This window comes from Dermochelys coriacea, chromosome 8 (genome assembly GCF_009764565.3).
Source record: "Dermochelys coriacea isolate rDerCor1 chromosome 8, rDerCor1.pri.v4, whole genome shotgun sequence".
Classification (NCBI taxonomy): domain Eukaryota; kingdom Metazoa; phylum Chordata; order Testudines; family Dermochelyidae; genus Dermochelys; species Dermochelys coriacea.
In genome coordinates, this window is record NC_050075.1 from 19,021,171 (window position 1) to 19,162,651 (window position 141,481).

Consider the following 141,481-nt stretch of genomic DNA (forward strand, 5'->3'; position numbering starts at 1 on the left):
ACAATCCCTTTCTGAAAAGCTTGGACCCTGCCAAACCCAAACTCCAGATCTGAATGTCCCTGAACTGTGGGTGTGTTTGGAATCTGAATGCAGCGCTGTAGCCTACAATTAGTCCCCGTCTTCGTAACAGGGGAACTTTAGGGGGAGGAATGAATGATCTGAATGCTGAGGCTTGAGCACATCACTGCTTTTAGCAGACAATCTCATAGCGGAAGGATCTAGTAGGAATGGCCGCATCCTCACAGTGGGGTGTTTTGAGTTTGCTTTATTTCCCCCTATTTCATAAATCTTCTAAGCGAAGCCAGCCCCACTATGCAGTAGCCATGGCCCTCTTTCCTTCACAAGAAGTTGGATACTATTCAAGAAGAATCATCATCGAATGACTGAAAACCGGCAATGGTATGAATTGAAGTCAAATGAAGCTAGCTGTTTCCTAGCTAAGCAGCTTCCGCCCTCTCAAATGGTCACCCAATGCTCTCTCAAAGGTGGTAAAGTCACCTTCTCCAAATTCCCTACCACCTTCCCCGTGGAATCAGCTTCAACGTTGATCCAATGAAAGCAGGATGGAAAAGACCCCCAGAAAACCTAGAACATGATGACTGGATGGCATCAACAGACACCCGTCCCTCACAGGCATCCTATCCCATAACATGCTCAGACACAGCATTGGGTTTCAATCAAGTCCTTACTTTGACCCAATTTGGATTGACTGATGGAATTACAGGGGGATCAAGTGACCACCCACCATCACATTCAACCACACTATCGATTAAAACTCACAACAGTCCTGGCTCCCAGGCCGTTGCTCTGACCAATCTCAGTACTAGTACTTACCTTAAAGTGCTGTACAAGCATTAAGTAATGAATCCTTACAACACCCCATCACAGAGGTCCTGACACCCTTTCACAGATAGGAAAACTGAAGCAGACAAACTATGACTTAGTGCGGGCCTTTTGCTTACAGGAACTGGACATGGCTTCAGGAGCTCCAGATTCTATTCCTGGCTCTACCAAACTTCCAGTGTGACCTAGCCCAAACTGCTTCATTTCTCAGTGGATCAGTTCGTCATCTGTAAAACAGTGATACACCTACCTCAGAGGGGTGTAGTGAGGCTAAAACATGCTCTTTGCGATGTACTCAGATAATAGGCGAATAGGTGTCCATATAAGTACCTAGTTGAAATGCCACAGGAAGACTGTTGGAGAGCTAGGACTAGTATGCCTCACTACTTGTTCTATGTAGCACCCTGGTTTTCCAAGCCTTGCTACAGACCTTATTAGCAAACACAGGTCAGAGTTTGTGCTTACGCCCACCCCCAGTGTTTTGTCAAATCTGTTTTTTTGACAATGGGAGACTCCTAATGGAGAACGTTCTAAATGCCCCATAGACTATCACTCTAAGTAATTTTGGACAGAACAAGCATGCATTTTTTCAGCCTGCAGCTGCCAAAAGCCCCACATAACCTGAGTGATAGGAATAAATGTCTCTCTCAACCAAGATGCCCACTTTTTATCCCTGACAGTGGGATCAGCTTGAGTTTGATCTCATTGCTGAAAGGAATGCTTAGTTTTCACACAATTGGTTGCATTCATCTTTCATCTACAGGTGTTGGCCCCAACCAGAGCTAATACTATTACTGGTTACTGCTCTGGCACCAGAAAGGAGCTGTTTTGTTTTGCAATGGGCCATGCACATGGATGATGCTAAATAATTAAATCATAATCCCAGTGTTCCTGCTATCTCTGGTGGGGTTTTATTTGAGTAAATTAGTCTGCCATGAATGTGCCTTCAGCACATAATATCAGCTGTCTAAGTATTTTTACCACCTGTATCACAGCAGTATTTGAGCACCATACCAGATACCAACAAGAGCTTCCCCTCACCCACTGATTCCAACACATGAAGTGGAAAGAGTTTTTTCCCCCTGTTGTAATGGATTATAAAATTCCAAAAAGAAAAGGAGTACTTGTGGCACCTTAGAGACTAACAAATTTATTAGAGCATAAGCTTTCGTGAGCTACAGCTCACTTCATCGGATGCATTTGCATTAGCTCACGAAAGCTTATGCTCTAATAAATTTGTTAGTCTCTAAGGTGCCACAAGTACTCCTTTTCTTTTTGCGAATACAGACTAACACGGCTGCTACTCTGAAACCTATAAAATTCCAGGAAGCCTTTGACCTGTGGGTGTGTTTAACATTTCATGGCAACTTTGCTCGTGACCATTCCAAGTTCCACAGTCAGTGGCTCGATCCCAAGAAAGCGTTGTCCCCCTCATATTAGTTCCATTGTTTCTGCTGAGGGCAAGTCATCCTTTCAGAGGTAAGGGAGGATCTAAGTTCCTTGGGCCCCACCCTGTGGACTTTGTCCAGGATCAGGAAGGAGTGTGAAGGGGAGTCAGCATGGAGTCTGAAATACATGTTGTAGATAGAGTAGGTAGATTGCCAAGGTCTTTCAGCCTTTTAGAACTACAACTTCTACCCTCATTCTAGACGAGGCTCCTGGATTTTGAACTGAGAGGGTTGGGATCCATCTCGCCCATCTACACAGCCTAATCAGCTAGCTGACTCCCACTCCTCAAACTGGCCTGAAAGATTTCTGTTGACCACTGAAAAGACCAGCAGAAGGATCTGCAGATGGCGACCCTGAGACACTGTACACCCTGTGTGGATGTTAACAAAACTAGGCAGCTCCCACAAGCTGAAAAATCTAATTGCAGATGGAATTTAGTGTTTAAAGCTTACCCAAAAAGTAATTTGATATAGCATCTAATTCAGTATAGGTGCAAGGGGCAGACAAGCACAAGTTAAAGGCTTCAACCCCATGGATGCTGGCACAGTCACAACTATCAGCCAAATGAAGGATTAAGACAACTTTTATACATGATCTCCAAAAAGGACAACTGTGGGAACAGCTGCAGAGCCTCAAGGTGGATAAGAGAGATCATTTCACTGAGTGATTTGTCCATCCCTCTGGGCCATCCACCTTTTCCTTTTCTTCCAGAAAAGCCCAGTTTCTATTAGTACTAAGAAAATATCAATAATAATTTTCTCTACACATCCTAAACAAACAAACAAACAAACCAACCAACCCCTGAAGGTTTTACATTTTGAATCTTAACACCTGAGCCACATCAATAACTACTATCCCTTACATACTGGGGAGCTGAAAGTTTTACTATGTTGCCAACTTTCTCGGTATCTTTTTTTTTAAAGACCCAGCTGTTGAAATCATAGGAATACACAACACTGTCAGTTTTCATTTAAAATTAATTCAATTTCTAGCCCTTAGAGCTGTGGAGGAAAGCTTGAAACCATAAAACAGGTGCCACCTAATGGTTCAGAAACCATAAAACAAACAAGAACCAATTTAAAAAAAAATAAGTCAATATCATAATTTTGGGGGGTCCTGGCTCATGATTTTGGAATGCTTATGGTTGGAAATATTGCATTGCTCTTAATTCTCCCTGAACTCTTTATAATTAAGATGAAAGAGTTTATTATGAGAGAGGAATGGAAACTGGAACTTTCATTGCCCCAAACAGTAGCAACTAAGTTTTCAAAGTGAGTCCCTGATTTTGCAATGTCTCACTTCTTGTTTCCCAATGTGAATGATGGTAGCCAGGGCCTTCTTTTTAGAAGTGTTGTAAATAACTCACATTGATTCCAACTGGAGCTGTAGGGGCTCATTTATCTGAAATATCAAGCCCACAATGTTTAAAGTTGAGCACCCAAAACCAAAGAACTCAAAGTCAGTGGTCATTTTTGAAAATTTGGGCCTAGAAATGTATCCAAGTTGAATTGGTTCTTCTTTCTCCCGGCATTGGTAACTGCAGCGTTACCAAGCAGTGGGAGAGGTCTAACCTGCTGCTACTGACCCAGCTCTGCAGTGGGATGGTGGAGACAGGCTGGTAAACACCACTATGTTTTAACTTAGTCCATTTTGAGTGTTTGCAACAGGTGTCAGCTTGGCTGAAGGTAGAGATTGAAGTCCTCTGTTTATCCCGGCTTGGGCAGTAGCAAGACAGGCTTCTCCCACATCTCACTACCAAACCTGTTCTGGAGGGGCCACATCTAAACAAGACGGGATAGCTCAGTTTTCAAATCCATTTGGTTCCTGACCTCTCTGAGACTGGCAAGAAATGGATCTCATTGTGGTATATTTAAAAAACCTGAAACCATCACTTTTTAGGGTCACTCTCCATTGGATTTCTTGCCCCCTTCCAAATACAGGAAAGCCGCTGAGGAGCTAAGTAACCTGCAGTTCTTCATTTCTAATATCCCAGCACCACCTTGTGGGGACAAGTTAGTATTAAAAATATAAAAAACAGAATCCACTCCCTAACATTCAGCAGGATCCAGGAGCTTCATGTTGCATCCGATGAAGTGAGCTGTAGCTCACAAAAGCTTATGCTCTAATAAATTTGTTCGTCTCTAAGGTGCCACAAGTACTCCTTTTCTTTTTGCGAATACAGACTAACATGGCTGCTATTCTGAAACCTTCATATGATAGTGACTGTTTGCTGAAGAGGGCGGAAGGAGGCACTACCATGTCTCAGGCCCCGTTGTGAAAGGGGAAGCATTAAGGTCACCTGCAATGAGCACCTTCCAGTAGTGCATATAAATGTGACTACCATGTCACGCAGGATTCATGGCAAAATCTTCAAAAGGAGACAGGAGCATCAATACTGGGTCTTAAGAGAGTAAAGGGAGCAGGGAGAGGACCAAACAAGGATAAGGCTGTCTCAGGAGGCACTGGAGTATTAGCGGGGACTTTTCCATGACCCCCTCACTTCCCAATCCCTATGTACCACCTTCCACCCCCCCCCCCCCCATGGGAACCTGCAGCCAACAGAGTTTTCCCTTTTACGGCCGAGGAGAAAAAACAAACTGGTGCAGCAAGTTGTTTGGAAGGAACACTTGCTTTCTGTTTTTTAATAAAATGTACAAAGTAATAAAGTCTTACATGAGGCGATACAACAGAGCTGTTACAGAGATGACTGAGCTTCCCGAGGGGCCTCACAACACAAGACAGAGGCAGCCATATCTGACCAGCATTGAGTGGAAACAGATGAACATTGTCACAACCCACAGACCCACCTTGCCCCTATCCACCTCCCACAATCCCTCCCCACAACCCACCCCCACACCGATTCCTTCTGAATAACCTGCCTAGCTAGATCGTTCATGTCACTGTCATCCCAGCTTTCTCCGCCCCCTCCTTACAATGCGGCATCACACAAGCACTCAACACGTATATTACAGACTCTTAACTTAGTGACCTGTCAGATTTGCATGCATGTAAAAATGAAAAAGAAAAAAATTAAGGCTATGCATAAACAGAAACTAAAGTAATATTTTTAAAGCTAGGTAGCAAATAGCGTTTGTGAAACATAAGGCTTGAGGCTTATTGATTCTTCAGCTCTTAACGGTTTTTAATTGCTTTTCCTTCTTAAATACCAATGTACCATTTTCCCCCTTGAATATTGGTGTTTCCTTCCCCGTTTGGGTGCTTAACTCAGGGAGGTTATATTGGAGCGGCCTCCAGGGGGCGCTACAATGCGCTTGCTGGCTGAACGAACACCTTCGTCGACCTGGGTACCTGAAATTAGGACATGACCACAAACAAAGGGAGGGGAGAAAGGGAAATTAGACAGTTGTGGCTCACAGGCCAACCAGTCAGGAGGCCTGTGGTCTTTGAGAAGGTCCCTACACGCCTCACTGGGGGCAGATTGTTCTTAAGAGACCTACCCTGCTGCTCCTTCACTTCCCTGTTCCTCCTTTCAGTCCAATAGTACCTCAGTGCCCTTAGGCAGCCAGCAGCTGCAACGACCTCCCTGTGGAGCCTCCCCACTGGAGCTGCGCTGTCAGGAGTGAGGGACTAGGAGGCAGTAGCAGGTCTCTGGCATTTAATCCCCTTTTAAGTCTGCAGGGGAAAAGGGGCTTGGGCAAGCTCCAGCCATCCCCCATCTAGAGGCCCCTCCGTGCAGCAAGCCCCACAGACTGGCAGGGGCAGCTCTCCCCAAGTCATCACCACAACTGTTCGTATGAAATCTAACCCCAGCCCCACCCTCTGGGACCTGGTATCACTGGGTTCTTCAGTCCATGAGTACGTAGCACTTTGCTGCGCAGAGACGGCTCACACTCACCTGACAGGCTGAATCCAGACTGATGGAGATTCCTGACGGGAGGCGTCTGCCGGGTGGGGGATCCCCTGGTGGAGCCTGCAGGGGTTCCACCTTTAGGCGTGGCTGTCAAATCGAACACGGGTCCATCATACATGCCTCTGGGCACAGCATGCATCTCGGCCATCTGTTGTGAGAGAGAGGGCAGGGAAGCAATGATGCTGCTTCTCTTAGTTACTGAGAGCACTGGCACTGGGAAACCGGGATTCCGGGAACAGCAAAGGGAGCCCCTCGATCTTCCACAGCCCTCATCTGATTCAAGGCCACCATGCCCACTGCTTAGGTCTGCAATGCTCTCCCCCACCTCACAGGGCTTGCCGTGCACCAGCACAGATGTCCACATTCCTGCTCCCTCACAGACTTCCTGTGTGACCTTGGTCAAATCCCTTAGCCTCTCCATGCCTCAGTTCCCATTTGTAAAAGAGCCCTAGGTCCAGTGCAACAAGCGAATCCTTCACTGTGGATTACTGCCCCCCCGATGGGGAGAAAGGTGTTTGCCCACTCCCTAGCCTCGTAGCCTTCACTTTCTTCAGTTACCTCCAGACTGGCCTTCCCACCATGTACAGCAACTTAGGAGCTGCTGTGCAAACAGCCCAACATGCTACCTCTGCTGGTTGCATATACCAGATATGCAGGTCTACACCCTTTGATGAGGCACCAGGGCCCAGCTCCTCTCCCATTGATTTCTGGTTTGAAATACACTAACCAGATAGCACTCAAAGGGCACAGTGACCAAAGCAGGAGAGTCCACTACTGGGGAAGAGGGCAACTCAGGCATGTAGCCTCATTGGCAGTACCATTACAGTGATGGGAGTACAGCACGTGCACACACTATGCCCCTAAGGAAGTTGCAGTGTTTTCCCACATCTATGGGACTCAATCTCCTACCCGGGTCTCCTCAACTCCTTACCTTCCTCCTGGCTTTAATGCGCTTGTAGACATAGTCTGCGAAAGGACTGCAGGGAATGAAGCGCCCAGCTCCCAGTGTCACATGAAGGTTGCCATCCTCCAGCATGATCTTCCCCTGGCATATGACAACCAGCGGAGCCCCACGCAACTCCATTCCTTCAAAGATGTTGTATTCAGCTGCCTGAAGCACATGGGGAAGGGCAACAGGAGCATGAACCAAGGCATTCTGCACCAGAGCCTGGCCAACTCAGATGAGGTCCAGACTCTGTCACTAACCAATACTCACACTGTGTACAGCCAAAGACTGGAATAGCCAGGGGTGCGAACAAGGACTGTGGCTAAGGACTAGAGCTCCAAACTGGCATCTTCCCCTGCTATTCAGGTGAGCATAGAGATGCACCAGTAGAGCCCTGTGGGGAGCCCAGGCCTGGAATACTAACTAGGGGAGTTGCAGGTCAGGACAGAGGAGTGTTCGATGCTGTATTCAGGCTCAGAACTAAAGGAGCAAGAGGTACTGCCACTCAGCATTCAGGAGAAGCACAGCCCATCTCCTAGAGCCAGGGGCTGAGTCGTCTAACTCTGCAATCCAGGACCGAGTTACTTTCTTACATCCAAGTCTCCTACCTGGCAGTAACAGAGCAGATAACCTATCATGCCGGCCAGTTACGCCAACCACCTCCCAACACTCCCCAGGCCAGCAGCTGACTTACCGACTGGTGGCTTTTGGCCGAGACAATCTTCACTGCATCAGGATCCCATATGACCAGGTCACTGTCTGACCCCACTGCTATTCTCCCTTTCCTTGGATACATGTTGAAGATCTTGGCAGCATTGGTGCTCGTCACTGCCACAAACTGGTTTTCGTCCATCTTCCCTGTGGCCTGTTCAGATATAAAATGGGTGTGTCCTCAATCTAATTGCATTCAGAGCTCCACAGTTCAGTAGGATCTCATGGGGAGGGAGAGGATGGTATCCAGGGAAACAGTATGCCCCTTGTGTGAGTTGTGAGAACAGAAATTTAACGAGTCCAGACTAAAATGCCCACCTCCCTTTAAAGCCGGTAGGATCAACTCAAGGTCAGCCACTGAAGCCGAAGGGGAAAACCCACTCACTGGAATTTGTTTAGAAAGGAATATCCCTGCATTAAAAATTACCTAGCTTTTGAAAACTGATATAAGGGGAACAAACGAGCTAGGTGAAACCTGGAGTCTAGCAAGCCTTAGGTATGTTTCCCTTACACAGATAACAGTAATACCCAGCTCTTATACAGAGCTTTTTATCAGACACTCTCAAAGCCCTTTACAAAGGTGGTCAGTAGCATTATCTCCGTTTTACAGATGGGGAAACTGAGGTGCAGTGCCTTGCCCAAAGTCAGCCAGCAGTCCACTGACCAAGACAGGACTAGAACCCAGCTCTCCTTGATCCCAGTCCAGTGCTCTATCCATAGGTCACACTACCTCTCAGCACTGCTGCATAGTTTACAGGTCCTCGATCCTCACCCTGAATAGGGTGCAGTGGGGGCAAAAGATATATCTGGCTTCAAGACTAAGCCTGATAAGTTTATGGAGGGGATGGTATGATGGGATAGCCTAATTTTGGCAATTAATTGATCTTTGACTCCTAGCGGTAAATATGCCCAATGGACTGTGATGGGATGTTAGATGGGGTGGGATCTGAGTTATTACAGAGAATTCTTTCCTGGGTGTCTGGCTGGTGAGTCTTGCCCACAGGCTCAGGGTTTAGCTGATGGCTATATTTGGGGTCAGGAAGGAATTTTCCTCCAGGGCAGATTGGCAGAGGCCCTGGGGGTTTTCCGCCTTCCTCTGCAGCGTGGGGCCCAGGTCACTTGCTGGAGGATTCTCTGCACCTTGAAGTCTTTAAGCCATGATTCAATAGCTCAGACATAGGTTAGGAGTTTGTTACAGGAGTGGGTGGGAGAGATTCTGTGGCCTGCATTGTGCAGGAGGTCAGACTAGACAATCATAATGGTCCCTTCTGACTTTAAAGTCTATGATTCTATAAATGTGCTCCACTCCCCTCACAATTCCCTCTCTCATTCCTGCCTCCTTGGCTTATGTAAACCTGCCATTGAGAAAGATGTCACCATGCTCAGGATCATGCCCCTTCCTCTGGGGGGCCTGGATGAGTTACCCTCCCCTGACGCCAATCCATTTCTTACCACTGCCTTGTCCCAGATGACGGACATCCGCTCCTCGATGCCATTGGTCCCTTCTGGGATTGCTGTGAAGTTGTCCTTCCCAATTGCTTTCTGTGCGGTGCTGAATGTGCAGTGAGCACTCCCCGAAAGCTGCAGGTCGCCACTGGTCGGGTGGGGACAAAAGGGTTAATGTAAGATGTTTTGTTGGCCTCAGGCATGATCTGCTCCAGTGTAAATGGAGAAGAGGGTCAGAGGTGACCTCTATGCATGGGCAGACCCTGATTTTGTCTGTTTCTTTTCCCCAAGTCCTGTATCTATGACCTTTCTACTTTGGGGATATCCCTGCATCTTCCTATGTAGCCACAGCCAAAGCCAATCAATGGACCAGCCTTTGGGGCAGTGCAGAGTCTTTTGGCCCGAGCACACCCGCTGCGGAGGATGGAAGCCACACTGGGTGGCTTGTAACAGACAGGATGGAAAACTGAGCTCAGACATTGCAATTAAACCGAAATGTGGTCAGGATACTGAGGTTAGTAGCCCAGCCCATGGGGTAAGTGCCATGGGATCTTTAATATTCACAAGTGGCCAGGAGTTTAGTTTTATGGTACATCTGAAAGAGCCAACCCTGAAAGATGCTCACCCCCTTAGTGGATCATCAGCACCCTACTGGGGCACAGACCTCACTGCAAGAGCCAAGTCTGACTGGCTGCCAAAAACATCCTCATTCTAGGCTCTACCCCCTTGTCTCTGGAGTCTCGGGCAGCTGGCACAAAAGTGCCCCCCTCTTGGACATGCCAAGATTACCTCCATTCTTATAAATGTGCCGTATCGCTGCACATGTGACATCTCCAGCAAAAGTAACCAAGCCAGGAGGCTTGCTTCAAGCCCATTTCATCTCAGCTGTTCAGAGAAGCTTCATTATTATTAGATTCCATGTCCCTAAGCCTGTTTAAAAAGCACCCCCAAAGAGCTTGCAGGGAATGAGCTGCGTGCTCTAGTCTGGTATATTTGTGTGTAAAGACACCAGAGGGCAGCAGCAAGCACCTCTAGTGACCGAACCAGCAACTACATATAGTTCTCTGGAAACTTCCTGTCTGCCGGGTATTCAGGGAGCAGAGAGGATGCAGGATAATAATGAAGTCATCCTAGTGGGGTGGGGGACGAGGTGGGAGGAAACAATCCTCAAAGCCATGTCTAACGATAAGGAGGAAAAGTATAGGGATTGCTGAGTTTCCAGATGGACTGGCCGTGAATCTGAAAAGCACAGAGACACAAATATGCTGAGCCTTGTGCCGTTGGTCAGGGCCTAGGAACCTCAGTTCTAATCCACTGATAATCTCTATCTCCCCTTCACAATTTCTGCCATATGTCTGACCTACTGCCCAGACAGAAACCCAACCAGACGACAAAACATGCTTCCTAATTGCCACCAGCTTTGTACCAGGACAAGAAAACAAGCCAAAGAGCCCAGCTGGGATGGGAGCAGAGATTCCTTTCATCTCTGGTTGAAGAATCCTACAAAAGAATATAAGGGGCTGCACACAGAGGAAATCAGTGCAGTTTGGGACAGGCACATGTGGGTCCCAAGGCTCTTCATACAGTTCCCCTTTTGGTCAGAGGCAGGTAAATGCAGTGCTCTTGTGAAGGGAGGGGTTGATAAGTCTACTCTGCACACTTTTCCACAACCCACTCAGCGAATGCACCTTAAATCTTGATCTGCAGCTATTTAATTTCTGGGACCTCAACACAGCTCTGCCAGTGCACCTCAGTGCTGATCTTGGGCACATCCTGCTAACCCAGTCTTGGAGCTGCCCAGGCTTCACGAAGTAGCCACTTCCACTCCTGAACTCCAGCAGCACCCCATTATTCCAGACATGCCCCTCCATACAATGCTAGTAATGCAACTCATTCCTGGCCTGCAGTTTCCTGTTAACCCAGTTTTGTGCCAACACACAACTCTATCTAAACACCTCATTCCTGTTCTGCAGCCCTGCTTATCCAATCCCAGGTTTTTCTTCAGTTAACACAGGAGTCAATACCATTGCTTTGAATGGTAAATATCCTCCACTGGCTAACAAGGACCAGCCACCATGTATATAGTTAAATATACAAACACTGGGGTAAAGCCTTTAACTTCCTACATGATGGACAGATCTGGGTAGCAAATGAACAGTGTCTGTGTGCACTATGTGTTTGTAGCAGCAGCAGTCACTCCAAGTAGATCATTTTGGAACCATCCTTCATGTAAAGCGTTCTTTACAACAGGGCCCATGTAAAAACAACAGGACTCGGATAGTTATTATTTGCTCAGTATTTTCAATATGGCAGAAAAGGAGTTGGAGAATCCAGCAGTTCATTCTGCATCCCACAAAGTAAGCCTCTCTCTTTTACTTTTAGAATTGTTAATCCCCTGGATCCAGATACCCCAGAACTTTGGGGCATTTCGAACATCAACCCCAGTTTTGCAACTTACAACTCAACAAATAGTTCAGTGCTTCCACTCTTCCTGCTGTGCCTCGCTGCTGAGTCCACAGCCCCCCCAAGTCACTGGCCCATTCAGAGTCAAGGTCCCCCTGAACAACCCCAGACCCACAGCAGTCTCAGGTTCCTGGGATGGAACTTCACTGGCACAGCCCCTGCAATTTCTTCAGTGCAATTCTTGTGGGGAAATGCGAGAGGTTTTCTCCCACTGCAAATCACCCACCTGGCCAGTAAGGAGTTGATGTAGTCAGGGGTTGTTGGGTCTGGACTCAAAGGTGGAGAGGTCACAAATGCAGCAGCCTTGGCCCAATTCTTGCTCCAATAGTGTGTCCCATCTGTGCCAAGACTGGCTGTGATAGGCTCACCGAACACCACATTCCCTGTAGAGAAGAGGATTATGAAATTGGACCTTCAATGGACAGATCACTTGGTTTATCTATTTTGATTTAGGATATTGGCCTGTGTGGATCAGACTGGGTGTGACCCTAAGTGGGAATGTACAGGAGCAGGGAGAGCAAGCAGTATCTAGTCTTTGCCTGTGGCACAGGTGCCAGGCATGATCCTGTTCCTGCCACTCAAGGACCTGGGGTCTCAAGTTGCTGAGGTGAAACCCCTGTGGGGTCAGTGACGGGAAAGGAAAGAACTTTGGGGATGGGCGATGCCGGGAACACCCAATGAGACAGCAGAAATCACGCTACTCAGGTTTATTGAGTCCCAACTTCGTCTGCGTATTTTCAGCTCTTTGGTACAGAGGCTGCATTTTCTCTTCATTTGTACTGAACACACTGGTGCCACTCAGCGAGCAACAGCATAAGTGTAGGAATCCTTTAGCTGGATGCATACCCTTTGTGCCTGTTGCCTTCATATCTAGCCCCAAGAACAACAGCCACACAGCTACCAGTGATTGGCACCCTAGAAATACCTGACAGGAGTCAGGAATCCCACTGGCTGGCAGCAGGGTGCTCTGTCCAGAACAGATCTCGCAATGCAAACTTCCAACCTGGGTCAGATACACACAGTGCAGCTTGACACACCGGGCGAATGGTCAGACCTCTCAGGGTCTGTTCAGTTTCATCTGCCTCATGTTCTCTCTCTCCCACTCCTCCCTCTCTGCACATTTCAGTCAAGTAAATATTTACCAAACACCGTCAAAGTTCTGGCCACCTCTGCACTCCACAGATCCAGTTTCGTCACACTGATAACAAGCCGGAGTGGGGGCAGCCAAAGTTTCCTTCTCTTCCCAACCTCTCTAGACCTGTGTGAAGGCCCCAGACAGCTCAGACACATGGAGATCTGCCTGCTAGTGTGAGGGGTTGGCTCAAGCGAGCCAAGATTTTCAAGTGTGTGTGACAATGTATACCTTCAAATCAGCGGCACTGCGATGGGTACCCGCATGGCCCCACAGTATGCCAACATTTTTATGGCTGACTTAAAACGCTTCCTCAGCTCTCGTCCCCTAATGCCCCTACTCTACTTGCGCTACATTGATGACATCTTCATCATCTGGACCCATGGAAAAGAAGCTCTTGAGGAATTCCACCTTGATTTCAACAATTTCCATCCCACCATCAACCTCAGCCTGGACCAGTCCACACAAGAGATCCACTTCCTGGACACTACGGTGCTAATAAGCGATGGTCACATAAACACCACCCTATATCGGAAACCTACTGACTGCTATTCCTACCTACATGCCTCTAGCTTTCATCCAGATCATACCACTCGATCCATTGTCTACAGCTAAGCGCTACGATATAACCGCATTTGCTCCAACACCTCAGACAGAGACAAACACCTACAAGATCTCTATCATGCATTCCTACAACTACAATACCCACCTGCTGAAGTGAAGAAACAGATTGACAGAGCCAGAAGAGTACCCAGAAGTCACCTACTACAGGACAGGCCCAACAAAGAAAAGAACAGAACGCCACTAGCCATCACCTTCAGCCCCCAACTAAAACCTCTCCAACGCATCATCAAGGATCTACAACCTATCCTGAAGGACGACCCATCACTCTCACAGATCTTGGGAGACAGGCCAGTCCTTGCTTACAGACAGGCCCCCAATCTGAAGCAAATACTCACCAGCAACCACACACCACACAACAGAACCACTAACCCAGGAATCTATCCTTGCAACAAAGCCCGTTGCCAACTCTGTCCACATATCTATTCAGGGGATACCATCATAGGGCCTAATCACATCAGCCACACTATCAGAGGCTCGTTCACCTGCGCATCTACCAATGTGATATATGCCATCATGTGCCAGCAATGCCCCTCTGCCATGTACATTGGCCAAACTGGACAGTCTCTACGTAAAAGAATGAATGGACACAAATCATACGTCAAGAATTATAACATTCAAAAACCAGTTGGAGAACACTTCAATCTCTCTGGTCACTCGATCACAGACCTAAGAGTGGCTATACTTCAACAAAAAAGCTTCAAAAACAGACTCCAACGAGAGACTGCTGAATTGGAATTAATTTGCAAACTGGATACAATTAACTTAGGCTTGAATAGAGACTGGGAATGGATGAGTCATTACACAAAGTAAAACTATTTCCCCATGGTATTTCTCCCTCCCACCCCACCCCCCACTGTTCCTCTGATATTCTTGTTAACTGCTGGAATTAGCCTACCTTGCTTGTCACCATGAAAGGTTTTCCTCCTTTCCTCCCCCTGCTGCTGGTGATGGCTTATCTTAAGTGATCACTCTCCGTACAGTGTGTATGATAAACCCATTGTTTCATGTTCTCTGTGTGTATATAAATCTCTCCTCTGTTTTTTCCACCAAATGCATCCGATGAAGTGAGCTGTAGCTCACGAAAGCTTATGCTCTAATAAATTTGTTAGTCTCTAAGGTGCCACAAGTACTCCTTTTCTTTTTGCGAATACAGACTAACACGGCTGCTACTCTGAAACAAGTGTGTGTGTCTGTGTCTCTCGCTCTATTCCCTGTCTAAGGCAGTGCTGAGGAAGGTGAGATGTAGGTGCCGAACTTGGACAGACAGAAGAACAATGGGTTTGACAGATATTGTATTTAGCATCTCTAGGGAAAACAAGGGAATGGTGAGATAATGCACGTGTGTGTACACCCCTGTGTGAGGTGGGGGAGTCACCTCTATCTGCCAGGAGCGTCCAGCCTGCCGGACGGGGCTCCCCACACATCTAAAAGGCCTGATACCTGAATACAGACACCCACTGAACGCGCCAGCACATCAAAAGGCAGGCAGGGGATATTTTTAGCAACACAAATCACTTGCACATGGACAATACGCCTCTGCTTGGCAGAGAGAGCATTTTATGGTCTGAGATAAACTCTTGTATTTAAACCAAACCCTCCAGCCCTGACGTGCTAGCAGCTGGCACACAACCAGAGTCAGCTCCAGATGGGCCTGGTACAGAGGGGCATGCATCAAACTAGCCCCAAATTAGCCAGAAAAACGTGCAAGCCAGAGCTTCATCCCATAATGGATTTCAAGTTCTGAGTCAAACTTGGTCTCTCACTCATATGCACACTCTAGAGCAGCAGTTGGCCAGCTAAGTGCACAGAGACGAGGGTGAGGGGCCTTGTTCAAGACCATGGGCATGCTGGATGTAAGTAAGCAGGGATGCAGTCGATTTTTTTCTACCCAAATTATTTCCTGCTAAACCCAGTTTCACACAAGGGGCATGAGTACTCCAGGATACCCCCACGTAACAAAAGTCATGAAAAACCTCATAGTAGCTGGGTGACACTTGGGGAAGTAGGAGGCATTAATTTAAATTAGCTCAAGGGTTGTGTCTCCTTGCTAGCAACAACATAGGCCCTCTGCAGAAGGTGTTCCAGCTACACACACTCAGGGCAAAGAGGGTGATCTGAGACAGCAGCCACTCACCTTTCTTCCTGGCTTGCGAGATGAGGTCAGCAGCACTCTTGCTCATCACTTTGGTCACATACAGAGGGCAGTTGGTTTGGCTAGCAATGGTGATGGCGCGGAAGACGGCTTCTGCCTCCAGCTGGAACACAGCAGGGACACAAAGGTTGCAAACAACACATAGGGAGAAGTCGTCACCAACCACCCCACGATGTGGTGAATCCCGCCATGCTGTGTCATTTCACTGGTCACGGGTGACCTCTCTCTTAACTTCACCATAAGACCACCCTCTCCCATCAGGTTTCAACAGGAAATTCCAAGGTGTCCATATAATGGGGACAACTGTCTAAGAAGATGACCAATTCTGTCTCAATGTTTCCTTGTGCTCCCCAGCTGGTCACTTTGTATCCACCTTCTCTCTCTTATCTCATACTCAGAGCGTAAGATCTTCGGGACAGTGATCGTCTTTTTGTTCTGTATTTGTACCGCACCTAACACAATGGGGCCCTGGTCCACAACGTGCTCCTACTACCACAGTGCAAATGATAAATAACAACAAGATCAGAATGGGATCATCTGAGGCTGAAGTCTTGTAAAAAAAAGCTTGATAGATCTGAGTGCTACAGAATCAGATGCCCAGTCCTGAGTCACAAACCCCAGCTTCCGTTTAATCTAGATCCAGATATTTTGATGCTCTCCATCAAAATTCACCAGCTTCTCAACTCATCTGTACTTCAAGCAGGCCTTTAATAATATTTTGCACTTATTATGGTGTTTCTTATCCATATAGCTGGAAGAGATTCCTGTAGGGAGTATGCATCATTATCCTCATTTTGCAAAAGTGGAAACGGAAGCAGAGACAAGTTACTGACTTGCTCAAGGTCATAGAGCAAATCAGCAGCAGGATCATGATTCCTGGCTTCCAGTCCAGTTCCCTCTCCATAGGGCTGAGTTGCTACCACAGGCTTCACCATGCATTTAGTTTAATATTAAAGCTTGGTTGTCCATGTGGGCAATTCACAGCTGGTTATTTTGCAGGTAGTTCTGCTCCTGTCTGAGTCTGTTTGTGCTGTTACTCTGTATTGGCTACTTCAGCCTCCAAGATTATCAGCCCTGGACTTTTATATCTTGTTTGGTGTTGTAACAGGGTGAATTTTCAGTATTTCAGCATGAGGGATATTTTAAAGAATTACATCATCCCCCGTTCAGCCCGACTTCATTCCAAAAACCTTCCAAGATCTTGGTCAACAGTTTGGCTTAAGGCTTCGGTATTAAAAAAAAATTTACGGAAAAGAAAAAGAAATCCCAAACCTTAAAAAGGCAGGGTACCAATAAGCATATAATACAAATTCCCCTGGGGAACTAGAGGCTGCCTTCTGCAGACAGCACTTCTTGCTGAATCACCAATTTATGCAAACTGGAAAACTGAGCAATGCACACAAACCCATTATGCTATTGTCCTTATGTTTACTGGATTCAACAAAAATGTTTCATATGAGTGGTAAAATGGTCGTTGGGGGCATAGAATGAAAAATGTGAGGAAGAAAATAGTATACAATATACAAACTTCTAAGTGTGTGTAAGTCCTTATGCAGAGATGGGTCAACCTCAGCCACTGCAAAATATTCTTACCACTGGATATTGCAAACCACTGGGATGACATTTTGGAGCAGTTCATTGTGCAGTATCAAATGATCACTGACATGACACCCTTACATTTCAACCCTCTTCCCCTCACTGGTGATTATGGTGAACATTCCACACACACAGCTTGTCGCACTCTAGATTGACCTTTCAAACTGCAATGATATAGGACAAGCAACAACAAGCTCCAAGGAGTCCCCTGGTTAACTATTCCTAGGAGCAAGGTTCCAGAACAGTAGGATGCCTTCACAGACCACAGCCACAAACAATGGGTCTAGAGCACTTTAAGTGGGTATTATGGGTCAGGCGGCAAGGGATATTTGTTCCGAGAACCCTTGTGTCTATTTTTATTTCCAGCCTAACAAATGCTTACTAGCTTGTCATGAGGTTGTGCTTCTGCATGTAACGTGTTTGCACGTGCTAAATGGAGCTCTAAGAGTAGAGATACCTGAAACCCTGTCAGAGGAGGGTCTGTGTATATATTTTCTAGGTACAGAATCAGCTTCATCACCTACTTACTCCCTCTTCCCCTCCATCTTGCAAAATGCTACTTCTGCTCCTGTGTCTCTGGCTATAAGACCGGATGTGCCCTGAACATTGCTTATGCTAACCTCAGCCAAATACTCAACCCTTTCCCAGTGGGTCTGGATGCATGAACTATTTCTGTGAATTGGTTCCCATGATGAAAGCAGCAAGGGAAAGACCTTGAGAATTAAACCTTCAAAGCAGCGAGGAGAGGAATATTAAGCTTCATGAGTCCCATTTAGGTCAAGGGGAGCCATGCAGTTAAACCCCTGGCACAACAGATACTCATTGGTATTGGGTTTTTTTTAAATGACTTATTCAGTTCTAACTGTATCCCTCATTCTCCCCAAAACCTTCAGATTTTTGCAAGGTTCTATAGCGTTAACCATCCCACTCAATTCCTAAAAGTCACCAAGGTGGCACATCTGCAATATAGCTGCAAACTTTAAGGACCAGACGGGCTATGCTGAGTGAGTTCAGGTCACACGTGCCATCTGGACTCATGGTGAGGAGACTACGTTGGTGGTTGGTGTGTAATTCCAGCAGACAGCTCTGTGACAGAAAGGATGAGATTGTCTGTGTGGCTCTATGCCACTGAAACAGCAGAGGCACCTGAGAGACACAGATCATGTGGACACTGGAGAGCAAGCAGCCTGGGCTTCCAAACTTTGTGGATTTGGGGGGCGGAAATAGAAAGCATAGGAAGTGTACAACAATACGATTTTCAGCTGATAGTGGCAGTTAGGTCACAGGGAATAGAAGAGAACTTCCTCCAAACAACTGGGAGACATGTTAGCATTTAGAATTCAGTGGCCAATCTTTCCCTCCCATTTAAAATGTTATTACAGTAATTAAAGTGATGATGTACAATGGCAGCTCATTACTCAACATCTCTGCTCCCTGCAGAGATCTAAATCTCACGTGAAAAGGGAGTTTTCACTCGCTAGAGCTGCACACCCTGTACAGTTGTGCTGGGGTTACTTGTAGCCGGGGGATTCATGACTGCGTCTTGCAGACCTTCCATTTCCATTCACTCTACGTTCCGACTAGGGAATCTTTGTGCCTGGCAAGGATGGAGGAGGCAGGAAGACCCCTAACTGACTTTCAGGTCCCAGGTTGAATTTGATGAGCCAGCAATTTGTTCTGTGTTTGTATAATGCCTAGCACAATGGGGTCATCGTTCAGGGCTAGGGCTCTTAGGCCCTACCACAGGACAAATAGTAAATACTAATTAAATAGAAAAAAAGTATGAGTGTGTATTTGCTGAACCAATGAGATCTGGAGCCAGCTGGAGGGAATATGGAGCCTTCCAGTGCTATTTTTAGTCATTTTTCCAGCCAATCACCCTTTAGGAACAAAACATTCCACAGTCCTTAACCAGCCTTGGACAATGAAAACCACAACATTTGCCTTCTGATAACAAAGAACCAGATCCCCAGATGGTGTACATCAGCCTGGCTCCACTGAAGTCAATGCAACCATGTCAATTTTCACCAGCTGAGGATCTGTTCCAGTATAGTTAACATTGGGTCTTTTTTCTGGGGAGACATTTTAATGTCCCACATCTCAAAGAGAATAAACTATACATTATATAAACCTCGTTGGTATACCATTAATTTAAGCAGATTTATTTTATTTCTGATTGTAAGTCTGAAGTACAAATCTTCACATCCACTCCCCTCTCCTCCCTGTGACTGCAGCAGATTTCAGTTATATTTTCTCTTGCTTGCTTCCATGTGTTGTAGAAAGTTAAAAACAGTTCTGAGCACACAGCTCCCGCAATCTGACATTTATAAAATAATCTAAAATTAGACTGAGCTCAGCTTAATGGGCAAATAAAAAGAGTAGACATAATCCAGTTAAATGTCTTGACAGTGATTCACAATCAGGAAATCCCCCATTCTGACCACCAAAGGCTTCGTGTGTCTCATTTTAACACATTCTAGACCTTAAGTAGAAATTAGATGAGGGAGAAGCTGGAGATACAGTCTGCACTATTTTCCTTTACAATATGAATGCACTTTGAGGTCAATGGATGATGTCCTTTTTTTAAAGGTACTCTCATTTTCAGTGCACTGATTCTCTGATCTCAGGCTTCTTTCACCACTGGAATCACCTATCAAATATGAATGCATCAGAAGTAGCACTAACGGCAGCCTGACAGCACTGATTTCCTATGGCTACTGCATTTTAGGAAGACGCATGGACTCCTGTCTATGCTAGGAAACTGAATTATCATGGTTGATATTGAACATGGTTTATCACCAAAGGCCCCTTCCCTGAATGGATGATGAGTATGGTTGAACTGCCAGTATAGATAAAATAGAACTGTTAGACACCAGTATGCTAAGTATGGCTGAAACTTGCGGGGAAAGAGTCTCAGTGTAATAAGAATGGTGCACTGTTTATCTTTTTTTCATTTGTCATTTACCTCCTCTGGTCTACTCAGTACATGGCCCTCTGGGCCAGTTATTCCCATCTCCAGCATCCTGGTTTGTTCCTAGAAGAATGAAAAGACACGGGGAAGTTCAGAGACTGAATATGATCTGCCAGTTATGTCAAAAAACAAATGCCACCTTACTCAGCATTTTGTAAGGATTTTGATTATCAAATAGCACAGCAGATCTCTGTGGATTTGCTGCAGGTGGTTCACAAGACTACCAAGACACACAGAGAATACAATGGGGAAGATAAGTAAATACATAGGTTGAGAGTAAAATAATCTTCCTTTGGAAGTGATAATTCAGAGTAAACAGGTCTGAAATAATTGCAGAACAGGTGAAAAATAAATAAAATTCAGGGGAAGGCATGTGTCTAATTTTCTCTGCTTTTGCTATTCCCAAAGACATCCAAGCACTACTGAGGAAGAGATCAAGAAAATTAAAAGAAATCCATTTTGGGCCAAATTCTCTTTTCAGTCACACCTGTGCAGCTCCATTAACATCAACAGAGTTCACTGGCATCAATGAGAGCAGAATCTGGCCCTATATGAGAATGTTTTAAAATGTGTGGTTGCTTTCCTGCCCCCCCCACACACAATCAGCAACACATTTTACTGCTATAATGAGGAACCACAACCATATACAGTACAATCAGACAGGCATGTACATGAACTTAATGGTATGCCTGACCTTTGGCATTCAGGAATTGTTCAGCTCAGTGGAAGATCAATCCTAACTGAAATCCTTATCAGTGTGTTATCATCAGCCCACAAGGGGCTTGCAATCCGTTACATGGGGGGGACACCGAGCTTGGGAGAGGCTTTCCCATACCGTTTACCTGGCTTCCAATCTGTCAGACACCCTCAAAAATTGACCATGTCATGAATGAGTCAGGCATTCTGAATGCAAATGTTACTGCAATGTGCACATCTGTTGCATTTTGAAATACTATCCTGTAGGAGTCTTTCAGCTTTTAAGCTTTTTGGGGCACTGATTGTCCTAATTTTTGTGTCTCTCGGAGCACTGAGCATGCTGTTGGCACTACAAAATAAAAAATCACATCTAGATGAATAGTTAAGGTGGGCTTCCAGCAGTGACAGTTAATATCTGTACAACACTTGAAGAGGTAAATTGCCATATATATAATTGCCATGCATTGTCGCCTCCTACACCTACCTTCTCAGCCACAACACAAAGAGCTGACAAAATAATGACTCAACAATGTTCTTTTCATTTCTCAATCTTCACCAACAACAAGGAATATACTCCACATCCCCCTTTCAGTTTCCACTGTTTAGTGCATCGCCCTTACTCTGCTCTGTGTACCCCTCTCCTCTCTCTTATGTGGATCAAACTCATACGAAACACAGGTGACCTTAGGATAGTAAAGAGGAAAACAAACCATGACCCAGAATAGAGGGGTTGGGGAAAGTCCCCTAACCTTCCTCCTAGGAACAGAAACAGGATCACTGACCAGCATACTCACTTGTACAGCTTAATCTAATCCCATTCTGGATCAGTCACCAGTTTGTGACATTTTGTATCAATTAATTTGGAAGGCAGAAGTAATTTTCAAGGCTGCACAGCACCACTAAACCTTGCACACAGCTTTGGAGCTTTTGATGGTTAGGGTGGGACTGAAGTAGCATGAACTCCTAGTCAACACTGATTCTTTGATCTCTCCATTTTCGTATGAAAACAGACATTGACTAACTTTGGGGATCTTTAAATCTGTGAAGAAAAATTGATTCTTGCAGTCTGCAGGGTACTTCGGAGCTTAGTTTGGAGACTTTCCTCCTAATCCACCTCCTCCAAAGAAAGGGGAAAGAAAAAACTGAGGATGTGCCACTGAGTAAAATTGAGCAAATTTGTCCCTGGTTCTTCAAAAATCACAGAGGTACTATTCTCTGTATCCACAACACCAACTACAAGGCACCATAATAGCGCAATCCATCCATTTAAAATCAAAACAGTATTTTCCTCATTCCATACCCCCTCATATCCCATGAATCCAGCTCCTTGTATTGATTGCTGATTGCTTCCTTGTATTGGGCAGAAATTTCCCCTTCCCCTATGGCTCTGGTATTTTGCACACCACATTATAACATAACTGGCCTTGCACATTGTGAGGGTCTTTTCCTTTTGCTGCAGCTTTTCAGCATTGGCTGCTGTTAGAGTGAACATACTGGACTCAATGGACCGTTCTGTTCCATTAGGATAATTTCTGATTCACTGCGTATCAATTTCTCTAACAGTGAACGGAAATGTTTTCTACTGACTCCTGGGTTTAGCAAGGAAGATAAATTAGTCTTGTTTCCACATAAGAGTGACATGCACAGGGTACTGTGTACCTTTATTTCTGCTCTTCAACCCAAGAGAAGTCAATATAAAACACGAGAAGCTCATCCAGTTGGAAAATATTAATCTTTTCCTAATAGGGGTTAGCTTTTCTATTGCTGGCCACAGCATTCTGGAAAAACCAAACAACCTCCACCTAACACTCTAGCACAAAGGAGTCTATAGAGAGGAAAGCAGCTTCCATATAGGAAGAGCCCAGATAGAAGCCATTTTCCCAGACATGTTTGGTTCCAATGAAGCAGCCATACAATCTAAAAGCAGCAGACTCTGGGAAGCATGGCCAGCAAATTCCCTTCCCAGTGCCATCCAGTTTTCTTCCTCAGGATCAAAGGTACCAAAGCATTTCTGAGAAACTGTTTCACTTCCTCTAATGAGAGGAGGAGGCAGACTATAGTCCAGGGTATCAAATTACACAGAGCAAATGAATAAATTCTCTGCAGCCCCAGTGCTGCTGAAAATGAAGCTAGAGAACGGTGACTTTGCATCATCCACCACCAGGGTGACAGGCTGGTACCCACTGATAACACAACTTCAGAGGTAACACTATTTGGAAAACCTTCAGGTTACGATACTACTAAGCTTCCTGGGCCTAAATCTGAAGATACGTTTGGAGGCATGGGAGGAATAACATCAGTTAGTCTCTAAGGTGCCACAAGTACTCCTTTTCTTTTATCAGTTTCCAAAGTGCATGAGAATAAAAAGTAAAAAATCCCCCCAAAACCCCCACAAAAGCACATAAATTGGCTGGTGCCATGGTGTCTTATCAGGAGTCACACTGTAATCAGATAGGAATTGCTGTACTGTATCAAACCATTAGTCCATTCCTCCTACAGTGGCCAACACATACCGTTTCAAGAGAAGATAAAACCCTCCATAATGCACCCTGCCAACTGGGCAATTCTATACAGGGGGAACACCCCCCCCTTCCCCATAGTACAAGATTTCATTATCCCGCCTATCAGTACCTTAATTTTCATAGTTGCAAAAGATTTTAACAGTCAAATAATTAACCAGTCCTCTTTTTAAACCCAGCTTGTAAGGTGTTTTTAAACCCAGCTTGGTAAATTCCCCTGACTGTAACTCTACATTGCATAAGAAAGCAATTCCTTTAGCTAGTTTTAAAAATACTGCTCACTAATTTCAACAAGTATTCCAACCAATGTTTAACCAAAAATCATTTTTATTCCGAGCATGAAATGCTGCAAAACATTTTCATAAAAGGGCATCAACAGGCCAAAATTAAAAACAAAACAAAACCCATTTAAAAACAAAAACAAAAACTTCATCTATTCTAGAAGTTATTGCTTCAGATTAAGTGAAAGAATAATGCAAAATCTCACTTTTCACTGTTTAATTTCATTCAGTTTGAACAACAAAAATTGATTTAGTTAGTTTGTAGGGCTGGACTGCCAACACTGCAGAGAAATGGCTATTTGTTAAGAAAATTATTACCAGGGGAATTTTCGTGGAAACACTCTCATTGTTCTTCAGTTTTATAGTACAATGATGGCTGGATATTTTTTTTATTTATTTTTTTTTTTAAAAAAAAAGCCTAAATGTTCAGCTGTGTCTGACATGGCAGTCTCCCTTAAGTAATATATATATTCTAGACAGTAATCTTTTTGGGTCATTTAGTATGTATTTGTACAGTTCCTAGCACAATGGGGCCCTGACTTGATTGGTCTCTTTGATTTACAAAGGCATTTAGGAACTTAAACACTCAAATAGGTATCTAGTGAGATTGACTTCAATGGGAGTTAGGCACCTAACCCGCTTAGGCATTTATGCAAATCCAACTAGGCATCTCTCTGTATCTTTAGATGCCTAAATACTTCTGAAAATCTGGCGCTAGGTGCCATCACAGTATAAAATATTAAATAATAATATATATAATAACATAGGAATGGCCCTTCTGGATCTGACCAAGGGTCCATCTAGCCCAGTATCCTGTCTTCCGACAGTGGCCAGTGCCAGGTGCCCCAGAGGGAATGAACAGAACAGGTAATCATCAAGTGATCCATCCCCTGTCACCCATTCCCAGCTTCTGGCAAACAGAGGCTAGGGACACCATTCCTGCCAGAAGATGTCTGCACAGCTTCAATGCAGTATCTTTCCTCTAATGTACAGCATCAAAATCTTTCTGTCTATACCACACTTTTTAGCGGCAGCATAGGTAGAATAGCATTTACCTGTTCAATGATATCCCCATTTTCGGCATGAACTTGAGCTATTGCACCTAGATCTCCCAGGCAGCTAAATATCTCATACAGCTGAAACAGAGTGAAAGAGGAAACATTATTCTATTCAACCATTTTCGCTTGGTCTGTACTTGACCTTTAAAAAGTTCCCACGCTGTATCTTTCAACCGAAAATTAGAAAGGCCTTCAGGTAAGAACAATAGAAGTTGGAGAGAAAGAATTTGGTGTCAGCACTACACTGACCTCATTCAGTCAGAACAAGGCTTGGTGAACATCCCATGACGCCCCTTTCAGAATGCTTCTCTGCCATCCACTGAAGCACTCAAAGATTTTGCCAAACCTTTGGAACTTGTTTCTACCACCTCTGCAGGTCCTCCCAGCCACATCATCACATCTTTAAAATGGAAGTGCAGTCTGCAAAGACTATGCACCCCAGCAAGCTGCTGATAGCAAATCGAAACACTGCATTTCGGGATTGATAGAAATAGACTCCAAGGGCCATGCCTCTGGATTAAAACCAAGTGTGGCTGCAAGCCTCACTGTAAAATTTAGCAACCTGAATCATGATCATCCTTGCCCTGCTCTGATCACTCAGTACACTGCTTTGTTTCCAGATACTGTTCTAACAAAATAAAAGGGACCCAACAATGACTGCAGACAAACAAAGCAGTAATGTAGCTCTTACCTCTGTGTTTGACATCTGGTACAAATCCTTATAGGCCATGTAAACCATGAAGGAGTTAACTCCTAGGTGGAGAAGAGGGAAAAAGAAGAAAGAGAAATGATTCCATTCCAGCTCTCTCCCCCTTATACATTCACAAGGCATGTGATAATTACACAGACCTAATGGAATGGGAGCCTTTGGCAGTAGCTAGAGGTGAAGCAGACAGTTTTCTGGTTTCCTTCTTGTTTATTTTCAGGGCATTCTAATTCTCCATCTACGGCTACACCGGATCCCAAGAGATGTTAGAAAACAAGGGGATAGCAGAAGGCAGTTCTCCAAAATTATACCTGCCACTCATTTTAACCCCTTTAGCATGGTCTAAAAAGGTCTAATAAAGATGGTGGAGGGAGCGTGCTCAAAGCCACAGAGAACCACTGGTCTGGAAGGACATGTGCAGAATGTGCATGAGACAGCAGACTGATGGATGCGTGCACAGCTGACTTTCCCACTGACTAGCATAAGCATAGATGCTGTTATTGTACCTTCATGTTGGGACTTTCAGTGGAAATTCTGTGCCTAAGTCATTTAAGGGCAAGATTTTCAACAGCATGTGAGTGTCTCAGGCCCTTTGTGAGACCTACTCAAAAAATCCAATGAGTCTGGTGTGTTGTAATGATGCATAGACTGTGATCCGAGAATCTCATGGTGCTTTATAAATATAAGTGAAATAATTCTCATAACTTCCCTCCCCACACGAAGTATTATCTCCCTATTTTACAGATGTGAAAAACTGAGAAACAGAGCCTTGCCTAAACTCAGAGTGAATTGGCTGGAAAGGCCTAGATAGAACCCAGGAGTCTTGAATCTCAGTTCTTTAATCACACTTTATGCTCTTTCCTATGACACACTCACAATGGCCCAGATCCTCAAAGCTAATTTTCATTGACTTCAATGAGCACTAGGCGCTTAAACAATTTTGCAGATCTGGGTCTATGTGCTAACTGAGTCACCAGAGCTGTGGGTGATGGGAACATGCACTGGAAAAAGGAGATTACTGTAAAGAGACTTGAGGAATAAAGGGCAAAGACCAGGAAGCGCCCCCATTTCTCCACAAACCTTTTTCTTTGATGAGCATCTGTATTTCCTGTTTGACACTGTCGTTCCAGTGGGTGATGTCCACATGCAGGGAGTAGTCACAGCAGGTCTTCCCATCGGCCCACTCTCGCCACTTCTCATACGTTTCGGTCAGGCTGGCCTCTGGCTCAGGGATCACATGGTCAACTGGATGTGGACAAGAGAGGCTCGCAGAACTTAGGGTGTGAAAGAAGGGCTCTTCCTCCCCATGCTATGTACCCACCATCCCATTGGTTCCTCATGGCTCAGCAACCTAGTGACTGCTGGCTTCTCACTGCATCTTTTACTGGGTCCTTCTCTTAATCTGCCTCAGGTCTCTGCTACCTTAGTGCCTTACTGCCCTCCCACATCCCAACCAGATGAAATCAAAACACCCTGATGGGTCCAAACTGCTCTCTCCAGCTCCCACAGAGCACAAGGGGAAATGAAAACAGCAAGCAGCTCTTCAGAACTTCCCCCTCCATCATTTTCTCAGACACATCCAAAATGCATTTGCCACACAGGAAATGCACTGAGCCTTGGCTTAATAGCCTTTGGCATTGCACCAAGGGCTTTTACAGGCTTCTGCTGAGAAATCAGCTGGAAGCAGTAGGACCCTCCTCCATCCCCACCCCTACTTCCACCCCATTAAAACTTAGTCTCCTGCTAAGATGCAGTCCTAATGCACCTTTTATTGCCCCTGACGTAATCTGCTGCCGCAGTCCATTTTACAGAACAGATGCTGCGACGAAGACCATTATTCCATTGGGAAGGAGAGCAGAAAGAAAACCCAAACTTTTCCAAATTTTTCTTACACCTTAAGAAGTTATCCAAAGCACAGACAGCTGTGACTGCTGCAGTAAAAGCCCAAGTTATAAACCAGAGCACATCTCTAGCATCCTTGAGGGCACGAATCACCAATTCTGATTCCTTTTTCATTAGCGCTGTTTATTTATTTGGACTGCATGCGATACTGGGGTATCATTCTGTCCCTGTGCTTGAGTTCATCTGGGCATGCTGCCCTATTGTGAAGAATATTGTGTTTGTAGTTGTTCTGTTAAGTTGCCCAGAGGCTCTGGCTGTGGGCACTGGAGCTGTGCAAACTTCATGATGTGGACTGGATGAACAACTCCTTTGGTTTTGACCCACCCCAGTCCTCTGACCCTCTCCTGAGTTTCAGTACGTTTAAATGACCCTCACCTGAGTTCTGGGCTCAAATGAATTTACCTCCCTGATATAAGTGAACCTCAATCAAAACAGCATGAAAACAGGAGTAAGTGCTCATTTCACCTACTGTTGGACTGAAATGATAATCCAACCCATGTCTGCTCCAAGCTGGGCCAGGGATCACTCAGAAAATTCATGCACCATGGTGATCTTTCAAAAGCTCTTGGCTCAGTTGCAAGATGGTAACAAAACTTCAAAGCAGGAAGTTTCACCTGGTTTGGGGTTTTTATTGCAGATGTCTTACCCAGCTGCAGTGGGGCACCTAAATATTAACAGGACTAATATGTGACACTTAAGAGTAATCAGGATGAGGGCCAACAAAAATAATACTCAGCATTTATGGGCCAAATTCTGCTCTCAGCTACACAAATGCAATCTCACTGAAGTCACTGGTGCTGCATACCTGTAACACAGCAGAATTTAACCCCACATTCTTCAAAGCATTGTACTTTCATCAATCCTCTAGGAGAGTTTGAGGTGCAATATGCTAGGTGCTGTGGTTTATTGGTAATCTAGGGCAGAAGTGCTTCTATGGCACTCAAGTGAGCCTCTTCTGAGGAAGGTAGGGTTGATGCACTAATAAGCCTCACATTTCAATATCCAAAGGCATATTCTGCCAATTGATCAAGGAAATTTATCTTCACAACACTCCTCAATCAATAGATTAAAAAAATTACTACTGCTAAACTTTAGCAAACATTCTGATAACCCTGTCTCCTGGTAGCAAATGCTAGAGTTCAGGCTTGGTTTCACTTTCCATTCTAAACCCCTTTTTAATTGGAGATGCCAGCAAGACAGGCTGAGAGGTGGGATTGCATGGCAGGAGACAATTCAGTTGTGGAGAGAGCGAGAGATGTGTTTCTCCCTCTGTTAGATAGCAGGTTACTACTTCTGGCTGCATGGGCATGGATGCTGACAATTTGTTGATCTTAGAGGCTCAGGTGGCAAGTTTTCTGTTAGGATCTCCTTGTCCACCTAGATCCTGCTATGGTTCTCTTTCTATTCAACCATTCTTTCCTATTTTTCTTAGGTCTCCCCCATATCTACTGATGCTCCCCATTATCCCTTCTTTGACACCAGTCCTTTTCCCTCAGTTCCTGCTAGGGTCTCCTCCAGCTGCCCAGCTCCTCTCCCCTATGCCCACATAGCTCCCACACATTTCTCCCCAAATCCCATTCCAACAGCTGCCTTCTCCTAATTCATCCCTCACCCTTCTTTCTGCATAACAATAGCCCCTTTCCATTCTCTCTCTCACCAAAGCTTCTTCTGCCAAAAAACCAAAACCTCCAAACCCCAACCACAACACACACCTCTTCTCAGGAACAAAGAGAGCCAAGACAGTAAACAAGATAGTCTTTTGCAAGTATAGGATGCTGAATGCGGCAGGCCCTTTTTAAAGCCTCTGTGGAGTTAACATGAAAGGAACTACCCAATGGACTTACTGATCATGGTGGTTCCACCAGCCAGGGCTGCTTTCGTTCCCTGGAAGAAGTCATCCACAGCAGTCATCCCCTTGTATGGCATCTGCAAGTGAGTGTGGACATCGATTCCTCCAGGGATCACCATCTTCCCATTGGCTTCTATGGTTTTAACTCCACCAGGGACGATTAGATTGTCTCCAATTTGCCTTATGAGATAGTAATCAGGATGGTGAGCCACACACATATGAAACTTGATTAGAACATACTCTACCAATAACCTACCAAAGTTGGGAAAACCCCCTATGGGTACAAGACAGCAGTGGACTTGAGACAATCTGAACACAGAAGACAGCAAAAACCTAAACCATGTGAACAAGCTCTGCAGAAACCACCACACAAGGAGTTAATTCAACAGGACCGTTTTACTGTATGAGTGACTGGGAAGGGCTAGAAGGGGTGAATGGTTTCAAAATCCCTAAATGCCAACCCTGCCCCCGGTAAATATATTTACCTCCCCACCCCACCCCTTAAGGCTCAAGTCTGAGGCTTACTTCTTACAAAGAATGAAAACTTCTAAGAGCAATGATAAAGTTGTGGGCCAGCCCTGGGTTTGCAGGGTTTTGCCATTCCACTCACATCACAAGGTTCCTAAGGTAAACAAAGGCCTCTCTCACGGACACCGCTGGCTGCAGCATTTGTGAACTCAAGTGTCGTTTTCAAGCCCAAGTGTGTTCACCATGCTTTAGTGTAATTAGGGAAGATGCCTTCCCACTCAGGGACATTCCCATTAGGCCCTGTCCTTCTTGAAAAGGAAGGACACCTTTGCTAATCGATGAAGTGAGCTGTAGCTCACGAAAGCTTATGCTCAAATAAATTTGTTAGTCTCTAAGGTGCCACAAGTACTCCTTTTCTTTTTGCTAACTGCAATACTGCATTGTGGGCAAGGCAGCTAAAATCCCAGTTCACTAAAAATCCCCTCTAAAACCCTGTGCACCTAAAACCCTCCACTATGTATGTACCTAGAACCTAAAATGCCCCTTAATTTCTAATCCCTACAATCCTGGAACTCCGTATCCTAGATCCACATAACATTCCCCTCCCTAGATGCACCCAAAATCCTCCTCCCCAGGGGCATAAAAGACTGGCTGGCCTCATCAGGGAACTTTCAATCCCTTTGGTGTATCTGGAAGGGAAGTAAAATAGGACTATATCCCTGCTCCCTGCATTTCAGCGTCAGCCAGCCTAGAACACCTCTCGCACACCAGTACTGAATATTCAGCAAACACTACTTCTTTCTACGACTCCTTCGTGGCACCAAACCAGTGGTTAATAGACTGCCTTTATCTTCAGGCTTAAAAAACAGACATAAAAAAATGACTCTTAAAAATTATTTTCCTACTGCAGGTTTTAAAAATACATTTCCATCAAGGGAAGGCTGAATATTTTCTTTGTATCACAGGGCAAGGAATGCTTTTTTTTAAAGTGTTTAAATTCCCTTGCTATGAACTATCTTAGGGCCTGCAATCCACCAAACTGGGATTTAGTCCCATTTCATATACTTTACACATTAGAACAATTTCAGCCTTTAAACAGTGGAGTCATTATTGCACTCCATAACACACCCAGAAGCCAGATGAAAAGCTGAGATCCACAGTTTTGCCTGAAATCTCTGAGAATTTTAAAGATGTAGCTTCTCAAAAGCACATATCCATCCTCTTTAGTTCAAACAAATGGGATCTTGTATAATTAGGGAAAGTGTCATTCATGTGACATATAATTCTGCTGGATACTGGACAAAACAGAAACTGAAAGATAATTCCTGTTCCCACTGCAGTTAGATATTATCTCAGCATACAATGGATACTGTGTCATAACTTATCAGTTTAACTGAATTCTATTCACTGGATTTATTGTGCGAACATGTCATGAGATTACACACACACACACACACACACACACACACGAAAAAGGGGAAGGAATTCAGTGTCCCACCGGATGGGCAAGCAAATTACAGACTCCACCCAACATGGACTGGCATACAATAGCCCACAGACCCACAACTCCTGCAGTCAAGAGGTAAAAAGACTCCTGCCTCTAACGAAGAGTAGATAAGATAATATGGGAATCCTGTACATACTTTATGAGACCATCCTCCATGTAAATGTCAGCATAGAATGACTGGTCATCATTGACGATTCTGCCTCCTTTAATAAGAAGACGATCGCTCTGTGGACGGAGAAATAAAGCAGTCATGAGTGTTAGAAAATATATACTTGTTACTGCAAGGAGCCTTCTTACTGCAATACAGCTGTGCTTAGCAAATATATTATCTTCTATACAACATATGCAGTGTGAATTAGTTTAGATAATAAATTCTGACTGTTTAGTGATGTGCTAAGGTGAAGTAATGCCAAAGACTCGAAAATTCAGGTTGTATTAAGCTATTTCTGTATAAAACAGGTTTAACAGTGGCAAATAGCTTAATGCAACCTGAATTTTCGAGTCTTTGGCATTACTTCACCTAACATATAGGACGGGGTTGGCAACCTTTCAGAAGTGGTGTGCCAAGTCTTCATTTATTCACTTTAATTTAAGGTTTCACGTGCCAGTAATACATTTTAATGTTTTTTAGAAGATCTCTCTCCCTATTAAAGTCTATATATTATATAACTAAACTATTGTTGTATTTTGTAAAATAAACAAGGTTTTCAAAATGTTTAAGAAGCTTCATTTAAAATTAAATTAAAATGTTCATCTTATGCTGCTGGCCCGCTCAGCCTGCTGCTGGTCTGGGGTTCCATTCACCTAGGCCAGCAGCGGGCTGAGCTGGGCCTGTGGCCGAGACCCGAGACCAGCAATGGGCTGAGTGGCTCAGCTTGCTGCCGCTCAGTGGTTCCATCCGCCAGCTCCTGCCAGCCGGGGTCTCGGCTGCTGGACCCGCTCAGCCCGCTGCCGTTCTGGGGTCCCGGCCCTGCCCACATACAGTGGGTACCTACCTTCTCCCTGGTTCTTGCCCATTCTCTTCCTCTCTCTCTCTGCATTGAGCTGAGGGTGGGAGTGCACTGAGCACAGGACTGGGGGTGAACGAACAGGCTGGAGGTTGGGGTGTAGGGTCTGGCCAGGAGCAAGAATGAGGGAAGGGGCTCAGGGTTGGGGCAGGACTGCTTACCTGGGAAGCTCCCATTTGGTGGGAGGTGTGCAGGTGGGAATGTGGGGGGGTGGGTGCAGGAGCTCCCGTTTGGTGGGGGTGGGGATGTGGGGGGTGCAAGAGTCAGGATATGGGGGGCTGGGTATGTGAGGGGTTGCAAGAGTCAGGGCAGAGGGCTGGGGGCCTGTGAGGGGGGTGCAGGTATCAGGGCATAGGGTGTGGGGGCCTGGGAATGTGTGGGGGTGCCAAAGTCAGGGTTGGGATTGTGGGGGGGGGTGAAGGAGTCAAGCAGAGGGCTGGGTGTGTGTGAGAGGGGTACAGGGCTCAGGGCAGGGGCCTGGGGGGGGTGTGGGGCTGCAGGGCTCAGGCCTCCTTCTTCTCTGCCTCTGCTGGGAGCAGCGAGCATGCTGACCCCGCTCCGCTGATCAGCCGGCAGGGAGGACGGAGAGGAGGAGGAGGGGTAGCAACCCAGCACACTGCGGGAAGAGGCAGGGGAACCAGCAGGACCAAGCTTCTGCCCCTTGTCCCCTGCTCCCGTGGGAGGGGGCCGGGGGCGGAGAAGAGCAGGCCGGGCCAGATTTTTAATGGCCCGCTGCTGCTGCCCTAGCAGGTAGCAGCGTGCCATTAAAAATGGGCTTGCGTGCTGTCTTTGGCACACGTGCCATAGGTTGCCGACCCCTGATATAGGACATAACAGATGAGTTACACAAAGCACAGGTGTTTTTTCAATTGTTGAGAAAGAACTCAATGCTTCCTAAACATAGCATGAAATGATAAATATGCCTATACTGTCCATACCACATACCAATATCTAATGTGAATTCAGCAGTAGTGATGAAGTATTGGCTTGATCTAATGCCCAACAAAAATCAATGGGCGTCTTTCCACTGAATTCACTGGGCTTTAGATCAGACTCTGTGTCAGTAATTGGCATAAAGGAATAAGAAACACATTCCCATTTCTTTGGATATTTGTATATTATTAGACAAAGATTAGAAAGTTACCAAGATTGTGAAATAAACCCCAAAGCTCAAGGATGAAAGGTTTCTCTCTCTAGCATAATCAAGCTCACTTTTTTGTCCTTAGAGTGATATTCTGTGTAGCTACTTCACAAGGGGAAAAAATCACCCTTCCAAAAAGTTATACTTTTCTCTAGTTTTTCTTTTTAATATATAAGTAAAATTCAGGACTAGTGAAAGGTACAAGATAAGGTACAAGGTAAAAGCTCTGAATGTGGAAGTTCTGCACTATTTACAGTACCTCTATGGGTAGCTCAAGTCTCCATTCAATCCTGGGTTTCTGTTAACACTTCAAGATTGCCAAGAAGCTCCAGCTGTGCTGGTAGTTTTTGTGATGTGAATATGTGTGTCCAGTGGAAATGGGAGTGGGGTCCACCACAACCATTTCACATTCCATATATGTAGAGTGACCAGATGTCCCGTTTTTAAAGGGACAGTCCCGTATTTAAGCCCTCCTGCTTTTTCTTTAAAATGGGCAAATTGTTCCGTATTTTCTGTGTCTCCCTCCCTCCCCCCAGTTAAGGTTGGTGATTGATCCTTATCTCAAATGTCAGAGGTCACCCAGAGGTTCATGGTCTTGAGAGCTACTTGCCCCTTCCTGTATGACCCATTAATATTTTGTTTTTTTCCCTTTCCCTTACTACTGTTGTGGACATACTTCCCCAGAAGAAAAAAACTAATGCCACCAAGCCAAAAAGGACCCTTGTGTAATGTCAGGTCACATGTGCTTGTGTTGCCAGCATGGATAGTATCCTTTCAGGTGCAGATGGAAGTGGAAATGTAGGCCACCAGCTATACAAGCCCTCCTCCCCAGATTTCTGCCAAGGTTCACACCAGAATGTGGCCAGCAGCAGCTTTTCTGTACGGTGCGGGAGGGAAGGGTGGGGGAAAAGGGATGATCTGGCCCATGTCTTTGCAGAGCTCCTCTCTTTTCTCCTGCCCCTGTGTGTCTGGAAGCAGCTTATCCCTTCTTGCTCGCACAGCGTTGAAAGGCAGCTAACACCTCCAGGCTACTACTGGCCATAACCCAGCCTCTTCCAGCTACAGCGCAGGCAGGAAGGGGTTAAGCCCTACGGATGATTGTGCACCAGGGCCCAGGGAACCTGACTCCAGGGGCTTTGTGAAACCTGGCCAGAGAGGTGGCTCAGCATGGTAGGGTGCCTAGGGGACGGAGCAACCCCGCGCTCCCTGGGGGTAAGACCCGAGGGGGGGTGGTGAAGAGGGTGCTAAGCCCCTGTCCTGGGGGCTGCTGGGGAGCCTGCAGGTTCAGGGCGGGAACAGGCTGGAAATCACTTCCCCCCACTCTCGCCCCCAGAGCTTAGCTGACAGTTGAGTCTAACCAGCCCAGCTCCAGGGACAATCAACATGGACAACTTCTAAGGGTCTTTTCTGGGGATGCCATACAAGATTTAGTCTTCTCAAAAGAAGATATATGGGATCTACACAGTCCCCTTCAATCATCAGATTTTTTTTTAAAACTAATCTCCGACCCTGGCAATGTTCTTATCTGCCCCATCACTTTTCAAAACCCATCCCTCCTTTATTGTACTCTCAAGCACTCAGTACCAACAGCAGCATCTTCCTCTATTTCCACTGGTAGGGAAGTAGCGTTTTAGTATCAGACCCCCCAGCCAACACTGACTGAAGGTTCCATCCGCACCCACCAGCCAAGGTCATTCTCAACTCTCACTCACAGCCCTTCCTTCTACAGCAAGTTCAGATTGTCCCCCCTACATCTCCCCACCCTCATCCTCTTCTTCAGTTAGTGAACTCTGGAAAGATCACCATAGTGATTGCAACTGGCAACCTAACATAAAATGAGAGAAATATCCTCCTGGGGGCCTCTTCTGCATGCAACAGCCAAAGCACCTGAGAGCTGCTTGTTTGTACATTCTCAATCACATGCAAACAAGACAAAGAAACAGGATGGGGAAGGGGTTTTAATGAACAACGCTCTGAATGCTGACTGCACCTTGGCTCTGGGTCCTGGAGAGAAGTCTTGGAAATTAGCCAAGGTTTTACCATGCAAAGGCTCTCCATTATTGTATTGCCTAAATCCTTGATTACCAGCAGCTGAAATAGCCTCACCCCTCTCTGCACCCCAAATATGCAGCATTAAAATAGGCCTTGAACTCACATCACACATGTAAAGTCAAACAGACACAGACTGAAGGTGTACCAGCCCCCGGCACCAAAATGGCCTTGCAGCAAGAGGCCTTGCAAATTCCCCTGCTCCCTTTCATGGTTGACTTAAAGTTCAGACAGCAGAACTAGGCATTTTAAAAGGTTCACCTGCTAGAGAAAGTATTTGGGAACTGGGGTGTGTCCACGGGTTATATATCTAGTTGTACAGGTTAGCCCAATGGGAGTGTCTAAAGGGGCTAAACAAAAGATGGAAATGCAGCAGTACTGAGAGGGCAAGCGACTGACTATGTAACCTCTCTTCAAAAGCAGCAGGAGGTTAAGGCAGTGGTTACAGCACTGGGATGGAGTCAGGAGACTGGCTGTTACTGACTCTCTCTGCAACCTTGAGAAAGTCACAACCTGACTTGTTTTGTCAGTATCTTTATCTGAATAGTAAGGATATTAAGGCTTCCCTCACCTCTGCAAACACTTAGAGATCTCTGGACACACCAACTAAATATTTAGTAACCGACACTGATTTTGGTGAATAGTGTCAGGAAAGCCCAACATGGAGATTACTACTGTTATTATAAACATACATTAGCCAAATGTTTATTTCCCATCTCTGCTGAGTCCTGAGTTCTGTGCTGCTGCTCTTCTTATATTGCATTCTGTACAGTCCTAGCAGTTAGTGACTGGGTGTAGTAACCAGTGGGAAAGCAGAACTTCAACCTGATCTAATGGGTTCAGAATTTATACCAAATGTAGAAAAAATGAATGTCTGTCCCTAGGGGCCCCAAGGCTCTGGCAGATACTGACATGGCAAGGAAATTCCCACCAAAAGCTCTGCCTCCTACACTTCAGTCCCCACCAGCTTGTGCCTAGGGATGCACACAATGCAGTGGAAGAGCACACACCAACACACACCCCTGGCACCTTTAGATAGGGAGTTCTGGAAGCCCCAGCTACTGCTCAGAATTGCTTGGCTAGAAGTTCAGAGAATCTGGAATAATTGACGTTATTAAAGAAATAAAATAGTTGTAAAAATTACCTATTTTAATTGCCAACAAAAACATGCAAAAATAAACCAATCAACTGAAAAAAAAATCTGGTCTCCTTCCCCCTGGCCCCTCCAGGACAGTTCTCCCCTACTTGCATACACTAGCAGCTTGTCTACACGAACAAGCTAGGGTTGCCAGTTTTGGTTGGACATATTTCTGGAGATTTCATCATATGACAATTTTTAATTAAAGAAAATTTATCTTTAATTTCTGGAGATTCCAGGACAATCCTGGAGGGTTGACAACCCTTCAGCAAGCTGGGGTGTGAATCATCCCGTATTAGCCTGTCGCGGACTAACTGTCCATGGGCATCTTCCTGATGCCTGCTAACAGTTTGTTAAAGCACTCTGATCTAGTCTTCTGAAAACAGGACTAACCCAAAGTGCTCTAACAAACTGCAAACATGTGTCAGCAGGGTGCACACGGAGGGTTAGACCATAGCAGGCTAGTAGAGGGTAGATTCACACCCCAGCTTGCCATGAATTAGTCATTCATGTAGACAAGCCCTATGGTTTCTCTCCCTCCACTACCTGTTACGGCCTACTATTCCTTTTTTTTTTTTTAATGTTCCAAATCTATTCTAGATTTCAGGAATGTTCCTTCTTTACCTGCTTGCCAAGCACACCCATGTACCTACCCAATCAGCAGTGAGCTGTAGCTCACGAAAGCTTATGCTCTAATAAATTTGTTAGTCTTTAAGGTGCCACAAGTACTCTTTTTCTTTCAGCGAATGCTAGTGACTGTTTATATCCTGTCTAAAGCTGAATTTCCAATGAATTTCTCCTGTCCTTTCTAAATGACAGGACAAAATAAAATGCTGATTGATCAGCATGTCTCTTCCAGATGCCACCACTTAATACATACACATCATGGTGCTGCTAAGATTTGTTGCAGCTGAGAGTATCACAGCTGTGGTCCTGAACCTGCAGAGCTTTACTTGGACAAAACTCCCATTAAAGTAGAGAGTGGGAGTTTTGCCTAACTCTGATCCACAGGATCAATTCCCTCCCTAAGTGCTGTGACTTGGATGTGAGCGCACACAGAGCCTGAGCTCCAGTGAAGTCAATGGGAGTCTTTTGACTGGCTTGTACGGGTTTTGAATCAGTCCCATGAATGGAGAGTGTGCTGAGAGCACAGAGCACAAGCCTGTATATTGAACACACATGCTGACCATTGTTCAGCTTTGGTAGGGTTTTCTGAAGAATACCGAACCTTCATTTCAACAGCTGCTGTTGGCAAGAAGCTACTCTGTGCTCACACAGTATGCCTGGTAGCTCCTCCCTACTGGAGCTGCATAATGTCACTAATATAGGTTAAAAAAAAAACTACTGCATGATATGAACCAGCCTTTTCAGGCCTGCAAACCAAATGCAACTTCTATAGTCACCCTAAGGAAACCTCAGCTGTGAGTGGCAGCCAGCTGAACTGATTACAGGCAAGTGAGGAGGGAAGCGAAACACCAGGGCCCAAGGGTAATACATTTTGAATCCAGATCCAAACTTTACCAGCATTTTTTCACTATTTGAAAAAATATTAAGTGGTCCCCCTCCGCTATAGGCAGTTCTCTGATGAACTCTCTTCCCTCTTCTATCCCTCACATCCATGCTCAGTTTTGGTGCTTGAGAGGCAGGGGGCTATGGAAGAGCAGAGGATTATAATTAAGGCCCTTCATTTCTGGTTTTCACTGAAAAAAATTTCAGGTTTTACAAAAGCTATTATTTGGTTTTAACCAACTTTCATCTCAATTTTGGACCACTCAAGTACATGAAAATCCTGATTATGTAAAGAAAATCCAATTCATTACATCAGGCAGACAAGTTTATATCAATGAAAAATCAGTCTAAGTGTAAATGCGAAGCTGCCTACTAAAGGAAGGGAATGTCATGGAAGATACTGACACGCATACGCATGCAGGTGCATATGTATACATACTGTTAAGATTCAGTTCGTGAAATAAAGCACAGCATCAGACTGCTTTTACTTTCCAGACTCTTACAATTCTCTATTTGTTGCTTTTTCTTCTGTATTAGAAAAAATATTAGAAAAATGGTGAAGTTAATTTTTTGCACCAATTTTCACCTGATTATTTTTGTAATAAACACCAATTCATTTCCAGGAAATTTTAAATAAAATAAAAACCAAAATAAAGAGCCCTGGTAATAATGCAGGGTAAAAAGATGGAGATTAAATAAGTACATAGCTGTTTAGAAAGAGCTCAAGGGCATCCAGGAATCACCTGTTCTCTATCATTAGCAAGAAGAGGAAAAATCCTTCAGCCAAATCTGAGAGGTGGCCAAGCTGCAGTCCCCAGAGACAAGGGATCCGGACTTTGGAATGTGTCAGTGGGAAATTCAAAATTGCAGGCAATTGTTCGTCATCTATTTGTGGAGGCAGCCCGTTCCAAAGCTGATCTTATACTTTCAAGCCGGCAGCCAGCATTGGGGATTGTGGCTTTAGGCACATAACCACAAAATTATGCAACATCCTAATTCAGCAGGGTGTGTTTTGAGGGGCTCTGTGCCTGAGCTGTTCTTCAGTTTACACCATGTTTACAGGCGTCTGTGCAAGATGCAGGGGGATGGTCCCTTTGAGTTAGCAGGTGAAAGGCCAGACTACTTTGCTTTTCAGTTCTAAGCACTTGGAAAGACTTTGCATTTTACATAAAATAAGCCAAACGCCGATGAATTGCTCAACAGACACAGGCAGAATCTAGGGCTTTCCCAGCTTCTAATGGTTTGGGCTGAAACAATGATTTCCAGGTCTTCCTAGATATTCAATGCCATTAAATACATTCAGCTCATTTTGTTTTGCAGTGTTCGCTCTCTCGTTGCCTGTAGTGCCCAAGCTGTGGTCCGAGACCCAGACTGCGAGGCAGGGACTATGGAGTTTGAATCCAGGCTCTGACACTGGCTCCCTGTGTGGCCTTGGGCAAGCTGCTTAGTATCACTATGCCTCGCATCTGCACCCTGGAGAAATTACAGACCAGGGCCCAAGGGCCCACATTTTGAATCTAGATCCAAACTTTACCAGCATTCAAAGACTGTCTGGATTAGAAGTTTTGAATCATGCTTATCTCTACTTATTTGCCTGTCTAACCAGAGTGTTGTAACGATGCATTAGTGTTAAGCTCCATATATACATGTACATGTATCAGTGTACCAGCCCAAGCTGAGGGTACTTTGACTTTACTGGAATACATGCCTAATTTTCACCCTCCTCTTCCTTTTTCCTTGAGCTCATCAGATTTCCTTAGCTGTCTGCTTTATCCACACATTCCTTATAGCTAGCTACCTTGATGCTAGCTATGCTAGACAATATCCTTAGGCTGTAGGATGCAGCTACTGCTGTTGCCAAGCCCAGAGAAAAAAATCATCAAATGCTTCTGATCTTGAGGACTTTTTGGTCATCACCTTTCCTCTCCCACATAGTGAATGCAAACACAGGTTAACAGCACACACTCCATTATAAGCGGAGCAGGCCTGGCAGCACCTCATCATACAGAGCTCATGTACAGCAGGTCTTGCAGACTGAAGCCTCTTTAGAATGGATTCTTTCAAAAAAATAAAAATATATTTGACATCACCTGCCCAATGGCACCTGAAATAAGTAAGGCATCAATGTTTTATGGGGACAATGACAATCTGGTCGGGTGATACGTTGCCTAGTGCACTCATACTATACTGCTGGGTACCAGAGAGAAAATAAGAGAAAGAAGCGAGTGAGACACAACCAAAAAGAGAGAAACCACAACTGGAGAAGTCTTAGGGCAGACAGAAATGGGACACTCCAAAAGAGAGAGTTGGATCAGTCACAGACACTAAGGGCCAAGTTCTCAAAAGTGCTCCATCCCCAGCAGCACGCACTGTGACACTGAGAGCCAGATTTCCCAGAGAGCTCAGTGGCCAAGGTGCTGAGGTCTCTTTTGAAAGCGTGTCTCCAACTGCGAGTTTGAGCTCTTGGGACAATCTGGCTGTAAGTGCTGTCTCCTGAAAGGCAAGAGGAACATTGGAACAAGGCCAGGAAAGAGGATAAGTCAATGGGTCTACCAAAGAGGTAAGAGGAGATGTGACTCTGTAATGCATGACAGCATTTACACAGCATTGTAATAAATGCAGGTGACGATTTAGAAGAGTCAGCATCAGACACAGTCCCTGTTCCAGAGAACTTGCAGTTACTAATCTGCTCTGATAATAAGTCTATTACATGAACTTCATAGTCTTTAGTGTATGGTTGCTCTTCTCTCATCCATTCCCTTAAAACCAACAATAAAAAATAAAAATAAATACCTCACATGCTGATTAGGGGCATCATCCTAATGAGTCCCCCTCCAGAAGAGAATATATCATTTAAAACTAACAGATCTGGTCAGCAACAAGACTCAGTTTTGTGGCAAGTAACTTACCAGAGTTTATCCTGTCCAGCTAAAAGGGACTCTGTCCAGATTCTCTGGGGCCAAAGTTTGACCTATATTTAGAAGTTGATGGGGAAATATAAATGTCAATTCCACTGCTAAGAATCTGAATAAAAGCTTGGTGGCCACCATTTGTGTGTGAAATACAAATATGCCATCCCCACCCTGTTACTCCTGCAGCACCAATTCACTAACGCCACACGATTAACTGCTCCAGAGCCCATTGACAATGCTCCCAGTGATTTCAGCAGGAGCAGAGTCACTTGTTCTCTTACTCTGTGCAGGTAGTTTATCATTGCAGCACAAATATGCTACATGAACTGATGTGCTTGTTAGACACATTCATCTCAGCAACATTCAAGACGCTGGGAGGTGGAGGGAGAAATCAGTGTTTTCAGAATTGAAGAAGTATGTCCGTCATGGAAAAGGGAGCAGACTGTTTACTTCTTAGCTTCAAACAAGACAGTAAACAAAAAATAAGAACTAAAAAAAATCATCTGACAGCATCATTCTCTTGAGCTATCTGGGTTCCAGTTTTGAACATTTGTTACTGTAAAAAAACAAAAACAAAAAAAAAGGAATCCCTACAAAACACAATAACTTTAATGGAAACATTTGGCATTATTTGCCAAGAAAGGAAACAAAGGTTAAGTGGGGAAAAGGAATTAGAATTTTAAAACTCAGATTTGCAACCTAAGGATCAATCCTGCTAACACTTGCTATCAAACCTACCGAATGTTCACTAATCAGGACCTGGGCTAATGACACAGGAAAGGACATTATTTTTTAAAAAATCCCAAACATGTGTCCCAATCCTGAAATCACATCCAAACAGGTAGACCTATGCAGAACTCCACTGACTTCAAGAGGACTTCATTGCAAGGACATAAGGATAAGCCTGCCAAGAGCAGATTGCAGGACTGGATCTGCGATTTTTATCTTAACCACATCCTTATAAATTTAATCTGACTTGTTTTCTCAGCAGGCCCCTGGGATTCATTCCTTTTAGAAAGGGGAGGGACAGTCAATCAGTGACAGCTGAAGACAAGGCAGCTGCACGTGGAAGAAAAATTATTCCTACATGCCTCACTCCACTGACTTGAAAATATAAAGAGAGACAAATGACTGTTACGCAAATAAGAAGATGAAAACACTTAAACCATTAAGGGGGATTTTATTCCAATTACTGGATAAAATGATGACATAATCTGGGGAACTATACATATTTTTTTATTTAAATGGCCATTTTGTTGCAGATGTGAAGGGCTGCTCATTGCTAATAACTGCTAATGACCCTAATGACTTTATTTGTATATTATATGCTAGAGGATGAATGAAGCCTCAATTAAAAGGATATAGCTTTATCTGGGGTTCATTCTGGGCACTGGTGCCAGACATGCTCTCCATATGAGAAAGAGGAAGATCTGCATTAGCTCCTATCCATTAGTTTCAAGGAAAAAAATGACCTCATGTCTATGGGCTCTGGAATCTGTTTAGGAGGTGTCCAGATGTAAGGGGACTTGGGGGGAACGGACTGAAACACTTTTGAGGAAATGGGCCTGAGTAATGGCCAGGCTTCTAAAGCATGTTCACTCAGAGCAGCCTCAGATTACAATAAAGACACTGTTCGCCCTGCCAAAGCTCATTTGTGCTTTTCCACACCCACCGAGTCTCCTTGCCAGCCAGCGTCACGCTGCAACATTAGCCATTGTTGGCCAAGGGACATTTATCTGCAACGTGCAGAGAACTGTGGAGAGAGTGTGGTCACAGGGTTACATGGAGGAGACCAAGAGTCTGGATTCCTGGGCTTTCTTTCAGGCTCTGCTAGACTTGCCATGTAACCTGGGACAAAAATCCACTTCTCTGCTCTGTAACCTCAGTTTAGTACCCTGTGAAATGGGGATATGGATAGATCTATGGAGAGGTGTCGAGAGACTTGCTATTTGTTAGGCACCATTAGATCCACAGATGTAAGGGCTCTGCAGGTCATGTTGTCAGCCCTCTCGTCACAGATACAACTCTTAGCTGTTGCATATCTCACTACCTCATTGCAGGCACAAGTATGTGGCCTAATTTTCAGAAGTTGCTGCACACTCATACATCCCAAAGAAAGTCAGTGACAGAATCTTTGAAAACCAATCCTATAACAAGCTTTGCGCAATCAGTTCCAAGTGCATTTCTTTTGCAGGCACAGACTATGCGCCGAAACCCTGGTTGAATCTAAGATTGGCTCAAAGTTTCCTCCTAGTGCAACTTTGCCAAAATCCTTGGTGAGACAGCAGACATCTCACTCCTCCACTCCTTTATCCTTTTCCTGCATTCTTGACATTAGCATTTTTGATTGAGGTAATACATTTTTTTTAAACAGTTACAGTCTATCATGTCCATACTCAGCTGACATCCCAAAATACTGGGTATGCTCGTAATGCTTCACAGCATGGCACTTCTCAGCATGACCAGAGGCAGCAATTCCAGAAAGGCATGCAACCTCTAGGTAGGGACAGCGGTGCTCACCCTTTTTAACAAGACACCAAAGCATAGGTAAGCATTCTATGGAAGCAGATGTGTGCCTTTAAATTCTCCTCTCATTAAAGGAACAATGGTAACTAAGATGTTCTTGCACGAGTGGTTTGATGTCCCCTTCTCATAGGAGTAAGTCCCAATTTTGTCCTCTCCTACTTATACAAGAGCCTAGTGGGTGCCATGATTTGGAACTATAGGGGTGGTAAATATCTATCTACCTCCAGCTACCTATTTTCTATGGGTCATGGGTGGTGTAGGTTTCAGAGTAGCAGCTATGTTAGTCTATATCTGCAAAAAGAAAAGGAGGACTTGTGGCACCTTAGGGACTAACAAATTTATTTGAGCATAAGCTTTCATGAGCTACAGCTCACTTCATCGTAGTGCCTGGGGGTCTGCAGAGAGCTGGCTGGTCATATGGTGGTGGCCCTTCTGCTTGTTTCCACCTGCTAAATCACAGTAAAGAGGCTAAACACAGGTTTTCCACATAAGCAATTGTTGTAGCTGCCATAAAAGGTGTTAACGCAATCATGAGTGGGGGGCGGAGGATGAGTGGTACCTGCTGTTGTGAATGGAACGGAACTGGCCACAAGACAAGCTATCTAGTACAACACAGTCCATAGTATGAAAAAGTTTGAGAACCCCAATCTATGCTATCTGGAGAGGAGGATGGCATTCAAAGCACAAGACTGAGAATCATGACATCTGGATTCTATCCATCGCTCTGCCAAATACTTACTGCATGATTTCAGGCAAGTCACTTCACTTCGCTGGGCCTCAGTTTCTCATTATGCAAAATGGGGATAATAATGCTTATTTACCTCCTAATGGGAAGAGGAGTGAATTATCTTTCTTATATCTAAAGATAAATTTGGGGGAAGGAGGTGACCAGGAGAATCTCTGCTCATAGAAATTCAGGGGCTGAAATGACTTTCTCCTGACCTGGGGTCCAAGAATTATTATTGACGTGAACTATTAGTTCCTCATGGCAGGGATCATGCCATTTATTGTTTTCTAAAGTGCCCTCAACTTCTATGGCACTGTATAAGCAGCAGCACTTGCAATCCTGAAGCAGTAAGTAATATTTCTGGATGAGCCAAGAATTATCTGATACCTCTCCAGCTGCTCAATGTTTGTCCCCACATCCTATAAAACAGACTCTCTGGACGCAACCAAATCAACTGCCCCAGGTCTCCCTCTGGTCCCCCTTCAGAGTTCATCACGCTTTAGCCATCTCTAACCTCTCTACAGTCCTTTACTATGCTGTCCTTCCAGCCCATGCTGATATGTACTGTACACATACACTTCACTAACCATCTACCACTCAAATGCTTGGCTCCTCCATTGCACTGGATTCCTTGACTATCACCAGTAGCCCTTGGAAACAGATTCACCTGGAAAACTCTGGGCCTCCTAGAAACAGTCGCTAACAATAATAAGATGCTCAATCCAAGGGACAGTTTATGCTGCAATTTTGCTGTTTGACATGGGGAGGAACCAAAAGGCTGAGGAAGAACACGGAGTCTCACAACTAGATCCCTTTGATTTCCAAGTGCTTGTAATTCGGAAGCACTGTATATTCTCTAAATCCCAACACATCCTTCTGGAAAAAAGCCACTAAACCAAATTTCCTCCTGCCCATTGCTTGTGGTTCGTGAGGGAACAGCTGAAGCCACTGCTCTCTTGAAAGTGAGAGATACAGTGTTATGCCCATTCTTCTCTCTCTCAACAGACCACATTTCTCATGCGCAAGACTTCTAGTGAGCTACCTTGGAACATTGACCAAGAGCTGCATTTGCCTTCACAGCCACAGCATTCATGTGATCTTAACTGTGATGCAAGAAGGTACTTTGAAATACTTAATTTCCAAATGGTGTTATACAGCACCAAATTCTATTCTAATAAGATGTGTAGCTCCACTGGTGACCACTTACCCATAGATGCTGCTATGCGCCCTGGTGGGGACAAAACAGATGCTGGGATAAGACAAATTTGGACTCTTAAAAAAAAAAAAAAAAAAAGGAACTTATAAAGTGATTTAAAGACGATATGCAGCAGTGACTTGTCTATAGTGGGCCGCAGCCCTCAACAGCTAACGGAATGACTGAATAGGCTCATTTCTCCCTGGGAACAGAAGCAGTTGAGAGTGGAACTACCAACCAGAGATACGAAATATGCCTACATTCATTCCTTCACTGCTTCCTCTAGAGCTCAAGGAATTTTCCCTGGTACAATGGCCATCTGAAATCAAGAACTTCAGAAATAGTGCCTCACTCCCCTCCACCCCAATTAAAGCTGGGGCTGACTTTCAAGAGAGGGTAAAAAAGCAGAGTCCTGGAGAGCAAAAATACTGCAGTAATTACAGAGCTTTAAAAGTGGCCGAGAGGGTTACTAGGAAAAGAAAGTCAAATGGTGCAATCACAATTGACCATAGCCTTTAAAGCTTCAGTAGTTTGATGTCAGGATTTAGTGGAGGGAAAAATGTGGCTCTGTGAGATTTATTAATAATGAGTGAGACCCTGCTCCCAGTAACAAAAATTCCTATTGAATTCAGGAGGAGCAGGCCTACCATTTGTAAAGTACTTTGAGATCCTCATATAAAAAGTTGCAGAAAAGAACAAAGGGTTGTTTTAAGATAAAGACAAATTCCCTTTGTGCCATGTTTTTTTAATGTCATTCAGACAGGATGTTGTTTGCATTTAGATGTTGAAGAAAATATTTTAGCTCTCAAATTGAATTCTCCTCTTTCATCTTACAGCCAGAATCACTCCCAGGAGGAAAGCAGAGTTATACACAATTCAGGAGGAAAAACAAAACATCAACTAGGTGGCCAGCTGTGGAGCCCAGGATCACCTTCACAGGAAGAACATCCACACAGCCTCTCATTTTCCTATAGTCCAGAAACAAATGAACCTACAGCAGTGATAGAGGCTGTGTCCCAAAGAGGAAGTAGCAGGACAGATCAGAACATGAAAAATCCCATAGAAAGCCCGGCATCTGGAAGTGTTGACAGGACTCCCGTGCGGCAGGCTTCCTGTGGCTTCTGAGAAAACATGTCGTCCAAGCCTCTTTCTCTTTCCTGAGAAGTGGCATGATGAAGGCACTCTGAGAGTAGGTGTGGTCACCCTGTGCTACTGCACAGAGCTTCAGACAGTGAAAGTGCTGCACCTGATGCAGCAGATAAAGGAGCAGTATAGCGAATAATTTAGCTGATAATGTTTTACATTTAGATAATACCTTGTAGTCTATGGATGAAGAAAAGCTACTGTGACTGTAAAACACACACTGTTGTTTTAACCTTGCCTGTCTAATAATACAGACCCCTCAAATGCATTGATCTTTAAAATCATTTGAAGACAATAAGAATTGGATTACATACAAAGACATTTACACACACACCAAAAGTGTTTTAATACATTAAATAATCTAAATTATTCTGTAACACTCAGGAATCATAACAGTATAGACTATGAGTATCAAACAGATACCATCTCTATATTAAGTCTTCATATCATTATCCCCTGCAGCCCTGGACAGGTTTCATAATAGACGGCATTTAAAATTATAGAAAGGCTTGATGCGATGAGAGTCTGTCCCGTGTTTATAACTGTACCCTTCAGTGAAACTGCTTTGGAGACTATAACACCTTAGTGAAATTGTTGGGTTTCTCCCAGTGAAATTTACAAGCTTGCTCCTTTGAGAGGCTCAAAGGTACTAAAATGTGCTTGCTCACACACCATAGACATCATTAAAATTTATATACGAACACAAAAATAGATAAAGAAGATGTTCTAAATCCAAGGATCTCTCAGGTAGGCTAACAAAACAAAAGGCTCTGATCAATAAAACATTCTGAATCAGTGTAAGTTATGAACAAATAAAAAGGTAGTTTAGAGAATTAATTATCATTTAAACAAGTATATTTAAAGGCCAGGCATCTGCAAAGACTTTTTTTCATCTGCTTATGCTTCCTTTGTCTGCCTTACAAAGATGGAGTAACCTCCCATTTCCCCAATACACCCCCCATACCACAAAGGTTTAATTAAATTCACTGGAGACAAAGCACAGCTGCACTCCTTGCATGCATTTAAACCAGCAACAATAAACCCCAGCCAAGGCCTACAGGAGACCAAGAGAGTACCCTTACCACAATGCATTTCATTGCATAGACAATAAATCAGGATAGGATATTTAACCACTGGAAAGGCACTGGCAGGGCACAGCAAGAGGGATGCAGCTACTGGGTCTGATGATTACATTTCATTGCATTTTTTCTCCCACCCTGCCCATCTGACACCTACCCCATCTCCCCCAACACAAAAGATTTGTAGTGCATCTGTTTAGTTGCAAAAAAGAGGGGGGACATTGCTGCTTTTATTCTTGATCAGTTTGGCGATGTTCCTTATTTTTAAATCATGACTTTCGTTTCTGCAGATGAATCAGTTCCTATTTTCACCTCATTTGCACCAGCAAAGCACATGACGCACCCAAATATGCAATAATGAAAAGAAACTGTCTTTGAAAAGAGAGAAAAGCCTGTCTTTGCTCAAGATAAGGAGTGACATAATCAAAATAGCGATCAAGTTGTTTCCTCACTTAAAAATCCAGCCCGATCTCTGAATTGAAAGGTCAACCCCCCCCCTTTTTCCCCTCGTCCAAAAAAACAGCAACTGTCCAAAGAGGGAGGAAAACACTGCAAAAGCCTCTTGCTGTTATGCAGGGGTGGGTGAGGAGGGGGACATACACATGTTCCATTAAACTGAACGTCAGTTAATCCACCGCACACAGATGTACAACCAGGCACAAACACACAACCCCTTTTGCTAATGGCAGCGAAGTCGACTGCAACACAGTTTGCAAAGCGACCATCGGCTTATGCCATGCATGACAACTGCATTCAGTCCAATCAACGGGAGGTGGTGGGCACCGCGCACCACAAATGGGTTTCACTCCAAGGAAAATCGCTTGCCCCCGAAAAGAAATTGCATTTTTTTAAATTCTCTCCCCAACCCTTTGCAAGCTGCAAGATTTATTGCCCTCAGGAAAACCCAACAAGTAAAGATCACATTTTGCACTGGATTCTTTCGAGCAATACGGGGACAGGGAGGGAGACAGTGGAGGGCTGATACAAAACATACAAGAGGAGGAATAAGGGAGGCGTAGGGTGGAGAGGGGTAAGGCACTCACTGTTATCCTGGGGATGTTCTTCTTGCCTTGGTAGGACATGGTGATCGCCTGCTGCAGGGACAGAGCCGGCTCCTACCCTCCAACCTGAGCCCCTTTTGCAAGCTGGCGTCAGTCTAGACTGGTGCTTTGCCCAAGATCAGGTGGAACAAATGATGCTTCGTGTCCCCCCCTTCCCCTCTCTCCCCCCTTTTCTTTCTCCTTCTGTCTTCCCCCCCTCCCTCCTGTTTTACACAATAGTCAATCCTCACACACACCCCTTTTCCCCCGTGCCAGCTGGGACCCTGTGAGAGACGAATGGCTGATCAGGCGGCTCCTCCCTCCCTGAGTCTCTCCCTCTATTGATTTTCTCCCTCTCTCTGCTTGTTTCATTTGCCTCACCCACTTTGCGCTGCTGCTGCGGTGGGGCGCGGCGGCCGCCAGGGGGCGCAGCGAGAGGCCTGAGCCCTGAGCTGCAAAGGAGGGCGGGGGCAGCAGGGTGGGTCACACAAAATCCCCAGGGATGTCGCTGCAGAGGGCGCGCAGGCGCCGGAAGAAAGAGCACTAGCCCTCTGATCCCTAACAGCAACGCATGGAGTATTAAAGACATACCAGAGAGCAGCAGTAGCGGCTGGATTCTCATCTGTTATGCTCACCCCTCCCTTTGCAGGGGAAGATGCATCTTTCCCTCTCACCTAGACCTAGCAAAATCCCTTGTGTTCCATTAGCAGACGGCTGGCTGCACCCTCTCTGCTGGTCCTTGACTCTCTATGCACAGGATTTGAATCCGTTTGCAATGCCAAAATAAAGTATGTGTGGGGGGGGGGGTATGTGTGTGTGTCATATATCCTTGATATTAATGCAGCAGGGATTGTTTTGCCCCAATTTGTTAAGAATCCAGAACATCTAGCTTTCTCTCTCCCTCCCCAGTATCTCTGTCCCTTGTGCATTTAATCCGGTTCTTTAGGCGCCTTCCCAAATATATATTTATTAACTGAACATTAGGGCATGTCTACATGGAATCTGAAAGCGAGCCTCGCAGCCTGGTTCTGTGATCTCACCCTATGGGGCTCGCGGGCTAGCTGGCTACAAATAGCTGTTTAGACAATGCAGCTCTGGATCTCCAGCCTGAGCAGCAAATTCTACACATCTATTTTTAGTGCAAGCCCCCTTAGCACAAATCTGTGGAGCAATGCTCACTCCTAGCTGTACTGTAGACACACTCTAAGGGCCTGGTCCAAAGCCCACTGAAGTTAATGGAAATACTCCCATTTACAGTAGAATCTGAGAGTTATGAACACCTCGGGAATGGAGGTTTTTCATAACTGAAATGTTCATAATTCTGAACAAAACGTTATGGTTGTTCTTTCAGAAGTTTACAACTGAACATTACCTTAATATAGCTTTGAAACTTTACTATGGAGAAGAAAAATGCTGCTTTCCCCTTTTTTAAAGTAGTTTTCATTTAACACAGTACTGTACTGTATTTGCTTTTTTTTTTTTTTTTCGGTCTTGGCTGCTGCTTGATTGTGTACTTCTGGTCCCAAATAAGGTGTGTGCTTGATTGGTCAGTTCATACCTCTAGTGTTAAAAATTCTGAGAGTTCTACTGTACTGCAACAGGCTTTGGAACAGGCCTGAAATTTTTCTCCTCTGCTGACAGTCCCTAGCTCTGTGCTCTGAGGGCTGCCCAAGGCAGGGCATTTCCTGTGGAGGGTTCGACCTATAGAATTTAGGTTCCACCTATACAGCTTATCATACCCTAGCCTAGCGGTTCTGAAACTGGGTCCTGACCCCCTTTGAGGTCGCCAGGGCTGGCTTAGACTTGCTGGGGCCTGAGGCTGAAGCCCAAGCCTCACTGCCAATGGCTGAAGCCAAAGCTTGAGGGCTTAAGCCCTGGGTGGCAGTACTCAGGTTGCAGGCCCCCTACCTGGGCCTGAAGCCCGTGAGCTTCAGCTTTGGCCCCCCTGCCCAGAGCAGTGGGGCTCGGGCTTCCACCCCCCCCCCCGCCCCCAGGGCAGTGGGGCTTGGGTGAGCTCAGGCTTTGGTCCCCCTTCTGGGTTCATGTAGTAATTTTTGTTTGTCAGAAGGGGGTCATGGTGCAATGAAGTTTGAGAACCCCTGCCCTAGCCAGTCACTGGGTTACTTGTGATTGGTTGGATCAGCACAGGGAAAGGCTGTGGGGTTGTTTGTGTTGGCTACTGCAGACAGTTCCATATTGGCAAGCTCTCTCTGGGGTGAACTGACTGTATTGACTGCAACGGCAAAGGCTTCGAGGATCAGACCTTTAAAAACTTTGTTACACTTTGTTTTTTTCCCTCACGTGCCCAGCCACCATGGGGATAGTAGGGTTACCACCTTTAAAATGCAAAAAATAAAAAGGGCACCCACCCCCACCACAAGACAAGCCCACTGCAACCCCAACCACAAGGCAATTCGGCAACCTGCTCTCTTCAACAGCCACTTGTAGTATCTAGACAGATAACACATAAAGATAAGATTGGTTTCAGAGTAGCAGCCATGTTAGTCTGTATTCGCAAAAAGAAAAGGAGTACTTGTGGCACCTTAGAGACTAACAAATTTATTAGAGCATAAGCTTTCGTGAGCTAATGCATCCGATGAAGTGAGCTGTTGCTCACGAAAGCTTATGCTCTAATAAATTTGTTAGTCTCTAAGGTGCCACAAGTACTCCTTTTCTTTTTTTAAAGATAAGATTGATAACATCGCAGATCTCCTCACTCTCATGGTGAGCCTGAGTGTTGGTGGGCAGACAGTATTGCATTTTCAACAGTTTTGATCTGTTATTACTTAAAGTGTGGAAGTGGGAACACTGCAGCATCTTTAGCTGGACACAGAAACTTTAACATTAGATATCCCAGTGTCTTCTGATAACAATGCAAATCTTTAGACCTACGTAAAAAACCTGGCATATTAAATTATTTTTCTGGCAAATCTATAAAAAAACCAGCCATGCCAGTCAAATACCAGCCAGGTGGTAACCCTAGGGGATAGGCAAGTAAAAACAAATATAGATTCAATATGCAGATTCTAAGAAAACAGAGACGGTGAACAACTTGCCTAACCCTATTTACATGATGAGGATTATTCAAAAGAGAATTTCTATTTGTGAGAGTTAGCACTAATCATGCACAGAAGTATTCAAGGGGTCAGGGTCCTGTATAAATACGGAGACCACATAAATGCAGCTCATCCTGAGACAGAAGAATGGCAATGGAACCACATACTGTAGGGCATAAAGAGAATTTCCAACCAAGCACATTAAAGGCAAACCAGGCTTCTCCAAAAGATCTACATACACCATGACCAATGAGTACAAAGAGATCAACCAGCCCTCCAGGGTTTAAACTCAATGTTTTAAGGAGTCTAGGCATTTCAAAACCCACTGCTAAGAGCATCTCCTCCTAGGTATACTGTATACATTCAGGAACAAGACAGGTATTGTCAACTATAAACATTCAAAAATCATGAGTCAGACCCCTAAAAATCATGAGATTGGCTTAAAAATCCCAAGATTTTAAAAAATAATAAACGTGGGTTCTTTTTACTTAAATTCTGTTTTTAGAGTTGTTAGGGTGTGCTTGGGTCACATTTGCAAAATTTTGTGTACAGTGACAAGAACTACAAACTTACTTTGTCTAAAAAAACTCCAAAAGTTGAGATTCTCATAAATTCACCCATCTCTTTATGTAAAACCCCAAATATCACAAGAACAGGCAGAACCAAAAGCATTTACACTTTCTCAGCTGCCTGCAGGATCTTGGTTTATTCATTATTAATTATTATTTAATATTTGTATTATGGTAGTGGCTAGGAGCCCCATTGTGCTAGGCACTGTACAAACACAGAACAAAAAGGCAGTCTTGTGCCAAAGAAGATGGCTGGTTTAACTCTGTGCAGCTGGAAAATTATTCAGTTTGTGCATTCAACTAGGGTAAACGTCTGAGATAAGCTATCCTGGGCCCATGATCCCAACGAAAGCTAGCCAGAATTTTTCTCTATCAGGCCAAATGCACAATTCTTGCCTTTGCTAGTGCTCTGGATGTGTAGGACAATTTCCTATAGTTCATGTCACCTGATGACATGAGGAGGTGTCTAAAGAGAGAGAGAGAGGTGCCATCTGGGTGTTTCATCCATTAGATTCCACACAGCTAAAAGTGGGGAAAGCCCAGTGCAAATTTCAGGCTCAAAGCTCAGAGAATAGAACATGCATTACATAGATAAACATCACCCTCCACCCCACCCTCTCTCATCTTTTGTTTTCTTTTGAAAGCTGGAACCACTATAAAATAGCTGAGCGTATCCAAAAAGTGTTCTAGGTATTGGCATACAAATGATCAGAGAGATCTTTGTAACAGACCCCCTGGCCTAACCTGTATCTGCAGCCTCTTTTATCATGTTAAAATCCTGCCTGGGGGGTGCAAAGTAAAGAAAATATAGCTATGAACTGCTTGGTGTGTATGAACGCCGTTGGAGGGAATCAGGTGTTCAACTGTGTACCACAAACCCGCTAGTGCTAACTGATTCTCTTCTTGCTCGAGTCTCAGATACCTGGGTTTTTAACCAGACCGATCAGCCTCCTAGCCCCACTCTCACTGCAATCTGTGTTGGCATCAATGGAGCTAGGCCGAGGGTCTAACCCAAATATTTTAATCATATTTTGTTTTTCTATGGGGCCCTTCGTCTGATGCTCGCAGAATGTTTTACTACACACATTAATTAATGACAAGTCAAAACATCCTTCAATGACTTAGAGTAAAGGTCAACAGATGACAAAACTATTACAAGATCTGCAGTCCAAGAAAGTTGCAGTTAATCAGTCAATAAAGAAGCATTCAAAAATGTAAACAATTGCTTAAACGGAAACTGATGATCTGAACACTGTCGACAGTTAAAAAAAAACAAAAATAGCATGCGGTACCCTATGTCTCCCTGCCAAATATTCTGGTTGTACAAGTAAGTTTTCATATTTTCAATATTTTTTCTCTCCCTGTTACTATGTGATACCCACACAAACAACAAGCACAAAGTGCTGTAATACGGTGCACAGAGTAAACAATACGAAAAGAATGAAGAGTTTTTTCCCTGTCATCTCTTTCAGTTACTGGCATCTTTGCTGTTACTTGTACAATTTAATAAATATTCAGGCAGAAGTGTAATTTTAAGTCAACTGTGTCTCTCTAAAGGGATTTCAATAAATACTATGAGTTCTTTATAGTTCAAAATTTCGTTTTAAAAATCTAATTCACATTAGACACTCAGAGGACAACCTTTGCTATTGTTAATAGCATGGCAATGCCCAAAGGGCTCAATCAGTACACAACAAAAGACAGCCTCTGTCCCAAAGAGTTGAAAATCTAAACAAACCCCAACTCTGACCTAGCATTCTTTATGCTCAGAAGCAAGTCACAACCCATTCCAGTGATTGCAGGTATTAGATAGCTAGGTACACTGAGTAGAGATGGGAATTTTTTGATTAAACTTTTTTTTGTTGGAAAATACCGATTCACTGAAACTGATTTTTTTTTCTATGCTGAAACATATTGGTTTTGATTAAACTTTCCTCCGGTCCAGCATGCAATTTCTGGGCAGCAGGGACAGGGGAGAGAAACCCCACACCTCCACTCCAGATTAGCCAATAGCCTGGTGATTAAGACTCTCACCTGGGATGCAGGAGACTCAAGAGCAGGAACCTGAACCTGGGTCTCCGACATCCTAGGGCAGTGTTTCCCAAACTTGGGACGCCACTTGTTCAGGGAAAGCCCCTGGTGGGCCAGACCGGTTTGTTTACCTGCCGCGTCAGCAGGTTCGGCTGATTGCGGCTCCCACTGACCGCAATTCACCAATGTTTCCCTGAACAAGCAGCGTCCCAAGTTTGGGAAACACTGTCCTATGGGAATGCCCTGGGGGTGGCTATCTCTTTCTCTTGTGTTTTTTCACAAAAAAAATTGTAAAGCTTTCCGTATCATTTCAGATCAGAATGAAAACGCATTGCAAAACCTCTAAATGTTTTGTGAAATGGAATTTCTGTTTTCTTGCCAGCCCTGTTAGAAGCAAGGACACACATGGTCTTGCCTAATGGTCAGAGCAGGTGTCAGGTCTAGTGGTCAGAGCCAATGTCCAGGTCAGAGAACAGAAGCAGGGGACAGAGCCAGAGTCAACTGGGGTTGAGGCAGAGTCAGGAACAGGAACTGAAGCTGAGGATCAGAGTCCGGTTCAGGTTCAAATGCCAGAGCCAAGGATTGAGCCAGAGTCAGAAATTTTCAAAGTCAGGGTTGGTAGCTGATGGTCAGAAGCAAAGTGAAAGGGCAGGAACTGGAGAGAGGCCAGGATCAAGCACGAGCAGGAACCAGACAGGAGTTAGGAATGAAGAGCACATCAGGAGCACAACAGGAATCAGGAACTCAGTGGAATCAGGATTGCAGGAAGCAGGCAAGAGCAGGGTCCAATGGGCCCACAGTAGAAAGTCTGCACAGTTGCTGAGAGAGCCCACCCAGCTCACTTCCTGGCGTAAGGAGTGGGTGTTACACGTCTTGGGTGCTCCAAGAAAACTTCCTGTGGGGCCAGAGCTTCCAAGGTTAGTGACTTGAGATGCTGCTTTGCCCACGTCTTGGTGGTGACAAGGGAGCGTCAGAGATCCAGGACCTCCACAGTCGCGAGCTATAGACTTGCACCCTTGAATCCTTACAAACGCTAAGGCACAGGGAACTTAAGCGGTCATACAGCAAGTCAGTGGGACAGCCACAAATAGAACCTGGAAGTCAGACCTAACTCTCAGCCAACTGCTCTAAACACAGGAGCATACTCCCCATCATTCCTTCTTTGCTGTATGCATATTCTTTAAAATCATATCCCCTTCTCCACCAGAAGACATGCTCCCATTGGCAGAGCCCCCTCAATGCCATGCAGTCCTTGGAAGGAGAGCACAGCAAGGGTAGATGCTGCTTCAAGAAGCATGTGTTCCCGATTGGATCTCTGCTGAGATATTCATGGGGTCACTAGAGGTGGTCTCTGGGGAACCGCTGGTGCCCTGCTCCCAGCACCTCCAGGAGCCCCAATATCCATAAAGGTCCCACAGAAGAGCTTCTGTGGGGTCCATTGGAGAAGAGGGTTGATGCCAAAGAACTGTGAGGCCCCTTCTTTTGCAGCCCCCAACAGGAATCCACAGGGTCAGGAATTTCTGTGGAACTGCTTGTGGAAGCAGAGGGGACAATCCAGCCCTAAATGATTAGCACTTCCCACCAATGTTTTTGATCATTTAGGGCCCATTGAAGTCAGCAGCTAACCTCAGATCTCTCTGCTGCCATTTTGAAATTTAGGGCCTGATGCTGACTAAGTGTGTGAGAGGGGGAGTGAGGCTATAGTCTCCCACCTACATAACACAACTGCCTAATGATCGCGCTGGCTTCCACACCATCTCCGTAGTACAGGCCATCTCCCAGAGGCAACATACAGTATGCACAGGCATCACAACCTTTACAAATCAGACTCCAGAGCAAATGCGAATGGGGAGGAATTTGAGATGCAGCCATTCATGCTCGATGCACATGAACTCTGACAAAAGAAAGAAGGCGGGACAGGAAGGGGGAGAAATGACCCTTCTTTTCCTCGGTGGGCAGGCTCTGCACAGTTCTCTCCTGACTGGAATACACGTGTATTTGCTGTGGTAGTGAAAACAAGGAGAAAGAGCAACCAATGTAATACTTTGAGCAAACTCTCCTCGTAAGTTGGACTTACTGTTTTAAAGGAAATATCAGCCATTTAAAAGCACTAGGCTTTACCACTGCTAAACTCCAACTCGATTAATATATTTTTCAGGCCAGGAGATATATGTAGATTTTGCCTGACTGCCGAATTCATTGCTCTGCAATAACTACTGAGGGCATTCTGCGCCAAAAAAATTAAAATTCTGCCCCAAAAAATTAAAATTATGCGCACAATATTTTAAAATTCTGCAAATTTTATTTATCAAATAAATGTGGAGCCTCCAGCATGGCATTGGGGAACACAGGCCACTAGCTGCACAGAGGTGAGAGATCACTGTGCAGCCTCCCCCCCACCCAGGACACAGACTCAGCGGTGAGGCTGCACCCAACCCTGACACAGTGCAAGGACCAGGCCTGCCCCTCCATGCCAGGTGCACCAGGTGTGGGCAGGCAGGCTCAGCAAGGCAGGATCCAAGTGTGGAGGGGCTTAGTGTGGGTGGATCCAGGTGTGGGTTGAGAGGGTTCTGTGTAGGGCAATCTGGGTGTGGGAGACTCAGTGGGGGATTCGGGTGTGGAGGGGATCTGGATGCACACGGGTTTGTTTGGGGGGGTTGGGTCCAATGGTAATGGGACTCTGCAGGGGGCTCCAGGTGAAGGTGGTTGGGGCTCAGTGGGGGGGGGGCATCTGGGTGTGAGGGGGATAGAGTTCAGCAGGGGGTTCTGGGTGTGGGGGACTCAATGGGGCATCCAGATGCTGGGGGAGTGGGGCTCAGTGGGTTGGGGATCGAGGTGCAACTGGCTGGGGCTCAGTGGGGTGGGGATCTGGGTGCGAGTGGCTCATCGGGGTGGTCCAGGTGCAGAGGGAGTGGGGTTCATGAGGCAGGGTTCTGAGTATGGGTGGGTGAGGCTCGGTGGGAGGGTCTGGGTATGAGGGGATCTGGATGCATGGGGGTTGGGTGCATGGGGGAGCAGCTCCTTGTACAGGGATCCCTCCCCCTGCAGCTGAGGAGTGATGGGTGCAGGAAGCAGGGGTGGGGAGTTTGCAGAACTTCCTGCAGCTGGGGAAGAAATCTGGGGGTGGGTCTGTCCCAGCCCCAGATGCCATGCAGGGGAAGAGGAAGTCCCGTCCTCCCCAGCCCAGACTAGTAGCTGAGCCCAGAGCAGGGTAGGAGCCATCAGCCAGGTCTTTTCCAGTCCTGCCTCCTGCCCCACAGTGATTTACCTCTCTGCCGGCTGCCCTGGGCACCCGAAATATACTGGGGAGGGTTGCATGACCGCTCTTGTGGTTTCCCTTTGCTTCCCTATCAGAAAGTCATTTTTCTGCAGGAAAGCAAAGAAATCTGAGGGGGGGCGGGGGGGGATAAATTCTGTGCGTGTGCAGTGGCACAGAATTCCCCCCAGGAGTAAATAACAGACTTGATAATTGCTAAAAGAAAGGGCTTATCCACAGCTGATTTGGGGTAACTGTCAGGGAAGACAGAGGGACAGGGGAGTGAACAGACCCATCAAGAGAAATTTGGGGCTCTGGTACCTCATGTTTGCTGGGGCCCCACCCCTGCCCATTTCACTTTATTTATGCAGATTCTACAGATGTTTTGGGGGAAGCCCCTGATGGTGGGGCCCCAGTACAACTGTCACCCTTTCTCCCCCTCTTGTCAGCCCTGAGTGTGAATATTTTTTCCCTGCACCAGAGACAAATGAGGGTGAAGCTGAACGTGAGGTGAATGGAACAAGCTTGTGTGTGAATGAACTAACGCTGCTTAAAGGCTTAATCACATAGGGCTCAATCCTACAAAATGCCAAGTACCCTTGTCTCCTATTGACTTCCCTGGCAGTTGGGAAATGCTCGTCATCTCTCTCAGGATCGGGGCTCTGTAAGGGTGAGAAGGATGGCTCTGTCACCTCAGGGGCTCTTGCAGGCAGTGGTAGCTGGCACCTGCCGGTGCAGCAACTTACACAAGTCCGCATTAGGGCTGCAGAAAGCCATTCTCACTGTTCAGTGATACTGTTCATTTCAGTAGCGTCTGGATGAGAAATTTCACCCCTGCTGGCTTTGGAGAATAATCATCATCTCTCTCCAGCCCCTCCCTTTAAAAACAAATTTGCAACAAGGAGAGTGCAGTAGATCTGAACATATGCCTTAATTTTATTAGTGACTATGTATATTAATGATTCCTGCCTTTCCCCCTCCCCCTCAAGTTCCCTGGCTTCCTTTCCCTCCTCCCTCCCCCAAAGCTTTTTTCTATATGCTGTTTGCCTGGCAAGCCGCAGAGAAGGCAATCCAGTTTAAAGATTAAAACCTAGCCGAGGACATCCATCAAAATTCCCAAGGGAGCAGCTTATGGCGAGACACACTGCAGATGCTCAGAGGAAGCAGAATTCCCCTTCCTCTCCCAGAGCAGGTGGCCAGTTCATCAGACATGACACAGCTTCTAATCACAGCGGGGGGCTGACATTAACCTGCAGTTGTGGGGACCTGCACTAAACCCCTGTTGGAAAGGGCTTGGCTGTGCAGGTGGAGCACAAGCACAACCCAAGACAGGCATCATTTTTTGATTGAAGGGGATTTATTTTGTATATTTTGACAGGCAATATTGACAATTTGTGTTTTAATGTTTTATAAAGCTTTAAGTTTTTGAATTGCAACATCTACTGTCATTAAAAAATTCTCAACCTCCCAATGTTATGCAAATGTGAAAATTTAAATAAATAAAAACCAAAAAAAAATTCTTAAATAAACATTGTAAGTATCTGTCAATTATCAAAAAATAAAGAAATGAATTCTACCAAACTGACTTATACTGGACACAACAAGGATTTTCCCCATAATACTAGAAAACAAGGAGCCTTAGCTAAACTGAAAGATAATTTCTTTAAAACAGATCAAAAGAAACACTTAAAAAAGATTCAACACATCATTAACACATGGAACTCACTGCTGCAGGATAATATACAATCATAGCAAATAGCTTACAAAAGACCCAAAGTAAGGAATAAGAACAGAATCAGAAGTGACACTAAGATACAGATTACAATGATACCAGTGCTTCTTTCTGTATCCCAAAGGATTTCCAGAAAATTGGTCTTGTGCCACCTTGCTGGCCTCTCCACAACATACAATGGCAGCTGAAAAGGATGTCGCAAAACCCTCCTGACAACTTTCTTCTGCTTGCTCTCTTCCTCAGAAAAATATATTCCAGTTTCATCCTCCTGGCCCCCTCTACTGTGATCCCACTCCCCTACCAATTCTCCAACCACTAGTGTGACAAGACAAGACTTTTCAATAAAAAAAACAAATCCCAGGCAAAATAAAAAATTGCTTCTGGGAAAATAAGTACCCACCTATCACAAAGCAGGGCACAAGACCGTATCCTTTTCCTTGCACGTCTCCTTTGAATGCAACAAGTTGTTGGGCAGTAAATATGTCCTGAGCCAACATTTTCATAACGCCTCATTAATTTTGGGTGCTCGACCTAAGATATTCAAGGACCTGATTTTCAAAGGTGCTGAACGGCCGTAGCTACCATCTATTTCAGGTGGAGCTGTAGGTGCTCCAGGCTGCTGTAAATTAGGTCCTTAGGGGGCAGATTTTTGGTCCACGGGTCTCCATCAATGGAATCAGGTACCTAACTGCTATTTGTGCAAATCTCCCCATAGGTGCTTTGCAGTGGGCAACCCAAATTAGTGAAGCACTTGTGAACATTTGGTTGTAAAGTCTTCTAGCCAAAGAACTGCTTCGATTCACAAAAACACCATCTAAAAACTAGAGTTCCTTGCATGTTAAATCATCAGTAGACCAAAATGCTGCCAAACAACTAGGAAATTCAATGCCAAATTCAGTTCATCCATTGCTTCCTTAGTGCTTATGTTCAGAGCCCGGCTTTTCACTAGCTCAGCGCTCTGAGGAAGATTACGGTTTACATAGATTTCTCATTCTCGTCCACTAAAAGTTCTCCATTCTGTTTTGGATAATTTCTGAAGGGTGGTTGCACGGCTCGGACTCCCCAGGCCTCACACTAGCATGCAGCATGCTAGGAGTCAGGCCCCCAAAACCATAAGACTGGTGTAAAAACCTTTGGGATTCTTCTTTGCCTTCCGGTTTCTGAGCCTTTAGGAAACACTCATGTCCTATTTTCAAGCTTTTCTCTAAAAACCCAAGGACTAGAGAATTACTCTTAAAGCTGAAATTCTCTGGTAATCATGTGACTCCATTAGCTGGGGCTTTATGAAAAGTACCAAAGAGCATGAAAGATGGCAACACTGGCCTATATGCTAAGCCCAATCCATTAGCATGACCTCCAAACACTTCCCCTATATTGGCATGTGCTGCTTTCAGTTCTTTCAGGGCCTGTTCATACCCCTTTCACTCCCATCCCCTTCCAAGCTTTCCATGTATGTCACTAGCACTGAGTTTGTTTGTCTTGTTTCTAACAAAAATCACTCTGAGTACTGTCTGTGTTCTCTGCGTCAACTCAACGCTGCTGATGGCTTCTTCCTGTTTGGTGCAGACTCTGACAACATGCACCTTGCCAGAGGCTCTCCAATTTGGGATAGCTCTGCGGGGATGTCAGGTCAGCGCTGATTCTTCACTTGCTTGCTGTTTCATTATATTTTTGGCCAGTAATACTACCTGTCTTCCTTCTCGAGTTAGAGGAAGTTATTACATTTTCTACTGCAGAGTACAACAGCCCCTGGTCCTGATAATCCTGTTTTATCTGAGCCATCAGCAGCAGAGGTGGAGGGACTAGTTGTTTCAATGGATGCTTGCTTCCTCCAACCATTCGGGGGGTGGGAGAGGAGACAGATGCCAGAGGTGGGCGGGATGGCAGTAGTGATAATAAGAGCTGTGGGAAGGTTACATGGGAACAGAAGCTAGGGCAGCAGGAGCTGGGCTGGTGATACAGGGGTTCAGGAGTTGAGTGTGGGATACAAGGATCTTGGGGGGATGGGAAGGAGAAAGATTTCACAGATGCAAGACATGGGTTGTAGTATGGGAGCAGGAGCACAGCTGAAAGTCCTGGAGTTGGGTTGATGGATGTAGCAGGGCTGGTACAATGGGACAACAGAAAGTGGGTGTGGGAGGACCAGGACAGTACATGTCCTAAGGGACTTGTGTGTGTGTGTGTGCACGCACATGCGTACATGCAAGTGTGCTTGTGGACTCTAGAGATTTACAGACTGACATTAGAATGGGGGGCCAGGGGAGGGATGTATGTCAGGGATGGTGCTGGAAGGAGGCATTTCAATGAGTGATTCTGCCTAGCAAGTGGCACCCCCTAGGTATTTCTTGCACTGAGAAGATTGGTAAGCGCAGCTCTGCTAATCCAGAGTATGAAAAAGCCTTTCTCGGCTGGGATGGCAGTTCCTAGTATTGTCAACTTTTGTGATTTTTTATCAGGGTCTCACCATATTTTTCCTTAAAGCCTCAGCTCTTGGAGTCATGTGACTGCATGAGGACCTCCTCAGCATTCATTTAAGAAAGTAACACACAAGTACGTTTCTACTGTTCACGATTATGAATAAAAACTGGAAAACATAAACCTTAAAAGTTCAGAAACCAGAAGGCAAATAAAAAGAATACAATATTTATTATTTTTTAAAATCTCATTATTTTTATTCCAATCTCATGATTTTAGGGCCTGACACATGCTCTTTGAATTGGAATTGGAATTGGCTTGGAATTGGCAGTACTGGGTTCCCAATGTTCCAGGGCATAAGCTGACCACCACATTCCCCCACTATGATATCTTCAGCACATCCAGGTGCATTCTGGAGCTTTTACACCTCTCTCTGCAGCCTTTAGCCATGGCTAAAATTAGAGGCACAATATCAACCTAGATGGACAGGTCGCAAAATATCTTAATGTTCTGGTAAGGCAAGTGGTGCAATAAGGGGCCTGTCAGACCTCAGCTCACTTCTGACTGGTGTCCTGCCAGCTGCTGTGACTAAACAGACTAAACATGGGACTTCAGTCGGCTAATATGGGTGCTTCTGGATTTCCTCTACAATAGCTCACAGGGCTAAAGGGTGACGCCAAACTGATAGGCATCTGTCAATTCCCCCTTAATTACATGCACAATGGAGAATGTAAAGAGAGGCTGAGTTTTCTTCTCAGCGTCAAGTCTTTTCCCCCTTCAGCTGAATGGAAACACATGTTATCGGATGCAAATCTATCTGTGTAAAAGAATCATGGCTATTTCCCAACTGAAGGATCGGAAAGTCACTGCTGGACACTGACTTGCAGCAGCAAGCCAGCCTGGCCTTAAGAGCCAAGCGCTCCAGTTATATTTTCCAGCCTCTCAGTCCCGTCTCCAGGAAGGGAGCCTGGATGTTTGGTTTTTGTTTCTTCCTCCCATTTCCTCCATCCATCCACAGCAACTGCTCCCTAGCTGAGGAAGTTTAACAGGCTCCATCTCCCATCTCTTAAGCAGGGGTAACAGCGAAGGAACTCTGTCCAGATTCCACAATAAGCCATCACCCTTAGCAAAGCACACTCAGGAGACGCAGGCTGAGATGTCAGACAGTCAGTGTGTTTCTGAGGCTGCAGAACGGGAATGTGGCACTCTGTTAAGAACTAAGCCTTCCTTGTCAGGCTGATTCTGTACAGGGGCTAGATAGATTCATGCCTTAGACTTTTCACTTCTGGAAACTTAGCTGCAAAACCTTGGCTAGGCCATAAGTGAAATGAGCTTGCCAGGTCTTATACCATTCCTATTGTGTGTTTGTCTGCATCACAAAACCCTTTTGTGCTTTGATACAATTCGTAATGATCAGATATTTTTGCTCAAGCAGAGCCCAGGGTGGAACAGCAGAGATGTGCATTAGCAGAGCAGTTGGGTTGTCAGGCCTGGGTGGTGATGAAAAAGTTGTTTTGTGGGCCCTGGATAAGAATAGGAGCAATACTGCTGGTCAGGATTGAGATGCATTGGCAGAACTATACGTGGGAAGCTTGCAGCATTTCTGGCTCTAACCAGCATTTTTAGCTTGCCACAAAAACACCAAACACCTATAAAATTAAAAAAGGAATCAGTCAATGCTACTCGGCATCACCCTTTACAAAGCAGGTGAAGCACAGTTTAATTTCAAAAAGAAATCTTTTTGCGGATACAGATTAACATGGCTGCTACTCTGAAACCAGTTTAATTTCAGATTCTCTCAGCTGATACTATCCATTAGTGCATTGACTGCTCAGACATGCAGCCCTTTGCCATGCTGACGGGCACATGATAAGACCCTAAAGGGAAATTTGCCAGTCTCCTTCAATATTTCACACCACTAAGGTCTCCCTTTAGCCCTGTGATACATGCACTGGAGTCTCTTGTCACTGGTTGGGGAATCTCTTCTCTTATAAACCAACTGCAATGGAGGGCAGACCGGACAACATTTTATCTTCAGACATTCAAAATGCATAGTGACACCCCCTGCTCACCCCCCCAGGCACGATTTGATGGAAATACCAATGGCAAAGTTTTTACAGTGTGGTCATGGTGGGTGAGGTGGGTGCATCTGAGGATAAAGTCCAAAGCTCTTAGGAGTGCAGAAAAAAAGTATTTGAAAAGCAATGGCAACTGCAGAAAGGATGATACTATAAACAGGGAATTCTGTTACCATGATGATGTAAAGGCCAAGAGATGATACGCAGAACTGCGAGAACTTGGGCACCTTGGAGAAAAATCACCTTTTGTTTCCTTCAAATGTGACCAGACTTTGAGGAGAGTCCCTCGTAGCTTCTGTTTGTGTGGGATTAAATCCATAATGTGTGCTGAATACCCTCACTGAAATGGTACAATTGGATTATAGCTACCTATTTTTTATTGTTTTTATGTTTGTAGTCTCTCTGAAATTAGACGTGGGCAAGACCAATTGTGTCACTAGCCTTTTTTCCAGCTAGAGAAGGATTGTTCCCTTCACTGTATTCTCAAGTGCTTTCTCTAGTCTGTCCCAGGCAATCAGGTTTGCTCCTCTTTCTTTAGGAGATGATTCCACAGCTCAACTTCATTTTTAAGATATTAACCCTCATATTCAGGGCTTGATTCTTCAATCACTTATACATTGCAACTCCATTGACTTCAGTGGGATTGTTCCTGATTTATAACAGGGTACAGAAGGAGAAAAACAGGCTCCCAGCTCAGACCACATTTTCATGTACTCTGTTTCACTCTGCTACTCTGTTATATCTTCTTGTATCTGCCACGCCTAAACAAATCTTTTCCATCATGCTGATAATTATTCCTTTTTATGGGTCAATTAGCTCCACTCCACCTACTGAGCTGAATTCATGCCTGTTATCACGCCTCTGAAACATATGGAGTGACATCAGGGATAAATTTGTCCCATTAAATTCTTTTAATCTTTCCTCAGATCAATATCTCTAACCCATTAATCACATTTGCTGCTCTTCTTGGAATTCTCTGCAATTTGTCAAGATCTCTCTGGTACTGAGGCACTCACAACCGAATGCATATTGTAGGATTAGTCCCAAAAGTGCCATACCAAAAGGAAAACCATATCCCCACTTTGGCTTGAAGCCCAAAATCTCACTGGACTTTTTGCACACCATATCACTGTGGAAGGCTGTAAGCAGTTTGCTCTCCCCCATCATCCATAGGATTTTCTTGGCATTAGTGTCTTCTACATACACAACATCTGTATTTTGGACTATTTTCCCCCATTGTCCTTGCATTTTTCCAAGTTGAATCTCATTTTGCTGTTTCTTGCCCATATTTCTCACCTCTCTATATCCCTCTGTATCATTACCCTCCTTCCTTGGTGTTCATAACACATCCCAGTTTACTGTCATCTGCAAATGTAATTAATGTACTATTTATCTCTCTTCCAGCTCATTAATAACAGTTTAAAACAAAACTGCCTCTAGCACTGATGCCTGCAGTTTCCCAGTGGACACCTCCCCAAGCTCAATACATCGTCATGTTGTTATTCTTTTCAGCCAGTTCTCACTGAGCCACGTATCCAAGCCAATGTCACCGTGCTAGTATTCAAGCCAATATGATCCAGCTTTTCCAGTAAGATTTCCTGAGGCCCTGCACACACCTCTCCTGACCTTCGCTTGAGGTAAATCAAACCACACTAAAATTATGTGAAAGACAATGGACAATAGAAATTTCTTTAGTGGGGCAGTGGGGTTGGAGCAAAGGGCCAGGAGTTTCTCCCAGGAGCTAGGACACCCCATTCTAGTCTAGGCAATGCTAGGACCGTTCCCTTTTAATGTTTTGGGTTTGTCCCAGTCAAAGGAAAATGTCATGGCAGCATTGTACAGTGGGTAATGCATGGAACTAGAAATCAGGAGATTGGGTTTCATTCTGACTCTGCCACTTGCTGTGATTTTGGGGAATTTGCTTAGCCAGCCATGCCTCGATTTAGCCTTCTGTAAAATGGGCAATAATGGCACCTTTGTACAGTGTTCTGAGATTTAGAAATTATAGGTGCTAACATGCTTACTCCATGCCCCTTTTGTGTTCTCCTCTTCCCCTAAATTAAACCCCTTCCAACTCTGTTGTATTTCTGAATGGGGTATGTGAGTAGAAACCCCAACATCACCGATTAGATCTGATGTGATTGCACAGGGGGATAACAACTGCCACAAGAATGCTCTGAGGGTTCCCAAGAGGTTTGGCGTGTATTCAGGGAGATGATTCCCTTGTTGGTGTGGGACTGAAACCAAACAGTAAAGGGGAAACTCTGCTAATGGGAAAAACATAGGAGCCAACCCCAAGGCCAGTTCTCCAGGAAACCAAACCCCCACCCCAGGTAATCAACTTGGTGGTGTCTCTGTGTGCAACACTGACCTCTACTGGAGGCAGACTGGAGCTGACTTTACAGTTAATGGAGGGATGGTTCCCTCCCTTCTGTCTTGCTCTTCTTACTCCTCTCTCAGCTCACCTAAGCTGCATGTGATCCTCCAATCAATGCCCCAATCTGTGAATCCTCAGTGCAGGGCCAGGAACCGCTCAGTTCTGCTTCTACAAGGCTGGGTCTGCCCCTGTGACACATCTAATCTGTGCCCTGCCTGCAGTACATGTATCAGTGTAAAGAGGAGATTGGAATAGAGTTGATCAGAGGCCCTGTAGTTGTGGGAGCTACATTGCCTCAATGCAGGAAGCTGTACAGGAATGTGGACATTTTGGGGCAGGGAGCATACTCTTCTGTCCAGGAAACAGGACAGAACGCCACTCCAGACATTGCCTTGCAGGAAGAGACAGACTGAGTGGAGCTGGCATGGGACAGGTAGGAAGGCAGCCATTATAGGACTGGCTCTGCAAGAGGAGAGAAGTGTTGTTAGTCAGTGGGGCAAGGAAGATCCTGAGCAACTAACTAGGGCTCCTCTGTATCTTGTCACAAGGTTTGGCTCTTGACAGATGCTTGCCTGCCAGCAAGACCAAGTGTGTAGAGGGAACTTAAGCCCTCCCCAATCCTCGATCAGCACTGCCAGACTGTGTCAGCAATCCACAACAGGGGAGTTCCATCTACTAGCTGCATCAGGAGAGCTGCTCAGAAAGCTCAGTAGGTATCCCCCGTCTGGGCCGTAAGTGTTATCCCTGATTCTCCAAGCAGTTTGACAATCCTGGTGTCTGTCTGAATGGTATTGCACATGCTGCCCAATCTCACCTGGCCACTTGCAGTAACTTCAACTGCAAGCAGTAAGCCCAGCAAGAGAGAGGCCAGGGATGGGCCTAAGGAACTGCCTCTTGTGCATGGGAAAGGTTCCATCGTGGGATTTGCACTGCAGCTTCCTAATACATCCCATCTTCCTCTAGTAAAGCAGAATGACAGCGGGCGCAGAGAGCTGGCACATCAGAACCCATTCAGCTCTCTCCTGCTGACAGCTCTCCCACCATTTGCCTCTTGCTGTTTCTAATGCTCCCTGGTGTTATGTGATAGATCATGGAACCCTGGGAGGGTCAGATTAATGGGCTTAGTGAGAAACTGTGGGATGTGCAGGATTTCTCCAATTTCTAATTAAAAGCATCCGGGATTGGGAATCCCAAATGCAGCTGTGGAGGGAGTCAGTCTTAGGAAGGGACTCTTCTGTGCATTCCTCAACCATCTGGGCACAATGAAACTGAAATATTGGAGTGGTTTTGCTTAGAGATTGACTGGTTGCCTCAGTGGATGTTTAGGAAAAATGAAGGCCAACCTTGGATGCATCTGCCTTTCTGAAAGATGATCTCATCCCGATCCCACAGACAAGGAATCTTGAACTGGGTGGTAGCTGGTTCCTGAAACAGCTTTGCAGATTTCTGTAAGGTTTCTTCGCTCTCCCAGGCTATAGGTTAAGAAGCACCATTTGCCCATCCTAAACCATTTGCTTCATGTTTAACCTAATGTACACAAGGGACACATCTAGCAACTGGAAATCCATCCATTGGCAGACCATCCCTTTGCACCCTTGCCTTTCCTGCCCTCTGTCAAGTGATCACCTCCCTGGGTATTGAATTTTTTTGGCACGTTTTGGCTTTCAAGGAACTTTTTACTGTTCCACAGAATATTTCCCTCACTGCCTTCTCCTCCTTAATTAAAACCATTGTTTTTCTGGGGAAATTTAATTGAAAGAACATGTATTTCTAGCTGCCTCTTCTTTGAAAGAAATAAAGAGCCTTCATACTTGTGCTGTTCTAGTACAACTAGGGGAATACAATAAAATCACAGCAGGACCCAAAATAAAGCCTTATATTCAGATACTGATGTACATATAGCCAAAACTTTGTGATGCTTGAAATCCAGCTCCATAGTTTGCACTTGATTCTAATCTCTAAGTCAACAATTGCAGACACTCTTTCTTTGTAACTGCAGGGCAAGGACATAGTCAGTTGCAGGTTTTTTATAGCTGGTGAAATCAGTACAAACAGCAAGAAATTTGTATATGTTTATCAAGGAAGATATAAGTACGGGAGATGGCAGAATGTATACATGGGTTTGGATTTCAAATACCCACAAAGTTCTGGAGTATTCAGAGTATTCTGGGTTTTAGTTCAAAGCCTGTCTTTAACAAGCATTTGCAAATACTTTGACTACGTGCAGTTATTTTTCAGTAACAAAATGTATGTGCAACACTGTCCTCTACTGGATGCAATCAGAATTGCTCAACTATGTGTCATTACCCTACACTGTTAACAATGACTCACCTCTAGCTCAGGTGGCTAGGGCCTGCAATTTTGGAGCAGGAGAATTTTAGTTTATCTCTACTGCTGCTGTGAAGTTCTGAATCATGAATCACCATGTTCCTAGATGTACATGGATTTGATCTTTCAGCTCTAAGGACTGCACTTCAAGATACTTTACAGACTGTAAAGTATTTCGGAGATGCAGCTGTCTCTGCAGTGTCAACACAACACAATGGTTTAGATCAGGAACTGAATGATGATTTATCCACTTCAGACTACAAGTGAGAATTTAGGTGGGAAGAGTGCATTAATCTGAGTTGGACTTTAGCCCAGACATCAGACACCAAGACTAATTCCTAGTGGAAAGAGCACTGGACTAGGACTCAAGAGACCTCAGTTCTAATCACAGCTCTGCCACTGCCTGCTGATAGACTTTGGGCAAGTCACTTCATCTCTGAGCCTCATTTTCCCCATCTGTACAAAGGAGATAATGATACTGACAAGGATCTCTTGATGATTACCTGTACTGTTCATTCCCTCTGGGGCATGATATTCAAGACTTTTACTTATATAGGTGCCTATGACCCCGTCCTGATTTTTCACACTTGCTATCTGGCCACTCTAGAGCTAGCTGTCCATTATTATTATCATTAAAATGTACCACGAGATCTTGAATACCCACAAATGATTAGGAGTCAGTCCTGGTTTATCATCTCACCCAATACCCAGCATCTTGGCAGCAGCATAGCGCCCCCTAACACCATACTGGGATATTGATTCAGTACTGACTCAGAGGAAACAGCAGACCTATTTCAAACCTATTGATTCACTGAAGCCACTTCCTGATGTAGCTGGGTTTCTGATAACTTTCATCCAATTACTGATTCAGATTACACCTGCTCCAAGGCCAAGAGAGGAACAATCACAAGTTGGTGTGTAAACTACTGTTGGCAGAACATAGAGAACTTTCTTCACGCAGCAGCCACACATATAATGTGTGCGCACATTGGTGCACTTTATAATAACCTACAAAAATGTTGTTACAATTGGAATTGTTGTTTTAAAATAAATGTCACCTCATTTACTATTCCTATTATTTTAACTCCCTGGATCTGGTGTTATTGGAAAAGGCCATTTCCTTCTCTGTCCTCAGACCCTATGGGATTATTCTCCCCAAAGTTGCTATGTGATATGTATAAGATTGAGATGAGAGCTGTTCTCAGGACAAAGAAAAGATCTGAGTGGTAGAAAAAGTGAGAAGATGTGAGGGACTGTGTACAAGAAACCATCCAAGTGAGTTATAGTTTAGGTGCTGGGCTCCCACATTGTACTACATCTCCTACGATGCACTATAGCCTCCTCCCACTTGGGTGAGTAGAGGTGGTTGCATCATGGGAGTTCCTGGCCCTGGTGTATCTTGGGTGAAGTAGTTCAAGTAGGGAGCTGAGTCCATAAAGAAGAATGGCGACATGAGGAAGCTGAACTACAACTCTCATGAGGTGTCACAGCAGCATATCGAAATCAAAATATTTCAGTTTTCTGCTGAACTATTTTGGTTTTGGGACATCTCGATTTTTTGATGAGAAAAGAAAATTTGTCTATGCAAAGCACACACTTTTTGAGAAAAACTTTGTTTAGTTAAAATCCAAGTTTCCACCAATACATTTTAGATGAAAACTTTCCTATCAGCCATAGGATTTATACCATGCTCATCGTTATGGTATCCAAGTGCCCAATGAGTGATATTTACCAGCCTTCGTATTCATCCTGGACATAGGACTATTGGAAAGAACTTGCATCCTGGCATGTATAGCTCGGGCACTGATTTCTGATAACTATGCTTCAGGTTTTAGCTCTCTTTAGAATGTGATTGCAGGATTCTCTGAGGCAAACACAGGCTGTATGCAGCAAAATCAAAAAATTAACTTTTGTTTTACAATCAAAATCTATGATTTAACAAGACAGATTTTACTGTCACTCCTGTGTCACATAGGCAACCTTTTCTATGGCCTTCCTGCAGGAGAAAGGGCCTGATTCTGCTCCCATTATCTTCAGGCTGAGAAGACCCTAACTGGTTTCTCTGAAGCACTACCAATTTCTCAGAATACTGTAGAATAGGTAAAGATGGGCCAACCCAATCCCCCTCTGTAAAATGAGGAAAATAATACTCCCTACTGTATGGGGTATTGCCAGGGTTTACTTACTTACTTACTTAAATAATTAATGGTATTAAAGTGCTTTGAGACCCCCAATGAAAGGCCCTATATTAGTAGAGATGCGCAAATAACAGATTTTCCAGTTCATGGCAATTATGAAAAATTGTGTACAATAATTAATTTCAGGTCAAACCAAAAATTAATTTTTTTGAAATTTTCAGTGAATTGAAAAGTCGGAAAAAAAATGTGTTTTGGGTCAAATAAAACAATGTTTTGGTTTAGTTTCAATCTCAAAATGAAAAGTCATTTTGAACAGAAAAGTTTCATCTAGAAAATGTTGAAAAAAAAAATTTCAACTTTTTGCAGAATTTTCTGTTTTTTCTACATGAACAAGTCATCCAAACTGACGTGAATTCACAAACTGTTTCAGTGTATGCAAATCTGCGTTTTTCACCAGAAAAAAGTTTTGATTTAAAAATTTTGTCCAGCTCCATGTGTAAGTGCAAAAATGTCATGATTATCATGCTAAACCCACAGGTAAAAATCTGCTGTGGTCTCAGTGAGTCTTCTTGTAAATTATTGACACTGGAAATACAAAAACTTGAAACTGAAGTTATAAAATACCTGTGACAAAAGAAAAAAATCCTCATTTTCTTTCAAGCTACCTCCTCTCTTAGGGTCTATCTGATAGTTCAGTTTGGGATTTTATCACATATTAAACATGTGTGGTGGCACACAATTGGGTTCTCTAAAAGGAATAATTACAGCAAGATTTTACTTTGTTGGTACTTTTTGTAAGCCCCTACTAAAGAGTTGGAGCCTTCTCCCTTGCAACCCCAGTGATCTTCCTGCTGAGCCTTCAGTGAAGTTGTTGTTATCCTGCATTTATGGACATTACAACCAGTTGCCAAGGAAATCACGACTTCATGGCAGAACCGTCTAACAGGATGGGATGAGAATCCTGGAATAAATATAATTGGGCCAAATGTTTCTTGTCTGCTTCCTCTAACAGCAGGGAGCAGAAACTAGTGGAGCCGCAGTGTTGGGTAAGGAAGAGATACATGAAAGAGGTGACTCCCCTACAAACCCATGAGCTGAGAGGGGAAGCCCACTGCCATAAAAATGGAACATTACTTCCGATTGCACCTCTCCATTTCTTCTTCCCTCCTTCCTGCCCTCCCCAGTGCAACTCTGCCTCTGCAGAGGCAAAACTGAAAGTCAGCAGTGTGCCATGTGAGGGCTGGATACGATGCACCACTGTTATTTCCTTTGGCTAAAGCAGAGTCCGGTTTACAAGGTAATAATCTCAGCGAGCATCACCAGGACATAATTTCAGAGTGCGTTGTCAGAAAAGTCAGGGGTTAGAAAGAGATGCTATTTCACTTTGTTATGGTAAATTAAGTGGCTTATTACAATTCAATTAGCTGAAAAGCAGGGATGAACTTGGAACAAATTATGGAGGCTCTGATCTCAAGGGACATTATTTATAAGTGTTGAGCAAGATGTGTGCTCAAATTTATTATCAATCGAAAACAAAAAGCCAATGGCAGGCTTCGGGCTGTGTGTACACCTGAAAATTCTCAGCCAAGAGGGGAACCATGGACCTGATCTGGGCTCCCCCAAATCCCATTAAATTCTATAGATGTTCTATGAGGGCTCTGCATGCTGGACCATGAAGGCATGTCCCTGCATCAGGGAATGTGGTCAACGTATTTATAATATGCCTTAAACACACTTCTCTGGCTTGGATTGCTCATGCAGTAGGACAACAGTGTAAGAGCAGCAATTTAATGTGGCAGATTTCTCAGGCCCTGTAGTTAGACTACACTTTATTAAAACGTGATGGGGAAGGAAGAGGAGTTCCTCTTGTTAAACCTTTATCTGGGAGCCAGAACTGTAACAGCCAGGTGATATGCAGTAAAATGTAATTTCATGATGCAGTTCTAATGCAGTTATTTCACTACTGAAATGGTGGTATTACTAATGCTTAGCACAGCAACTCTCATGGTGTGTTGTTTAAAAAAGCAGCCATTTGCTGACATTGTGCGTCCAAGAATCTGTTCACAACAAATAACGTAAGTGAGAAACAAGCATTAAAAGCAGTGCACTTGCACAGGGTCTCCATCTTTTCCCCCACCCCCCAATCCCTTTGACCACCAGGAAAAAGAAAAGAAAACAAAACTGACAGGTTGCAATTCTGTTCAGGGGCCCCCAATTTCCATAGTGCAGAGGGCCCCAAAATTCTTTATCTGGCCATGATTAGGAGAAGCAATTTGGTGTAGGGTCTTGTGCCCAGAACTATGAACTGGGAACTTCTGTAATCCAGTTCTGTCTGTGATTGCCTATATGGCCTTGGGCAAGTCACTTAATCTCTGTCTGATTTCTTACATGTAAAATCATTATAAGAAAAAAATCAATTTGTACTGAGAAATAACCATTTTAGGTGCTTGTACTGAAATGAGCTGTACACAAGCAACCCCTTGTGGCTCCAAAGACAGGACTGGGGCCATGTTGCGACCTTGTGTCCTTTAAAAGTGGGAGCTGTAGTTGTAGGTCGCACGCTGGCTCCTAGTCATGTGCTCCACAGGAAACTGAATATAACGCTTCCTGCCTCCTTAGGCAGAGATGCAGATAGGAGAGACCCAGGCTTAGGGAAGAGAGTCAACTGTGTGTGCCTGCCAGGTGGAATGCCTGAGAAGAAGAAACCCGCTGTGAGCAGGAGCCAGCTGGAGAGGGTGGGGAAGCCCTGGGACAAGGACCTAGACAAGACCCTGAGGGATAGTGAGGCTCTTTTGAATCTTTGTTTCTATATTAATAAAGAAAAGCATTGAGGAAAGTCTGCAGACAGGCTGCTCCAGCATCTCGACTGCTGCTCAGAGTTTCCCAGAGCAGCAGCAGCTTGAAATTAACAATAAACTGGCCAGTTTCACTGTCACTATTCAGAATCTTATGGGCAACTGTGAAACTGACAAGAATAATGTTAATTTTATTCTTGCCTTGATAAAGCTATGAGCAGCAGCTGCAGCAGACATTTGGGAAGAGACAGAGGAACCAAAAAACAAAGGCTAAAGGACTTGGGATAGAGTAGTGGAGATATCTCAGAACATGTTCTCTGCAGGGAAGGAAGAAGAGAGCAAACGCTCCTTTCCAGCAAAAAGGAAGAGGTGGTTCAAATGTATTGGATACCTGCTAGGAAGAGATTGATATGAACAATGGAGTCAATCAGCAGAGACTAAGGATAGTGCTCCTGAAAGAATGCCCAGCACCTTCCCAACGGCTAGGGCTGTGGGGAGGGCTGGGCTTCTCACCAGGGCTCCTCCTTTCATTTTGCTGGGGAGCCTCTCAACCTAGTCAGCCTTTGGTCACCTTAAGTTCTTTTTTCAGAGTAGCAGCCGTGTTAGTCTGTATTCGCAAAAAGAAAAGGAGTACTTGTGGCACCTTAGAGACTAACAAATTTATTAGAGCATAAGCTTTCGTGAGCTACAGCTCACTTCATCGGATGCATTTGGTGGAAAAGTAGCTCACAAAAGCTTATGCTCTAATAAATTTGTTAGTCTCTAAGGTGCCACAAGTACTCCTTTTCTTCTTAAGTTCTTTGGTTCATAAATATATATTGAATACATCAAGCCTGTCATTCCATGTTCAAACTTGAGCATATGTAAACTTCCCAAATACCAGTTGTACTTCTTAATTCTTAAATATTTATTGTGCAGCAAAATGAATTTTCCCCATTTTCTTTAAAAGAACACTTTACTTTTTCTGCCCATGTTGCAAAGAATTGTTACTGACTGGCCCAGCCCAGATTATAAAAAGGTAAACACTTCTGACTATTATAATAATTTATTATAAGATTTGACCCCAAGTGTTGTCACTGGAATAATACAGGAATAATAATAGTCAGTCTCATGATCAAATCACTTTACAAAAGAGGAGCCAGATTGTGATAACATTTGCATGAAGTGTAAATTAGCAGTAAGCCCATTGAAGTTAATGAAGGTGAACTGGTGTTCAGTGATCTTACTGCCAATTTACATAGGATCAAAGCCAAGGAAGTGAACATTTTTCAACTTCTGACAAAATCTCTATGTTGCTGAACCTAGAGGAAATTCTATTTAATACTATATAGGGCAATATTTGAGTTTAGACCCAGTCTGGAAACTTTGGGCCTGATGCCAATCTCACTGACAGCTCTTTTACACCAGTGTTACATCACTAGTTTGAGTGGAATTACTCCTCATTACACCAGTATAAGTGAGAAGAATGAAGCTCTTTTGCTTTAGATAACATTCAAACTTAGATTTCAATTTAATTCCTTTTGAAAAAGCAAGAGATTTCCTTTCATGACCAGCCCTGGTAAAAGTTGGCAGCTTTTCTTCTGATGTGCAGCTTTACCATCCTTGGTAACTCAGTGGACCTTTTAAGTCAATAACTCCAAGAAATGCTGACATCCTGTTTCTTAGACAGGAGCTTTGTATGGTACAAACTGACAGTAAAAGGCTTTTCTTTCTCTCCCTCTTTTTTCTAAAGAAACACAGGAGAATGCTGTAGACCCTCCTCTTGGTTAACCACAGATTCCATGAAAAAGAATAAAGTTACAGTATGCACTGTCTGCAGTTCCTCTGAGTAAGAGATTTCCATTGCAAATTATTATCCATCATATTGGTGCATAATAATTATACTGTATCCATTTGGTCTCTGCAATCAAGACCTGGAGAGGAACAAATGTCTGAGGAGTGACAGTATTTATCTACTGGTTTCAGAGTAGCAGCCGTGTTAGTCTGTATTCGCAAAAAGAAAAGGAGTACTTGTGGCACCTTAGAGACTAACACATTTATTAGAGCATAAGCTTTCATGAGCTACAGCTTATGCTCTAATAAATTTGTTAGTCTCTAAGGTGCCACAAGTACTCCTTTTCTATTTATCTACTGCTCTCCTTGGCTCCCAGTCGGAGCATCTTTTTTGAACTCTGAACCCTCCGACTTCCAAGAACTATAAAGGCACCATCAGAAACACAAAACAAAACAGTGTTTAACTTCCCTCAGTCTTCTAAAAGCCAGACGTTTCAGAAAAGAGCAAACACAGAACTGATCTGCTTAGCTTGTGCTAAAAAGTAGACTGGTTTTTTTTCAGTATTTATTATTTTCAAAATACTCCAGTCATTCCAGCAAAGAACCCAAGTCCCGCAGTAACTCTAGAGTAAGCTGTAAAGTGTTGGGCCAAGTACGGGAGTCACAGTAAAAAGTTTAACACTTTGCGGCAACTCTAGGCAACAGTTCATTAGGGCAGGATAATTGCAGCTATGTAACACACACTCTTTATTTAAGGTTTCAGAGGAGCAGCCGTGTGAGTCTGTATTCGCAAAAAGAAAAGGAGGACTTGTGGCACCTTAGAGACTAACAAATTTTATGATGTCCATCTGTTTGCATTTGGAGAGGAAGATGATGTCTGTCTGTATCTGTTAGTTAGTCTCTAAGGTGCCACAAGTACTCCTTTTCTTTATTTAAGATCACATGAAAGCCATAAAGTGCCTCTAGGTGGCAATTAGCAAAGGGCCATTCGGGTGTTTATATAAGCGTTTCTGCAGCGAGGATGGTGGAGTCCTGCCTCTCTTGCCTGCATCCCCGGGGCAGCCCAGCATTTCGGTTTCAGGGGCTCCAGGCAGAGACCCGGCTGTGGGACAGGAGGGATGGCTCAGCCCCAGCCGCGGGATGCCTGCAGCACTCCCGGTGCCCAGCTTTGGGGATGCCCGCTGGCTGCTGGCACCTTCACGGCAGAGAGGGGCGGACCCAGCCCAGGGAGCTCACCTCACACTCAGCATTTCACATCGCCCAGGCTGCCCCTGGGCAGAGTAGCCGGCGGGGCGCGGACCCCTCCCCCCCTTACCTTGTCCGGCTGGTGGCCGAGGTTCTGCAGCCGCTCCTTGTCCGAGCCGCTCCTGATCTCCACGGCGGCGGCGGCCGGGGGCTCCCGCGGGGGCTCGGGCTCGGGCGCCGCCGGCTGCGGCTGCCGGCTGCCCCGGGCTCCGCGCTGCCCCACGCTCAGGGCCCCGAAGTCCAGCGTCTTGCTCTCGAAGGCGCCCTCCACGCTGCAGAACATGCCGCCGTACTTCTGCCGGGGGACCTGGGCCGTGGTGCCCGGCCGCGCCAGGTACACGGGCAGCTCGTCCTCCTCCCGGCCCCGCCGGCCGCCGCCGCTGCCGCCGCCCGAGGCCATGGCCGGGATCCGGAGCGGGGAGCCGAGCGCCGCGTCCTGAGGCAGGGGCAGCAGCGAGCGCCGCGCGCGGAGCTGGGGAGGAGGGGGGGGGGGTCTGCGGCGCGCGGTGGTGGTGGGGGGGGGGGCGCTCTGCTGCTGCGGCGCCTCCGCCCGGGCTGGGAGCGGGACACGCGGGCTCAGCAGGGGGCTGGGCAGGGCGCGGGCATTCCGAGCCGCTCGCGGCGGGCTGGGGCACGGGGCCGGACACTCGCACGAGAAAGGGGCCGGGCCCCTGGCGCGCTCTGGGCACTAGCGCTGGCCGGGGCTCCCGCTCGGCAGGCCGGCCGGGCACTAGTGCTCACAAGTGCTGCCCCTCAGGGCGGAGGGCTGAGCGCTTGCGCTCCCCCCGCGCTGGCTCTGGCAAAGAGCAGCTCTGTGCACGCACTCCCTCGCACCGAGCCAGGGGCTGCAGGCTCCTCGGATCTCCCCGGGCACCCGCCCTCTGTGCACACAACACACGTATCAAGACGCATGGATGCACGCGGGGAATGGGGCTGGATCCTGTGATTTCACTAAAAGAAAAGGAGTACTTGTGGCACCTTAGAGACTAACAAATTTATTAGAGCATAAGCTTTCGTGAGCTGTAGCTCAGGAAAGCTTATGCTCTAATAAATTTGTTAGTCTCTAAGGTGCCACAAGTACTCCTTTTCTTTTTGCGAATACAGACTAACACGGCTGCTACTCTGAAACCTGTGATTTCACTGAGACTGTAGTTCTCTGGTTCTCAGGGTGAATGCTAGTGCCCCTACGCCGCACTGGTGACAGCCCCACTCACTGAGTTTGGGGGCTGGTGGGCAGCTGTGTTCCTTGGCTGTGCTAGTGCGCAGCCCCCTTTCTCAGTGTGACTGCTGGGACGTGCTAGAGGACTGCCCCAACACCGTGAGTGGGAATGCTAGTGCCCGGCTCAGCAGCCTGTGAGAGATTGCTAGTGCCGATTTCCCCTTCCTGAGTGTTAACACTGGTGAGTAGAGAGCTGATCCAAACCCGACTACGTTATGGTTTCTGCTCACCTCCTCCTGCCCATGGGCCAGGGTCAGCAGGGCGGTGGCTGTGGGCCCAGCTCATGCTGGTCACTGCCACCTTGCTGCACTCTGTATGTGCATCAGAGCGAGTGTCCTGATGAGTTGCAGCATCTCCCACTCCAAGCACACTCAGCACTGCCAGGTGGTGGCCACCGCCATGCTGATCCCACTGGTAGGAGGCAGCTTGAGGTGGATTTCAGGCATGGGGAATGGGAAGGTCCCACTAGGCCGAGCTCCAAGGAAGTGGGGGGAAGTATTGGGTTTGGGCCTGGTCAGTCATGAAAATGACTCAACAGTCTCAGGTCAGGTCCAGATCCAGTTTGGGCTTTAAAATTAGGCCCTAGTAGACCTCTGCTGAGGAATATTAGTAGTGCCCAGCCCTGCTCTCTAGGAAATGCTAATGTGCAGTCCTCACTCTGGAATGAATACTGGAACTACTCACAGACTATACTCACTGTGCGGAATAATACTTAGCTCTTACACTGAACTTTTCATCCATAGATCTCAAAGCACTTTACAAAGGAGGTCAGTATCCTTATCCTCATTTTACAGATTGAGAAGCTGAGGCACAATGAGGTGAAGTGACTTGCCAAAGATCACCCAGCAAGGCCAATGGCAGACCTTAGTCCCAATCCAGTGTTGTATCCGCTAAAGTAGCAGAATCTGGCTTTGATTAGGGCAATCCACTGTTTTTATACTGAGTGGACTATGCATAAGCAGTTGTTTGCACACTCAGGAAGTGGTCTTGTGCACTGGTACACACTGACAAGCACTCACCCACACAACGATCATACCTGTGCACTCATAAATCACTTGTTTCAGAGTAGCAGCCGTGTTAGTCTGTATTCGCAAAAAGAAAAGGAGTACTTGTGGCACCTTAGAGACTAACAAATTTATTAGAGCATAAGCTTTCGTGAGCTACAGCTCACTTCATCGGATGCATTCCGATGAAGTGAGCTGTAGCTCACGAAAGCTTATGCTCTAATAAATTTGTTAGTCTCTAAGGTGCCACAAGTACTCCTTTTCTTTTTATAAATCACTTGGTCACACTATTGCATAGTCACACACACGGGCGTAATCATGCACATAAAAACACTTTCACACTCATCGTCAGCTACATAGAGACTTACAATAGACTTGTATTCACGCTACAATTACACATAGGCACAAGCTCATAAACACACCTTCAGCCCCGTTCATACCATCTCACTCGTGCACGGGCACATTCATGCTTGTTTACATTGCATTTTGATGGTCACACTGAGGCTTTTGTTTAAAAGCATAGAACTTAAGGACAGTTGTATGGCCAGGATTGGGGTTTACATATTTCAGGAGAGTATTTAACAGAGTAAAGCAATAACCTGCTAAGTCTGTCATACTGTAGCAATTGTGATCAAACTTGTTTTTTTTTTTTTTTCATTCTTTTTCGGATCAGTGATCATTCTATCAGGTATTTTAATGTCTATACACAGTACCAGGGCTTTACATCAGATCAGCTGACTTTGGGCATGCTGAGAATTGTACCTATATGTGTTGCCAGTTATCATTTCTCCAATTTTTCACCACAAAACCCAGTAGTTTTCTCTCTCTAAATTCAGGGCTTGATTCAGCCCCAGGTCTCAAGGACCAGGATGTAGGGTCCTTAGTAGCAAAACATTCCCCTCGAGGGGGAGTGCTGTGATGCAAAGCACCTGCAAATCTCACTTGGTTGCAGAACCCAAGTCTGATGACACAGCCCTAAAAGTGGAGGAATGTCAACATGTTCCCTGTGCATCCTTCCCTATGCTATCCACTTTCCTCCAGGATAACACCTTCCCCTGGACAGACAGGGCCTGTCCTCCCTTGAGGATGAACACATCTTAAGGTGCAGCAGTTCCCATTAATGGAAGTGCAATTTATAACACCACCCTCTGGCTTGCATGCCAGCAGGGGTGACAGGAGCCCACTGAATGCAGAACCATTTCCTTATGGAGATGTCTGCAGCTCCATCAAATGCTGCTTAGGAGAGTGGGGGAGGGGAGAGTGGAGGAATGTTCTTAGTTCTTGGTGTTGAACAGGCTACTGGAAAACTCAGCAAAGACAAAGTGTCTGTGTGATCAGTAATGCCAGAGCTGAGGGTGAAATCGCTAGAGAAAATCCAAAATACTACAGGATCAAAGAGATGCTAAAAACAAATATGAAGCCAAAGGGTTTTGGTGAGCTTAGGTGAGCTATGCTCTCAGGTTCACATTTCTCACTCAGTAGTATATACTATCAGCACAATTTTACCCTCAGTTACGCTAGTGCAGCCCTGTAGAAGGTTGAATTTGCTCTTATTTGTTTCCTGATCATAGTTACCTTTGAAATCAAGCTGTATCTAGCTTTGTAACTCTGTGGAAGGTTATCCATGTCTCTTTCATCCATGCAGCTTGGTTAAACATATACATGCTCTTTTGATGGCAGGAACAGCCCGTGGGAAAAGCGTTCTGTGGTGCTTTTGCACATATTGCTCTATCCATCACATTATAGGTAAGGTGACAGCAACAGTGCCTAAAAGTCTGCACATGACTGAGAATGAAGGATTGGTTCTGGGAAGCAGCATGAAGAACTTCAGGATTTTGCTTTATAGCTAATATACATAACAAGCACATTACCTTGGAAGGCACTGTGGTCCACATAAGGGGTTCTCAACCTTTTTCTTTCTGAGGCCCCGCAACATGCTATAAAAACTCCATGGCCCACCTATGCCACAATAGCTGGTTTTCTGCATATAAAAGCCAGGGCCAGTGTTAGGGGTTAGCAAGCGGGGCAATTGCCTGGGGACCCATGCCAGAAGGGCCCTATGAAGCTAGATTGCTCAGGCTTCAGCTTCAGCCCTGGGTGGTGAGGCTCAGGGCCCTGGGCTTCAGCCCCATGCAGTGGGACTTTGGTTTTCTGCCCTGGGCCCCAGCGAGTGTAATGCTGGCCCTGCTTGAGGCCCTCTAATGGGCCCTGGATCCCTGGTTGAGAACTACTGGTCCACAGGACTAGGAACCAGGAGAGCTGGATTTTATTTCTGTCTCTGCTACTGATTTTCTGTGTGCCCTGGGGTGCATCATTTCACCCGTGTCTCTGTTTCCTCATTTGTAATAATGGGGCTACAATACTTACTTACCTCACAACAATGTTGTGAGACTTAACCCACTAACATTTGCAATGTGCTTTGAGATACTCAGCTGCAAGGCACTATGAAGGGCACTAAACCGTTGTTATTACTATGATACTTAAAGTGTTGTTATTACTATTTTACTCCTATTCCTCAAAAAAGTTTTCAGTAATGTCATAACCCGTCTGTGGCTACCATGCAGCCAATGGACTTTGAGATCTTACTAACCCTTAAATAATATGTGCTTATGATCAGTCTGACAGAGGGACCTCTGAGTCCCAGTGTGCATCTCATTGCAATAGTTCAGACCAGTATCATTGGAAATACTGATTGTCCCAGGCATGGTCATGAGAAGATGGGAGACAGGGCCTTTTCTGTTGAAGGGCTGTGACTTTGGGGTGCTCTTCCCAGCACACAGGCCAAGCACGAGAGACTAAAGAGGATTTAGGTTCCATTTCAGATTTATTTGCTTTGGGATTGTTTTATATTCTGTCAGCTGAGATCTGACCTGTCTTTCACAGGAATCAGGGATGGATATAGGGACCCTTTACTCTTGCATATGGGATGCTGTATTGGCTTGGCTAGCACAGAAGGGGCTGAAGAGCAGCTCTGCTGCTGCCTAATAGTTGGGATCAAGGATGTGGGCATAGAACGTTCCCCCCGTGAGAGATGGGGTGGTTGGAGGTGATTACAGAGCTGTGCTGTTCTTTTCACCTCCTGATTGCTCATGGTTGGGGAGCTCTTCAGCCCCAATAAGCTCATCCACTCCATGCTCCGTTTTGGATCTGCTTACTGGTAAGAGTGAGCCATCTCAGCCAGTCAGCTGGGGAGACCAGCCTCTACCTCTGTGGAATTGGAGCAGCTTTGAGCATATGCAGAGCATCTCTGGCATCAGCCCCCAAAGGCCAGAGGTGGGGGGGTCAGATGGCAGGGGGGTGATGAGGTCGCATACTCTGGCTCCCTGGCAGTGGGCTGGACCCATTGCCATGCAGTCATCATATAGCAGCGTCTGGGGAGGGGAACCTTTCTCAGGATTGAAACTGATCCACAGCCACACACCTCCAAGCAGTTCTGCTGTTGACAGTAAAGTCAAGATTTGCCTCTAAATTTGGGCTGGGAGTGTAGCATCACCTAGCCCTAGAATGTAAGTTCTTCAGAGCAAGAGAGCCATGTTGTTATGAGTCTTAACAGAACCAGACACATTTTCAGTATTGTACATACATTAATTAAAAACTATCTAGTCCAGATTCTAATGTTCTTATATATGTTGAGTAGTTCCTTACTCCATGAATGGGCTCACTGAAGTCACTGAGACATCCATGGAATAAGGTTCTATTCAGTCAGAGAAAGGGCATCAAAACATCTCTTGTATATTGCTCAATACAGTTTGGGGGACAATTCTTGGTTTTGTTTCTATACCTTCTTTAGGAGTAGCTCAAGTTGCCATTCACTTTTAAGATGTATTTTTGTTACATTGATAATAGGTGCCCTGAGGCTTTTAATTAGAAGATGCCATGGAAATTAAAGTTTATTATGATTAATATTTAGTATTATATGTGCATCATGGTGCTTTTTATTGAGCCCAGCAGAGAGCGCTGTCTAAAGTTCTGTATATGCATACTCCAAACCTGGTTAAAGGCTTTTAATTACACAGTTGTAAAATTACCATATTAATTAATTATATGGGTTTAATTTTATTTAAATAATGTATTACATGATCATTGCCAGAAACAGATAGTTAAAATCATGAGCCAGGCACAGTGGCCAGGCTGCAAAGCCCTACCACCAAACCTATCTCCCCTGTGTCATCGGCACAGGATAGTTGGAAACAAGGGAAGTGAAATGATCATAGATATAAATGACCAGTTCCAACATGTTTTGAAAACAGTCATGGGGGGATACTTACCAGTTTCTACGGGAAGGGAATTCCTCTGAAAAAGCCTTGTTCCCAACTTGAACCCAAATGAATCTTGACATGGCAAGGAAGGACAACTCAGGTGATCTCAGTTGTCTTTGAGTTCATAAGGTTGCACAGTCTAGGCACCTTAGTCCTTGAGTATAGTTTTTTAGTCCAATAATTGAACAATTCCTTGGTCCTAGAACAATAGTGCCTTTGTCCTAGTGGACAGGAGTCTAGGTCTCAGCCTGCTAGCTGGGCCATTTTGATCATCCATTGAAACAAATAAATGCAGGGAAAAACATTATTTTATGGGAAATGATCCCCTGTATTGACATGCATATATCTGATTTTATAATTGATAATAAGTAGCCCTTTTAACTGGGTAAGAATAATATTTTCATTAAGCTAGACACTCAGAGAAGGAAACTAGTCACCAGTTGTGTTACAGGCCTAACATAGGTTTCAGAGTAGCAGCCGTGTTAGTCTGTATTCGCAAAAAGAAAAGGAGAACTTGTGGCACCTTAGAGACTAACAAATTTATTAGAGCATAAGCTTTCGTGAGCTACAGCTCACTTCAAGTGAGCTGTAGCTCACGAAAGCTTATGCTCTAATAAATTTGTTAGTCTCTAAGGTGCCACAAGGCCTAACATAGATAATTATGAATGAGGGGATGAGGTGCAGCCTTCTTAGAAATGCCCTTTAGGCAAATCCCTTTCAGATGCAGGATTAGTTAATGAGATAGGACATAATCACCCTGCCTGGTGTGAAAATTTTCTAAATTTGCATACTGGGCCCCTTTGTTTGTTTCCTTACAGTGTGTATGATAAACCCATTGTTTCATGTTCTCTGTGTGTGTATATCAATCTCCCCTCTGTTTTTTCCACCAAATGCATCCGATGAAGGGAGCTGTAGCTCACGAAAGCTTATGCTCTAATAAATTTGTTAGTCTCTAAGGTGCCACAAGTACTCCTTTTCTTTTTGCGAATATAGACTAACACAGCTGCTACTCTGAAACCATTTGTTTCCTTTGTTGTTCTTGTTCTCTGCTGTCAGAGCAGTAGTTAGTACCTAGTTAGGGAAATCACTGAGTCATAATGATTACTAACCAATATGCTGAAAAAGTCACTATGATCCACAAAACACAGTGCAAAAAGAAAAGGAGTACTTGTGGCACCTTAGAGACTAACAAATTTGCTCATTCATGTGTATTTTTCATTTGCACTAACCTGTTTGTAGAGTGCAATCTTTTAAATAACTATTTGAAGGGGGGATACAGCTGCTTAGTGAATCATACAAACTGAGAAGTTATTCATAAAGACGTTTTATTAGTCATCTAGTCCATCTGCCTGCCAAGACAGACTCGTTCCCTGATCCTGCTGTATATTTTCTAGTGTTTTGTCGAATCCATTTTTAAATGTTTCACGCCGTTGGATGATTAGCTGATTCATTAAACTATGCACTATCAATCAACAAACATTTTTATTGCCCTTTTTACCCAAATGCTCTATTGAAATGAAATCATCTATGATAAAAGTGGAATGGCACTTTAAAAAAAGACATTTCCAAATCATTAGTTTCCTCTTTCCATTACCATGGTCTCTTGTCTATTGGAAATTGCTAAGTGCGCCTGGAGGTTAGGATCTGATTTTCTTTTCCATTGTCTCATTAACAAAATTAAATACATGTCAGCCCTTGTTCTTGTTTTAAGGTACAAGCACGTTTCTGTACTGAGAAACAAAAGCACTTCAATAAACTATAGTGCTGAGCACTATAGCTAGATTTTATAAAGGCAGGGGTCATTTTATGACCTATGAGAACATCTGTAGTTCTTTAATGAGATGATTTTCTCTGTTATACCGTGATCAAGTCACCTCTTACATTTCTCTTTAATAAGCTAAATAGATTGTGCTCCTGGAGTTTCTCACTACAAAACATGTTTTTCAGTCCTTTACTCATTCTCACTGTTCTTTTTTGAACTCTCACCAGTTTATCAACATCCTTCTTGAAGTGTGGATACCAGAACTGGACACAGTATTCCAGTGGCAATTGCACCAACAAGTACAGAGGTAATATAAGTTTCCTACTTCTACTTGATACACTCCTATTAAGCCCTTTTAGCCACAGCATCACTGTGCCATGCTGGCACTGAAAGAATTAACTAGATCTGAAGAGCTCAATTAGGGCACCTTGTTGCACCTGGAGGGTGGCCCAAGTCCAATTAAAGATGAGTCACTGCTGGTGGGGTCACAGCTGCTGGAGGGAGGGGACAAAGATGAGTCACAGTTGCTGTCTTCTTCATTATTTACTACTTCCCCAATCTGTATCACTTACAAACTTCATCAGTAATTTTATGTTGGAGGTTTTTTTAAATAATTGATACAGGTCATTGATAAAAATATTAAATAACATATCTTATGAAGTCTTAGGTATATTACATTAACATTATTATCTTTACCCACCAAACCTGTAATCTTATCTAAAAAAAAAGTTAGTTTGACAAAATGTAGCTTCCCCCCATGTGGATTGGCATCAATTATATTACCCTCCTTAATTCATTATTAATCGAGTCCTGTATCAACTACGTATCTTGTGGCTCAGAGTGCTATATTTCTGGTTCTAACAAGAGGAGTGGTTTTCGATAAAATGTCTACTAAATTGCTCCCTTCCACAGCACCATTGCTTCAGCCAGTTGCAGACTTTGCCCCCTGCTTCTCCCCACAACAAACTCTTCCTTGGGTTGTATATACCCATGGGGGAAGGAATGAGGGTACAAGCAGTTGCTCACCATGCTGAGCATAAGGTGCATATTACAATTGCATATCACGAACTACGTAATTGTATGTGTATGACACTTTTCAGGTGCACATCTCCCAAAGGCACCATTTAAGCGACTATAAGATTACATTTATTTTCATGGTAATTTTTTAAGTGTTCTGGTGAGGAGAAGGAAATGAGGCAGGTAGGCCATGAAGTAACTCTCCCACAAGAAAGTTGCATGGTTTTCTAAGAGGAACTTCAAGCACCTTGGTTCCAGTTCTGGGAATGCATGAAAATATGCATTGAAGAAGCTACTAAACTATGGGAAAGGCTGCTTCTCCAGCTGTACTGTAGAGGCATGTGTGAGGAGGAAATACTTCCCCACTGTAATGATTCCCAAGATGATTTGACATCTAAAAAGGCACTGCATGTTCACTGTTGGCTCCAAAATCTGTATTGAATTCAGTGGAAGAAGGAGCAGGCCCATTGTTGTTTAGTTGTATTATTGTAGACGCGCCAAATATGGCTAGATATAGTACACACATAGAATGGAAAAATGGTCCCTGCCCCAAGGAGCTTTCATCTAGTTCCTGTGTTTATATCAAGAATGTCTCATTTCTTTTTACTATCCCTGCTATGCAGGTCCAGCTCCAGGCACCAGCGTTTCAGTCAGGTGCTTGGGGCGGCAGTTCCTTCGGCCATGGTGGCAATTTGGCGGCAGCTTCTCTGTGCCTCCCGCTGTGGTGGCAAATCGGCAGCAGCTTCTCCCCTTTGCGGCCGCAGCGGCAAATTGGCGGCAGGTTCTTCCTTTTGACGTCCACGGTGGCAGTTTTTTTCACTGCTTGGGGCGGTCAAAACTGTAGAGCTGGCCCTGCTGCTATGTCTGATACTCTTTCAGAGCTGGTCAAAATGGGGCTCAGAACTTGTTCCACCAATAGAGATCTCCTCCCCTCAGTGCTAGGGAAGCGCTGCCAGAAGCAGCTTGCTAGTGTAGAGATATGTCTGCTTATCTTTGTTATTTCATTCCACACCTGGGCAAAGCACTGTAGAGGAACCCACCAGCTGGTAACTATTGTACTGAATCATATTAGCATCTGTTCTGACTCAATCATCCTCTAGATTATTTTCTGCATGAATGTTCTTTGATGTTAATAATGCTACAGTATTTGAAAGCAATGACCCATACTCTGTTGCCGAACAATGTTACTACAGGGCTTTGGTTCATTACTGTAGAACTGTGTGCTGGATATGTTTTTTTTTTTTTTTTAAATAAGGTAGTGTCTTGCTCAGTTATTAAGGTTCAATCCTGCAAGACTTTGATGTTAAAGGGAGTTCTTGCATGAGTATGAATTTTTCCTGTGAAAAGTATTACCCATGCTGTTGCGAGTCTGCAGGATCTGGCCCTTGATTTGTAAATTAGGATAGTTAATGCTATGAATTTCAGCAGCAGACCCTACTAGTGTTGTTGTGTTCATTATATTGTTATTACAGAAAGGTCTGAGATGCCCTGAACCAGAGTTTGGGGATGTTTGAATTCAGACTTCCAGTTCAGGCTTGTTATACTGGTTGGAACTGCACATCAAGCCAAACTCCCTCAAAGTCTAGGGCACTGGATACAGGTTCCATAATTGTCATTCATTTTACTATTACTACTTCTAATACTGAGCACTTATGTTATGGCAAAAATGTCCTCAGGCTATACAAAACAGAAATTAGTAGACCCTCCCTGCCCAAAGATCTTATACTCTAAGAGCCTCATTTAACTGCAACTGAAGTAAATGACAGTTTTGCCTTTGACTTCAGTGGCTACAATGGACAACACACAATAACTTTGGCTTACTAATAGTAGTTGCTGTGTGACTAAGGCCTGACCTTTTCTCACAGCTGTCATATGAGTCATTTTTACAGAGATCCCATGCTTTTTCATATCCATGGTTTTAGCTATTTCTAAGTTGTTTCATGCTGGCTTGCAATATTTGGATTCACCCTAGCATTTCCTAGCTCCCTGTTATCACAGAATATTGGCTGAGCTTGTCCTTTACATCAAAATGAGAAAAATAAAAGTTCCGGCAGGTAGAAAGTCATGCCTATGACATGTAACTCTTTCTTTTGAGTTTTAAGTGTCTTTCTGCAGTTGCTCCCTTCTTTAGAGGGGTTAGGACAGTGGTAGGCAACCTGTGGCCCGCGGGCTGCATATGGCCCATCAGGGTAAGCTGATTGCGGGCTGCGAGACATTTTGCGGATGTTGCCCGTCTGAAGGCATAGCCCCCTGCAGCTCCCAGTGGCTGCGGTTTGCCGTTTCCAGCCAATGGTAGCTGCAGGTTGCCCACCACTGAGTTAGAAAGTTACATGGATGCACTTTACAGGCACCATAACTGTTTTTTCACAACGATCATTTGACTCAAAGAATCTTGTATTATTTAAGTGAAATAGGCTGTTGACATTAGTTGAGATTTGACCCCTCCCTCACCCAGTCCCCAAAGCCTGAGCTCCTGAAAGTCATGTCCTGGGTAAGGATGTTTTCCTTGATGCCAAATCAATATAAAATGGTTTTACCCTGGTTTTCCTGTAGACCTGGAGACAGCAGACCTTTGTAATTGTGCATGGAAGGAACATAATGATGACATAACCTTGTTAGCATGGTTGTTATACAACTGGCTTCATAGATCATTTGCTCCAGCAGTTTATCTGAAAATGCAATAAAAAGAAATGGGGGTGAGTAGGAGGAAGAACCATCTCCTCTTCCATTACTAGTATGGGACTTTTTCTAAAAATGCCATGGAAAACTGTACCCTACCTGTCAGTGTAATCATAATAAAAAAATAGTTATTTCATCCAATTCTATTTGGAACCTTCTTTGCAGTGGTGCATTCCTCACCATATTATTATGTGCAACTGGGTATCAGGTTCTAGGAAACTGCTTAGATAACAGAACTGTTCTGCTGACTCACTCTAGCAGCCAGACCAGGAGGACCTTCAGCACTGGGTTTTGTGTGTCTTAGAAGTCAGAACTAGGGAGAGAGACAGGAGTCCTCTAGGGAGCAACTCTAAAAAAAAACCCCAAACAAACAAACCTACAAGCAGCTAGGAAGTCTGTTTGCTGTTGTTTAAGTTAAAAGTAAAGCAAATCCCTGGAAAGGGGTAAATTTTGACCCTATCCAGGCTAAGTATGAGTCTATCTGTCCTGTGTTAGGAGCAAGGTGGGAATGCCACTTACTTAAAGGCCTCTTGCCAGATCCTTAACTAGTGTAAATCAGCATCACTTCACTGCCTTCAGTGGGGCTACTCTTTGTAGCTAAAGGTATGTCTACACTACAAAATTAAGTCTATTTTATAGAAGTCGATTTTTAGAAATCGATTTTATACAGTTGATTGTGTATGTCCTCACTAAGCGCATTAAGTCGGCAGAGTGCGTTCTCAATACTGTGGATAACATTGACTTATGGAGCGGTGCACTGTGGGTAGCTATCACACAGTTCCCACAGTCTCCACTGCCCATTGGAATTCTGGGTTAAGCTCCCAATGCCAGATAGAGCAAAAACATTGTCAAGGGTGGTTTTGGGTACATGTCATCAGTCGCCCCTCTCTCCGTCCCTCCGTCCGTGAAAGCAACGGCAGACAATCGTTTCGCACCTTTTTTTCCTGGGTTACCCGTGCGGATGCCATACCACGGCAAGCATGGAGCCCGCTCAGCTCACCACTGCTGTTGTGAGCATTTTAAACACCTCGTGCATTATCCTAGAGTATGTGCAGAATCGGGCTAAGAGCACAAGAACAATTGTGATGAGGACATGGACACAGACATTCCTGAAAGCATGGGCTATGGCAATTGGGACATCATGGCGGCAATGGTTGATACAGTGGAATGCCAATTCTGGGCCCGGCAAACAAGCACAAACTGGTGGGACCACATAGTGTTACAGGGATGATTCACAGTGGCTGCAAAACTTTTGCATGTGTAAGGTCACTTTCCAGGAACTTTGTGAGTTGCTTTTGCCCGCCCTGAATCAAGGAATACCAAGATGAGAGCTGCCCTGACAGTGGCACTGCCCTAAGCGAGTGGCGATAGCCCTGTGGAAGCTTGCAACGCCTGACTGCTACCAGTCAGTCGGGAATCAATTTGGAGTGGGCAAATCTACTGTGGGGACTGCTGTGTTCCAAGTAGCCAATGCAATCACTGGTGTTCTGCTATCAAGGGTAGTGACTCTGGGAAATGTGCAGGTCATAGTGGATAGCTTTGCTGCAATGGGGTTCCCTATCTGTGGTGGGGCATAGACAGAATGCATATCCCTATCTTGGCACTGGACCACCTTGCCAACCAGTACGTAAACCGCAAGGGGTACTTCTCAATGGTTCTGCAAGCACTGGTGGATCACAAGGGACGTTTCACCGACATCAACATGGATGGCTGGGAAAGATGCATGACACTCATATCTTTAGGAACTGTTCGAGCAGTTGCAAGAAGGGACTTACTTCCCAGACCAGAAAATTACTGTAGGGGATGTTGAAATGCCAATAGTTCACCTTGGGGACCCATCCTACCTCTTGGTCCCATGGCTCATGAAGCTGTACACAGGCAGCCTGGACTGTAGTAAGGAGCAGTTCAATTATAGGCTGAGCAAGTGCAGAATGGTGGTAGAATGTGCCTTTGGATGTTTAAAAGCTCGCTGGTGCTGTTTGCTGACTAGGTTAGATCTCAGTGCAACCAATATTCCCATTGTTATTGCTACTTGCTGTGTGCTTAACAGTATCTGTGCGAGTAAGAGGGAGATGTTTATGGTGGGATGGGAGGTTGAGGCAAATCGCCTGGTGGCTGATATTGAGCAGCCAGACACCAGGGCGATTAGAAGAGCACAGCTAGGCGTGCTGCGCATCAGAGAAGCTTTGAAAACCAGTTTCATGACTAGCCAGGCTACGGTGTGACAGTTGTGTGTGTTTCTCCTCGCTGCAAACTGCCCACTTTTTTGATTTTCATTCCCTGTAAGCCAACCACCCTTCCCCCTTCGATCACAGCTGGCAAAGGAAAGAAAGTAACTATTGTTTTGATACCATGCATTCATTCTTTCTTAATTTAAAAAAAGTGAGATAACTGACAAGGTAACCCGGGCGGGGTATGGTGCTGGTGGAGGGAAGAACAAGGCCACATTGCTTATTGTAGCCACACTACAAATCAAAACTGTTTGAATGACAGCCTTCTGTTGTTTTGGCCATCCTCTGGCGTGGAGTGGCTGGGTGCCCGGCGCCTCCCCCCCCCGCGTTGTTGGGCATCTGGGTGAGGAGGATATGGAACCTGGGGAGGAGGGCAGGCGGTTATACAATGGATGCAGCGGGGGTCTGTGCTCTTGTTGGCTTTTCTGCAGCTCCAACAGATGCTTCTTCATGTCCATTTGCTCCCCCGTTATCCTCAGCATCGCCTCCTGCTTCTGCTCTTTATGTTCACTTAATGCTTTCCTGGCCTCTGCCACTGAATGCCTCCATGCATTAAGCTGTGCCCTATCAGTGCGGGAGGACTGCCTGAGCTCAGAAAACATGTCATCGCGAGTGCTTTTTTTCGCCTTCTAATCTGTGATAACCTCAGGGATGGAGATGATAGGGGGAGCATAGAAACATTTGCACCTCGGGGGAGATAAAAAGGGAGATTAAAATTTAAGATGATACATTTTTGAGAACAAAAGGGAGACTCTTTCACAGTGAATCAAGCAATTCACAGCAAACAGCATATGTGTTTTAGGTACAAGGTCATATTTTGCCTTTTATATTGAGTGCCTTCCGGTATGGTGACACATCACAAACGGCTGGGCAACAGAATTTGATTTCCAGGCAGCCATGGTAAGCCTTTTGGTATGTGTGGTTGGCTTCTTATGCCTTCATAACATGTGGGAATGGTTTCAAACTGCAGCGCCATCCTTTCCCATAGCAAGCAATGCCGGTTGAGTTTCACATTTAAAAGGATGGGCTGCGGTTTTCAGGTGGATGTGCAGCACACACCTCTCCTTACCCCACTGTGTGGCTATTCTCTGGGATGATCCCTTCACCCCTCCCCCAGCACGTGGCTATTCTCTGGGATAATCCCTTTTAGCCAAGCACAAACAACCGAGCATGAACGGGTCCTTTTACTATTCCCTTACAAAAATTCCCCTATTTCAACCAGGTGACCATGAATGATATCACTCTACTGAGGCTAACACAGAAAGATAAAGACCGAATGTTTCTTGAATGCAACCAAAACCCAGGACCATTCGCTGCCATGGTTTGTGCTGCAATGATTCCAGACTACTTGCTGCTGGCTTGGCCTGGTAAAGTGTCCTACCATGGAGGATGAAATAAGGCAGCCCTCCCCAGAAACCTTCTGCAAAGGCTTTCAGAGTACCTCTAGGAGAGCTTCATGGAGATGTCTCTGGAGGATTCCTGCTCCATCCCCAGACATGTTAACAGAATTTTCCAGTAGCTATCCTGGCTGCGAATGCATCCCAATTCTTCAGGGCAAATCAAACATTAAACACTATTGCTTTTAAATCCTGTACTGTAGTTACAAATGTGCACTCACCAGAGCTGCCTTCTCTGGCTTCAGGGTCGGGGATCGCGCCTTGGGAGGGTATTGCTCCAGGGTGAAGAAAAGGTCCTGGCTGCCGGGGAGAGCGGATTCACCGCTTGCCTTCTGCGCATTCTCCTCCTCCTCCTTCTCCTCTTCCTCATCCACAAAATCCTCCTCCCTGTTGTGTGAGACTCCCCACTTACAGGTGTCCCCGGACAGTGGTGGGGTAGTGGTAGGGTCCCTCCTTAGAATGCCATGCAGCTGATCATAGAAGCGGCATGTATGGGGCTCTGACCCACAGCGACCGTTTGCCTCTTTTGTCTTTTGGTAGGCTTGCTTGAGCTCCTTGACTTTCACGCGGCACTGTTGTGTGTCCCTGTTGTAGCCTCTTGCCACCATACCCTGTGTGATTTTGGCATATATATTAGTATTTCTTCTTTTGATCAGCCTGCACAGATTCTTCTCCCTATACAGTAATCAGATCCAGTGTCTCCCTTTCGGTCCATGCTGGAGCTCGTTTGCAATTCTGGGGGGAATACATGGTCACCTATGCTGCTGAGCTCGCCACGTTGACCAAACAGTAAATGAAATTCAAAATTTCCCGGGGCTTTTCCTATGTAACTGGCTTGTGCATTGGAGTTTAAAGTGCTGTCCAGAGCGGTCACATCGGAGCACTCTGGGATAGCTCCCAGAGGCCAATACCATCAAATTGTGTCTGCACTACCCCAAATTTGACCCAGCAAGGTTGATTTTAGTGCTACTCCCCTCACCGGTGAGGAGTACAGTAGTTTGAATCCAAGAGGAGATTCTACCATCTTTGCTATATGCATACCAGTTTTCTTCCAAATAACCAATAATAAAACTCTTCAACTCAAATACTAAAGGATGTGGGGGGCTTCATTTCCAGTGTGTGCTGACTTTTGGCTTAACTTCATTATTAGGTTTACTCGCTTAAGAAATGTCATGGTCACAAAAGGCAATGGACTAATAAACCCAGAAACTGTAACCTTCTCCTTCTCCATGAAAAATCAGCGGTGTAAGTTTTCTCCAGCATGCTCCAGACGTCACTTCTGACTTGAAGGAATCTCTTTTTGAGATGACAAGAGAAGTTCATTCTCCATGGTCGATCCAACCTTCTGCCTTCTGGATGAGATTGCCAACAAAAGGTGGTCAAAGTGTCTCATCTAACCTTTTTTTAGGCAAAAAGTGGCTTTTTTTAATTAAATGGAAATTTGTGGGGAAAAAATCAATTGAATCAATTTGAAATTTTTCGTCAAACTGAAATTTCAATATCCAATACCTGCAAATGTTCCCGTTTTCAAAACTGAAAAAAACAAAAACGGTTTTGGTGTTTTCATCAAATTCCTCAAAAATTTTAATGGAAAATCAAATGGGCCTTTGGAACAACTCTTTTGCTAGCTGTCACTCTTTTATCTGTCAGTTTCTTCAAATTATGGCTAGAGTCATTTGGTAGTACAGCAGATGCCATTCAGGCTATTTTATAGCATTAGAACACATATTTGAAACAAATTCACTGGGATTAACACAGCTGTTACGGGTGTAAGCAGTATCTGCTAGTTGGGAAAGAAAATTAAGGGCCTCTAGGCTACAGGATGGTTGCCTCAATCTGAGTCAGTATTTATTACTTTCTTAACAGAGTTCAATAACTGAGTCAATATATTATGTACATTATTGTAGTCAGATAACACATGCATTGGTATATGCCAATTTTATGTCATTTTAAAGTTTTGCTTGAAAATACTTTAAAAGAGTCCATATGGTATTACAAAGACTTGTCTTGGGGCTAGAATGCTAGATTTGAGAAGAAAGTAGAGGCATCTGCCTTGCTTTCCAGATTCCAGTTCAGAGGCCCAGATTCCAGTTCAGAGGCCCCAATCCTGCAGTGGGATTATTCCCATGAGTTAGAACAATTTGCGTAATTGAGGATTGCTGGATTGAGCTATCTCATGACTGTGATGAATTTGATTCAACATCTGTGTAGAAAATGTACCTAAAATCTATTGCACATGTATAGCACATGATTTTAAAATACATATGATTCATTCAAATCAAAACCATTGGAATGCTCAAAGGCATGTCTCAGTGAGGAGTATTTCCATGCCAAATTTCAGTTTTCTACTGCCAGCCATTCAACAGTTCAAAAAAAAAATCACAATTTTTTACATTGGAGGAAGATTTTTGGAGTTATTCCAGATTTACGCTGGAGAATTGTAAGAACTCCCATTCAACTGTGTCAAATGCTTTATTCAGCATCTAGTATCAAAACCACAGGGGAATGTGCGTTGTTAGCATGTTGGCTTATGTAGCAAAATGTTACTGGGCTAGCCACATCTAACATTTTTTCTCTTAAATTCTATTTTATCATATTTTACTCTTTGAATATTTAATACTGACACATTTGCATAGATTATACAGACTTGATGGGCAGTAAGTTAGATCTGTGACAGGTTGGTCCAAGAAAACTCTATTGGTGTTTCAGAAATGGAGCAATGACTCTTCTTCTTTCCCATGGAAAATTCTGTCATTTTAACATTTGTTCCCAAACTGGATGAAATGTTGAAATTTTCTGTGGAATGGAAATTTTGAAGAATTTTCTATTTAGAAATGTTGAAATGTTTAATAGATATAGATTTGAAGGCCAAATGGACATTGTGAGCATCTAGTCTGACCTCCTGTATAATACAGGCCATAAAACTTCTTCAAAATAATTCCTAGAGCATGTTTTTGAAAAACATCCAGTCTCTGGTGCATTGCCTTGTGGAACTTGAATAGTGGCCCCCATTCTCTCTTATGAGCCAGGCTTTCTGGTTAGACTAAATCTCTCATGATGCCCTGAGAGTCATGTAACTCCTCAGAGCTCAGTCAGATGGAAATCAGTACGTTACTTTGAGCTGTTGGCCTCCAGGGAGCCCAGCCCGTAAGAGAAAATATGGACCTGAACTACAACTCCTATAAGGTAAGGTGTGCAAGGAAATGCAGTTTAATGGTTTTTTGGAGCTGATTCAAAACAAAACTCTCTGGGTCAGTTAAAAACAAATGAAATAACCTGTTTCAGATCAAACTTACCAAAAATGCAATATTTAATTTCAATTTTCCCAATAGAAAATCAAAAAATTTCAGCAAAATCAAAATTTTGGAAAATTTTAATCTTGTGGAAACTGCATTTTATGTCAGAAAATCTTTGCAGCAGGAAATTCTGGACTAACTCTAAGTGCTAAATAGTAATTTATAAAGCTAAGGGGTCATAATGTATGGGTATTAGTCACTTGGAACTCAAATTGAAGAAACTTTTGTAAAGCTTAATCAGAAGGCTGATTTTTCCTATAAAAAAAGCCCAAGTTATTTGACATTCTGTATAGCCTAAGATAGATTACTCAAGACTCTGCCCATGTTGTTAACTAAATTCTACTTTTATTACTACTCACTGAAAGCAAGAAATCAAAAAGCAGATTATATTACAACACATGCATACATACAACAGTGCATATTTATGCTTCATACATTGCCCTGCCAGGCCTCCAAAATTCATTTTAGGGAGCATTTCACATTTCATTCATTTACAGCATTCATTGTAGGGTACAGAAATAACAAGTTCCACTTATGTAAAAGTTCCTTACTGTATTACTCAAATGAGACTTAAAAGTTGTTTATTTTTTTAATTTCTCCTGCAGGCTGCAATGGCTTTCAGATTATAGCTCTATATGTTTTAAAGGATTATTAGATGGAAAATCTTAGCTGTTACTTCAGGTAGGCTTTTAATATTTAGTCTGTGTCCAGGTGTAGTCCCAGGTACAAGGTGAGGCAAGTGGCTGAAGATGTAGGACTGGATCCTCTGTGTCTTAAATTTGGCTGGACTAAACTTTCCTCCCCCAGCTAGTCTCAGGAACTAAATGTACAACTTTCCCTCTCTGGATTTAGTCCTGGACTCAGTAAGAACTGATGGACACCCTCAGATGTTCAGATAAATTTGCCAAGGTGCCACAAGTACTCCTGTTCTTTTTGCGGATACAGACTAACACGGCTGCTACTCTGAAACTAGAGACAAGGAGGGTGAGGTAATATTTTTTATTGGACCAACTTCTGTTGGTGAAAAAGACAAGCTTTTGAGCTACAGAAGAAGAGCTTCTGTTTCAGTCCTCTCAGAACTAGCTCTTTGCTCTTTTCCATTTCCCCATGAAACACTGAGTTATTCAAAACTGATAAGGTCTTATTTCCTGTGGGAAAGGTGCAAATGGCCTTGTTTTAATCTAGGAACATTCCATCCAGTATACGCCTTAAATTTTGCAGGATAAACTCATGTTCCTTGTTCTCCGCTAAAACCAGTTTATGCTAAACCTAGGATCACACCGATTTCATTCAACACAGCTAAAATTATTTTAAATTATCATTTTGCTAGTTTTGATACTTTTTTCACTAGTGTTATTCACCACCCATAATCATTACATTTTATGTCACACTAACTAGAAGGTCCAGATGACTCAAGATTAGTAATAGATTACAAAACCTTTCACCCCAGGTTTTTGGTTTGAATTTATCCCAGGTCTGTAGCAATCAAAAGTGTGACTGACTTTATATTAAGGTTTCACTAGCAAATAGTTTATCGAGGATAAAAAATTATTAATAGGTATTATAAACATGCTACAGATACAAGCATCACGTTATAGGTACCTATAAACACATCAATATAGGGTGCTTTACATGGTTATAGGCAACCTGTTGACTTCTATAATCTATAAAAATTATCCATTTTTAACACATCAGCTAATTATGTATTAACTCTTTATAAATTGTTTATAAATGGAGCCTTAATGTCAAGTTTGATCCAGAAGGCATTACCAATTGCTGGCCTACGTAGAATCAATGGACAATCTACATAATAAAATCCCAAATGGCACCCTCTCTGGCAGTCTCAACAGAGTGGCCAAGGGACGAACTCATGGACCCTTTCACCAATGCAGGGCAGCATGTTGATGGTTGCGATGCCACTTCCTTTGGTATATATTTTTGGCCCAGTCTTGCATTCCTCAGGCACTGAGAATGACCACTAAATTCAGCAGGTATATTGGGTGTGTAAGGAATGTAGGATCAGGCTGTAAATCCTGCATTAAATTCACTTCCAAATAGTTTAGAGGAAAACCATTTTCTATAAAATAGAAGGATACATGTCACAATGGGGTTAGACTCTGTGTCTGCAAGGAACAAGATTCCTTGTTAATTTGCCAGTAATTCAAGTGAGAAATTACTGGAATGAGAAATAAATAAAAGGGATGTTATCTGATAACATGCAAAGCCAGACTACACTTACTTAACAACACAGTACCCATTATGCCAACTGAGATTAATCCACTGTCTGTCTGCATTGCAGTGGTATAAATTTCAAGGTGGAATAAGAACAGTCTGCCTGCCCTGGAGTCTTCAAGCCTGGCTCAGTGTTTACAACATGTGAAGTCACTGACAAAAGCCAATCCATTTGAAAGAAGCAACAGTCCACACTACTGTTCCCCAGTGCTGAGCATTTGTTATGATTAACTTTAATTGAAAACATAAATGAATGGCTAGCGGTCCGCATAGCACATGCAGCAAGCAGGCTTGTCATAGTAACAGCTCTCTTCAGAACAATCAACAGATTAGAGCCAGTTCTTTACTGAATAGAGTGACTCAGAAGACTTCTTGAATGTCAATACAATATCACTTCCTTTCAGTGAATGCCCTATGCCTTAAAAGGAATTCATGTTATCAGGGAAACTCTTGTAGCAGGAGGAAGCAATGTTCCTCACAATCTGGGTTTGATATAGGACGAAGACATAACAGACTACATAGTGCATTCCATAGAAAACATGCTGGTGAATTTCAATTACTTATAAAGAGTGGGATATGGGAGTGCTGTTTAATGGTTAAAGCACAGGACTGGAGTCAGGGCTTCAGGTGAAATCCTGACTCTTTTGAGTCTATGGAAAAACTCCCATAGACTTTAGTGGGGCCAGGAATTCATCACTGGGCTGCATTTTTAGCTCTGCTGCTGACCCACTGTGTGAATTTGTGCAATTCTTTCAATCACTCTGTGCCTCAGTTTCCAAATCTCTAAAATGGGATTAATTATAATGACCTTCCTTGCAAGAGAGGTTTAAGCAATAAATAATTATTTGTAGAGATGAGTTATTATTAACTTGAACTATTAATTTATTACTAACTTATGAAAATTATTAACTTTTTTGAAGGGCACGTTCCTCCAGGATTCTCCTTTTCTTTCTTCCATTCTTTCTTTTAGGCTTCATATTATAATCAAACCCCTGTCCTGCTCTGGAGGGTCAGTGACAGCTGTTTCAAAAGCCAACATAAAGGATGGCTCAAGTGTGAATCACTCCCTCCTAAACGGACCAGCTACACGCTGGCCCAGCCAGTGAGCGTCCAATCCCAAGACTGGAATTTATCCATATGACACATATTATGCTGTCTCTAGACAACCAGTCTTGCTCCATCATGTACTATGTTGTGACATGTTGATTTGCCATACTGCTATCTAAGCTTGTGTCTCAACTCTGCGATAACTCAGCTGAGGAGCTCAGTCAACACCTCTGGAACACTACATAGCAATGTTAAGGCCATGATTTCCAATGACAACTGCTCATTAGTATTGTGCAGTGTATCAGGAACGAACAAAATACCCAGTTCTCTATTTTAATTTGCTTTGTTAAATTAAATGATAATAGCAAGCTGCAGTATTCCCTATGGCAGGCCACTCATGGCAATTGCCTGTTACGTCTCTAGTCACCATTTCTCAGGCCATAAGCCTCTCTCTATCTTAGTGGAACAAACTACAGGGCAGGGGGAAAAGAAGATTAAAAGGAAATGAGAAATATGGGCCCTGTCACATCACGTTAGCTGATGCACCAATAATATGTGTGCATTCCTTGAGGCAGCAATTGTAAGGGGGTAAGACAATGCCTGCATCAGTTTGACTATGTATATGGGGGTCAAAATATTCTTTATGGGTTATTTGCTTTTACTAATGACTTAGGGTTAGGTCCTGAGCTGTGTCCAAGCTATGCTTGGTATTACTCAGGAATGGAAGACAGTGGAGCAAAGGTGGCTTTAAGGATCGTCATGGCTTCTGATCCTGGAGCTGGACCTCTCCCTGGTGAAGATAGAGCAGCGTTCAGACTGTTCTTACTAGTTGCCCACTCTTTCAAGGGGTGTCTTAGCTGCAAAGAATTGCCTTGGCATAGGAATACCCCAGCTACACCACTTTTTCTTTGGGAATGGCCCCTGCAACAAGGCCATGGCAGGAATTGGCATAGGGGCATACACAAAAGTCTCCTTCTTGATTTTGGGGGTAGTTGGTTTTTAAAAGAAACCTAAGATTTTCATAGGATTTGTGAGTTCACTTCCACCTACCTGGTGGTGGTAGGTGGAATCTGAGGAATATTTTGCCAACAAGCATTTTTACCAAAATAAAACCCTATGTGACATGCAATATGAGGCCCTTAGGACTGGGATGTAGAGGATTCAATACAACCAGAGGTAATAAAAGCAAAACCTGTCTCAGCTTTAAAACTTGCTACTGGATCCAAACTGGCAAGAATTAAGGTACTTCAGTCTCTTTCCAAACCCTGCAAGGGAATCATATACTTAGCACTCTGGTTTTGTCTTCTAGCCATATGAAAGCAAAAAGAAAAGCAAACACAAGAGATGTTTATACTTGCTTGCCCAGAGAATGAACCTAAGTACTGGCTGAAATTGCTATTTGCTGAGATAAAACACTGCAGGACAGAGTCATCACACATGAAAAGAAAACCGTTTGGTGTTGTTATTTTAAAGGAAAGCAGAGTCTTTGGGAGATTTATGCATTAAGGAAAGCGGAAGAGAAAAAAACAGAAGTGATCCTCCTTTTAGAGCCTCAAACCTCAGAAATGTTAATCTCTGATCAGTGGAAAGTGCTATAGAATTTTACAATAGTGTTTTGTTTCATGTAGCTTGCTGGCTGAGAGGGCTTAGTAATAACATACAGATGCTTTCACCTTTAAATCACTGGTTCAAATCTAACCAGCTCCGTAATTATCACAAGACCCTATAAAAATATTTTGCACTCATTTACTGAACATCTCTCATCTGAAGATCTGAAGTCCTTTGCATATGTTGTTTGTTAAGCTTCACAAGACCCATGTGTGGCAGGTAAGTCTTATTATTGCCTTTTTTATGGATGTGGAAACGTGGACACACTGGCCCAGTTCCTCAAAGGTATTTAGGAACCTAATTCTCATTGTTGTAGATGGGAATTAGTTGCCTACATAGCTCTGAGGAAATGGGTCAGTGTGGCTAAAACTATGTCTATACTGCAATTAAAAACTTGCGGTTAGCCCATGCCAGCTGACTAGGGCTCGGGCTAAGGGGCTGTTTAATTGCTTTGTAGACGTTCAGGCTCAGGCTGGAGGTCAGGCTCTAGGACCCTGCAAGGTGGGAAGGTCCCAGAGCTCTGTTTGCAGCTAGTCTAGGTGGCAATTAAACAGTCCCTGAGCCCAAGTCTTGCAAGCCTGAGTCAGTCTGGGCCAGCTGCGGGTGTTTAATGGCAGTGCAGATATACTCTAAGTGATTTGTCCAAGGTCACATGATCAGTCACTGGCAGAGCTGAGAAAAGGACCCAGGAGCCCTCACATGCTGCCTTCAACTTTGATCACTAAGGGCATAGCTCCACCTAAAATGCTACATGGCACAGTCACAGCGCTGCAACTGCACCTCTGTAGGGCTTCAGTTAGACTCACACAACAATGATGGGAGAGGCTCTCCTGTCATTGTAGTTTATCCACCTCCCCGAGAGGTGGTAGCAAGGTGAATGCATAGGTGCTGATTCTGTGAGTACTCTGGGGCTGGAGCACCCATGGGGAAAAATTAGTGGGTGCTCTGCACCCACTGGCAGCCAAGCTTCCCCTTCCTCACCTCCTTCTCCCTCCCGAATGTGCTGTATCCCCACTTCTCCCCCTCTCTCCCAGCGCTTCCTGCCCCACCCTCCCGCCGCATAACAGCTGTTTGGTGGCATTTAGGATTTTTCTGGAGGGAGGAGGAGGAGTGGAGATGTGGTGCGCTCAGGAGAGCAGGCAGAGAAGGGGCAGGGGTGGGGACTTGGGGGAAGGGAGTGGAATGGGTGTGGGGCTGGGTGGGAAAAGGCGGGGTGGGGATTTTGGGAAAAGGGTGGAATGGAGGAGGGGCGAGGGCAGTGCAGGGGAGGGGCTCAGAAGGGGTGGGGGTTGAGCACCCACCGGGCAGAGGGGAAGTCGGTGCCTATGGGTGAATGGAAGAATTCTTCCGTCAACCTAGCACTGTCTACACTGGGGGTTAGGTCAACATAGCTATGTCTCTGAGGAGTGTGGATTTTTCATACCCTGAGAGACATTGCTATGCCAACATGAGTTTTCAGTGTAGACAAAACCTAAACAACATCTGTTGATGCTGATGGCTGGTAGGTGGAATGTGTGGAATGAGCCCATAGGTCTTAGTCCAGTTATTAGAGGGCAAGTGTTCATATCAGAGAGCCCAACATTGCATTTGGCACCTTTCTTGTCAATCTGGCCAAAAAGGGCAATTATTTAATGAACCCTGGAGGCAGGGCTGGTGCAAGGATATTTTGTGCCCTAAGCGAAACTTCCACCTTGCGCCTCTGCTATTTATCAAAATCTACTACATTTTATTCTACCTTTAGAATATCCAATTATTGTTATTAATAACATTTATAAAATTAGAATGGCAGATACTCCGTCATACAACAACAACTGACAATATCAATATGACAAATTTCAACAACCTACATACGCATATTCGCACATGATAAATATATACATTCAAATACTGAACATACACACACAATTGATACAAAGTATTAGCAAAATGATGCAGCAGCAACTGCCAGAGTCTTAGATCTTAAAACAACTCAACAAAAATAGTTAGCCTCAGTTGACAACCTCTGAAAACTAGTCAACGTAGCCCTATAAACAGCCTATCAGAACGGGTAACGGCTGCTCGCGACGAGAAAAACAACATCCTTGCCACTTTGTACCGTAGTGAAGCAGTACGCTGGTGCCTGCAACGCAGAGCTGGCGTAGGCTATAGCAGTAATGTACGAGAGAAGGACAAGTTAAAATGCAAGTTCAACGATGTTTCTCTTTTCTTTATTCATTTGTTTTCCAGCAAAAAAATTGTGGGGCACCGCTTTTTGGCACCTCCAAATCTTGGCGCCCTAGGCGGCTTCCGAATTCACCTAATGGTTACATCGGCCCTGCCTGGAAGAGACTTGCTGTAAGGCAGGGGCGGGCAAAGGTTTTGGCCTGAGGGCCGCATCGGGTTTCGGAAATTGTATGGAGGGCCGGTTAGGGGATGCTGTGCCTCCCCAAACAGCGGGGCGGTGGCCTGGCCCCCGCCACTTATCTCTCCCTTCTTCTTGCCCTCTGATGGCCCCTCCCCAGGACCCCTGCCCCATCCACACCCCCCCGCTCAATGTCCCTGACCGCCCCTGGACTACCCCCCCACTGCCTCATCCAACCCCTCCTCTCATTCCTGACTGCCCCCCCTGGAACCCCTGCCCCATCCAACCCCCTCTCCTTTTTGACTGCCCCCCTGGGACTCCTGCCCCCATTCAACCCTCCCTTCTCCATGACCCCTGACTGCTCCCAGAACCCCTCCTCCTGACTGCCCCCCGCTGCCCCATCCAACCCCCCCTCTCCTTCCTGACTGCCCCCCCAAGATCCCTATCCCCATTCAACCCCCCTGTTCCCTGCCCTCTAACCGTCCCGACCCCTATCCACACCCCCACTCCCTGACAACCACCACAAACTCCCCTGCCCTCTATTCAACCCCCCTGCTCCTTGTCCCCTTACCGTGCTGCCTGGAGCATCAGTGGCTGGTGCTGCTACAGCCGCGCCGCCCGTCCAGAACTAGCCATGCCACCGCACCGCACAGAGCACCGGATCAGGCCAGGCTCTGCAACTGCGCTGCTCCAGGAGCTCGCAGCCTCGTCGCCCAGAGCATGGCGCCAGCGGTGCAGTGAGCTGAGGCTGTGAGGGAGAGGGAACAGCAGGGGAGGGGCTGGGGGCTAGCCTCCCGGGCCAAGAATTCAGGGGCCGGGCAGGAGGGTCCCACGGACCATGGTTTGCCCACCTCTGCTCTAAGGGATGGTCCCTTCAGATCAAATCAGAGGTACAACGCTGTAGGAGTGCAGTGCTCAGGAAGCTGTCGCTGCCTCTGCCCATGTTATACTTGCTTCTTGATTAAATACAAGACCTTATTCTCAAATCCTGGCCCTTTGACACTTTTCACCCCAAACTAAATTCACTTAAAACCGCACTTTGAAATTTTAAAAAGGGTTTGATTAAGAGAAAGAAAAAATTCTGGGAAATATAAGTGGACTTTGATACTTTAACCAAATCATTTCCTGTTTTTGTTTTTTGAAAACTCACAAATGTACTTGGTGCTCCATGGAAACCACACAAAAGACTGGTCTCTGCCCTGGGGAGTTTACAGTCTCAGGTCCCAATCCTGCAATGGGATGTGTGCCGGGGTAGGAGTCCAGCTGTGCAGATTACATCACAGGATAAGGGCCTCCCTCCTGTAGAAGCTAATGACAGTGATTCCCAGAATGAAATGACAGTCTCCTTTTGAGGCACCAGGACAACAATTTGTCTTGTTTAGTAGGTGTGATCTCTACCTGAGAGAGGTGACAGTTCTGTAGTCTGACAAAAACAATGGCTTTGATTTCGTTAGCAGGACACAAAGAACCAAAGAAGAAGTGTTGGATTTATTCTGATTGGATAGTGGCGGTTTTTTTACTCCCACTGCCACCATTTCCTAATGGCTTCTTAATGAAGTCCCTCAACAAACAGCCGCCCGTTTCTCTTGTGACGGAACCAAGTTGGAAGAGGATGCTGCTATTTCTGAAGGAGCTGACTTTTAAAATTCGTGCTGAGTTGTAAGATTTACCAGCCAATGTTTTACTTCCATTCTGCAGCTTAATGGTTTACTGTCAAAAGAATACATAATCAGAATGCAGCCTTAGTAGGAGAGTGACAGTCTTGTAGCTCTGCTGACCTGAGGAGGGGGAATTCTGATCTTATTTACCTACTGGAATGAAGTAAGAGTTTGGGGAAGATTCTGATTTCACTGGGGTAAATCTGGAATAACCCCTTGAAATCCCTATTCATTGAGCTCATTCCTTTCCAAGGAGTCACTCTAGATTTATACCAGTGAAAGTGAGATCAGAATCTGTCCCACTGGAATTACAACAACGTAAAATTGGTGTACACGAACTCACAATCAGCCCCTGTCTGTTTTATGGGAAGCTATGATAACATTTACTGGCTTCTGATTATAGCAGCGGATGAAAGCTGTTTGACTTCATCAGTCAAGCACAGCAAGGAGGCTCTGAGATGCAGTGAGAAAGCACACAGGGAAGAAGTGAATGAGCTCAAGGTTCCTGGGCATCTAGGGTCCTCTCTTTGTGTTGTACCACTGGATGCTGGGCACAAAAGCTTGAAAGATTTTACACAGTATAAAAAGCAAAGAAATAAAGCAGAAAAACAAGAGTTCACCCAGCCGATCCATTCACAGCAAGCAGCATCTCTGTGTTAAGTTTGTCCTTGTTTTACTTGTGTTAGTTTTCTTATTTATTCTGTACTCACTTTCCATTGGCATCTTCTTTTGAAATGGTCACCAAAGAAGTGCTAAGGATATAGATCAGTGGGTCATCCCTTCAGAGACTTTGAAATCAGGACAAACATAGACAATTCCCCATATTTTACCTGCCAGACAGGTAGTGGAAAGAAGTGAACTCACGTCCATCCAACTTATGGAGTCTGCTTTTCAGGGAACACTGGAAATAGGTGTCTCTGATGCCAAAAAAAAAAAACCCCTAGTGGGAGCATGTCTTTCCCAGTCTCTTCTTTGTAAGTTCCTTCTGAAAGGATTTTGTTCCCTCAATTCTTTCTTCTACCTCCCACACAAAACTCAGGCCTCTCTCACATGCTCAAATTCTAGTCTCAGTGGCAGTGGAGTGAACCTGGACTAACTCTACAGAATTCAGTGGAGCCACTGCAGATTTCCTCCAGCGTAACTGAGTCCAGTATCAACAGTGTGTGTTGGGAGCAGGTGGAGTAGAGAAGGCTCTGACAGCTTTATGCCACCAGGGGATTCCCACATGCCAGGGAAATCCTCAACTATTTCTTTAGGAAAGCTTTCCAGCTGCTTTGTGCCACTCACAATGGCTAAGGATCTGGCCCAATGTGTATGAAAATAAGGTCTGCACAATATGTTAGAAAAGAAGCAGGACAAATGCATAGATCAGACACCTAAGATCTGTTGTTTTGGGGGCCAGCAAGGAGCAATATACTATTATATTCAGCCAGGTGGCTCTCTTTTTGCTTTTCACCAGTCTCTGTTCAATTAAACTGTCACTCAGTTGCTTCGCCTGTGATTGCAATATCCACTCCAGCATTTTATCTCAAATCATCCTCTGATGATAGCAGGTTTCTGTGAAGAGACAGGGAGCTTATGTCACCTGGAGCCTGGCACCACATGCGCTTTCCTATCCACCTATGGGTGGTGATGTTGATTGTGTTTAGTGGGCCTGATGCTCCGCAGCTTCCCTTTTTGTCATTTACTCCAGTGCCAAGTGGGTGTAAAATGCTCTTCAGATCAGAATAGTTGGATTTTACTCCCACATGGCGCTAGTGTAAATCACTGCACATGTGGGAGGCTGAGGCGAATCAGTATGCATTTCAGGACTGGTAATTCATCTTACAGTAAGGTAGAGTTAATCATAGGGCAGGCTCTGGTCCTCCAGAATCTCCAAGTCCCCTTGCCACATAACAAATAAAGCTCTTGCTGCCTGTGTGTGCTCTCCCGTGAAACTACATGCATATCTCCATACCCTCCTTCATAGATTCCTGCCTGTCGTTGTCATCACAGCTGCTTTTATCCCTGCATGAAATAGCTCATTTGTATATTATCATCTGTAGGCTGCAATGAAGGGAACTAACCTAATTCACCATGCCACAAACCTGGCCCCATTCAGTAGTGGATTGTGCGGGTCACCACAAAATACCATTATGCTGAGCACCATTTTTCTGTAAATGTTCTTGTGTGTGGGATCCGATATAAAGAGACAAGCCCTTGCTGTGAAGGTTAGATCCATATCCAAATTGGAGGGGTTCTGAGCTGGGATTTTGATTTGGGCTCATTACAGAGTGTGTGCAAGTTGCAAATTTCAACTGTGTAACTGGATCTGGACTTCAAAAATATATGGTAGGGCGAGGGGTGTTGTGGATCTAGAATTCTGGTTCATGTAGTAAAGTGGTTATCAAGGGGTTAACCTGCTTAGTTAGTGGGAGTCCCTCACATGCACACACACACTCTTCTGATGCAATAAAGCAGCAAGTTCTCAGCCTGCAGTAGACATATGTTTGTTGCATTGAGCAATCCCTTCACAAAATTGGTGAGGAAAACATAAGAATGTCAATTTATGGGAAAATTTAGAAGTTTAATGAAGAAAATGAGGATTGGCAGCTATATAATGAAAACACTACGTTCTTGCAAAGGAGATTATGGATAAGGACAAATAACAATTTTTCTCTGTGTCTGTGTCAGTAATATCCATGCCTTCTTAAGGAGTTTGTTACTATCTCAGGGCAGGTCTACACTACCGCTTATGTCCATATAACTTACGTCGCATAGGGGTGTGAAAAAGCCACCCCCCTGAGCGACACAAGTTACAGTGACCTAAGCCCTCTCCACACCGGCACTATGTCAGTGGGAGGCGCTCTCCTGCTAACGTAGCTTCTGCCTTTTGCAGAATTGGAGTAATTATGCTGATGGGAGAGCTCTCTCCTGTCAGCATAGAGAGTCTTCACCAGATGCACTACAGTGGCACAGCTGCATCAGTGCAGCTATGCCAATGTAGCACTTCTAGTGTAGACTAGCCCTCAGAAACCAGGACATAAAAGTTTAGAAGACCTGAAAATGATCTTAACAGAGCATTACGCGCCAAAGCCAAGGATTACGGTACATGTTTCCAACTTGTATAGTAGGATGAGGACACAAGGTAAAACAGTAGCTATGTATGTGGCTGTACTAAAAAGATTAACTTAATATTGCTAATTGGGAAATGTCCTAGAGGATATGTGTGACGTTGCACTCTATATGATTTTATGAAAATATGCTAAGGAGTGTGAATATAACGTAACTGAAATATGCTTCATGCAAAAGGTCTCTTGTAAGGTATCATTACAAAGCTTATAATCTACTGAGTGTGGTCATCCTATTTGTATAAATGTATCACTCTTGTGTCTGAAATTAGAAATATGAAATATAACTCTGAGGGCCCATTGTAATTATGCAAAGTGTGGGCCATTAATGGTGTTTTGGAATCTTGATGGCTCCCATCAGCCAGTACAATTGACTGTGGATGGCTCAGTTTGCAGACAGGCCTTCCTGTGAGTCAGGCTGGGAGGAATGAATGCTTGGAGTCTCACAGGAAATGTGACCATGTCATGTGATACTGAAATCCATCTTAAACCTGGTACTTTTCCATTTAGGTGTGGGAGGACCCAGAGAGACAAAGGATTCCTGCCTTGTGCCAAAGCTATATAAGAGGGTGAAACAGAACAAAGGGGGCAGTCATCATGAGGAATCCCCTAGATACCATCTGAGCTGGAACAAGGGCTGTACCAGAGGTAAGGATTGTGCCCAGACTAGGACAGTGTCCAGTCTGTGAAAGAAACGTATTGTAACATCTCTAAGGATGAGATTTTATCTGTATTCCATTTGATTAGACATAGACTTGCGTGTTTTATTTTATTTTGCTTGGCAATTCACTTTGTTCTGTCTGTTACTACTTGGAATCAGTTAAATCCTACTTTCTGTATTTAATAAAATCACTTTTTACTTATTAATTAACACAGAGTATGTATTAATACTTGGGCAGGGGGCAAACAGCTGTGCATATCTCTCTATCAGTGTTATAGAGGGCGAACAATTTATGAGTTTACCCTGTATAAGCTTTATACAGGGTAAAACGGATTTATTTAGGGTTTGGACCCCATTGGGAGTTGGGCATCTGAGTGTCAAAGACAGGAACACTTCTGTAAGCTGCTTTCAGTTAAGCCTACAGCTGTTAGGGGATGTGGTTCAGACCTGGGCCTGGGTTTGCAGCAGACTAGCAGGTCTGGCTCAAACCAGGCAGGACACTGAAGTCCTAAGCTGACTGGGCAGGAAAGCAGAAGTAGTCTTGGCACATCAGGTGGCAGCTCCTAAGGGAGTTTCTGTGATCCAACCCGTCACACTATGCTGCAGGACAGATTAATTTGTTGTATTAACAGAGAGAGAATTCAAAGATGAATGGTGGCTGAAGGAAACTTAACCTTGCCCAAAGCAATAAAATTGACAACAGCAATGAAAGCTGAAGTGAAAAACTTACAACATTTGCACTTAGGTTGCAGGGACAATCAAACATTCAGCTCCATCCTGGAATCAAAGTCAGCATATCATACTGGAAATCAGCCTGCACCCTAGATGTGATGAAGTCAGACATATTCTTCTTTGCAATATGATATTCGATAAGTCATTCAGTTCTTCAAAAAGAATCAGAATCATAATTTTGAATGATCAAGAATCTGATTCTGCAACCCTGTCTGCTGAACCAGGATCACATGCAGCTAAAATCACTGTTTCATCTACATTTGATTTAGTATTGCTTAAACCTCTTGGTGGTAACTAGGAATAGGTACATACCAGTCCTGAAGCCCTAATGTCCTTACTTCCATAAAACTCCCATTGGTTTCAGTTTCAGATTTGCTTGGCCAAGACCTGAGTAAAAAACTTCAGGAATGGGCCCTATATGTAGAAACCCTCCCATATAATTCACAACTGATTACTTTTTCAGTTTGGTCTTTATATCTAGTTGTGTTTTTCTTTGGCCTTTTTACCATTTCTCATGTGTATGGCCATATATATATACAGGTGCCAGTGTGTCCGTTTCCATCCCCTTGAGTGTGTGTGCTTTCACAGGTCCCAGAACTAGAGAATCAATCATTCAGCCATTCAAATCCTTCATCCCATGGTAGGGTAACTCCTTAGAAGCCAGGTGGGGATACCACAGTGAATTTAGGATGTTTCGGCGATTCTATATTCAGAATGTAGGAGAATGTGAAACAGAGACTTTTCTTTCTTGCCAAGCCAGAATATCTGAATTCTTTTTCACAACCCATGTCTGTAAAACAACTGCAACTGTGCTGGCCTGTTAACCTTAGGCTTAGAGAGGAATTTTAGGAGAGCTAGTTATTTTTAGGTTCTCCCCTGTCATATACAAAGGAATCCAAACTATTTAACTATTGTAGATTGTTGTTGTTTTTAATATAAATATTTGGCAGATATTGCCATTCCTAGGAGCTTAAACAACATGTTCCGAAGGTTTATCATCTCCTTCATTAAATCTGTATTCCCCATAGTTATAAAGAAAGCAAACACCGATGCTTTCCAGTTATGTCTAAAAACAACGTTGTTTGAAAGAGTGTTTTGACCCTGAATGATGGGATTTCGGAGAAGAGCTTTGTGAACTTTAGTCCTGGAAATCATAACATCTCAGGGACATATGAACTCCAACTCAGATAACTAATCACTGCTCTCCTGTGGCCCATTTTAAAAGCATGGAATATTATACAGTACCAAAACCACATTAAATGATCATGTACATTTTCTGTATTTCTCCTCATTGGTGACTGCAGTTTATTTGTATCTATATCTAGAAACTTATACAGTGATAATAATGTACACTTCAGTAGTGTCTTCCATCTAAGGATCTCAAAGCACTTTGCAAAGATGGGTCAGCATTATTATCCTCAGGAAAAAATGGAGGTACAAAGGGCTGGATTAGTTCTCCAGGACCGCAGCAGGAGGTAGTCCTGTAAGGGTGGAGGTTGTGGCAGTAGGTGGGGTGGGGGATCTGGTTCAAAAAGCTGCTGGAAAGGGGGATGTGGTTGTGGCACCCTGAGATTCTGCTAATTCAGAGAATTATAAGAGACTAAGGCCCTGATCTTGCAAACATTTATGCATATGTTTAAGCACATAAGCAATCCCACTGACATCAATAGGAGTATGCCTATGCTTTACGTTAAGCATGTGCATGTGTGCTTGCAGGATCGAGGCCTAAGAGCTGTATGTAACCAATGTTACCTCTGGCTAAATGTTCACACTGGGGTGTCTGAAGTTAGGCATTTAAATCCCTGTTCAGGCACCTACATAAAAATGGCCTGATTTTCCTTCAGGCACCTTGATTTCAATGGGAGTTATGTGTGTGTGTTTCAGTACTCGAAAAGCCACCCCATTTTATTTAGGTGCCTGGACAGGGATTTAGGTGTCTACCTTTAGGCAGCCCCATTGGAAAATCTTGGCCATTGGCAGTTATATTTTTGCAAAGTCAGCAAAGGGTTTATGGTGGAGGGGCACTTCTGCTTTCAGTTCTTTTGCTTCATTCTTCATAGCTGATTCTGAAGCTACATTCTGCTCACGTGGAATCTTGCAAAACAGATCAGTACTTGTATCTTTTTATGTGCATTTTGTATAATGTTAATATTATTGAACTTCTGTGGTGGTCTAAGGCTATGTCTACACTAAGAAATTAGGTCAAATTTATAGTAGTCGGTTTTGTAGAAAGAGTTTTTATACAGTCGATTGTGTGTGTCCCCACACAAATGCTCTAAGTGCATTTAGTCGGCATTTAGTTGGCAGAGTGCGTCCACAGTTCCGAGGCAACCGTTAACTTCCAGAGCGTTGCACTGTGGGTAGCTATCCCACAGTTCCCGCAGTCTCCGCCACCCATTTGAATTCTGGGTAGAAATCCCAATGCCTGATGGGGCAAAAACATTGTCACGGGTGGTTCTGGGTACATATCATCAGGCACACCCTTCTTCTCTCTCCCTCCTTGAAAGTAACGGAAGACAATCATTTCACGTCTCTTTTCCTGGGTTACCTGTGCAGACGCCATACCACGGCAAGCATGGAGCCTGCACAGCTCATCGTCACTGTATGTCTCCTGGGTGCTGGCATACGCGGTACTGCATTGCTATACAGCAGCAGCTCATTGCCTTTTGGCAGCAGACAGTGCAGTACGACTAGTAGCCATCGTCGCCGTACTCGAGGGTGCTCTTTTAGCCAACCTTGGTGAGGTCAGTCAGGGGCGCCTGGGCAAACATGGGAGTGACTCAGCCTGGTCATTTCCCTTTTGAGTTTCGTCTCATGGCGATTCAGTCCTGCCGGCAGTCCTACTGCACCGTCTTCTAATGAGCAGCCAGGAGACGATGATGGCCAGCAGTCATACTGCACCATCTTCTGCCGAGCACCCACGAGATGATGATGGCCAGCAGTCATACTGCACTGTCTGCTGCTAGCAAGATGTATAAAGATAAATGAAGTGGATCAAAACAAGAAATAGACCAGATTTGTTTTGTATTCATTTTCTCCTCCCTTCCTCCCTCCCTCCATGAAATCAACAGCCTGTTAAACCCAGGGTTTTGAGTTCTATCCTTGAGGGGGCCATTCTGTTTCTCCTTGATGCAAAGCCACCCCCTTTGTTGATTTTAATTCCCTGTAATCCATGTTGTCAGTCGCCCCTCCCTCCATCAGAGCAATAGCAGACAATCGTTTCGTGCCTTTTTTCAGCACAGATGCCATAGCACTGGGAACATGGAGCCCCCTCAGATCACCGTGGCAATTATGAGCACTATAAACACCGCACGCGTTATCAAGCAGGATATGCAGAACCATAACCTGCAAGAAAAGTGAAACCAGGTGAGGAGGAGGCAACTGTAGCGTGGTGATGAGAGTGATGAGGACATGGACATAGACTTCTTAAAAAGTATGGGCCCCTGCAATGTGCACATCATGTTGTCAATTGGGCAGGTTCATGGTGTGGAACGCCTTTTCTGGGGCCAGGAAACAAGCACAGAGTGGTGGGACCACATAGTGTTGCAGGTCTGGGACGATTCCCAGTGGCTGCGAAATTTTTGCATGCATAAAGGCACTTTCATGGAACTTTGAGACTTGCTTTCCCCTGCCCTGAAGCGCAAGAATACCAAGATGAGATCAGCTCTCACAGTTGAGAAGCAAGTGGTGATAGCCCTGTGGAAGCTTGCAGTGCCAGACAGCTACCAGTCAGTCGGGAAACAATTTGGAGTGGGCAAATCTACTGTGCGGGCTGCTGTGATGCAAGTTGCCAACGCTATCACTGAGCTGCTGATATCAAGGGTAGTGACTCTGGGAAATGTGCAGGTCATAGTGGATGATTTTGCTGCAATGGGATTCCCTAACTGTGATGGGGCTATAGATGGAACGCATATCCCTATCTTGGCACCAGAGCAGCAAGGCAGCGAGTACATAAACTGAAATGCGTACTTTTCAATGGTGCTGCAAGCACTGGTGGATCACAAGGGACGTTTCACCAACATCAACGTGGGATGGCCAGGAAAGGTACATGACACTCGCATCTTCAGGAACTCTGGTCTGTTTCAACAGCTGCAGCAAGGGACTTACTTTCCAGACCAGAAATAACCATTGGGGATGTTGAAATACTTATAGTTATCCTTGGGGACCCAGCCTACCCCTTCATGCCTTGGCTCATGAAGCCATACACAGGCACCGTGGACGGTAGTCAGGAGCTGTTCAACTATAGGCTGAGCAAGTGCAGAATGGCGGTAGAATGTGCATTTGGGTGTTTAAAAGCACGCTGGTGCAGTTTACTGAGTCCGTTAGACCTCAGTGAAACCAATATTCCCATTATTATTACTGCTTGCTGTGTGCTCCACAATATCTGTGAGAATAAGGGGGAGACGTTTATGGAGGGGTGGGAGGTTCCGGCAAATCGCCTGGCCACTGATTACGCGCAGCCAGACACCAGGGCGGTTAGAAGAGTACAGGAGGGGGCAGTGCGCATCAGAGAAGCTTTGAAAACCAGTTTCAGGAATGGCCAGGCTATGGTGTGAAAGTTCTGTTTGTTTCTCCTTGATTGAAACCTCCCTCCCTCCCCATTTCACTCTACTTTCCTGTAAGCTAAGCACCCTCCCCCACCCCTTTGATCACCACTTGTAGAGGCAATAAAGTCATTGTTGCTTCACATTCATGCATTCTTTATTTATTCATCCCAAAAATAGAGGGATAACTGCCAAGATAGCCCAGGACGGGTGGTGGAGGAGGGAAGCACCGGGTGGGGTGGTGGAGGAGGGAAGGGCAAGGCCACACAGCACTTTAAAACTTATTGAATGCCAGCCTTCTGTTGCTTGGGCAATCCTCTGGGGTGGAGTGGCTGGGTGGCCAGAGGCCCCCCCCACCGTGTTCTTGGGCGTCTGGGTGAGGAGGCTATGGAACTTGGGGAGGAGGGCGATTGGTTACACAGGGGCTGAAGCGGCAGTCTGTGTTCCTGCTGCCTTTCCTGCAGCTCAACCATATGCTGGAGCATATGAGTTTGATCCTCCAGCAGTCTGAGCATTGACTCCTGCCTTCTTTCAGCAAGCTGACGTCACCTACCATCTTCAGCCCGCCACCTCTCCTCGCGGTCATATTGTGTTTTCCTGCACTCTGAGATTGTCTGCCTCCACGTATTTTGCTGTGCTCTGCCAGTGTGGGAGGACAGCATGAGGTCAGAGAACATTTAATCACAAGTGCGTTTTTTTCACCTTCTAATCTTCGCTAGCCTCTGGGAAGGAGAAACATATGCAGCTGGTGGAGGAAAAAAAAAGGGAGAGTGGTAGTTAAAAAGACACATTTTATAGAACAATGCGTACACTCTTTCATGGTAAACCTTGCTGTTAACATTACATGGCACATGTGCTTTCATTACAAGGTCGCATTTTGCCTCTTACTGAGGGTATGCCAGTTTGGTGTGAGAGATCACTCATGCAGGGCCAGGCAGCAGAATTTGGCTTGCAGGCAGCCATGGTAAGCCACAGTCTTTTGGCTTCTTTAACCTTCATAACATGTGGGAATGGTTTCAAACAGCAGCGCCCTCATTTCCCATTCGAAGTAGCCGTTGGGTTGGCCATTAAAAATGGGTTGGCAATTTAAAAGGAGGGGCTGCAGTTTCCGGGTTCACGTGCAGCAGAAACCCAACTAAATCCCCCTCCCCCCACACACACAATTCTCTGGGACGATGGCTTCACCCCTCCCCACACTGTGTGGCTAACAGTGGGGAAGATTTCTGTTCAGCCACAGGTAAACAGCCCAGCGGGAATGGGCACCTCTGAATGTCTGCTTACTAAAACCACCCTATTTCAACCAGGTGACCATGAATATCACTCTCCTGATATCATTCTCAGAGAGAGAAAGAACGGATGTTGTTTGAATGCGTGCAAACACTGGGACCATACGCTGCAATGCTTTGTTCTGCAATGATTTCCGACTACGTGCTACTGGCCTGGTGTGGTAAAGTGTCCTACCATGGTGGACGGAATAAGGCTGCCCACCCCAGAAACCTTTTGCAAAGACTTTAGGAGTACATCTAGGAGATGGAGATGTCCCTGGAGGATTTCCGCTCCATCCCCAGACGTGTTAACAGACATTTCCAGTAGCTGTACTGGCCGTGAATGCCAGGGCAAATTAATCATTAAACACGCTTGCTTTTAAACCATGTATAATATTTACAAAAGTACACTCACCAGAGGTCCGGGAGCCCACGTTGGGTGGGTTCAGGGGGTACTGGGTCCAGGTCCAGGGTGATAAACAGATCCTGGCTGTTGGGGAAACCAGTTTCTCCGCTTCCTTGCTGTGAGCTATCTACAACCTCCTCCTCCTCATCATCTTCCTTGCCCCTAAAACCCGCTTCCATGTTGCCTCCCACTCCTTGGACGGAGTCAAAGCACAGGGTTGGGGTAGTGGTGGCTGCACCCCCTAGAATGGCATGCAGCTCATTATAGAAGCGGCATGTCTGGGGCTCTGAACCAGAGTGGCCATTTGCCTCTCTGTTTTTTTGGTAGGCTTGCCTGAGTGCCTTAATTTTCATGCGGCACTGCTGCGGATCCCTATTATAGCCTCTGTTCTTCATGCCATTGGAGTTTTTTTCAAATATTTTGGCATTTCGTCTTTTCAAATCGAGTTCTGCCAGCACGGATTTGTCTCCCCATACAGCGATCAGATCCCGTACCTCCCGTTCGGTCCATGCTGGAGCTCTATGGCGATTCTGAGACTGCATGGTCTCCTGTGATGATGAGCTCTGCACGGTGACCTGTGCAGGTGATCTCGCCACGCTGGCCAAGCAGGAAATGAGATTCAGAAGTTCGCAGGCCTTTTCCTGTCTACCTGGCCAGTGCATCTGAGTTGAGAGCACTGTCCAGAGCAGTCACAACTGAGCACTCTGGGATAGCTCCCAGATAGCTCCGTCGAATTGCATCCACAGTACCCCAAATTCGACCTGGCAAGGCCAATTTCAGCGCTAATCCCGTCATCAGGGGTGGTGTAAGGAAATCGATTTAAGAGCCCTTTAAGTTGAAAGAAAGGGCTTTGTTGTGTGGACAGGTGCAGGGTTAAATTGATTTAGCGCTGCTAAATTCGACCTAAACTCGTAGTGTAGACCAGGCCTAAGATTGGAAGCCTTGTGAAAACAAAAAGCAACTCTTTCTGGAAGCTCCTGGACCAAAATGCATCTCAGCACCTAACTCAATTAGGGCATTATAAATAAATAGAAGTAGATGGAGCCCTATTATATGGTTATTATTGAGTTAGTTTTGCTGTTTGTTTATATTATGAATGGGATGTTCAATTCTGAACCATCAATGCACATGGGATTCAGCAGTCGCTAATGACCAGATGTGCTGCTAAACTGAGAAGATTTAGTAACCCGCTGGTATAGTTCTCTTAAAGCCAGAGCCTCTTCAAGTGTTCTCAACTTATGAATGCAGGCTCCACTAAAGGTATTGTGTGTTTGCCTGCATCCTACATTCAAACATTTACAAAACCATGTGTTGGACTAGCCTTGGTCATTAACCACTGGAATTATTCTCTGATTGCTATGAAGGACTGTGACTTGTTACAATCCAGATAGGATACACCACTTCATAGTCAGACCTAATTTATTACCCTGATTTCTAGCTTAACTGATATGGAATTCCCATGCTGGCTTCCCATAAGACTTCTCCTTATTTGGGTCACTTTTCAGAAAGTCTAATTAAGGTACTGATTTAGCAAGGTACTTGAGAGCCTGCCTCGCTTGAAGTGCATGAGCACTTTCACTAACATAAATGAGACTATTCAAATACTTAAGGTTAGGCAGATGCTAAATACCTTGCTGAACTGTGGCCTAATTGAGGGAAATTTGCCTTTTTTGGTGTATGATATGTGCCCTTCAAAAAAGTTGCACAAAAATCTCAAACTCTTTCACCTAATGATCCAAATTCCTGCAATGAGCCCTTGTTGTGCAGAGCATTTCTGTGGATTATTTATTGTAGTGATGTTAGTATTTCCTCTGAGGACAATAATAAAAGCTCCTCTCTGGAGCTTTTTATTTTTAGCTTAAATATTCAGGAGAATTTAGAGTAGATGGAACGTGGCTAGTTTCTGAAAGTCCTGGATTGGAATTGCCACATAACATTAGACCAGTGCCCCATTTAATCCCTATTGTGTGTGTGGGACTGGGAAGAACTAGAAAATTCAGAGGAAGGTACAAGCTTTCCATACACACCACTGGTTGACAGCGTGCTTCAACCTTGATCATGGGCAGCCAAGGGATAGTTCAGAATGTGTAGGCTAAAATTAATAACAAAATAATTAAAACTTTGAGATAGTAGAGGAAACTAGTGACTTTAATGCCTCCAAGTAGAAAACATAGAGGCATTACAGGTCCCTCCAAAAACTGGAGAGGGGTATGAGACAGGATTTTGGAGTTAGGGTTGGATGCAATGTTAGATGATGTTTCAATCCAGGTTTTCAGTTGAGGCCAATGTCTGCTGGAAAGGTATAAATAAGAAGGCATGCAGTATGTTAAGGGTGTACCGTTCATTTAGCACTGGAGATATTTGATTAGGTGACAGGAAGGAAGAGAGTGAAATGAAGAAAGCATACTGCCCAACTGCTATGCAGTGTTTTCTGAATTCTTTTCCAAATGTTCTGTATGCAGTAGGCCAGTCCCTGCAAAGCATTCAGTAAATGATACTTGTGGGATTCTTCACAGAACTACAGATGTGCCTAAGCCACAAAGTTTGGAGGTGAACTTCCGCAGTGCTTGGGGATGGCAGAGTGTTTGGATCCAGAAGTTGGGAATAGGCCCGTGTCTCCATAGATTAGAATTTAGACTGTAAACTCTCGGGAGCAGGTATCATCTTTTTGTTCTGTGTTTGTAGAGCCCCGAGCACAAAGGGGTTCTGATCCATGACTAGGGGTTGTAGGCGTTACAGTAATACAAATTAATAATAATAATGAAAGAAGCTGCAGGAGTTGGACAGGAGCAACTGGGAAGGAAAAATTGGGCTGGACTAAGATATCTCAGAAGAAATTCTTTTTTTCTATGCAAAGAATGTAGAGGTACAGGAGTTCTGTGTCCTACTCCATTGGCCTCTTACACCGGAGGAGGAAGAACTCATTGGAATGTATGCATTTTGTGAGTAGGTCCTAAACTGTGCATTTGTAGCTTAAAGAAGTACTAAAGCAGTTAGCTCATCACTGTGTGGTCTGGCTGCAGGAAGGGAATTTGTGTGCACAGTGGTAATGAAGTTATTTCCTCTACTGCAGGCTAATCTGTGAGCTATTTAGGAGATCATTGTTAGTTTGATGAGAGCTGGAAAATCAGAGAGACTGCAAGGGCTCCAGATGTTATTGGCATGAGAGGATACCCTGTCCTATCTATTACAGGGGATGGGAGGGAGATAAGACTCATTTTACAGTCTCGTTTCTTGTTTTGAATTGAGAAGGCTTCGAGTTAACTGGCTCATCATAAACTTGATTCCTTTGCTGTACTGTAGGAGTTAAGAGAACAGTTAAGAAAAAAGCCGGTTGAAAACCCAATACAATTTCATGGGAATTTTTTGACATTTTTATCGGTTTATTTTTTGAAATTTCAAAGTGTACAAAAATGTCGAAATATCAACATTTTTGAGTTGTCATAAAGTTTCAACCAAATCCATAGCTCTCTGGAAAATCCAGCATCTTTTGAGGAAATAGGAAAATTTCAGCTTTTATATCTTTATCTTTTAATAAAAAATTGAAATTTTGCCAAAAAATGTAATCAGAAACACTAATTTTGGAGATTTCTACAAGATATAATTATTTGTCTCCTAGCATCTCCACTCTAAAGGCCAGATGGAAGCCAAGATGTCATTCCCTTTTTCCCACCATCCCCCCTTCCTTCCTTTCCCTCCTCTCCCCCTTCTTGTTCTCTTATTTTTGGGGGGGTAAATCAATAACATATGAATTAAAATAAAATAAATAAATACATTATGTATTTTAAAATGGGGCTTAACTTGGCTTGTTAAGATGAACACATTTTGAACATTCAATTATTTTTAGGGCTCTGGGTTAATCGCAGTTAACTCATGCGAATAACTCAAAAAATTAATTGCTCTGGGGTTGGGGAGTTTGGGGTGCAGGAGGGGGTGTGGAGTGAGACAGAGGGGTTTGGAGTGAGGGAGGGGGTATGGGCTGGGGGTGGGGATGAGAGGTTTGGAGTGCAGGAGGGGGCTCCAAGCTGGGGCAGGGGGTTGGGGTTCGGGCTCCAGCTGGGGGTGTGGACTCTGGGGTGGGGCTGGAGGTGAGGGTTTGGGCTGCAGGAGGGGGATCAGGGCTGGGATGGGGGTTGGGGTGCAGGAGGGGTTTGGGGTGCTGGTGGAGCTTACCGTGGCTCCCAGGAAGCAGCCACCAGGCCCCTGCCACCCCTAGAGGGAATGAATGTCCAGGGAGGCTCTGTGTGTTGTCCTCGTGCCTACAGGCACCACCCCCACAGCTCCCATTGGTCATGGTTCCTGGCCAATGGGAGCTGCAGAGCCGGCCCTTGGGGCAGGGGCAGCATGTGGAGCCTCCCTGGCCACCCATGCGCCTATGGGCTTCAAGGACCTGGCAACTGCTTCTGGGAGCTGCGCAGAGCTAGGTCAGGGCAGGGAGCCTGCCTTAGCCCCGGTGCCCTGCTGTGATGCCAACTGGACATTTAAAGGCCCTGTCAGCGGTGCCAACCAGAGCCACCAAGGTCCCTTTTCGACTGGGCATTCCGGTCGAAAACTGGCCACCTGGCAACCCTACAATCAGATGCGTAACTTGGGCCTTGTCTACACAGGAAAGTTTTACTAATTATACCAGTGTAGTTATACAGGTATTCACACCATGTGGATACTTTTACTCTGATATAGCTATTTCAGTTTCAATTCATACTTAGATTATATGGACACTTCCCAATACGCAAGGTCTTTTGCTTATTCTTTCTTCATCAGAACCATCACTCCTGTCTTTCTTCTCCTTCTGGCTCCTATTGGCAATCTAACCTTTAGAGCACCCAAGGAGTCAGTGTCCAAAGGCAGTTTAAATTGTCTCAACAATAACTCATGGAAGAAGCCACTTGTTTTATGAAGGGAGGCTTTCTCTTCCATCTGGAGAGGGAGAATTATTAAGATTATGAGCAGGCCAGTTCTTGGAGGTTAATGAGACTGTTTGTGGGAGTTGCTGTGGTGACTATGAAATGCTAACCAGGAAGCAGAGAACAGTCAGCTGTGTTAATAATATGATTTCATGTAAGACATCAAAGAAGAATGCAATAACTCAGCAGCTGTGCTTTGTGGATCTAAGGGAAACCAGATGAAGTAAGGCAACATAGATCCCTTCAGCAAGTCACCTTGTTTTATGATATACTGCTCTTAGGGTGCATCTACACTGCAATAAAAGACCTGAGACATGGCTGCGGCTAGCCAGGGCCAGCTGAGTAGGGTTTGCGGGGCTTGTATTAAGGGGCTGTTTATTTGCGATGTAGATGTTCGGGCTCTGGGATCCTCCCACCTTGCAGGGTCCTAGAGTCCGGGCTCTGGCCCGAGCCTGAACATCAACACCACAATTAAGCAGCCCCTTAGCACAAGTCAGCTGGCACAGGTCAAGGGCAGGTATTTAATTGCAGTGCCCTTTGCGTCCTTTTAGCATCAGGCACCAATGAACGTGTAGGAATTTAGTGTTCATGCTGGGCTGAGAGGCCTGAATGCTCATGTTCTCAATACAGAGAACAGGCACAGCATGCCCTACATGCTGTCCCAACAATATGCTTTGTCCCTGATTTGCAGTGACTACCTTGTGCTGGAGGGGGGAAGAGAGGAGTGCAGTATACATAGCCCATACAGTCCTTGGCTGACAGTGGGGACAATTTTGTTGGTTATTTTCTCAATTGATGTTTATCCATTGGGAAGTGGCTGGAGTTCCCCAAGCTCCCTTCAGATAGACCAGAAGTAGACAAATACCAGATAATATTACTTTTATTAATATTCTTTCCTATTTTTAATGTCTAACAGTCATATTCATGCCCCTTTTGTATTTACTTTCCTCATATACTCAGTAGAATGAACTTTACTACTACAAATACTTGTCTTTTTATGTAAGTCTGAATGCTCAAATGCGAATTGCAAATATTTAATATGAAACTCAGATATGCAGCTTGAACAGCTCAAATTTCATCATATAAGTTTCCAGTTAGGGAACAGAAATAAATCCATGTGATTTATGTAACTAACCTACTCTGCACAAATTTCAATTTTCAAATATGTGCAATGAATGGTTTATGAACAGTCTGCAAGCCAAGAATTATTTGTTGAAGAAACTCACACTAATTTTGAACATGACTACATCCATATGTGAAGAATTCATGAACAGTAAAAGAGGCAAAATTTGTCATCGAAACTATTCTTTATGAATTATTCTCTCACCTCTACTGAGCAACAATCAGAGGATAACAACTTTGTCACTCTTTAGCATGACTAGATTTGAAGAGGTGATCAGAAGTAAAAAATATATATTTTATAGTCCTTTGAACACTTGAATGTTTATAAATCCAAACTGATTACTATTCCTATTTACAATTTTTTAATAAACACAGAGAAATACCATTTATGCAAAGCATATCCACTGTCCCTTTTGTAATGCAGTACCATGTCATTGACATTTGGATTACAATAACTCCTCACTTAACGTTGTAGTTATGTTCCTGAAAAATGCGACTTTAAGCGAAATGATGTTAAGAGAATCCAATTTCCCCATAAGAATTAATGTAAATGGGGGTGGGTTAGGTTCCAGAGAAATTTTTTTCACCAGACAAAAGACTATATTATATACACAGTATAAGTTTTAAACAAACAATTTAATATGATACACAGCAATGATGATTGTGAAGCTTAGTTGAGGTGGAAGTCAGAGGGTGGAAGAGGGTAGGATATTTTCCGGGGAAAGCCTTACTGCAGTCGACAACCTTTCAGAAGTGGTGTGCTGAGTCTTCATTTATTCACTCTAATTTAAGGTTTTGCGCGTCAGTAATACATTTTAACATTTTTAGAAAGTATCTTTCTATAAGTCTATAATATGTAACTAAGCTATTGTTGTATGTAAAGTAAATAAGGTTTTTAAAATGTTTAAGAAGGTTCATTTAAAATTAAATTAAAATGCAGATCTTATCAGTTTAGTGTGATCCTTGCCCTTGCTTTTCCTTGCTGAGTTTCCCAATATCTGGCATGTATTTGGATACTAGAAGCTGCACACAAGCTTCTGAGTGATCAGTTGTTAACCGGCTCCGAGAGGGACAGAGGACAGATTTCATGTGTTCCCATGTGGAGCCAAATGCTGAAAGCACTGCAAATGCAATTTTCTTCAAACAGTTAAATTTCACTGGCAAGGACGTCCAGCAAGTCAGAATAGAGGCCCCATGATCTCTCTCGGTAGCTTCAAGTGCACTCTGTAGATCTCCAAACTTTGATGCCCACAATTCTGAGCTTTTTAACTGAATAAGCTGCATTTTAAAATCTTCAACACCCATCCACTGAAATACAGACAAATACAAGTCACTTTCATTGAACTGTTCAGGTTTAATTAGAAAAGAAAGCATTGGGCCAAATCACAGGAAATCTTGAAATCTGTCAAAAAATTCTGATTCCAGTTCTTGCATGTACATTCTAATCTCAACGTCAAACGCAGTTTGCTGTTCCACGTGGCGTGAGAGTGATATAAGCAGCAAATCAGGACTTAAAAATATCCCAGTACAGTGGAGCTGGAACAATTGTTAAGGTGGGGGTGCTGAGCTGTGCCCCTTCTTGCCCCTGTCTGCACCCCTCACTGCCCCAGGCTGGGGCCAGTGGGCCACAGCTGGGGGTGGCTGCAGAGCTCCGGGCTGGCAGCCAGGACCCCAGGTCAGCAGCGGAGCCCCCGGGACCGGTGGCCAGGACCCGGGGCCAGCAGTGGGCTGAACAGGGACAGCGGACAGAACCCCAGCTGGCAGGGGGCTGGCGGCCGGAACCACAGGCCGGCAGCAGAGCCCCAGGACAGGTGGCCAGGACCCAGGCAGTGTGAGTGCCACTGAAAATCAGCTCGCATGCTGCCTTTGGCTTGTGTGCTATAGGTTGTCTACCCCCTGCCTTACTGCTAAATGACAAACTAGCACTCAGCTGAGCCCTCAAGGGTTAACACGTTGTTAAGGTAGCCTCACACTCTACAAGGCAGCAGAAATGGAGGGAGGGGAGACAGCATGGCAGACAGAGACAGAGACACAAATCCTGTGTGAGAGAGAGAGAGAGAGAGATGCGCATTGCCCCTTTAAGTATGCTGATGCCACTCTACGTACATTGCCTTTTAAAAAAAATGCATCCGATGAAGTGAGCTGTAGCTCACGAAAGCTTATGCTCTAATAAATTTGTTAGTCTCTAAGGTGCCACAAGTACTCCTTTTCTTTTTGCGAATACAGACTAACACGGCTGCTACTCTGAAACATTGCCTTTTTAAGTAGATCAGCAAGTTGAGACAGCCGCTGCTGCCAGCAAACTCCCTCTGTCCTGAGCCCTGTCGTGTCCCCCTCTGCTCTATGGAGGTGGGGTAAGCGGGGGGCAGGAGCAGGGGGAGAGGGAGGGGGGCACCCTGACATTAACACCCCTCTTTCCCCTCCCCCGCCCCACAGCAAGCAGGAGGCTCCAAGGCAGAGGGCAGGAGCAGCACATGGCAGTGGGGGAGGGACAGCTGAACTGCTGGCAATTGATAGCCTGCTGGGCAGCTGCTGCACAGGGAATTTAGGGGAGCAGGGAGCTGATGGGGGCTGCCGGTCCAGCCTGGTTCCAAGCCCCGCTCAGCTCACTCCAACAGGCTGCTCTGTCTGCAAGCAGTGGACAAAGCAGGCGGCTGTCAAACAACGTTATAAGGGAACATTGCACAACTTTAAATGAGCACGTTCCCTAATTGATCAGCAATGTAACAACGTTAACCGGGACGACTTTAAGTGAGGAATTACTGTACATCTTATTCCAACATCATTATTATTATTATAATTTATTATTTGTAGTATAGTTGTGGCCTGAAATCCCAGTCAGGATTGGGACCCCGTTTTGCTAAACAATAGGAAGAGGCAGTCTATATCCCGAGGAGCTTACACTCCTGAACCTGAACTGAGCTCCATGCAGACGAACCCCTCCTTGCAGATGTGAAGAGCACCATTGATTTTGAAAGACAGGGTGCAACAAACAAGCAGAAGGATTCGGGAAAGGATAATGAGGAAAACTTTCCCTTTGCTATAAATTTGTATGATGCCGGCCCTAAAGTACAATGGGGCCCTGATCTCTAGGTGTCAGTGTAACACAAATAATGAGGTCAGACTAGATCAGGGGTTCTCAAACTGGGGGTCAGGACCCCTTAGGGGGTTGCGAGGTTATTACATGGGGGGGGTTGCGAGCTGTCAGCCTCCACCGCAAACCCCGCTTTGCCTGCAGCATTTAAAATGGTGTTAATATATTTTAGAGTGTTTTTAATTTTTAAGGGGGGGTCACACTCAGAGGCTTGCTATGTGAAAGGGGTCACCAGAACAAAAGTTTGAGAACCACTGGACTAGATGATCTGATTATTCATAGATTCTAAGGCCATCTAGACTGACCTCCTGTATAACACAGGCCCTAGAACTTCCCCAAAATAATTCCTAGACCAGATCTTCTAGTTAAACATCCAATAGTGGTTTAAAAATCATCAGTGATGGAGAATCTACCACACCCCTTGGTAAGTTGTTCCAATGGTTAATTACTTTCACCTTTAAAAATGTATGCCTTATTTCTAGTCTAAAAGTGTCTAGTTTCACCTTCCAGCCATAGGACCACGTTATACCTTTCTCTGCTAGAATGAAGAGCCCATGATTAAATATTTGTTCCCCATGTAGATACTTATAGACTGTAATCAAGTCATCCTTTAACATCTCTTTGTTAAGATAAATAGATTGTGCTTCTTGAGCCTATCACTTAGGTTTTCTAATCCTTTAATCATTCTCCTGGCTTTTCTCTGAATCCTCTCCAATTTATCAACATGCTTCTTGAATGGATGACACCAGAAATGGATACAGTATTCCAGCAACGGTCAAACCAGTGCCAGATACAGAGGTAAAATAACCTCTCTACTCCTATTAGAGATTCCTCTGTTTATGCGTCCCAGGATATTTTGGCCACAACATCCCAGTGGGAGCTCATGTTCAACTGGTTATTCACCGTGACCCCCAAATCCTTTTCAGAGTCTCTGCTTCCTAGGGAATAGTCCCCCATCCTTTAAGTATGGTCTACATTCTTTGTTCCTTGGTGTATACATTTACATTTAGCCCTGTTAAAATTGTTTTGCTTGTGCCCAGTTTACCAAGCAGTCCAGATTGCTCTGAATCAGTGACCTCTCCTCTTCGTTATTTACCACTCCCCAATTTTTGTGTCCTCTGCATTTTATCAAAGATGATTTTATGTTTTCTTGCAGGTCATTGATAAAAATGTTAAATAGTATAAGGCCAAGAACTAATCTCTGCAGGACCCCACTGGAAACAGTTTTGAGTGTGTTAAGGTGTATATCCCGGACTTTCTCCTCAGAGCATATTGTATGATACCAAGTCAGATTTTATTATTTATTATTTAACTGTAACAGAAACATATAGTTTAGCTACATGTACATCAAGTGATCTTTTTAAAATAAATGTTATGATATCAACAAACAAACAAACACAATATTTACTATTAGTCTTTATTAGTTTACAGACTTCTATGTCTGCCTTTAAGATTCTTAATGGATGCTGTCATAAATATAAAGGGAAGGGTAACCACCTTTCTGTATACAGTGCTATAAAGTCCCTCCTGGCCAGAGCCAAAACTCTTTCACCTGTAAAGGGTTAAGAAGCTAAGGTAACCTCGCTGGCACCTGACCCAAAATGACCAATGAGGGGGCAAGATACTTTCAAATCTGGAGGGGGTGGGAACAAAGGGTTCTGTCTGTCTGTGTGATGCTTTTGCCAGGAACAGATCAGAAATGCAACCCTTCCAACTCCCGTTAAATTAGTAAGTAACCTAGATAGAAAATGTGTTAGATTTTCTTTTGTTTAATGGCTGGTAAAATAAGCTGTGCTGGAGGGAATGTATATTCCTGTTTTTGTGTCTTTTTGTAACTTAAGGTTTTGCCTAGAGGGATTCTCTATGTTTTGAATCTGATTACCCTGTAAGGTATTCACCATCCTGATTTTACAGAGGTGATTCTTTTACCTTTTCTTTAATTAAAATTCTTCTTTTAAGAACCTGATTGCTTTTTCATTGTTCTTAAGATCCAAAAGTTTTGGTCTGTGTTCACCTGTACCAATTGGTGAGGATTCTTATCAAGCCTTCCCCAGGAAAGGGGATGTAGGACTTGGGGGGATATTTTGGGGGAAGACATCTCCAAGTGGTCTCTTTCCCTGTTCTTTGTTTAAAATGCTTGGTGGTGGTAGCATACAGTTCAAAGACAAGGCAAAGTCTGTACCTTGGGGAAGTTTTTATACTAATCTGGTAAGTATAAGCGTAGGGGGTCTTTCATGCAGAGTCCCACATCTGTACCCTAGAGTTCAGAGTGGAGAAGGAGCCTTGACAGATGCTTAAGGTCACTGGAGTTTCAATGGAAAGTGCTACAAGTGCTAGCTAGAAGTGCTACAGTGCAGCTGCACCGAGGCAGCTGTATGGCTGTAGCGTGTCTGGTGAAGATGCTCTATGGTGGCGGGAGAAAGCTCTCCCATTGGCTTAATAACTCCACCTCCGCAAGAGCTTGTAGCTGTATTGGTGGGAGAAGCTCTCCCGCCAACATAGCACTGGCCACACTGACACTTAGGTCGCTGTGATTTATGTCGCTCAGGGGTTATGGATTATTCACACCCTTGAGCAATGTAAGTTATACTGAAGTAGGTGATAGTGTAGACAAGGTCTAAGAGGCTAATTAGGCCATTAGGCAGAGGATATAAAAGGCACAGGAAGGAAGTGGGAAAAGAAGCAGAAAGAGAAGGAGAGTAAACAAGCAAGCTCACTTTTTCCTGCTTGCTGCAGGAAATGTATAAGGGGGGCGGGGGTTAGAAACTAATATTGTAAATGAACTGAACTAGGTGTTTTACCAGCAAAAAGGTATTTGGCTGTTTGTGATCTTGAGCGGAGGCAGGAGCGAGTGGGTTTAGTCCACGTCAGAGATTTGCAAACCAGGCACTATTAGTCCCACACAAGTAGGCAATAGATTCTGATTTCCGTGATAACGAGACAAGATTTCAGTGGCTCGGGCACCATTGCTGTTCTTCCACTGAGATTTCAGCTCTGTCCTGGCATAAACATGGCCTCCTTCATGTAGATGTGATACATAGCACATTAGTGCAGATGCAGGGAGTCCTTAATATGTGGATTATTGCCACACAAGAAACTGTCACAGCAGTGAATCGGCGTGTATTAAGGAAGTGGTGGATCCACAGGACCTTCCATTTGGATGGTAGTGTATCACAGAAATGATAAGTACTGTAATGTGTTTGAAGGATCTATATAATTAGAGAGTTTCTAATCCATATATTATTGATTGTTAATTGTAAAGCCACCATCTGTTATGCCAGAACATTAGTTCTTATAAGGATTTTATTGTTCATGCGAAGTGGCCTGTTGTGTCTGCCAGAGTGGTTAGTGTCCAATCCTCCCTCCCCAAGGACTGTGCTAGCTGGAAGCTGAACCATCACTGGAGGGGAAGCTGCAAATGCCTTACAACTCCAGCCCTTCAGTTTGACTATATCTGACAAGGCCCTGCACACAGGATTATGCTGTCAGATGATGGTGTAATCTAGGGCTGCATCTAGCTTTGTGGCAGCATTACACTGAATATAATTAATTAACTGGTAAAAATGAGGAGTCCAGTCCTAGATGAACATTCAGAGAAATTCACTTTAAAAATAGGACAAAGCATTTTTTTAACAATAAGAGCTGGTCAGATTTTAAAACTGTTTTGGAAATGTTGACAAATATTTTGAAACAAATATTTCAAAATTCTTTAAGAAAAATGTTTGGTTTACTGTTTTTGACAAGCATACAGAGTGGTCAACATTTTGAAATTTTTAAAGAAAGCTTCATGAACTTTATGTGAAAAATTGTCTGCATTTTTAACATGCTCCTCTTTGTGCCTTTGTCTATATCAGCTGCTGAATTTCCAGGGTGGTTAGAAAAGCTTTCACAGGTTTCCTCCTGGCTTGAAGGCCAATACTCTTCTGTAAGTCTCCATCTAAGACCTCCTGGGGTGATTGACTCTGCACCTTCTTGTCCTCTGAGTGCATCATTGTTCCAACAAGACCCAGCAGCTGCCTTGACTTTTGTTTTAACTGCCTCGCTGTTGAGGAGTAGAGCAACAGCAGCTTCGCCAACCTCAAGTAGGAATTTCCTAACTGGTAGAGGGGGGCCTAGTATCTACTTTGAGAATTGAGATGAGCTTTGCTCAACTAATTATCATGTTAGAGGACATGGAAAAATGGTCTAGTGACAATGAAACCTGCCCCTGGAAGTGAAGGCAATTTCTATGTTGCTTTCAACCCCAATGAGGACTGGGGTGGAGGCTCCATCTCTCATGTCCTATGCTGATCAGAATGTAGCATGTGGGCCACGGGTCTTGCCTCCACTCTCTCACAAGTCCTCTTTCTTACCCATTTCTTCATGTGTCAGTCAGTATTTTCACAGCCAGACTGATGGATACTCTCTAATTTGAACACGAGTAAGCTACTAAGGCTTGGAAATCCATTTATTTTCAATGTTAGGTGGTTCTTCCAGCCCAATCTAGACGCATAGCAGATGGCCCACTAACAATCCTTAGAGCATTTATTATATTCAGATAAACATCCAAACAGTGGAAAGCCATTGCAGTCAAAGTTAGCTGGGGAGGCAACACAGAGAAACCTTTTATCGCACATAAGGAGTGACTCCGTTTCTTTTTACACAAGCCCTTTATATTGCTTGTCATTATGCATAACAGATACACTATTTACTTTGATAAGTTGTGGTGACTGGGCTAGAGCTTAGCTATTTAAGGACTTGCTCTCAGGCTTGCTACAGGTTTCTTTACCCTTGCTATAATCCTCCTGTATCAGGACAAGACTTGGAAATTACTTGTTGCTTGTAATAATATTAGGGACACACCTGAATCAAAATCCTGAATCCAAACATCTCTTAACTTGAGTTGAGGGTTAAGAATCTGATCCTGACTGGATCCGAATTTCATAGTTGTTCTCGGTGTCTGTAAAGACCCAAAGCAAACCTTTGGATCTTTTCACATCCAAGCTTTGAGGAATTCAAAATTGGGCTCCATAACAAACATTGGGACTTAAGCCCATCTTTAGGATTTGATTCTGATCTGACTCCTGTTATGTTTGTATCAGTGTCACTCTGTGTACTTCAGTAGACGTCCTCCTGATTTACACTGATGAGCAGTCAGAATCAGGTCCTTAGTTAGAATAATACCTACACTCAGCTCGGGAGTGGATTATGAGCAAGAGAACTCTGCCCTAAAAATATTTCTGTTTTTATCATACCAATCCTATGTGACAAGAGCAAATGCATTTAAGTATATTGATATCCTAGGCTGATAGGTATCTGGTTAGCTGCACAACATAGCCCATAACTTGACTAACAGATTGGATGTTTCTTGGCACTCTAAGTGTTGGCTTGGAAGCTGGAGTCTGCTGCCTTTTCTTGGAAGGCACTGCTGAGTCCTTATGTGCAGCCCATGCTTCTGTGGTAGCATGATGACTGGCAGCTTGTTGACTGGATCTCTGGGGAGGAACTTGTCTGCTGTGCTTCTGCAGCATCCATGGCAAGGTTCCAAAACTGGTGCTTTTTATAAATGTAGCATATGGCTGGTATTTTAAGTGAAACAGACTGGTGAAGCAGGGCAGTCTGTAATCATCAGGGCAGCATCATGTTGATTTATAGTCAGAATCTCTGGAAATTCAGAGTTCCTAACCTATCTTTTCTGGTCTCTTGTATATTCAGATATTTTTAAAGTGTATTCAGTGCTCTGGAATGGGACCAGATTTACAGTCCTGTAGGTCGAGGTTCTCTTTCTCCATAGACAGGTACATCATTGACAACAGTGTGAGTTTCCTCTACATCCTGCCTCTGTATACCACCAATGAGTTTCTACTGGGACCTGGAGGGATAAAGTGGAGGGATTATATGATCGTTCACTTTCCAGGCCATCCAATCCTAGATCTTCTTGCCAAGATTGTCAGCAAGGGTGACAATGCTTATTGTGATCTTTCCCTTATGCAGATATTTGCCACCAGGATTTGGAAAGATGGAGAAGATCACATGCATTTAAAATATCCGGGGGCAAATTCTCCTCTCACTGTGAAACTGGCATGAAATCAGAATCAGGCCCTTTGGCTCCTGCCTGCAGCACAATGGATCCAGTATTCAAGGTGTTCATATTCACTACATAGAAATAATTCCAAAAAGCTATTGATAAAACAATACTTCTCTATGGATAAACAGTGAGAGTTGCTTCAAGCTTCATCAAGTTGGAACACAGGAAGTACCATACCAGAACAAAGCAATTGTCTGTTTAGCCATGCTGACACAGAATAATAGTCCATCCTGGCCAGTATCCTGTCACTGAATAATGCTCCTTGATGGATTCTTCAGAAGAGAGTTACAATATGCCTATATTGCACCTAACCTGTGTAATCCATTGCAGCAGGATTGCTTGCAAGATTAAGGATTGGGGGTTTGGGCACTTGAAATGTAAACTCTTTAAAACAAAAAAAAAAACAGGAGTACTTGTGGCACCTTAGAGACTAACCAATTTATTTGAGCATAAGCTTTCGTGGGTTACAGCCCACTTCATCGGATACATGCAGTGGAAAATATAGTAGGATGATTTTATATACACAGAGATCATGAAACAGTGGGTGTTACCATGCACATTATAACGAGAGTGATCAGTTAAGGTGAGCTATTACCAGCAGGAGAGAAAAAAACCTTTTGTAGTGATAATCAAGATGGACCATTTCCAGCAGCTGACAAGAACGTGTGAGGAACAGTAGGGGGGGGGGAAATAAACATGGGGAAATAGTTTTACTTTATGTAATGACACATATCTATTCAGGGGACACCATCATTGGGCCTAATCTCATCAGCCACACTATTAGAGGCTCGTTCACCTGCACATCTACCAATGTGATATATGCCATCCTGTGCCAGCAATGCCCCTCTGGCATGTACATTAGCCAAACCGGACAGTCTCTACGTAAAAGAATAAATGGACACAAATCAGATGTCAAGAATTATAACATTCAAAAACCAGTCAGAGAACACTTCAGTCTCTCTGGTCACTTGATTACAGACCTAAAAGTCACAATATTACAACAAAAAAACTTCAAAAACAGACTCCAACGAGAGACTGCTGAATTGGAATTAATTTGCAAACTGGACACCATTAAATTAGGCTTGAATAAAGACTGGGAGTGGATGGTTCATTACACAAAGTAAAACTATTTCCCCATGTTTATTTTTCCCCCCTACTGTTCCTCACACGTTCTTGTCAATTGCTGGAAATGGCCCACTTTGATTATCACTACAAAAGGTTTTTTTCTCTCCTGCTGGTAATAGCTCACCTTAACGGATCACTCTTGTTATAGTTTTCAGAGTAGCAGCCCTGTTAGTCTGTATTCGCAAAAAGAAAAGGAGTACTTGTGGCACCTTAAAGACTAACAAATTTATTAGAGCATAAGCTTTCGTGAGCTACAGCTCACTTCATCCGATGCATTTGGTGGAAAAAACAGAGGAGAGATTTATATACACACACACAGAGAACATGAAACAATGGGTTTATCATACACACTGTAAGGAGAGTGATCACTTAAGATAAGCCATCACCAACAGCAGGGGGGGGAAGGAGGAAAACCTTTCATGGTGACAAGCAGGTAGGCTAATTCCAGCAGTTAACAAGAATATCAGAGGAACAGTGGGGGGTGGGGTGGGAGGGAGAAATACCATGGGGAAATAGTTTTACTTTGTGTAATGACTCATCCATTCCCAGTCTCTATTCAAGCCTAAGTTAATTGTATCCAGTTTGCAAATTAATTCCAATTCAGCAGTCTCTCGTTGGAGTCTGTTTTTGAAGCTTTTTTGTTGAAGTATAGCCACTCTTAGGTCTGTGATCGAGTGACCAGAGAGATTGAAGTGTTCTCCAACTGGTTTTTGAATGTTATAATTCTTGACGTCTGATTTGTGTCCATTCATTCTTTTACGTAGAGACTGTCCAGTTTGGCCAATGTACATGGCAGAGGGGCATTGCTGGCACATGATGGCATATATCACATTGGTAGATGTGCAGGTGAACGAGCCTTTGATAGTGTGGCTGATGTGATTAGGCCCTATGATGGTATCCCCTGAATAGATATGTGGACAGAGTTGGCAACGGGCTTTGTTGCAAGGATAGGTTCCTGGGTTAGTGGTTCTGTTGTGTGGTGTGTGGTTGCTGGTGAGTATTTGCTTCAGATTGGGGGGCTGTCTGTAAGCAAGGACTGGTCTGTCTCCCAAGATCTGAGAGAGCGATGGCTCGTCCTTCAGGATAGGTTGTAGATCCTTGATGATGCGTTGGAGGGGTTTTAGTTGGGGCTGAAGGTGATGGCTAGTGGCGTTCTGTTGTTTTCTTTGTTGGGCCTGTCCTGTAGTAGGTGACTTCTGGGTACTCTTCTGGCTCTGTCAATCTGTTTCTTCACTTCAGCAGGTGGGTACTGTAGTTGTAGGAATGCATGATAGAGATCTTGTAGGTGTTTGTCTCTGTCTGAGGGGTTGGAGCAAATGCGGTTATATCGTAGCGCTTGGCTGTAGACAATGGATCGAGTGGTATGATCTGGATGAAAGCTAGAGGCATGTAGGTAGGAATAGCGGTCAGTAGGTTTCCGATATAGGGTGGTGTTTATGTGACCATCGCTTATTAGCACCGTAGTGTCCAGGAAGTGGATCTCTTGTGTGGACTGGTCCAGGCTGAGGTTGATGGTGGGATGGAAATTGTTGAAATCATGGTGGAATTCCTCAAGAGCTTCTTTTCCATGGGTCCAGATGATGAAGATGTCATCAATGTAGCGCAAGTAGAGTAGGGGCATTAGGGAACGAGAGCTGAGGAAGCGTTGTTCTAAGTCAGCCATAAAAATGTTGGCATACTGTGGGGCCATGCGGGTACCCATCGCAGTGCCGCTGATTTGAAGGTATACATTGTCATCAAATGTGAAATAGTTATGGGTCAGGACAAAGTCACAAAGTTCTGCCACCAGGTTAGCCGTGACAGTATCGGGGATACTGTTCCTGACGGCTTGTAGTCCATCTTTGTGTGGAATGTTGGTGTAGAGGGCTTCTACATCCATAGTGGCTAGGATGGTGTTTTTAGGAAGATCACCAATGGACTGTAGTTTCCTCAGGAAATCGGTGGTGTCTCGAAGATAGCTGGGAGTGCTGGTAACGAAGGGCCTGAGGAGGGAGTCTACATAGCCAGACAATCCTGCTGTCAGGGTGCCAATGCCTGAGATGATGGGGCGTCCAGGATTTCCAGGTTTATGGATCTTGGGTAGCAGATAGAATACCCCAGGTCCTGGCTCCAGGGGTGTGTCTGTGCGGATTTGTTCTTGTGCTTTTTCAGGGAGTTTCTTGAGCAAATGTTGTAGTTTCTTTTGGTAACTCTCAGTGGGATCAGAGGGTAATGGCTTGTAGAAAGTGGTGTTGGAGAGCTGCCTAGTAGCCTCTTGTTCATACTCTGACCTATTCATGATGACGACAGCACCTCCTTTGTCAGCCTTTTTGATTATGATGTCAGAGTTGTTTCTGAGGCTGTGGATGGCACTGTGTTCTGCATGGCTGAGGTTATGGGGTAAGCGATGCTGCTTTTCCACAATTTCAGCTCGTGCACGTCGGCGGAAGCAGTCTATGTAGAAATCCAGGCTGCTGTTTCGACCTTCAGGAGGAGTCCACCTAGAATCCTTCTTTTTGTAGTGTTGGCAGGAAGGTCTCTGTGGGTTAATATGTTGGTCAGAGGTGTGTTGGAAATATTCCTTGAGTCTGAGACGTCGAAAATAGGATTCTAGGTCACCACAGAACTGTATCATGTTCGTGGGGGTGGAGGGGCAAAAGGAGAGGCCCCGAGATAGGACAGATTCTTCCGCTGGGCTAAGAGTATAGTTGGATAGATTAACAATATTGCTGGGTGGGTTACGGGAACCATTGTTGTGGCCCCTTGTGGCATATAGTAGTTTAGATAGCTTAGTGTCCTTTTTCTTTTGTAGAGAATCAAAGTGTGTTTTGTAAATGGCTTGTCTAGTTTTTGTAAAGTCCAGCCACGAGGAAGTTTGTGTGGAAGGTTGGTTCTTTATGAGAGTATCCAGTTTTGAGAGCTCATTCTTAATCTTTCCCTGTTTGCTGTAGAGGATGTTGATCAGGTGGTTCCGCAGTTTCCTTGAGAGTGTGTGGCACAAGCTGTCAGCATAGTCTGTGTGGTATGTAGATTGTAATGGATTTTTTACCTTCAGTCCTTTCGGTATGATGTCCATCTGTTTGCATTTGGAGAGGAAGATGATGTCTGTCTGTATCTGTGCGAGTTTTTTCATGAAGTTGACAGATTTCCACTCTATACGGCTAAATTCAGTGCCTTGCATAATCACAGGTTTCAGAGTAGCAGCCGTGTTAGTCTGTATTCGCAAAAAGAAAAGGAGTACTTGTGGCACCTTAAAGACTAACAAATTTATTAGAGCATAAGCTTTCGTGAGCTACAGCTCACTTCATCGGATGCATTTGGTGGAAAAAACAGAGGAGAGATTTATATACACACACACAGAGAACATGAAACAATGGGTTTATCATACACACTGTAAGGAGAGTGATCACTTAAGATAAGCCATCACCAACAGCAGGGGGGGGAAGGAGGAAAACCTTTCATGGTGACAAGCAGGTAGGCTAATTCCAGCAGTTAACAAGAATATCAGAGGAACAGTGGGGGGGTGGGGTGGGAGGGAGAAATACCATGGGGAAATAGGTTTCAGAGTAGCAGCCGTGTTAGTCTGTATTCGCAAAAAGAAAAGGAGTACTTGTGGCACCTTAGAGACTAACAAATTTATTAGAGCATAAGCTTTAGCTCACGAAAGCTTATGCTCTAATAAATTTGTTAGTCTCTAAGGTGCCACAAGTACTCCTTTTCTTCATGGGGAAATAGTTTTACTTTGTGTAATGACTCATCCATTCCCAGTCTCTATTCAAGCCTAAGTTAATTGTATCCCAGAAGAGTACCCAGAAGTCACCTACTACAGGACAGGCCCAACAAAGAAAACAACAGAACGCCACTAGCCATCACCTTCAGCCCCCAACTAAAACCCCTCCAACGCATCATCAAGGATCTACAACCTATCCTGAAGGACGAGCCATCGCTCTCTCAGATCTTGGGAGACAGACCAGTCCTTGCTTACAGACAGCCCCCCAATCTGAAGCAAATACTCACCAGCAACCACACACCACACAACAGAACCACTAACCCAGGAACCTATCCTTGCAACAAAGCCCGTTGCCAACTCTGTCCACATATCTATTCAGGGGATACCATCATAGGGCCTAATCACATCAGCCACACTATCAAAGGCTCGTTCACCTGCGCATCTACCAATGTGATATATGCCATCATGTGCCAGCAATGCCCCTCTGCCATGTACATTGGCCAAACTGGACAGTCTCTACGTAAAAGAATGAATGGACACAAATCAGACGTCAAGAATTATAACATTCAAAAACCAGTTGGAGAACACTTCAATCTCTCTGGTCACTCGATCACAGACCTAAGAGTGGCTATACTTCAACAAAAAAGCTTCAAAAACAGACTCCAAGGAGAGACTGCTGAATTGGAATTAATTTGCAAACTGGATACAATTAACTTAGGCTTGAATAGAGACTGGGAATGGATGAGTCATTACACAAAGTAAAACTATTTCCCCATGGTATTTCTCCCTCCCACCCCACCCCCCACTGTTCCTCTGATATTCTTGTTAACTGCTGGAATTAGCCTACCTGCTTGTCACCATGAAAGGTTTTCCTCCTTCCCCCCCCTGCTGTTGGTGATGGCTTATCTTAAGTGATCACTCTCCTTACAGTGTGTATGATAAACCCATTGTTTCATGTTCTCTGTGTGTGTGTATATAAATCTCTCCTCTGTTTTTTCCACCAAATGCATCCGATGAAGTGAGCTGTAGCTCACGAAAGCTTATGCTCTAATAAATTTGTTAGTCTTTAAGGTGCCACAAGTACTCCTTTTCTTGTTATAGTGTGTATGGTAACACCCATTGTTTCATGTTCTCTGTGTATATAAAATCGTCCTACTGTATTTCCCCCTGCATACATCTGATGAAGTGGGCTGTAGCCTACGAAAGCTTATGCTCAAATAAATTTGTTAGTCTCTAAGGTGCCACGAGTACTCTTGTTCTTTTTGCGGATACAGACTAACATGGCTGCTATTCCGAAACCTGTCTTTAAAACCAAGTACACTTTTGAATGATAGATAGATAGATAGATAGATATATAACCTGTACACTGGGGGGAATTTATTTCTGTCCACATTTGGTGATCAGTTCATGCTCTGAACCATAAGTATTAATAAAATATGTCCTGGCTGCAAAGGCTATTCTTATTTATGTATGTATAAAGAAGAGGCATTTTTAGATCCAGACATCCTTGAATTTCCTTGAAGAGCCTACACCAGGATTAAGATTCAAATTTAACAGCTAGCTTCTAATGATCCCAGATCTGAATAACCCCATCCATTGTTTTATTTTAGGAATATTTGAAATCTGACTCCAGATACCATGTCTTAAATCTGTGGCTCGGTTCCATTTCTCACACATAAGAAATGTCACGTATAGTCCTTTTAAAAAAAAGTACTAATTTTTTGGCCTGAACATCATGCAGCCGTGAGTTCCACAGGCCCTATTGTACATTATGGGCATAAAGGTTCCCTTTCATTCCATTCGAAATTTATTGCCTTTTAATGTTGAGTGCCCTTGTGGTCTGGTATTATAAACAAGGGCAAAGATTAGTGCATAGCTTGACTTTTTTGTTCCATTCATTATTTTAAGAGTATTTTATAGATGGGCTAGAAATACATACCTTTGAACTTTGTGGAAATTTGGATTTGGGTCCAGATCTGGATTGTTCGGGTTGGATCCATTTAATGAATTTTGTTATCTTTATACAAAGACACCTTTTTTACTTTAAAGATCCAGTTCCCAGTGGTTATTGGAAAAGAATAACAGCTTAAGTAAACAGGAAATTTTTGCATCAGGATATGCTGTACTTATAGAATATACTTAATCTAGGTTTGCTATGGATTTGAGTATAAAAGGGTGGAAAGATTGTAAATTGCATGAGTAACTACATCTGTGCACTTTAAAAATGTGTTTTCCATTGCTCCTCTAAGACTTTTCCTGGCAAGTCTCTACAAGGGCTCTATTGTGGTGCATGCTGTTTGCACTGCCCTTCTGCCTATGGGATTACGGGTTTCCCCAAAAAGACAGAATAATATTTGGTCTCTCTGACAACAAATGCAGTGAAAGCATCACTATGCTGCTGCCCTGAGTAGGAGCATGAAAGGGACTGATTCTCCTCTGTGGAATGAAAACCTCAGCAAAAGCCTGACAAGCCCAGTTTGTTTACTGGAGCAGATGAGGGTTGTGGAACCTCAGGAGAGCAACACGCCCTGGGAATTAATGGGAGGAGACGCATTTTGAAGTGTCAGCTGTGTTTTGAAGTTAGAGGCTTTGTCATATCAATGTTTTGGAGTTACTGTGTTGCCGATAACAGACATTACTTGTGACATGACCAACACAAGGCTCAACAACTCCAGCATGTCCCATCAAGGATTAATATGCTCAGCGTGAACAAGCCTAAGGAAAGAGTCTTTTTATTTTTCACTGTCGCCCTTCTAAATGTCCAAGTATGAAAGCATTAAACCTCACTATGTGATAGATGGGGAAACTAAGGAACAGAAGTGAAGTAACATGCCCAGGGTCAAACAAAGAATCCGTGGCAGAGTGAGGGTTCCCCAGGTTTCCTGGTGCCCAGCCCAGCCCTGTGCTTTAGCCAGACCCATTATCAAAAGGAATGTATTCTTCGGTTTCTGCATTCCCTTGGCTAGTATTTCAGGATTCATTTTGGAATAATGGCTACTCATGTCTGCTCAGCTCAGCATCACATCGTTCTGTTTGGTCTGGCAGCAAAGTCATTATTGGTGTTTGCAACCTGCCAGGTCTTTGCCATGCAAATATGGATGGGCAGTAAGATGACCGTGCAATGGTGTTGAACAGAAAGGGAAGATGGACTGGGGAGGAGAAAAACCTTGTTTAACCATAACACTACTGATCATTACTAGAGATAGGTCATGGCCCTGGAGTTCAGATCAAGGTTTGGCTTCAAACATGACCCTCCTTAAAGTTTGACCAGTCACATGCTGAACAGGGAGGGTCAGGACATTTTTGATGAAATGGTTTTTCATTGGAAAATGCAGATTCGTCAAACACAAAACTTGTGAAAAAATATCAGTTTTGAGTAAATATCCTTAGGTCCAATGGAATTCCTGGTGAAAATGAGAGAGAGCGAGCGAGCTCCCACCCACCCCCAAAGAGCCTTTAGCCCCATGGTAAGACCACACAGGGGAGCCCAGCAGGGAGTCCCTGCTCTGAATCAGAAAAAACGGACTGAGGCAGAGTAGAGAATTGAACTTGAGACTCCCACATGCTAAGCAAATACCTTAGCTACCAGGCTATAGAGGCACTCTTTTGCTAGCCTCAGGAATATTTAATTATTTATTCAAAGTGGAACAGCTGCCACAGAAGCCATTGAGAAAGCCCCACCCCGGAATAGCCTTATCCTAGCGGGGAATCAGGCAGACCAGGGACTAGAACCTGAGTGAATCAACAAGAGACCAGCTATACTGGGTCAGACCAAAGGTCCATCTAGCTCAGTATCCTGTCCTCTGATAGTGGCCATTGTTAGGTGCCCGAGAGGGAATGAACAGAACAGGTCATCATCAAGTGATCCATCAAATTCCCAGTTTCTGGCAAACAGAGGGTAGGGACACCTTGCCATATTGAACTCTATCTCTTTTTTTAATTAGAAAAAAAAAGTCTTGGTTACATCCTGATGTGGAATGGGAATTTTTTTTTGAAATCTCAAACATTTTCACGGGACAGGAAAACCATTTGTTGCCCTGCTGAAATGCTGATCTAATTCTGCCCATTACAGATATGGGTGCAAGCTGTGAAGCTGGGATCTGATCTCTCTCACAGTTCAGGGAGGGTAATGGCAGGGGGAAAAGGTCTGTTCCAATCCATTGTTGTGATTCAAGTCCATCTTGTGAAATTTCTATTTAAATTCCTTAAATGAGTTCCCAGTGCATCATAGAGATTTTAATCACCCACTGCAGCACATCAGCTCATCTGAGCAGCCCTCAGAGAAGGAAATATAGGTGAAGGTTTGCCTCAGTCCCTTTTAATATTGGCTTTGTGTCTGAAGAGCCTTCCTGTTTAAATAGTAATACCTGTGAAATCAGCGCAGTTGATAGCTGGCTCCTGCTGAACTCAGAATGAATTGTATTCCCTTTAGACTTGAAAGCAGAATTGTTTCAATGTGTTGCCATCTGCAAACTGTGTGGCACAGTTTCGGGTGGACATGGAAGTCTCTTGGGTATCTGGTGTCCCACTCAGGTGGAAGGAGTTAAGGTAGTGAGCCAGGGCTCATGGCAAGGCCCCAATCAAGAACCCAGGACTCTGGAGAGAGAACCCTATAAAATGGCTCCCTGGGAAGCAGCTGGGAAAATTGCTCAAGTTAGCAGGGACTGAGCCAAATATAACAGCTATAGAGTAGGCTGAGCTTTGCTCTGGGTTATTAGAGGTTTGCTGTAGCTTGATCAGGAACTTCTTATCTCTTGCTTGTTAATGAGCATTCAACTCAAACTCCTGGTGATAAGACTGGAGGAGTAAAGCTCTTTGGGAAACATTTCTCCTTGCTGAATTGCCAAGACTGACTTAGTAGTCTAATTCCCAGTTACAATTAATCTTTGCTCAGTGAGAAGCTGTTGGGCAGGGAGGAATGATTTTGCTCTAAGAAGTGGAGTATTTAGCATCTCGTGTAAAGGGCCAAGACATATTTTCCTTCTTCCTTGATTGCTTTGGTAACAATTCATGGAGATATAAGACAAGGTTTTTGACAGTACCCAACTCTCATTGAGTTAATGGTAGGTAGGTACTCTTGAAAATCCTCCCCATAGTCATCTCTATTAAATCCTTTTCTGTTTCCCATAGGGGCAGTCTGGGAGATGCTAGGGTTCTAAGGGTTAAAACAGCAGAGAAACTGGTTTAGTCTGCTACAAGGTTCTTATACTTCTGGGGCCCCAAATAAGGTCACTTGCAATAGTATGTCAGTTGATGGCAGGAAATGGTTATATAAACATTTTAAATAGGAGTGCTAATTTCAGAGCATGTGTGACCGGATGCCCAGGGCAGCCAGGTGAGGTCACTCTATTAGGGTGAACTGCAAAGAATGGGGTAGACCACCCCAAAGCTGATGGAAATTTTAATGCTTAGATTTACCAACCCAGCACTAAACAGCTTCTATTATACCTCACTGATTACTCAGAAGCCAACAACATAGTTCCCTCAAAGTAACCCAGTCTCAGGCCTCCACCTAGTTACCCAAGTCAGATATGATGAAGATTAATGAAAATCTTATTTCACCATATAAAAAAGTTCTACCAATCTCAAAGGACTGGACACATTACCTCCCAGTTTAATGAATCTTCCAGATCTTACCCAAATACATGCATATAGCCAATTCTTATTACCTAAACTAAAATTTATTAAAAAAGAAAAGAGAGAGTGTACGCTTAAAAGATCAATATACGTACAGACATGAGTTCAATTCCTGAGGTTCAGATTTATAGCAGAGATGGTGAGCTTTATAGTGCAAAGAGTTCTTTTAGAATTTAGTCCATAGGTTATAGTCCAATGTCCAATATCATATCCAGGGTGTACCAGCTTAACTAGATCTCACCTTGCAACTTAAACTTCCCCTGATGAAGCTTAAGCAAATCTGAGATAACAGGTTCAGGACCCAAGCCATTTTTATATACTGTTCTAGCATCCACTTGACAATAGAGGCTGGGGTAAACAATAGGCTTTTGATGTAACCTTCCTTTTCCTAAACACTACCAGTAATTAGTTACACAAATTAACATAGGGCAATTTTATCCTTTAGGCAGTCTATCACAAACTTCAAAGAGACATATTGACAATGATACTATTTCCCCCAAGATTAATCTAAATGTTAATATTCCCTTTTTGATCTCTGAATCTATAACTATAGTGACAGACAGACAGGAACTGTTTGTTTACATGGCTAATGTTTATGAGTACACATATACAATTACAGGTTTCAGAGTAGTCGCTGTGTTAGTCTGTATCCGCAAAAGTCTGATGAAGTGAGCTGTAGCTCACGAAAGCTTATGCTCAAATAAATTTGTTAGTCTCTAAGGTGCCACAAGTACTCCTTTTCTTTTTGCATATACCATTAGTATCACCCCTAACTTCTAACACTATAGGTTTGCATTTCAAAGTTCTAGCCTATCTACCATGAATGGCCCTAATTACCATTTGCATACCTTCTAACATGACTTTAAAGGTTGGCTCTGGATCATCCAGCCTGCAAGCTGCTTATCC

At 44.3% G+C, this 141,481-nt stretch overlaps 1 protein-coding gene across 2 annotated transcripts; it reads right to left on the reverse strand.

Annotated features, from left to right (window-relative positions):
* Window positions 1-4,905: 4,905 nt before the first annotated feature.
* On the reverse strand, window positions 4,906-76,923 carry DPYSL3 (dihydropyrimidinase like 3). 2 transcript variants are annotated; one of them, XM_038414255.2, is made up of 14 exons: window positions 76,520-76,923; window positions 31,327-31,415; window positions 29,211-29,395; window positions 26,545-26,709; window positions 25,450-25,511; window positions 24,756-24,836; window positions 20,199-20,267; window positions 15,620-15,740; window positions 11,956-12,112; window positions 9,273-9,414; window positions 7,804-7,974; window positions 7,095-7,274; window positions 6,149-6,311; window positions 4,906-5,601 (listed from the first exon to the last, which is right to left on the reverse strand). In XM_038414255.2, the coding sequence occupies exons 1-14, from the start codon at window positions 76,847-76,849 to the stop codon at window positions 5,513-5,515; spliced, it is 2,004 nt and encodes a 667-aa protein (XP_038270183.1). In that variant the 5' UTR covers window positions 76,850-76,923; the 3' UTR covers window positions 4,906-5,512. The 2 variants fall into 2 exon arrangements, with proteins under 2 accessions (XP_038270183.1, XP_038270184.1); XM_038414256.2 differs by lacking the exon at window positions 76,520-76,923 and adding an exon at window positions 48,660-49,065.
* Window positions 76,924-141,481: the final 64,558 nt, after the last annotated feature.

Bases quoted from the DNA above. Each gene is read 5' to 3' on its own strand.
- DPYSL3 (XM_038414255.2), bottom strand. From the start codon at position 76,849: ATGGCCTCGGGCGGCGGCAGCGGCGGCGGCCGGCGGGGCCGGGAGGAG. The intron at 26,710-29,210 runs GTAAGTCCATTG...GTCCACATCCAG, and splicing joins TGGTGGAACCACCATGATCA to TTGACCATGTGATCCCTGAG. The intron at 6,312-7,094 runs GTAAGGAGTTGA...CTCTCACAACAG, and splicing joins GCATTAAAGCCAGGAGGAAG to ATGGCCGAGATGCATGCTGT.